This window comes from Dendrobates tinctorius, unplaced genomic scaffold (assembly GCF_039654945.1).
Source record: "Dendrobates tinctorius isolate UK_male_01 unplaced genomic scaffold, ASM3965494v1 ptg000395l, whole genome shotgun sequence".
In the NCBI taxonomy this organism is placed as follows: domain Eukaryota; kingdom Metazoa; phylum Chordata; class Amphibia; order Anura; family Dendrobatidae; genus Dendrobates; species Dendrobates tinctorius.
In genome coordinates, this window is record NW_027362061.1 from 736,330 (window position 1) to 880,508 (window position 144,179).

The 144,179-nt window shown below is 45.9% G+C and overlaps 1 pseudogene; it reads right to left on the reverse strand.

Annotated features, from left to right (window-relative positions):
• Nucleotides 1-21,596: 21,596 nt before the first annotated feature.
• Nucleotides 21,597-87,648, reverse strand: LOC141076220 (uncharacterized; annotated as a pseudogene).
• Nucleotides 87,649-144,179: the final 56,531 nt, after the last annotated feature.

Genomic DNA, 144,179 nt, shown 5'->3' on the forward strand with positions numbered 1-144,179 from the left:
CTGCATAACACCCCTCTCCCATAGTCTTCGATCTATCCGGATGACCTGAGTCATAGCCTCCTCCAAGAACTAGGTGGTGGATGGAGAGCCAGAGCATCCTTCAGATGATCAGACAGTCCCCTCCGGAACTGGCACCTGAGAGCAGAGTCGTTCCAGGACACCTCGGGGAACTATCGTCTAAACTCCGAGCAATACCACTCGGCTGAGCGGTTTCCCTGAACAGGACCCATGATAGTGTCCTCTGCCAACCTAACATGGTCCAGTTCATCATAGATAAGTCCTAAGGACTCAAAAAACCTCTCCACCGACAGCGATGCTCTAGGTGTGCTGAATGCTTATGGAGGAAAACATGCACACCAGAAGACTTCATACACTTCAAATTTATGTTAAGGACATATAACTCTCCCCTTCACCCCACCAAACAGACCTACTTCACCACCCTGATCTCCTCACTATCCAACAATCCCAAGAAACTTTTTAACACCTTTCACTCCCTCCTCAGGCCAAAAGCACAAGCCCCTATCACAGACATTTGTGCTGATGACCTGGCCTCCCACTTTACAGAAAAAATAGGCAACATCCATCAGGAAATCCGCTCCCAATCACCAAGTTCAGTGACTCCCATCCCTCCCTGCATTTCCCCTGGCTCACTCTCCACATTCGATCCCATCACAGAAGAAGTCTCCAGGCTCCTCTCCTCTTCTCGTCCGACTACATGCACAACCGACCCCATTCCCTCACATCTCCTCCAGTCTCTCTCTCCAGTCGTCACAACTCACCTAACTACAATCTTTAATCTCTCCCTCTCCTCTGGCATTTTCCCCTCCTCCTTCAAACACTCTATCATTACTCCATTACTAAAGAAACCCACCCTCGATCCATCCTGCACAAACAACTACAGACCAGTCTCCAATCTCCCCTTCATCTCTAAACTCTTGGAGCGCCTGATATACTCCCGCCTTACCCGTTACCTCTCCACTCACTCCCTCCTAGACCCTTCACAGTCCGGTTTCCGCCCCCTACATTCGACAGAAACTGCACTCATCAAAGTGACCAATGACCTTCTGACAGCAAAACGTAATGGTGACAACTCTCTGCTCATTCTTCTCGACCTTTCTGCTTTTGACATTGTTGACCAGCCTCTCCTACTCTCTAGGCTCCAGTCACTAGGCATTAAGGACACTGCTCTTTCCTGGTTCTCCTCCTATCTTTCTGACCGCTCCTTCAGTGTTCTGTTTTCTGGCTCCACTTCATCTCCTCTTCCTCTCACTGTCGGGGTACCTCAGGGCTCAGTCCTTGGCCCCCGTCTCTTCTCTCTCTACACGGCCCCAATTAGACGGACCATCAGCAGATTTGGCTTTCAGTACCATCTTTATGCTGATGACACACAACTATACACATCATCCCCTGACCTTACCTCCGCCGTACTACAGAACGCCACTGACTGTCTGCAGTCTCCAACATCATGTCTGCTCTCTATCTGAAACTCAACCTCTCCAAAACTGAACTTCTTCTGCTCCCGCCATCTACTAACCTCCCTAAATCTGACATTTCCCTCTCCGTGGGTGGCACCATAATAACACCCCGAAAGCAGGCGCGCTGTCTGGGTGTTATGTTTGACTCCGATCTCTCCTTCACCTCCCATATACAATCTCTTGCCCGCTCGTGCCACTTACACCTAAAGAACATCTCTAGAATCCGCCCTTTTCTCACCATGGAAACAACAAAAACCCTCACTGTCGCCCTGATGCACTCCCGCCTGGACTACTGTAACTCTCTATTAATTGGCCTCCCCTCACTCGACTCTCCCCTTTCCAGTCCATCCTTAATGGCAGCAGCCAGGGTTGTCCATCTGGCTAATCGTTACTCGGACGTGTCCACTCTTCGCCAGTCGTTACACTGGCTGCCCATTCATTACAGGATACAATTCAAAGTACTTGTTCTCACCCACAAAGCTCTCCACAGTGCGGCACCCCCTTACATCTCCTCCCTCATTTCTGTCTATCGGCCTAACCGACCGCTGCGCTCTGCAAATGACTTTCGACTAACCTCTGCCCTAATCCGTACCTCCCACTCCCGACTCCAAGTTCTCCCGTGCTGCGCCAATCCTCTGGAATGCTCTACCCCAAGATATTGGGACCATCCACAATTTGCATAGTTTTAGGCGCTTGCTCAAAACACACTTGTTCAGAGCGGCCTATCACATTCAGTAAGCAAAGTCATTTTATGTTTGTGTGTGTGTAGCCCATTCACTATCTCCATCTAACCCCCACCCCCTGAAGATGGCTGGACCATCATTGTAAATACATCATTGTAAATACAAACCTGTGCTTTGTATCTCCCCCACCTCATTGTAGATTGTAAGCTCCCACGAGCAGGGTCGTCTTATTTCGCTTTAATTATTGTATTGTTAACGTTGTTACTTATGACTGTTGTGTTTGAAACTGTTCAACTGTAAAGCACTGCGGAAGATGTTGGCGCTATATAAATAAAGATTATTATATTATTATCCGTTCAGGGGCAGTAGGGGGCAGCATGAAAGCCCCGGACTGAGGATCCTCCCTGAGCAAGGATATAATTATCCCCACCCACTGACTCTCATCCCCACAGGATCGAGGTCAAATAATAATTTGCAACTCTCACTGAACGTACGAAACTTATCCTTCTCACCAGAAAAGGTGTCAGGTAGCTTGACTGAGGGTTCGGGAGAGTGCAAGATTACATCTACAGAATCACCAGTCCTACCAAAAACATGGGGGGGCACCCAGCACAGTCTTGTAGTCTCCATCAACTCTTTCTGCAATTGAGTATGGGACGTGGCCAGGGCCCGGTGTTCTACCAACATTTCCCGCAACATCTGGGTCAGACTGGACACCTAATCTGCCAAGTTATGAAGCAGATCCAAAACCATGGGAAAAAAATGATAAACACCTTTAAATATACTGGTCACTTATAATGTAATGCTGCAAAACGAGGCAGAGAAAGTTAAGCCCCACACGACCAGGCCAGGGAGAGAATAGCAAGAAACAAACCCCGACTTTGATCATGACATCAGACCTGCCACACCATTTTAAAATGGTGATAAGTGTCCTATCAACAATAAAACTTCCTCATTCTTCTGAACGGTGCAGTTTCTAATGGTCAGATCTAAGTGATCACCTATCTTGTGGAGCCCATGGATCAATAATAACTTGCTTTAACCAAAGAACCCCATTACTGTAATCTACCACAATTATACATCCCAGTTATGGGGGTGCACAGTAGATGTGCAGGAGCTGCCTGCATTTTACAGTCAATGGTCCACTATAATCAGGATAACGACTGACAGATATTTGCATATAGCTGTAGGGTGGGCCCCTAGGGTCCATTCCCACTGTGGGCCCCAGACACACCAGTCCGACCCGGTATATACATATATATATATTTGGAGGAGTCATATCTCCCGACTCTGCAGATCGCATGCTGGTGTTATACTTGGCAGGTCCGGACCAGAGGTTATGGAGATGAATGAGGGAGACCAAACGTTCAAAAATAAACTTTCCTTTACATAGCAAGAACTTGATGAGAAGCATATACATCACATTGCAGTTGTCATACTTTATGAATGCTTCTGCATTATGCAGTCAGGAACTTTCAGGATTCATGTGGCGGTACATAATTTTTGTTATAAGTCACAATAGTGCAGCAAACATGAGCTAAGGACCTCACCCTACTCTGTGTCTCCGCTATGCTCCCTGCCTGGAATCCAGATTCCCACTGACATTATATCTTTGCTTTACATCAGAACGTACTATCTGATGTCTCTCTCCTGCACACAACACCATATCAATTCAGGAGGACTGCAATCAGATAGACCAAAGGTCACTAATCACAAGGAATTTGTTCTCCTGTGTGCCCATGTAGCTCAGTATGAGGGCTCCCACACAGTATGGTGGCCCCCACAAACCCCACACAGTATCACGGCCCCCACAGCACCTCACACAGTATTATGGCCACCACCACCTGCTACAGACAATAAGGACCCGCAGTCAGTATGGAGGAATTTACAGTCCATCACAACCCTTTACTTTATGGCCCGTACCAGCCACACATTCAGTATGAGAGTCCCAACAGATCTTCTCTTAATATTAAGCCTCCACAATTCCTGATTTAAAAAAACACACACTACACACCCAACCCCGTTCCCGAGGTGAACTGCTCCAGTCTGTGCGGTGTGAGTATTGAGGCTCCATACTACAGGTGTGATGTAGTGACGTCATTGTGCCTGCAGTACACGGAGTCTCAGACTCACAGGTGAAGGGTGAATGGTGGATCAGGAGCTTTGGACTCCCTGACTCACTATTCTATTCAATGGTATCACCGTCATGGGAGTGTGGATAGCACTGAAATTGTGATGATGGGAATGAGAGGGTGACCAATACCAAACCCCACGAGCCCTCTCAATGTATGGGCATCATAGCAACCGAGTGGGCTACCTTTATGGATGATACACTCCTGCCTATCCAACTATCGTATGGTAAATATCTCATAGATCCTGGGTTCATTAGTATCTGCACCAAGAATGAGGCTAAGTGAGTATTTGTTAATTAGCTGTGAGGTTGTCGGTGGGGTGGATGGAACCATCTTGAGCAAGTAGGGGGCAGTACTGTGGGAACATTAGAAAGTGGGGGGAAGGCAGTACTGTGGGGACATAATACTGTGTGTGAGGGGGATGCCAGTCCTGTGGAAAAATTATCCTGTGTGTATGGCAAGCTGGTATTGTGGGAACATTTTAATTTTACTATGTAGGGGGATGGCGGTACTGTGAGAAGATTATACTGTGTGTGGTGGGATGATGATACTGTGAGAAGATTATACTGTGTGTGGTGGGATGGTGGTACTGTGAGAAGATTATACTGTGTGTGGTGGGATGGTGATACTGTGAGATTATACTGTGTGTGGTGGGATGGTGGTACTGTGAGAAGATTATACTGTGTGTGGTGGGATGGTGGTACTGTGAGAAGATTATACTGTGTGTGGTGGGATGGTGGTACTGTGAGAAGATTATACTGTGTGTGGTGGAATGGTGATACTGTGAGAATATTATACTGTGTGTGGTGGGATGGTGATACTGTGAGATTATACTGTGTGTGGTGGGATGGTAGTACTGTGAGAAGATTATACTGTGTGTGGTGGGATGGTGATACTGTGAGAAGATTGTACTGTGTGGGGGGATAGTGGTACAGTGAGAAGATTATACTGTGTGTGGTGGGATGGTGATACTGTGAGGTTATACTGTGTGTGGTGGGATGGTGGTACTGTGAGAAGATTATACTGTGTGTGGTGGGATGATGATACTGTGAGAAGATTATACTGTGTGTGGTGGGATGGTGATACTGTGAGAAGATTATACTGTGTGTGGTGGGATGGTGATATTGTGAGAAGATTATACTGTGTGTGGTGGGATGGTGGTACTGTGAGAAGATTATACTGTGTGTGGTGGAATGGTGATACTGTGAGAAGATTATACTGTGTGTGGTGGGATGGTGATACTGTGAGATTATACTGTGTGTGGTGGTATGGTGATACTGTGAGAAGATTATACTGTGTGTGGTGGGATGGTGGTACTGTGAGATTATACTGTGTGTGGTGGAATGGTGATACTGTGAGAAGATTATACTGTGTGTGGTGGGATGGTGATACTGTGAGATTATACTGTGTGTGGGGGGATGGTGGTACTGTGAGAAGATTATACTGTGTGTGGTGGGATGGTGATACTGTGAGAAGATTATACTGTGTGTGGTGGGATGGTGATACTGTGAGAAGATTATACTGTGTGTGGTGGGATGGTGATACTGTGAGAAGATTATACTGTGTGTGGTGGGATGGTGGTACTGTGAGATTATACTGTGTGTGGTGGAATGGTGATACTGTGAGAAGATTATACTGTGTGTGGTGGCATGGTGATACTGTGAGATTATACTGTGTGTGGTGGTATGGTGGTACTGTGAGAAGATTATACTGTGTGTGGTGGGATGGTGGTACTGTGAGAAGATTATACTGTGTGTGGTGGAATGGTGATACTGTGAGAAGATTATACTGTGTGTGGTGGGATGGTGATACTGTGAGATTATACTGTGTGGTGGTATGGTGATACTGTGAGAAGATTATACTGTGTGTGGTGGGATGGTGGTACTGTGAGATTATACTGTGTGTGGTGTGATGGTGATACTGTGAGAAGATTATACTGTGTGTGGTGGGATGGTGATACTGTGAGATTATACTGTGTGTGGGGGGATGGTGGTACTGTGAGAAGATTATACTGTGTGTGGTGGGATGGTGATACTGTGAGAAGATTATACTGTATGTGGTGGGATGGTGATACAGTGAGGTTATACTGTGTGTGGTGGGATGGTGATACTGTGAGAAGATTATACTGTGTGGTGGGATGGTGATACTGTGAGAAGATTATACTGTGTGTGGGGGGATGATGATACTGTGAGAAGATTATACTGTGTGTGGTGGGATGGTGGTACTGTGAGAAGATTATACTGTGTGTGGTGGGATGGTGATACTGTGAGAAGATTATACTGTGTGTGGTGGGATGGTGGTACTGTGAGAAGATTATACTGTGTGTGGTGGGATGGTGATACTGTGAGATTATACTGTGTGTGGTGGGATGGTGGTACTGTGAGAAGATTATACTGTGTGTGGTGGATGGTGGTACTGTGAGAAGATTATACTGTGTGTGGTGGGATGGTGATACTGTGAGAAGATTATACTGTGTGTGGTGGGATGGTGATACTGTGAGAAGATTATACTGTGTGTGGTGGGATGGTGATACTGTGAGAAGATTATACTGTGTGTGGTGGGATGGTGATACTGTGAGAAGATTATACTGTGTGTGGTGGGATGGTGATACTGTGAGAAGATTATACTGTGTGTGGGGGGATGATGATACTGTGAGAAGATTATACTGTGTGTGGTGGGATGGTGGTACTGTGAGAAGATTATACTGTGTGTGGTGGGATGGTGATACTGTGAGAAGATTATACTGTGTGTGGTGGGATGGTGATACTGTGAGAAGATTATACTGTGTGTGGTGGGATGGTGATACTGTGAGATTATACTGTGTGTGGTGGGATGGTGGTACTGTGAGAAGATTATACTGTGTGTGGGGGGATGGTGATACTGTGAGAAGATTATACTGTGTGTGGTGGGATGGTGTACTGTGAGAAGATTATACTGTGTGTGGTGGGATGGTGATACTGTGAGAAGATTATACTGTGTGTGGTGGGATGGTGATACTGTGAGAAGATTATACTGTGTGTGGTGGGATGGTGATACTGTGAGATTATACTGTGTGTGGGGGATGGTGGTACTGTGAAAAGATTATACTGTGTGTGGTGGGATGGTGATACTGTGAGAAGATTATACTGTGTGTGGTGGGATGATGATACTGTGAGAAGATTATACTGTGTGTGGTGGGATGGTGGTACTGTGAGAAGATTATACTGTGTGTGGTGGGATGGTGATACTGTGAGAAGATTATACTGTGTGTGGTGGGATGGTGGTACTGTGAGATTATACTGTGTGTGGTGGAATGGTGATACTGTGAGAAGATTATACTGTGTGTGGTGGGATGGTGGTACTGTGAGATTATACTGTGTGTGGTGGAATGGTGATACTGTGAGAAGATTATACTGTGTGTGGTGGGATGGTGATACTGTGAGATTATACTGTGTGTGGGGGGATGGTGATACTGTGAGAAGATTATACTGTGTGTGGTGGGATGGTGATACTGTGAGAAGATTATACTGTGTGTGGTGGGATGGTGATACTGTGAGAAGATTATACTGTGTGTGGGGGGATGATGATACTGTGAGAAGATTATACTGTGTGTGGTGGGATGGCGGTACTGTGAGAAGATTATACTGTGTGTGGTGGGATGGTGATACTGTGAGAAGATTATACTGTGTGTGGTGGGATGGTGGTACTGTGAGAAGATTATACTGTGTGTGGTGGGATGGTGATACTGTGAGATTATACTGTGTGTGGTGGAATGGTGGTACTGTGAGAAGATTATACTGTGTGTGGGGGGATGGTGATACTGTGAGAAGATTATACTGTGTGTGGTGGGATGGTGATACTGTGAGATTATACTGTGTGTGGTGGGATGGTGATACTGTGAGAAGATTATACTGTGTGTGGTGGGATGGTGATACTGTGAGAAGATTATACTGTGTGTGGTGGGATGGTGATACTGTGAGAAGATTATACTGTGTGTGGTGGGATGGTGATACTGTGAGAAGATTATACTGTGTGTGGGGGGATGATGATACTGTGAGAAGATTATACTGTGTGTGGTGGGATGGTGGTACTGTGAGAAGATTATACTGTGTGTGGTGGGATGGTGATACTGTGAGAAGATTATACTGTGTGTGGTGGGATGGTGGTACTGTGAGAAGATTATACTGTGTGTGGTGGGATGGTGATACTGTGAGATTATACTGTGTGTGGTGGGATGGTGGTACTGTGAGAAGATTATACTGTGTGTGGTGGATGGTGGTAATGTGAGAAGATTATACTGTGTGTGGTGGGATGGTGATACTGTGAGAAGATTATACTGTGTGTGGTGGGATGGTGATACTGTGAGAAGATTATACTGTGTGTGGTGGGATGGTGATACTGTGAGAAGATTATACTGTGTGTGGTGGGATGGTGATACTGTGAGAAGATTATACTGTGTGTGGTGGGATGGTGATACTGTGAGAAGATTATACTGTGTGTGGGGGGATGATGATACTGTGAGAAGATTATACTGTGTGTGGTGGGATGGTGGTTCTGTGAGAAGATTATACTGTGTGTGGTGGGATGGTGATACTGTGAGAAGATTATACTGTGTGTGGTGGGATGGTGGTACTGTGAGAAGATTATACTGTGTGTGGTGGGATGGTGATACTGTGAGATTATACTGTGTGTGGTGGGATGGTGGTACTGTGAGAAGATTATACTGTGTGTGGGGGGATGGTGATACTGTGAGAAGATTATACTGTGTGTGGTGGGATGGTGTACTGTGAGAAGATTATACTGTGTGTGGGGCATGGTGATACTTGTGAGAAGATTATACTGTGTGTGGTGGGATGGTGATACTGTGAGAAGATTATACTGTGTGTGGTGGGATGGTGATACTGTGAGATTATACTGTGTGGGGGATGGTGGTACTGTGAGAAGATTATACTGTGTGTGGTGGGATGGTGATACTGTGAGAAGATTATACTGTGTGTGGTGGGATGGTGATACTGTGAGAAGATTATACTGTGTGTGGTGGGATGGTGATACTGTGAGAAGATTATACTGTGTGTGGTGGGATGGTGATACTGTGAGAAGATTATACTGTGTGTGGGGGGATGATGATACTGTGAGAAGATTATACTGTGTGTGGTGGGATGGTGGTACTGTAAGAAGATTATACTGTGTGTGGTGGGATGGTGATACTGTGAGAAGATTATACTGTGTGTGGTGGGATGGTGGTACTGTGAGATTATACTGTGTGTGGTGGAATGGTGATACTGTGAGAAGATTATACTGTGTGTGGTGGGATGGTGATACTGTGAGATTATACTGTGTGTGGGGGGATCGTGGTACTGTGAGAAGATTATACTGTGTGTGGTGGGATGGTGATACTGTGAGAAGATTATACTGTGTGTGGTGGGATGGTGATACTGTGAGAAGATTATACTGTGTGTGGTGGGATGGTAGTACTGTGAGAAGATTATACTGTGTGTGGTGGGATGGTGGTACTGTGAGAAGATTATACTGTGTGTGGTGGGATGGTGATACTGTGAGAAGATTATACTGTGTGTGGTGGGATGGTGATACTGTGAGATTATACTGTGTGTGGTGGGATGGTGATACTGTGAGAAGATTATACTGTGTGTGGTGGGATGGTGATACTGTGAGAAGATTATACTGTGTGTGGTGGGATAGTGATACTGTGAGATTATACTGTGTGTGGTGGGATGGTGATACTGTGAGAAGATTATACTGTGTGTGGTGGGATGGTGGTACTGTGAGAAGATTATACTGTGTGTGGTGGGATGGTGATACTGTGAGAAGATTATACTGTGTGTGGTGGGATGGTGATACTGTGAGAAGATTATACTGTGTGTGGTGGATGGTGGTACTGTGAGAAGATTATACTGTGTGTGGTGGGATGGTGATACTGTGAGAAGATTATACTGTGTGTGGTGGGATGGTGGTACTGTGAGATTATACTGTGTGTGGGGGGATGGTGGTACTGTGAGAAGATTATACTGTGTGTGGTGGGATGGTGATACTGTGAGAAGATTATACTGTGTGTGGTGGGATGGTGATACTGTGAGAAGATTATACTGTGTGTGGTGGGATGGTGATACTGTGAGAAGATTATACTGTGTGTGGTGGGATGGTGATACTGTGAGAAGGTTATACTGTGTGTGGTGGGATGGTGATACTGTGAGAAGATTATACTGTGTGTGGTGGGATGGTGATACTGTGAGAAGATTATACTGTGTGTGGGGGGATGATGATACTGTGAGAAGATTATACTGTGTGTGGTGGGATGGTGGTACTGTGAGAAGATTATATTGTGTGTGGTGGGATGGTGATACTGTGAGAAGATTATACTGTGTGTGGTGGGATGGTGGTACTGTGAGAAGATTATACTGTGTGTGGTGGGATGGTGATACTGTGAGATTATACTGTGTGTGGTGGAATGGTGGTACTGTGAGATTATACTGTGTGTGGTGGATGGTGGTACTGTGAGAAGATTATACTGTGTGTGGTGGGATGGTGATACTGTGAGAAGATTATACTGTGTGTGGTGGGATGGTGATACTGTGAGATTATACTGTGTGTGGTGGGATGGTGATACTGTGAGAAGATTATACTGTGTGTGGTGGGATGGTGATACTGTGAGAAGATTATACTGTGTGTGGTGGGATGGTGATACTGTGAGAAGATTATACTGTGTGTGGGGGGATGATGATACTGTGAGAAGATTATACTGTGTGTGGTGGGATGGCGGTACTGTGAGAAGATTATACTGTGTGTGGTGGGATGGTGATACTGTGAGAAGATTATACTGTGTGTGGTGGGATGGTGGTACTGTGAGAAGATTATACTGTGTGTGGTGGGATGGTGATACTGTGAGATTATACTGTGTGTGGTGGAATGGTGGTACTGTGAGAAGATTATACTGTGTGTGGGGGGATGGTGATACTGTGAGAAGATTATACTGTGTGTGGTGGGATGGTGTACTGTGAGAAGATTATACTGTGTGTGGGGCATGGTGATACTGTGAGAAGATTATACTGTGTGTGGTGGGATGGTGATACTGTGAGAAGATTATACTGTGTGTGGTGGGATGGTGATACTGTGAGATTATACTGTGTGTGGGGGATGGTGGTACTGTGAGAAGAATCATAGAATCATAGAATCATAGAATCATAGAATCGTAGAGTTGGAAGGGACCTCCTGGGCCATCTGGTCCAACCCCCTGCTCAAAGCAGGATTCGCTAAATCATCCCAGTCAGATGTCTGTCCAGCCTCTGTTTGAAGACTTCCATTGAAGGAGAACTCACCACTTCTCGTGGCAGCCTGTTCCACTCATTGATCACTCTAACTGTCAAAAAGTTTTTTCTAATATCTAATCTGTGTCTCCTCCCATTCAGTTTCATCCCATTGCTTCTAGTCTTTCCTTGTGCAAATGAGAATAAAGTTGAGCCTTCTACAATGTGACAGCCCTTTAGATATTTGTAGACAGCAATTAAGTCTCCTCTCAGTCTTCTCTTTTGCAATCTAAACATTCCCAAATCCTGCAACCTTTCCTCATAAGACAGGGTTTGCAGACCGGTCACCATTCTGGTCGCTCTTTTCTGAACTTGCTCCAGTTTGTTGATGTCTTTTTTAAAATGTGGTGCCCAAAACTGGACACAATATTCCAGATGAGGTCTGACCAAAGAGGAGTAGAGGGAAATAATGACTTCACGTGATCTAGACTGTATGCTTCTGTTAATACATCCTAGAACTGCATTTGCCTTTTTTGCTGCTGCATCACACTGTTGACTCATATTCAGTCTGTGATCTATTAGTATACCCAAGTCTTTTTCACATGTGCTGTCACTTAGCCCTATTCCTCCCATTCTATATATGCTTTTTTCATTTTTATTGCCCAGATGTAGTACTTTGCATTTCTCCCTGTTAAAAACCATTCTGTTAGTTACTGCCCACTTCTCCAGTTTATTTAAATCTTTTTGAATCCTCTCTCTCTCTTCTCTAGTATTAGCTATCCCTCCTAGCTTTGTGTCATCAGCAAATTTAATCAGTTTACCCTCAATTCCTTCATCTAAATCGTTGATAAAGATGTTGAACAATACAGGGCCCAGGACAGAGCCCTGTGGTACCCCACTTGAGACATTCTTCCAACTGGATGTGCAGCCATTTACGACCACTCTTTGGGTCCGATCACTAAGCCAGCTATGAATCCACCTAACAGTTGCCTTGTCCATTCCATACTTAGTCATTTTTTCAATAAGGATTGTATGAGAGACTTTGTCAAATGCTTTGCTGAAGTCAAGATATACTATATCTACAGCATTTCCTTGATCCACCCAATCAGTGATACCGTCATAGAAGGAAATTAAGTTAGTCTGACATGACTTATTAGTTACAAACCCATGCTGACTCTGTTTGATCACTTCATTCTTATCCAGGTATTGACTTACATGTTGTTTAATAATTTGTTCAAAGATCTTTCCTGGTATAGAAGTCAGACTCACCGGCCTATAGTTGCCTGGGTCCACCTTCTTCCCCTTTTTGAAGATAGGAACAACATTTGCTCTTCTCCAGTCTTCTGGCACTTCTCCTGTTCTCCAAGAATTTTCAAAGATTATGGAGAGTGGTTCAGAAATTTCTTCTGCTATCTCCTTCAGTACTCTGGGGTGTAATTCATCTGGACCTGGAGACTTGAATTCATTTAGGTTAGCTAAGTGTTTCCTCACTATCTTTCTGTTTATAGATATCCTGGATTCTTCTATTCCCTTAATAGGACAGTGAATAACAGTTGGTGTTACATTTCCTTTCTGAGAGAAAACAGATGCAAAATAGGAATTTAAAAGTTCAGCCTTCTCAACATCCTGTCTTACCATTTCATCATTTTCATCCTGTAAAAATCCTATAGCATCTTTGACTTTTCTTTTACTTTTGACATATCCCCAAAATCCTTTATTATTGCTTTTGACATCTCTTGCAAGCCTCAATTCATTTTCAGCTTTAGCTAATCTGATTTGTGCCCTGCAGATTCTGCAGACAGCATTATATTCTTCTTTAGATATGCCTCCCTCTTTCCATTTTATAAACATTTTTTTCTTCCTTTTTAGCATGTGCTTAAGTTCTGTGTTCACCCATCCTGGTTTCCTTAAATGCTTCCTATTCTTCCCTCTTTTCGGAATTGTTAACAACTGTGCTTTGAGAATTTCATTTTTCAAGATTTCCCATCCTTCCTGGACATTTTTGTCTTTAAGGATATCCAGCCATTGGATTCCTCCAATTATCTTTCTGAATCCCTTAAAATCTGCCTTTCTGAAATCTAACCTTGACGTCTGAGTCTTCACAGGTCTTCCGCCTCTAGTTATCCAAAATTCTAAAATAGCATGGTCGCTACCTCCTAGGGTTCCAGCCACTTTTACCTCCTCAACCATTTCCTCCCTGTTTATAAGGATTAGATCCAAGGTAGCAGTTCCCCTTGTTTTCTCCCCTACCTTTTGGAAGATAAAGTTGTCAGCAAGAGAGGATAAGAATTTCCTTGACCTGTTAGTTTTGCCTGAGAGAGATTCCCAACAAATGTCTGGATAGTTGAAATCTCCCATGACAACTATGTCATATTTTTTGGAGAACTTGGCCATTTGATGCATAAAGAGTTCATCCATATCTTCAGCTTGCACAGGCGGCCTGTAGTAAATGCCTACAATGGTGTCCTTTCCATTGTTCTGTCCTTGTATTCTTACCCAAACAGTTTCCACAGAACTCCCAGTCTCTGAAGCTTCAATCTCTGTGCAGATATATGCGTTTCTAACATACAATGCAACACCCCCTCCTCGTTTATCAAGTCTGTTTCTTGCAAATAAGTTGTATCCTTCTAGTCTTGTATTCCAATCATGTGTATCGTCCCACCAAGTTTCAGTGATTCCAATGACATCATATTTCTTTTCCTGTGTTAGTAGTTCCAATTCTCCTTGTTTGTTGCCCATGCTTTGTGCATTAGTATAGAAACATTTTAGTTTGTGATTGGTTTCTCTTTCTCCAATATTTTTATTAATTAGATTCTTTCGTCTTTGTTCTTCCTTTCCACTTCTATTAGCAGAGTTCTCAATAGCATTTGTCAGGTGTATGGCTTTTTCTGGTCTTTTGCTTCCCTTCCCATGTTGTTCTAGTTTAAAGCTCTCCTTACAAGTGTAGCAAGGCGACTTCCAAATACATGCTTTCCAGTCTTCGTAAGGTGCACCCCATCTCTAGCAAGTAGTCCATCGTATAAGTAGTTCACTCCGTGATCCAGAAATCCAAATCGTTGCTGACGGCACCATCGACGTAGCCAGTTGTTCACCTGCAGAATCTTATTCCACCTCCTTGTTCCATGGCCATCCACTGGGAGGATGGAAGAGAAGACCACCTGCGCTCCCAGTTCTTTCACTTTCTTGCCTAAGTCTTCAAAGTCTCTGCAGATGGTTTCCAGGTCGTTTCTTGCGGTGTCATTTGTCCCCACATGTAGTAGCAGGAATGGGTAGTCATCTGTAGGTCTGAAGAGTCCTGATATCCTGTCAGACACATCTTTAATTTTTGCACCTGGAAGACAGCACATTTCTCTTGAAGTTATATCCGGTCTGCAGATAGCGGCCTCTGTTCCTCTCAACAGGGAATCCCCCATGACCACCACTCTCCGTTTCTTCTTCACAACATTTTTCTTTCTCCATCCAGGAGGACTCTGAAGGCGTACAAGGTTGCTGTTTGTTGGCAAAGTCTTATCCTGATGTATTTCTTCATCATTTTCCTGCGTGAGAGCCTGGTACTGGTTCCTGAGCAGTATGGGTGCTGACTGCCTCCTGATCCTCCTGCTTCTCTGGGTCACATGTCTCCATTCCTCTGTTTCTTCAGGTGCACTTCGAATTTCTTCTCTTTCTGTAACATGAAGAGATAATTCTGCTCTGTCCAAGAACTCTTCACCTTCCTTAATGATCTTCAACGTAGCCAACCTCTCTTCGAGATTTTGCAACTTTTCCTCCAACAGGGACACAAGCTTGCATTTGTGGCATGTGAAGTTTGGCTTTTCCACTGGTAAGTCTGTGAACATGTAGCAAGAAATGCAGCTCACCAAATGGCTCCTGGCCTCTTCCATCTTGAGATTTCTTAAAAACGATGAAAGATGAGCCAAAATTTGCGCGCCGATAGGCGCGCGGTTTTTCCGATTTCCTCTTTTCAGCTGCAACGGCCAAAACCCAGTGATCGTTGAGCTCGCGGAGACTCTTCACTTATCCCAGAAGGCACTGGGAATATGCAAATGATCTCCTCAAGACTCTTCCCCTGGTTTTCCGATTTCCTCTTTTCAGCTGCAACGGCCAAAACCCAGTGATCGTTGAGCTCGCGGAGACTCTTCACTTATCCCAGAAGGCACTGGGAATATGCAAATGATCTCCTCAAGACTCTTCCCCAGGTTTTCCGATTTCCTCTTTTCAGCTGCAACGGCCAAAACCCAGTGATCGTTGAGCTCGATTATACTGTGTGTGGTGGGATGGTGATACTGTGAGAAGATTATACTGTGTGTAGAGGGATAGTGGTACTGTGAGAAGATTATACTGTGTGTGGTGGGATGGTGATACTGTGAGAAGATTATACTGTGTGTGGTGGAATGGTGATACTGTGAGATTATACTGTGTGTGGTGGGATGGTGATACTGTGAGAAGATTATACTGTGTGAGCGGCATCATATATACTGCATAAGGGGTGTAAAAAGGCGAGTCATAAGAACAAATCCTCAGGGCTGTGCGGCATTTGTATATAGACTGCCATCTGCCGTCCAGATGTGACTCTACGGAATCACTGGGAAGAGGGAGAGTTTCAGGAAGGAAGAGTCTAGATGATACACCAGGTCAGGTGACCTTGATGACGCAGTTTCCTGTTATTATAAACGCCATAGCTCCAAAGGAAAGGGGTGCGGGGAGGAATCAGAGGTACGGCCATGGTAAAGTGCCCGAGGCAGCTGGTTGTGTGGCAGAACCCTGCTTACAGGGGCATAATGGGGGCATTACACTGTGGGGAAAAGAAAGGGGCCCTGTACTATGGGAACACTCCGTCTCCTCACTGCCTGTCCTCCATAGTGGGGTCGTATGAATCTATTACAAGAAACGGAACAGAAACGTGATGATTCTTAAAAGAGTCTCAGTGTAGAAGGGGTTAATGTCCCCTGCGCTCAGTAATGGGGGGAATCTCCACATACCTCCACCTGCAGAGCCGCACTCCACATATATGGCTGCTCTGTGCACAGGACCTGTGATGAGGTCACAGGAGGGGAGGAGTCAGGGGTCACATGATCTCCGGAGTGCAGACCTCCATGGAGGCTTCTCCTCAGTCAGTGACATTCCCGCCATTATTCTCCCCTTACTGGCACAATTACCCCGCGCCGCCTTCTCTACACAGTGTTATGTGTGGAATGTAACGTGTGATTTCTCTGGAGGGAAATAGACCCCACACAGGAGGGAATTATCACCGGTTACCGGCCGTCTACTATATGGCGGCATATGATTGTGCTATCGACTCCACACCAGGAGCTAAAATGCCCAAATCTCTAATGTAACCGCTATAAGAGAAGATATAACAAATTTCCCCTAAACTCACACAGCGGAGGAGGCCTCACTTGGAGCAATGTGACTCGCGCACAGAAAATCTATTCCCGGTTCTGTGATAAGTTATCGGCCGACAGGAAGAAGAAAGGTCTGAATTACAGCCCAGACTGGAGGAGAAACTGCAGGAGTTAGAATTGGCCAATCAGCGCTCTTCACCCCTATACTTATCTACACAAATACAAGATATGAAATGACAATTAGACGCCATTCTCACCACCAGAACGGAGAGGCGCTAACTTGGAGTAAAGCCGCGTTTTATCACCATGCCAATAAGCCTAATAAGATGCCGCTCGTAAGCTCAGAATGAGAGAGTCACTGCATATAATCTCCTCTATAAAAGACCCTAAGGGTCAGACCTCAGCCCACCCCGATGTCATGTATAGCACTTATAATGAATACCCCCAGAGTTTGTATTCCCCCCACAATCACCCCCCTCACTACTGGAGTCATTCCTTCACACACTACATCTACCTAACCTGACTGAGTCCGCGGCACAACAACTACATTTACACATCTCTGAGGAGGAAATAGTTTCAACAAGCAAAAAACTAAAGAGGAAAGGCCCCGGGGCCGGATGGTCTTACAGCAATATATTATAAAAAATGCAGCGATGTGCTGACACCACATATAAAAACCTCTGTAATTCACTACTAAATGGCTCACAGCTGCCCCCTGAGTTCTACGTGGCGCATGTAACCGTAATCCCTAATCCTAAGAAAGATCATCTCACAACAAATTATAGACCTATATCCCTCTTATACATTGACTTCAAAATCTTTACATCCATTGTGACTAACAGGATCAATAAAATCCTCCCTCACCTCATCCATCGGGATCAGGTTGGTTTTATACCAGCGCGACAGGCCCAAGATAATATTAGGAGAGCGTTAAATATTATTCATACAACTAACCTACAACGAAAGCGACTTCTCCTGCTTGCATTAGATATTGAGAGGGCTTTCGATTCGGCGTCCTGGACATATCTCTTTACGGTTCTATCGGAAGTCGGATTCTCCCCTAAACTTATAAAGTGCCTCCAATTGTTATATGATAGCCCTATCGCTTATGTAAAACTCCCGTCACCACACCCCCCTCCAATTAATATTCAGAGGGTACCAGGCAGGGCTGTCCTCTATCTCCGGATCTTTTTGCACTTGTAATGGAACCCATTGTGGAAGCAATAAGGAGAAATCAGAATATCCTGGGCCCTGAGAATATGGGAGACCAATATAAAGTCAGTCTCTTTGCGGATGATCTCCTGCTAACATTAATAAGTCCCCACACTACACTCCCTCACTTGTTTTCCCTCCTTCACGAATTTGAGAAGATCTCAGGGTTAAAGATTAACATTGATAAATCCGAAGCATTATTTGTAAATTTTCCTAAGACAGATCAAACTAATATAGCCTCCCATTTTGGGTTTATAGACAAAGAACATTATCGAACATATCTGCGTATCAACTTAACAGCCAACAGGTCACCTCTGTTTAGGTGGAATTACACTCCACTGATCCAAAACTTCCAGAGGGACCTGGATAGATGGGCTTCCTCAAAGTTATCCTGGCTCAGCAGAACACAGGCATTAAAAATGGTGTCACTGCCTCGCTTCTTATATCTATTTAGGTCCCTCCCAATTATGGTGCCAGCCAGAGCGTTCACTCATTCACACTCTACGATGTCTAAGTTTCTTTGGCTCAGAAAACAACCCAGAATTGTGCAAAAACTTATGTTCCGTCACAGAAAAGAAGGGGGTTTGTCCCTCCCTAATTTTACACTTTATTACAAGTCGGCACAGATTGCTCCATTAATAAGTGCGTGTTCATATCCCAATAGTCCGAGATGGGTTATTCTGGAATCATTTCTCCCAAACCATTCTCTTTATCAGGCCTAAGGTGGACCACAGACCGACTTCCACGGGGGTTAATGAATGTGGCTCCTTTTACAGTCCACTTGTTGCTTCTTTGGAGGAAAGTCCAGTTTAAATATAACTTACAATCAAGCCCTTCTCCCCTGACAGCTATATTACACAACCCCATGTTCCCGCCAGGCCTTGAGCTACAAATGTTTTCTTGGTGGAAGCTGAAAGGTAAATGTGGCGCCCGCAGGAGTATGGTCGCCACAGTGGCATTACCTTCTTCCTAGGGAGTGTGATGTCATGCTTGGAAGCAATGAAGGGTCTCTCTGGCAGTTAATCACTACATGCAACACAGTTCCCACTCCAGGCCAGCAGAGCGAGCTCTGAACCAAAACTAAGGGGAAGAGCTACTCTCTGGGGGCCAGGAAGGAGATGAGGAGTTCGTGTGAGGAGGGCAACGAGTGTAGGTGTGAGGAGAGGAGCTGGGAGATTGAGCAAGGAGCTGAGGCTCATTGCCAGCTACAGCGCATGATCTGGAGCCTGGTCTCCAAGGCTGTATGGATACTGACGTTCCTGCAGCAGAAACCAGAGGAATAGGAAGCTGTAAATGCTCTGTTCCCCTATAAGACTCGGAGACACCACAGCAACGTGTGAGCCAGGAGAGATAGAAGGCTACAGCTGTCTGCCATACGAGGGAGTTCTAAGAGAGAACAAGGAGGAACTTCAGTGTAACACAGTACTGCATATTCCTCAAATAAGCGCTAGGAAGGAGACTACACAACCCATCTGCATAGAGAGGTTCCTAAATTGCTTCCAGGCTAACCAGCTCCTGTTCCATCTGTACTCTGGATTGCATTTGCCAAGCAAAGTGAAGGTAAAAGAAACTGCACCCTGTTGTGTCCTTGCCTTCTTCCCACAACCTCTTCAGCACTGCTACATCTCTGTGCCTAACACTGCACCCTCTTCATCAACACCTATTCTCACTGCCCTGGGACTACAGCTCTACCTGTGGGGAGCTATCACATCTTGCTGCCATATACCATCTGTCCCAGAGGATCTGTCTGCAGCTTCGGCTTACCATCTTCATTGCTGAGCACCACAGGTGGCGTCACGTATCATTCACTCATAAACTTTATTCATCCACTCTTAAACCCCTTATACATGGGCGCCCAGGGCCACGGACCGGGTCACCGTGCTGTGACACTTCCCTCTCAGATACTGGCCCGGTACCGAGTACCCCACCGCCCTGGCGGGCGACCCATATTCATATACTTAAACATTTGTGTTCCCCATTTAAGATCTTACTTGACAGACAGGAATTTGTTCAAAAATTTGACCCTCCAGTTAGGGAGGTAATGCGATTGAACCAGATCTCCCACTTTGCAAAGCAGATCCTCCCGAGCGGCACTACACTCAGGGCAACGAGTTTTGAAAATAAATGTCTAAATGACCCTTTGGGCAGGGGAACGATCTCATTGATCTACTATGCTAGAAATTCTCCACAAGATGATGAAAAATTGAAGTATATGTTACAATGGGAGGAGGATCTGAGGTTTTAACAGTCAATTGATGAATGGTATCGTAGCTGTGACACCATATCAGAAGGCAGTCACCAGACTTCCCTTGTGGAGACCTCCTTAAAACTATTGCACAGAGTCTATTATGTACTGGAAAAAATTCACAGCATTTTTCCTAATGTCTCGGGAGACTGTTTTAGGGGCTGTGGATTTTCTGGTGACATGAGACATATTTGGTGGTCTTGTACGGTGGTTTCTGAGCTTTGGGAGAAGGTGAAGCGTCTGATAGCACAGATGTATGGTGGACCGGTTCTTCTGGAACCTTCTACCCTTTTACTGTGAGCCAGGCCTTCCTGGCTTCCAAAAAGCTTTCAGAAGCTAGTAAACTACTTATGTATGGCCACTAAAATCCACATTGCGGCAAAGTGGAAGTCGCCCTCACTGCCAATATCTATGGTAAAAGAGAAGATGAACGACATTATGTTATACGAAAGAATAGAAGAAACTAGAACCGACAGGTGGGATTCTTTCTTCAGGGTTTGGCATCCCTGGATGGAGCTTCACTCAGATATTCGACTGGATCAGGCACCGAGGCTCTCTCCGTAGCCAATTGAGAACTGGTCACAGCCTGGGACGGGATTCATATATGATCCTACAATAGTGAGTTGTATAACCGCTTTAAACACCCTGGATTGGTTATTGATAACATTATAGATTATTGGATATCATATAATTAAATCCTTTGTGCCTTTCCCTACCCCGTCTATGTCCTGTCTCTCCTTAATTATTTGAAGTTTATTGAATGTATGTTAAATTGTTAGTTTACGCATTAACCTGTTTGTGATGCCATTCACATTTTGGACGCATGAAATATGATATTAGAAACAATAGGTAATATGGCCATTTCCTTGCATGCGTCCTGCATTTTGCCAAAGGAAAGGAAGTTGCCTAATAATTAAGCACACCTTATATAGGTTGTTGGTGTCATTAGACCACACCCCTCCTCATTACAGAGATGCAAATCACCTGATTTACATAATTGGCAGTTGACCTTCAAGCCTATACAGCTTGGAGTAGGACAACATGTATAAAAAGGATGATGTGATCAAAATACCCATTTGCCTAATAATTCTGCACGCAGTGTACATCACCTCACCCTATATACTGAACTTTGGGGTACATGCTTTTTCTATTAGTCACCTACTGACTCACCTTAAGGGGGTGAATTATGGGTATAGTTTTACATTTGGAATTAATAAAGTTTAGTTTTATCCTTTTGTCAGCAAACATGAGGAATGACAAGAGACAACCAATTTAAGAAGATTCTATTTTGGTTAAAACTATTCCAACATTATGAACATAAAAAAGGCTTCTCCCCTCTGTGACGTCTCTGATGTTTATTAACAGTTGATTTCCAAGTAAAATATTTCCCACATTAAGAAAATGAAAATGGCTTCTCCTCTGTGTGACTGCTCTGATGGCGTTCAAGAAGCGCTTTCTGGTTAAAATATTTCCCACATTCTGAACAGGAAAAAGGCTTCTCCCCTGTGTGAATTCTCTGGTGTTTAACCAAATTTGATTTCTGGATAAAACATTTCCCACATTCTGAACAGGAAAAAGGCTTCTCCCCTGTGTGAGTTCTCTGATGCTTAACAAAATGTGATTTCTGGTTAAAACATTTCCCACAATCTGAACAGAAATAAGGCTTCTCCCCTGTGTGAGTTCTCTGGTGGATAACAAAATGTATTTTCTGGTTAAAACATTTCCCACATTCTGAACAGGAAAAAGGCTTCTCCCCTGTGTGAATTCTCTGGTGTTTAACAAAATATGATTTCTGGTTAAAACATTTCCCACATTCTGAACAGGAAAAAGGCTTCTCCCCAGTGTGAGTTCTATGGTGATCAACCAAATTTGATTTCTGGTTAAAACATTTCCCACAATCTGAACAGGAAAAAGGCTTCTCCCCAGTGTGAGTTCTATGGTGATCAACCAAACTTGATTTCTGGTTAAAACATTTCCCACATTCTGAACAGGAAAAAGGCTTTTCCCCTGTGTGAATTCTATGGTGATTAACCAAATGTGATTTATCTGCAAAACAATTCCCACATTCTGAGCAGGAAAAAGGCTTCTCCCCTGTGTGAATTCTCTGGTGTTTAACCAAATTTGCTTTCCGGTTAAAACATTTCCCACATTCTGAACAGGAAAAAGGCTTCTCCCCTGTGTGAGTTCTCTGGTGATTAACCAAACCTGATTTCTGGTTAAAACATTTCCCACAATCTGAACAGGAAAAAGGTTTCTCCCCTGTGTGAGTTCTCTGGTGGGTAACAAAATGAGATTTCTTGTTAAAACATTTCCCACAATCTGAACAAGAAAATGACTTTTTTGCTTTAGGAGCAGTTTGTTTTTTAATGCCTCTTTTGTGACTTTGGTTTCCCTTAGTAGTCAGTAACGAATCAGAAGATGGGATCTGTTTCATAGGATCAGATGACAGATCTTTGCTGTGAATAGATGATGATATATCTGGAGTAATAGCAATCACTTCAGTTGTATCTTGTAGGATCTCAAGATCATCAGATTTAAAAATTGAAGATGTCAGCTGTCCCTCTGATCTCCTGGTACAGTCATCTGCCAAGACAAAAAACAATTTTCTTTAATAAAATATCATTGAGTTTTATATTTTTGAACATTTCTACTTAAATAAGTTGTCCACTACTGTAACTTTTTTTTCATAAATCTTGCTATTATGTGCCAGTAAAAACATCCACTATGTTTATTTTAGCAATATTACCTTTTATCATGCTCTAGCAGCACATTTTCAGTGCTGGCTCCAGCTCTCATCGGGTTAATCGACAACTTCCTTTCTCCCAACTTACTGTGCTCTAATACTACAAGTTCCATGATGCATTGCACTGGCCTGTAAGCCAGCACCTAGCACACCCACTCCAAAACACACCCAAACCCCTCCCTCCCCTCTCTTCAATCTCTTCAATCTGAAGCATCTTATTGTAAGGGTCTGTGCACACGTTGCGGATCCTACTGCGGATCCGCAGCGGATTTGGCCCTGCGGATCCGCAGCAGATTCTCCTGCATTGTACAGTACCATTATAGTCAATGTAAACCAAAAACCGCTGTGCACATGGTGCAGAAAATCAGCAGCATAAACGCAGAGGGTTCATTTCTGTAGCATGTCAATTCTTTGTGCGAATTCCGCAGCGTTTTACATCTACTCCATTATAAGAATCCACAGGTGTCAAAACGCAGGTGAAAGTCGCACAAAATCCGCAGGTAAAACGCCGGTCATTGTACCTGCAGATATAGCAAAATCCACACAGAAAAATCCTCAGCACAATCCGCCACATGTTCACATAAAACACATTGCAAGCATCATGAGCGCACACACACAGGAGCGTGCACAGACACAGACGTTCTTAATAATAAGTCCCCGTGTACACACCGTTATAGTGCTGAGAGCTATAAGGTTGTGTGCACACCGGGCGGATTCCTGGGCGCATTATTCCAGACAGAATCCGCAGCTGTTGGTAGAAAATGCAGGTGCGTTATTGATGCGTTTTTGATGCATTTTTTATGCGGTTTTTGCTTGTGAATTGTATGCGTTTTTGTAACCTAAATAAAGATATGTTATTTAACAAAAAAAGATTTGTGATGTAATTTCTGTCTGACCTCCTCTTTTACACTTGTCCAACCCACACTCCATTACACACAGATAGATAGAAAGATAGATAGATATGGGATAGATAGATAGATATGGGATAGATAGATATGAGATAGATCTATCTATCCATAGATATTTCCATAGATATTTCCAGATATTTCTATAGATATTTCCATATCCATGTTTATTAATGAACAATGTTTCATTTTAGAAAGTAAAAAAAAAAATTGCGTGGGCTCCCGCGCAATTTTCTGCACCAGAGGAGGAAAGCCGACTGCCGGGGGCCAATATTTTTTGCCTGGGAATGGGACAATACCCATGGCCCTTTCCCAGGCTATGAATATCAATCCGCAGCTGTCTTCATAGCCTTTACTGGCTATTAAAATAGGGGACCCCCCAAAAAATGACGTGGGGGTCCCCCTAAATTTTATGCTGCGGGCTGATATTCATAGCCTAGGAAGGGGCCATGGATATTGGACCCCCCCAGCTACAAATACCAGCCCACAGTCGCCCCAGAAATGGCGCATATATAAGATGCGCCAATTCTGGCACTTAGCCCCTCTCTTCCCACTCCTGTGTAGCGGTGGGATATGGGGTAATAAGGGGTAATAAGGGGTTAATGTCACCTTGCTATTGGAAAATGACATTAAGCCCGGTTAACAATGGAGTGGCGTCAGCCTCTCCATTATTAATCTTATAGTAATAAAGGGTTAAAAAAACCACACACATAAGAATAAAGTATTTTAATGAAATAAAACACAACATGGATATCATATTTTTATTTCATGCCCAGATCAAAGCGACACCCTCGGTCTCCTCTAATAAAAAGTAAAAAAATAAACAAACCGTATACTCCCTGTCCAGCACAGTCCAATTAATAACGAGTGTCCCACGACAATCTCCCCTATAGAACAGTGACATCAGGTGATGTGACCGCTCTATAGCACCTCCCAGTGGTGAACTGACAGGAGACAATGGCTCCTGCAGTGCATCACTGAGGTTACATGAGTTCAGGCTCTCACTTTCCACCAATGCTGCGAGAGAATTAGGGTTCGGGTTACGGGACCACTTTCCCGGCGGCGGAGGGATACACAGCGGAGGATTACCTCCGTCTATCATTTCATTGCTGGGGCCCCTGGAGAGCAGTCGCATCAGCTGATGCGGCTGCTATACACGGGAGATCGTCGTGGGACCCTCGTTATTATCTGGACTACAGCGGAAAGGTGAGTATAGGTTGCTTTATTATTTTATTTTTATTACAGAAGATCGATGGCTTCGGGAACTAGGTGATTGGTAAGTATATACTCTATGTTATGTGTTGTATGTTATATATATATTCTATATGTTGTATGTTCAGTATGTGGTTTTTGGTTTTTTTTTCACTTTCAACACATTAGCTGGATGATGGGACTACTTCTGTCCCATCATTGGCTAATGTGTCACTCACTGACAGTGTAGCAAGCATCACCTGATGGGACTTGTAGTACCACTGGATGATGCTTGCCTGCATACACACACACACACCCCCCCGTACAGCCCCGGCACCGCCAGCACAGCACGCAGACTCCCCCGCACAGCCCTGGCAACACCCACACAGCCCGCCCACCCTCCCGCAGAGCCGGCAGACCCCCGCACGGCCCGTCCACCCCCTGCACAGCCAGCAGACAGCCTGCAGACCCCAGCTCTTAAAGCTCTACACCCCAACAGAAAACTTTTCCATTGATGAGTCCCTTGTAAAATTCAAAGGAAGACTGCACCTCAAGCAATTTATTCCTTCTAAGAGGGCAAGGTTCGGAATAAAGCTCTATAAAATGTGCGAGAGTTCAACCGGATACACATCAGCTTTTCACATTTATGAGAGGAAAGACAGCCAACTAAACCCACCAGGATGCCCAACTTATCTGGGGACATCTGGAAAAATCGTTTTGAGCCTTTTTTTACAAAAAGGCTAAAATCTGTATGTTGACAACTACTACACCAGCATACCCCTATTTAAAAGTCTGGTTAAACATAACATAGGGGCTTGTGGGACCATTCGCAAAAACCATCAGGGGTTTCCACAATCATTGGTCAAAGAACATTTCCAAAAGTGGCAGTTAGGGGCTTTACACAATGGAGAGCTGCTTGTCCTTAAGTATAAGGATGAAAAAGATATTTTCATCCTGAGCTCGATCCCCACAGATGCCACAAGGGCCACTGCAGACCAACAGGGATCCACTACTCCAAAACCTGTGTCTGCCATTGACTACAACAAATATATGGGGTGTGGACCTTGCAGATCAGGTTCTACAGCCATACCAGGTATCAGACAAATCATATATCTGGTATAAAAAGTTAGTCATGTATTTGTTTCAGGTGGCCACATATAATTCTTTTGTGTTATACAAAAAAGCCAGAAATGCAGATACTTTCCTTCATTATCAGGAAAAGGTCACTGAAAATCTTGTTTTTGAATATTTTGTCCCCGCCAATCCTTTACAATGTGAAGATGTGAGAAGACTCACTGAGCGACATTTTATTGCACTCATTCCAGTAACTGAAACAAGAAAGAACCCCCAGAGAAGATGTCGTGTATGTTCCAAGAAAGGAACGAGGCATGATCCCCGCTATTATTACCCACAATGCCCATCACTGCCAGCCTTATGCCTCCATGACGGCTTTACAATCCTCCACACAGAACCACGTTTTTGAACTGTTTTGACATTCAAGCATTTGGATTATTTAGTGACAGACACATTTGAGTAGAGCTGACTTTACAATTTCCGGGGGTAGGTGGGGGGAGGTCTCCAGAGACACAAGCTGGGCACAATATATTGGGCACTACAATGACATTTTTGCTCTAAAACTTCCACTACGTGTTTCTGGAAATCATCCATGTAGTGAAAATGGTCACTATATCCATAGATGAATTCCCAGAGGGGTGTCATTTCCAAAATGGGGTCACTTCAGGGGGAATTCTGTTGTTTTGGCACTTAGCGGCTCTCCAAAGTGCCACAACAGCAGAATCCTCCCTGAAGTGACCCCATTTTGGAAATGACACCCCTCTGGGAATTGGAAATGGACACCCCTTGCAAATTCATCTATGTACACCCATAGATTTACCTATGATGACCATTTACCTATCTACCTATTTTCCAATGTAAAATCTGGGGTTAAAACAATATTTTAGTGGTAAAAATATAATTGTTTTCTCTTCACTGCCCAATGGTATAATTTTCTATGGAACAGCTGTGGGGTCAGTATGCTCACTGCACCACTAGAAGAATTCATTCAGGGAAGTATTTGGTAAAATGCAGTCACTTTTGGGGGCTTATGCTGTTCTGGCACCTCAGGGGCTCTGACAATGTGACATGTCACCCACAAACAATTCCAGCAAAATCTGCAATCCAATATGGCGCTCCTTCCCTTCCAAGCCCTGCCATGCGCCCAAACAGTGGTTTACCCCCACATATGGGGGTGTCAGCATACTCAGGACAAACCAAAATATATATCGAGGTAAAAAGATTTAGGAAAAATTTTATTTTTTTTATTTCCATGGCTCTACGCTATAAACTTCTATAAAGCACCTGTGGGTTCAACGTGCTCAATACACATCTGGATAAGTTCCCTAAAGGGTCTAGTTTCAAAATGGGGTCACTTGTTGGGGGTTTCCACTGTTTAGGCACATCAGGGGCTCTCCAAACACGACATGGCAACCGCTAATTATTCCAGCATATTTTACATTCAAAAAGTCAAATGACGCCGCCATCGCCGGTGACATTTTGCTGGATGTAATTTTTTTCCAAGCCTCACAATAGCCACAATATTATAGGCATTATCAACAATAATATCAATGTTATTATATGCATTATGTAATAATGGGGGCAGGTCAGTGAGGGATCAGCGACCTGTCATAAGCCGATACAGAGGAATATGTAATCAGAGCACCACATAAAGCCCCGCCCACAGCCCCGCCCCAGAGCACGAGAATCTCATTACTGAAAACTACAAATACAGATTAAACAACAGTAAACCAGAGTTGAATTAATTTATGGTGGACCATTGGAGCTACTATGAATCCTGACCAGAAGATCAGAGAAAATAATAATAATAATAAATTTTATTTTTATAGCGCCGACATATTCCGCAGCACTTTACATTTCAGAGGGGACTTGTACAGACAATAGACATTACAGCATAACAATAATCACATAGATTATAACAAATGCCAAGAGGAATGAGGGCCCTGCTCGCAAGCTTACAGTCTATGAGGAAAGAGGGAGACACGAAAGGTGGGTGGAAACAGTTGCCCTGATTGTATGGACCAGCCATAATGTTAAGTGTGTAACAGTACAGACACAGAGGGCTAATGGATGCATAAAGCATGTGGGAACATGATGCGGGGAACCTGGTTATGGTAAAACTTTTGGCTGTGCCACACAGGGATAGATTAGGTTAATGTGTTGAGGCGATAGGCCAGTCTGAATAAATGCGTTTTTAGGGCACGCTTAAAATTGTGGGGATTGGGGACTAATCGTATTGACCTGGGAAGTGCATTCCAAAGAATTGGCGCAGCACATGTAAAGTCTTGGAGACGGGAGTGGGAGGTTCTGATTATTGAGGATGCTAACCTCAGGTCAACAGCAGAATGGAGGGCGCGGGTAGGGTGGCAAACTGAAACAAGGGAGGAGATGTAGGGTGGTGCTGAGCCATGGAGGGCTTTGTGGGTGAGGGTAATAAGTTTGTACTGGATTCTGGAGTGGATGGGTAGCCAGTGTAATGACTGGCACAAGGTAGAGGCATCGGTGTAACGATTGGGGAGGAATATGATCCTGGCTGCAGCATTCAAGACAGATTGGAGAGGGGAGAGTTTGGTAAGAGGGAGACCGATTAGAAGAGAGTTACAATAGTCCAGACGAGAATGAATAAGAGAAACAGTAAGAGTTTTTGCAAAAGTAAGAAAAGGTCGAATTCTAGAAATGTTTTTGAGGTGCAGATGACAAGAGCGAGCCAGTGATCGAATGTGGAGGGCAAAGGAAAGCTCGGAATCAAGTATGACCCCAAGACAGCGGGCATGTTGCTGGGGAGTAATAGCGGAGCCACACACAGAAATGGCAATGTCGGGTATAGGTACATTAGTAGAGGGAGGAAACACAAGGAGTTCAGTCTTTGACAGTTTCAGTTTCAGATATAGTGAGGACATGATATTGGACGCAGCGTTTAGACAATCGTCGGTGTTTTCTAGAAAGGCTGGCACGATGTCAGGAGAAGAAGCGTATAATTGGGTGTCATCAGCATAGAGATGGTACTGGAAACCAAATCTACTGATTGTTTGACCAATAGGGGCAGTGTACAAGGAGAAGAGGAGGCGGCCTAGAACCGATCCTTGAGGAACCCCAACAGTAAGGGGAAGGTGAGAGGAGGAGGAACCAGCAAAAGATACAGTAAAGGAGCGGTCAGAGAGATAGGAGGAGAACCAGGAGAGAACGGTGTCCTTGAGGCCAATGGAATGGAGCATAGTGAGGAGGAGCTGATGATCCACAGTGTCGAATGCTGCAGAGAGATCCAAGAGAATTAGCATGGAGTAATGACCATTTGGTTTAGCTGTTAGTAGATCATTAGAGACTTTAGTGAGGGCAGTTTCAGTAGAGTGTAAGGAGCGTAAACCAGATTGGAGAGGGTCGAGAGGAGAGTTATCAAAGAGATAGCGGATAAGATGGGAGTGGACCAGGCGTTCCAGGAGTTTAGAGATGAAGGGAAGATTAGAGACAGGTCTATAGTTAGCGGCACAGTTTTGGTCGAGGGATGGTTTTTTAAGTAGTGGATGTATGATGGCATGCTTAAATGAGGAGGGAAAGATACCAGAAGAGAGAGAGGTTAAATATTTTAGTTAGGTGAGGGGTGACAGCAGGGGAAAAGGACTGGAGGAGATGTGACGGAAATGGGTCACTGATGCAAAAGGTTGGGCGAGAAGATTCAAGGAGCCTGCTTACTTCTTCTTCTGTTACTGGTTCAAAATCAGAGAGTGAGCTAGGTGCAGTGGGGGAGGGAGGACAGTGCATGGTATGAGGTGATTGGGAGATAATTTCCTGTCGAATCTGGTCAATTTTTTCTTTGAAGTAATTGGCCAGATCGTCAGCTCAGAGCTCCGTGGTTGGGGCCTGGACTCTTGGGTTGAGTAGAGAATGATAAGTGTCAAAGAGACGTTTCGGGTTATTGGACAGTGAGGTGATGAGGGTGTTGAAATAGGTTTGTTTGGAGAGGTGAAGGGCAGTGTTGTATGTTCTAAGCATAAACTTATAATGGATGAAATCTTCATGTAGATTGGATTTTCTCCCCAGACGTTCGGCGCACCTGGAGCCGCTGCAGGAAACGTGTTTGCAGGGTGTGCCAGGGTTGTCGCCATCTGTGTTGTGGTGTTCTATTTATAGGAGGTGCAAATTCATTCAGGGCAGTTTGAAGTGTTTCATTGTAATGCTTCAATGCAGAATCAGGACATGAGAGGGAGGAGATAGGGGCCAATGAAGACTGCAAGTTCTTCATAAGTTTCTGGGTGTTAATGGCCTGTATGTTTCTATAAGTCTGGACAGTGGGGGTGACCTGAGCAGCCTGGCAGTTCTTTATAGAGAAGATTGTGGTCAGAGAGCAGGAGAGGGGAGTTTGCGAAATCATCCACTGCACAAAGAAAATAATATTGCTCCCCATTTCAGGAGAGATTGTGCAGTAATCTAAATTCCTTAGGATCAAAAACAATGTAATTGGTTGTAAGTTCTATAGAAAAGGGCTTTCACTGCCCAAAGTCATGTGAACAGTTTTGGGTGGAGGAGAATGTTGTGGTCTAGAGGCAAAATGGTGATCATGGTAAAACGGCCGGACTACACCACCGATAAAGCAGCCACAGCCGGTGACTGAGAGGAATCTGTGACTTCTCTGCATTCAGTGGTTACTACTCACCTGGGTAGTCATATGTGGGAATCTCCTCTTTACACCGCTCATCACCCCTCACATATGTCTCTGTAGTGTTAATATGGGTCAGATCTTCACCCTGAAACAAATATTGTAAAAGTCACAGACAGATGGAGAAGTCCCATCTATGATCAGCTCTAATCCTGCCATCTCCACCGTTCTCATTACACAAGTATAAAACAGATAATACTGGTGGATAAAACAAGACTGAGCACAAGACCTTCACAGCCGTCTACACATCATAGGGGAGATCTCCTGACACCTTCTCTCCATCTACCTGATGATCCTGAGGAGCACTGGGATCTTCTTGGTTACAGTCCTGTGGAAGAAGAGGATGGGGACATCTCTCTGGTGTTGTCCTCTTACTGGATAGATCTGGAGGAAACACATACAGGGACTGAATTCATTCTCTACATACAGATAATTATAGGCCGTGTGTATTTAGTCCTGGCTATTACCTGGTGATGTGAGGGGCTGGGGAACCTCCATTATGACGTTCTTGTACAGATCTCTGTGTCCTTCTAAATACTCCCACTCCTCCATGGAGAAATAGACAGCGACATCCTGACACCTTATAGGAACCTGACACATACAATGATACCGTCATCCTCCTGATCCCTTCATAGTGTTACTGTATAATGTCCCAGCATTCCCAGCAGTGTCACCTCTCCAGTCAGCAGCTCAATCATCTTGTAGATGAGTTCTAGGATATTCTGGTCATTGATGTCCTCATGGATCAGGGGGTGAGGTGGAGGCCCCGTGATTGGGCTCAGGGGTCTTCCCCATCCCTCAGACACAGGGTCCTGACAGCGATCACTAGAGGTCTTCTTCACCACTGTGTAATCCTGGTTATGGAGAGACACATTAATAAATCTCACTACAGACATTTCCAGAGTCCTCACCTCTCCAGTTCTGTCCATCTGTTATTCCCATAGATAAGAATGATGTAATGTGACGTCATCAGAATCTCTCACCTCTCCAGTGAGACGGAAGAGGATCTCTAGGGTGAGGTGTAATATCCTCTCCGCCATCTTGTCTCTGTCCATATCCATCCTTGATGGGTAAATCAGGAAAATTCTCTTTTGTAGAAGATCTTCACTGAGAGGATCCGATATTGTAGAGACCTGAATGAGAAGATGATCCGATGTAACATCATAAGAATCCTGTGTAATAATACAATTACTGGAGATAATAAGGGAAACATATGAGGAGATTTATTATCTTACAGGGTTTAGTTTTCTCCCCTGACATCTACTAATAAAACCTATATATTTAGGCCACTGACAACAAGCAGTTTCCTCCTCGGAGTCGGCAGCTGAACACGTTCCTCATAGACTCATCTTCCGTAACGCTAATTCTCGTCTCATTACCGACACTGGAATCGGCATTAGCAATACTGCAGGAGAGATTCATTACACGCGACATGAGAAATAACTCCTTCATGATGAGGACGACATCTTCATCTTCTACTGCGGCTCTAGAGACAGATTTGGCCAGAGTCGGTCACTGACTCCATCCCCACTGGCCGTCTATATGAAGGTTTCCCGGCTTCCCCGCACTGTAATCTTCAATAATAATAATAATCTTTATTTATATAGCGCCAACATATTCTGCAGCGCTTTACAGTTTAACAGTTTCAAAACACAAGTCATAAGTAACAACGTTAACAATAAAATAATTAAAGCAAAATAAGACGAAATAAGATGACCCTGCTCGTGAGAGCTTACAATCTACAATGAGGTGGGGGAGATACAAAGTACAGGTGTGAATTTACAATTGTATATTTACAATGAAGGTCCAGCCATCTTGAGGGAGTGAAGGATGGATGGAGATAGTGAATGGGCTACACAAGCACACTCACACATAGAATGACTTTGATTAGCGAACGTGATAAGCCGCTCTGAACAAATGTGTTTTGAAGGAGCGCCAAAAACTATGCAAACTGTGGTTAGTCCTAATTTCTTGGGGTAGAGCATTCCAGAGTATAGGAGCAGCACGGGAGAAGTTCGAAGTTCAAGAAATTCGAAGTGCACCTGAAGAAACAGAGGAATGGAAACATGTGACCCAGAGAAGCAAGAGGATCAGGAGGCAGTCAGCACCCATACTTCTCAGGAACCAGTACCAGGCTCTCACGCAGGAAAACGATGAAGATATACATCAGGATAAGACTTTGCCCACAAACAGCAACCTTGTACGCCTTCAGAGTCCTCCTGGATGGAGAAAGAAGAACGTTGTGAAGAAGAAACAGAGACTGGTGGTCATGGGGGATTCCCTGTTGAGAGGAACAGAGGCCGCTATCTGCAGACCGGATATAACTTCAAGAGAAATGTGCTGTCTTCCAGGTGCAAAAATTAAAGATGTGTCTGACAGGATATCAGGATTCTTCAGACCTACAGATGACTACCCATTCCTGCTACTACACGTGGGGACAAATGACACCGCAAGAAACGACCTGGAAACCATCTGCAGAGACTTTGAAGACTTAGGCAAGAAAGTGAAAGAACTGGGAGCGCAGGTGGTCTTCTCTTCCATCCTCCCAGTGGATGGCCATGGAACAAGGAAGTGGAATAAGATTCTGCAGGTGAACAACTGGCTACGTCGATGGTGCCGTCAGCAACGATTTGGATTTATGGATCACGGATTGAATTACCTTTACGATGGACTACTTGCTAGAGATGGGGTGCACCTTACGAAGACTGGAAAGCATGTATTTGGAAGTCGCCTTGCTACACTTGTAAGGAGAGCTTTAAACTAGAACAACAAAAGACCAGAAAAAGCCATACACCTGACAAATGCTATTGAGAACTCTGCTATTAGAAGTGGAAAGGAAGAACAAAGACAAAAGAATTTAATTAATAAAAATATTGGAGAAAGAGAAACCAATCACAAACTAAAATGTTTCTATACTAATGCACAAAGCATGGGCAACAAACAAGGAGAATTGGAACTACTAACACAGGAAAAGAAATATGATGTCATTGGAATCACTGAGACTTGGTGGGACAATACACATGATTGGAATACAAGACTAGAAGGATACAACTTATTTGCAAGAAACAGAATAGATAAACGAGGAGGGGGTGTCACATTGTATGTTAGAAACGCGTATATCTGCACAGAGATTGAAGCTTCAGAGACTGGGAGTTCTGTGGAAACTGTTTGGGTAAGAATACAAGGACAGAACAATGGAAAGGACACCACTGTAGGCATTTACTACAGGCCGCCTGTGCAAGCTGAATGCATCAAATGGCCAAGTTCTCCAAAAAATATGACATAGTTGTCATGGGAGATTTCAACTATCCAGACATATGTTGGGAATCTCTCTCAGGCAAAACTAACAGGTCAAGGAAATTCTTATCCTCTCTTGCTGACAACTTTATCTTCCAAAAGGTAAGGGAGAAAACAAGGGGAACTGCTACCTTGGATTTAATCCTTATAAACAGGGAGGAAATGGTTGAGGAGGTAAAAGTGGCTGGGACCCTAGGAGGTAGCGACCATGCTATTTTAGAATTTTGGATAACTAGAGGAGGAAGACCTGTGAAGACTCAGACGTCAAGGTTAGATTTCAGAAAAGCAGATTTTAAGGGATTCAGAAAGAGAATTGGAGGGATCCAATGGCTGGATATCCTTAAAGACAAAAATGTCCAGGAAGAATGGGAAATCTTGAAAAATGAAATTCTCAAAGCACAATTGTTAACAATTCCGAAAAGAGGGAAGAATAGGAAGCATTTAAGGAAGCCAGGATGGATGAACACAGAACTTAAGCACATGCTAAAAAGGAAGAAAAAAATGTTTAGAAAATGGAAAGAGGGAGGCATATCTAAAGAAGAATATAATGCTGTCTGCAGAACCTGCAGGGCACAAATCAGATTAGCTAAAGCTGACAATGAATTGAGGCTTGCAAGAGATGTCAAAAGCAATAATAAAGGATTTTGGGGATATGTCAAAAGTAAAAGAAAAGTCAAAGATGCTATAGGATTTTTACAGGATGAAAATGATGAAATGGTAAGACAGGATGTTGAGAAGGCCGAGCTTTTAAATTCCTATTTTGCATCTGTTTTCTCTCAGAAAGGAAATGTAACATCAACTGTTCTTCACTGTCCTATTAAGGGAATAGAAGAATCCAGGATATCTATAAACAGAAATATAGTGAGGAAACACTTAGCTAACCTAAATGAATTCAAGTCTCCAGGTCCAGATGAATTACACCCCAGAGTACTGAAGGAGATAGCAGAAGAAATTTTTGAACCCCTCTCCATAATCTTTGAAAATTCTTGGAGAACGGGAGAAGTCCCAGAAGACTGGAGAAGAGGAAATGTTGTTCCTATCTTCAAAAAGGGGAAGAAGGTGGACCCAGGCAACTATAGGCCGGTGAGTCTGACTTCTATACCAGGAAAGATCTTTGAGCAAATTATTAAACATGTATGTCAGTACCTGGATAAGAATGAAGTGATTAAACAGAGTCAGCATGAGTTTGTAACTAATAAGTCATGTCAGACTAACTTAATTTCCTTCTATGACGGAATCACTGATTGGGTGGATCAAGGAAATGCTGTAGATAGAGTATATCTTGACTTCAGCAAAGCATTTGACAAAGTATCTCATACAATCCTTATTGAAAAAATGACTAAGTATGGAATGGACAAGGCAACTGTTAGGTGGATTCATAACTGGCTTAGTGATCGGACCCAAAGAGTGGTCGTAAATGGCTGCACATCCAGCTGGAAGAATGTCTCAAGTGGGGTACCACAGGGCTCTGTCCTGGGCCCTGTATTGTTCAACATCTTTATCAATGATTTAGATGAAGGAATTGAGGGTAAACTGATTAAATTTGCTGATGACACAAAGCTAGGAGGGATAGCTAATACTAGAGAAGAGAGAGAGAGGATTCAAAAAGATATAAATAAACTGGAGAAGTGGGCAGCAACTAACAGAATGGTTTTTAACAGGGAAAAATGCAAAGTACTACATCTGGGCAATAAAAATGAAAAAAGCATATACAGAATGGGAGGAATAGGGCTAAGCAACAGCACATGTGAAAAAGACTTGGGTATACTAATAGATCACAGACTGAATATGAGTCAACAGTGTGATGCAGCAGCAAAAAAGGCAAATGCAATTCTAGGACGTATTAACAGAAGCATACAGTCTAGATCACGTGAAGTCATTATTTCCCTCTACTCCTCTTTGGTCAGACCTCATCTGGAATATTGTGTCCAGTTTTGGGCACCACATTTTAAAAAAGACATCAACAAACTGGAGCAAGTTCAGAAAAGAGCGACCAGAATGGTGACCGGTCTGCAAACCCTGTCTTATGAGGAAAGGTTGCAGGATTTGGGAATGTTTAGTTTGCAAAAGAGAAGACTGAGAGGAGACTTAATAGCTGTCTACAAATATCTAAAGGGCTGTCACATTGTAGAAGGATCAACTTTATTCTCATTTGCACAAGGTAAGACTAGAAGCAATGGGATGAAACTGAATGGGAGGAGACACAGATTAGGCTAATTTCACACTTGCTTTTTTTTGCAGCGCGTTTTTCCCGCAAAAAAACGCATTGAAAAAACGCATACAAAAGCATACAACTGCTGCGTTTTTTTCAAGCATTTTTATGAGCATGCATGAAAAAAACGCAGCGTTTTTATGCGTTTGTATGCGTTTTTAGTGCGTTTTTACCGCGTTTGCGTTTTTTCCAAACATTAGGTGGCCCCTCACACTAACCCAAACCATGACTTTACTAACCCTAACCCTAACCCTGACCCTAACCCTGACCCTAACCCTGACCCTAACCAAACCATACTTAACCCTAACCCAAACTAACCCTAACCCTGACCCTAACCCTGACCCTAACCCTGACCCTAACCCTAACCCTTAACCAAACCATACTTAACCCTAACCCAAACCCTAAACCCTAACTAACCCTAACCCTGACCCTAACCCTGACCCTAACCCTAAACCCCCTTAACTAACCCTAACTCTAACCCAAACCCCTAAATTCCATGGTTAACAAAAAAAACCGCATGTGCAAAAAAACGCATACATAAGCATGCCAATGCGCACATATGCGCACCCATAGACTTATAATGGGTGTCTTGCTGTAAAAAAACGCATTGCGCGCGCATGCGTTTTTTTGAGGCAGGTCGGACGCCCAAAAACTGCAACAGGATGCATTTTGTGCGCCCGAGCGCATACCGCAAAAAAACGCATGCGCGGAAAAACGCGTACAAACGCATGTGTATGCGCACATAAGCGCATCCCATGCAAAGTATAGGAAAAAAAAACGCATGCGCTATTAGCGCTAAAATACCGTGAAAAAAAACGCAAGTGTGAAACCAGCCTTAGATATTAGAAAAAACTTTTTGACAGTTAAGAGTGATCAATGAGTGGAACAAGCTGCCACGAGAAGTGGTGAGTTCTCCTTCAATGGATGTCTTCAAACAGAGGCTGGACAGCCATCTGACTGGGATGATTTAGCGAATCCTGCTTTGAGCAGGGGGTTGGACCAGATGGCTCAGGAGGTCCCTTCCAACTCTGCGATTCTATGATTCTATGATGTCTTGGAGTCGGGAGTGGGAGGTACGGATTAGTGCAGAGGTTAGTCGAAAGTCATTTGCAGAGCGCAGCGATCGGCTAGGCCGATAGAAAGAAATGAGGGAGGAGATGTAGGGGTGTGCCGCACCATGGAGAGCTTTGTGGGTGAGAACAAGTACTTTGAATCAGATGCTATAATGAATGGGCAGCCAGTGTAATGACTGACGAAGAGCGGACACGTCCGAGTACCGATTAGCCAGATGGATGACACTGGCTGCTGCATTAAGTATGGACTGGAGAGGGGATAGTCGAGTGACGGGGAGGACAATTAATAGAGCATTGCAGTAATCCAGGCGGGAGTGGATCAATGCTACAGTGAGGGTTTTTGTTGTTTCCATGGTGAGAAAAGGGCGAATTCTAGAGATGTTCTTTAGGTGTAAGCAGCAAGAGCGGGCAAGAGATTGTACATGGGATGTGAAGTAGATATTGGTGTCAAACATAACACCCAGACAGCACGCCTGCTGCAGGGTTGTTATTGTGGTACCACCCACGGAGAGGGAAATGTCAGATTTAAGGGAGGTTAGTAGACGGCGAGAGCAGAAGAAGTTCAGTTTTAGAGAGGTTGAGTTTCAGATAGAGAGTGGACATGACGTTGGAGACTGCGGACAGTCACTGGCGTTCTGTAGTACAGAGGGGGTAAGGTCGGGGCAAGACGTACATAGTTGTGTGTCATCAGCATAAAGATGGTACTGAAAGCCAAATCTGCTGATGGTCTGTCCAATTGGGGCCGTGTAGAGAGAGAAAAGAAGGAGGCCAAGGACTGAGCCCTGAGGTACCCCGACAGCAAGAGGAAGAGGAGATGACGTGGAGCCAGAGAACAAAACACTGAAGGAGCGGTCAGAGAGATAAGAGAACCAGGAGAGTGCAGTGTCCTTAATGCCTAGTGACTGGAGCCTAGAGAGTAGGAGATGGTGGTCAACAGTGTCGAAAGCTGCAGATAGATCGAGAAGAATGAGCAGAGAGTGGTCACCGTTACGTTTTGCTGTCAGAAGGTCATTGGTCACTTTGATAAGTGCAGTTTCAGTCGAATGTAGGGGGTGGAAGCCGGACTGTGAAGGGTCTAGAAGGGAGTGAGTGGAGAGGTAACGGGTAAGGCGGGAGTAAACTAGGCGCTCCAAAAGTTTAGAGATGAAGGGGAGATTGGAGACTGGTCTGTAGTTGTTTGTGCAGGATGGGTCGAGAGCAGGTTTCTTTAGTAATGGAGTAACAATGGCGTGTTTGAAGGAGGATGGGAAAATGCCCGAGCAGAGGGAGAGATTAAAGATTGTAGTTAGGTGGGTTGTGACGACTGGAGAGAGAGACTGGAGGAGATGTGAGGGCATGGGGTCAGTAGTGCATGTAGTCGGACGAGAAGAAGAGAGGAGTCTGGAGACTTCTTCTTCTGTGATGGGATCAAATGTGGAAAGTGAGCCAGGGGAGATGCAGGAAGGGATGGGAGTCACAGCACTTGGTGGTTGGGAGCAGATTTCCTGACGGATATTATCTATTTTTTCTGTAAAGTGGGAGGCCAGGTCATCAGCACAAATGTCTGTGATAGGGGCTTGTGCTTTTGGCCTGAGGAGGGAGTGAAAAGTGTCAAAAAGTTTCTTGGGGTTGTTGGCTAGTGAGGAGATCAGGGTGGTGAAGTAGGTCTGCTTGGCGAGGTGAAGGGCAGCGTTATAGGTTCTTAACATAAATTTGAAGTGGATGAAGTCTTCTGGTATGAGGGTTTTTCTCCATAGGCGTTCAGCACTCCTAGAGCATCGCTGGAGAAGTTGAGTTTGTGATGTGAGCCAGGGCTATTTTACTCTGTGTTTGGAGGTTCTGAGGGTGAGGGGAGCTACTTGGTCAAGGGTGCTTCTAAGCGTGTCATTGTAGTGATGAACAGCCAGATTAGGACAGGAAAAAGAGGAGATAGGGGACAGTGATGAGTGTAGGGAATCTGAAAGTGTCTGAGGGTTAATGGCTTGTAGATTTCTGACTGTGTGGGAGGTAGGAGTGAGCTGGGGTGAGCGAGGATTTGTGAGTGTGAAGGAGAGAATGTTGTGGTCAGAGAGTGGAAGCGGTGAGTTATTTAGGTGGGAAATTGAACAGAGCCGGACAAAGACCAGATCAAGGGTGTTACCGTCCTTGTGTGTCTCAGAGGTTGAAAGCTGCGAGAGGCCTAGAGAGGTGGTTAGTGATAGAAGCTGGGATGAAGATGTGGAAGTAGGGCTGTTAATGGGGATGTTGAAGTCTCCCAGGATGAGGGTTGGAAGTTCTGAGGACATGAAGTGCGGCAGCCAGGCTGAAAAGTGGTCAAGGAAGTGGGTGGGTGAGCCTGGGGGCCGGTATATGACCGCTACCCTGAGGGAGAGGGGACGGAAGAGCCTGATAGTGTGGACCTCAAAAGGGAATAAGAGTGATGGAACTGGGGGGGATGACCTGGAAAGTGCATTGTGGGGACAGGAGTATGCCGACTCCACCACCATGTCTGTTTGTGGGTCTCGGGGAGTGAGAGAATTGTAAGCCACCGTAGGAAATGGCAGCAGGAGAGACAGTGTCAGAATCCTGAATCCAGGTTTCAGTGAGGGCCAACAGATTAAGAGAGTTGTTCAGAAAGTAGTTGTGTAGGAAAGGAAGCTTGTTACAAGCAGACCGTGGATTCCAGAGGGCACAATTAAACTACTTCATCCTAAATGTGAGAGGGAGCGCTATCGAAAGTCCTTCCTTCCTGCTGCAGTTAGGCTGTATAACCAGCACTGTCCAAAACGGAGAACGACCCAAACAGTGAACTGATAGATCCAAAGTTGTGACAGTCCGGTTACATTTTTTTTTTTCCCCCGTATATGTACCTACCTACTGTCAATGTAATGCCTTTATGCATCTGTATCTGTACTTGTTCCTGCCTTGCTACTGTAATGCTCTGAATTTCCCCATGGTGGGACGATTAAAGGATGATCTTATCTTATGATCTTAAAAGATGGAAATGAGGGAGTGCAAGTAAAGTTAATAAGATTATTATGGTTTCGATATGAGGTAGGGTAGGGGTTGAGGTTGGGGGATGGTGGACCAGGGTTGGGGGAGATGTCCCATGAAATCAGTAGGAGTAGGAAGATAAAGAACAAATAGTTGTTGGAATTGTAAGTAGTTATTTTCTGCGATGTGTTTGGGCAAGATGGGCTAGGGTTTCTCAGGAAGGTGAGGAGTACATCTGAGCTGTACATGGGAAAGGGAAGTATAGAGGGGCTGATGTGTACGAGTCATGATGGAGGGGGGATAGGGTGGTGAATGTGGATGGCAAGGGAACACAGGAGGATAAAAATAAAGCGCATGGTTAAAGGGGAGAGCAAAGTGTGGGTTACCTGACTCCTGCCCTGACTAACTGCCATGTATAACTGCCGTTTTGCTGGATGCTTAGCTTCTGTGATGCTTTGCTTATGGGATGCTTGCGTGCTGCACCCCACACTTTATAGTGAAGGGACAGGAGAGAGGGCCTGTTCCCAGGAGCTACAGTCTGAGGAAAGGGCTAAAAAGCCTTCACTGGACCCCTGTACAGCTGTATAATGAGGCCCAGGCTTTATAGTGAAGGGACAGGAGTGAAGGCCTGATCCCAGGAGCTACAGTCTGAGGAAAGGGCTAAAAAGCCTTCACTAGACCCCTGTACAGCTGGATAATGAGGCCCAGGCTTTATAGTGAAGGGACAGGAGTGAGGGCCTGTGCCCAGGAGCTACAGTCTGAGGAAAGGGCTAAAAAGCCTTCACTAGACCCCTGTACAGCTGTATAATGAGGCCCAGGCTTTATAGTGAAGGGACAGGAGTGAGGGCCTGTTCCCAGGAGCTACAGTCTGAGGAAAGGGCTAAAAAGCCTTCACTAGACCCCTGTACAGCTGTATAATGAGGCCCAGGCTTTATAGTGAAGGGACAGGAGTGAGGGCCTGTGCCCAGGAGCTACAGTCTGAGGAAAGGGCTAAAAAGCCTTCACTAGACCCCTGTACAGCTGGATAATGAGGCCCAGGCTTTATAGTGAAGGGACAGGAGTGAAGGCCTGATCCCAGGAGCTACAGTCTGAGGAAAGGGCTAAAAAGCCTTCAATAGACCCCTGTACAGCTGTATAATGAGGCCCAGGCATTATAGTGAAGGGACAGGAGTGAGGGCCTGTTCCCAGGAGCTACAGTCTGAGGAAAGGGCTAAAAAGCCTTCACTAGACCCCTGTACAGCTGTATAATGAGGCCCAGGCTTTATAGTGAAGGGACAGGAGTGAGGGCCTGTGCCCAGGAGCTACAGTCTGAGGAAAGGGCTAAAAAGCCTTCACTAGACCCCTGTACAGCTGTATAATGAGGCCCAGGCTTTATAGTGAGGGGACAGGAGTGAGGGCCTGTGTCCAGGAGCTACAGTCTGAAGAAAGGGCTAAAAAGCCTTCACTAGACCCCTGTACAGCTGTATAATGAGGCCCAGGCTTTATAGTGAAGGGACAGGAGTGAGGGCCTGTTCCCAGGAGCTACAGTCTGAGGAAAGGGCTAAAAAGCCTTCACTACACCCCTGTACAGCTGTATAATGAGGCCCAGGCATTATAGTGAAGGGACAGGAGTGAGGGCCTGTGCCCAGGAGCTACAGTCTGAGGAAAGGGCAAAAAAGACTTCACTAGACCCCTGTACAGCTGTATAATGAGGCCCAGGCTTTATAGTGAAGGGACAGGAGTGAGGGCCTGTGCCCAGGAGCTACAGTCTGAGGAAAGGGCGAAAAAGCCTTCACTAGACCCCTGTACAGCTGTATAATGAGGCCCAGGCTTTATAGTGAAGGGACAGGAGTGAAGGTCTGTGCCCAGGAGCTACAGTCTGAGGAAAGAGCTAAAAAGCCTTCACTAGACCCCTGTACAGCTGTATAATGAGGCCCAGGCTTTATAGTGAGGGGACAGGAGTGAGGGCCTGTGTCCAGGAGCTACAGTCTGAGGAAAGGGCTAAAAAGCCTTCACTAGACCCCTGTACAGCTGTATAATGAGGCCCAGGCTTTATAGTGAAGGGACAGGAGTGAGGGCCTGTTCCCAGGAGCTACAGTCTGAGGAAAGGGCTAAAAAGCCTTCACTAGACCCCTGTACAGCTGTATAATGAGGCCCAGGCTTTATAGTGAAGGGACAGGAGTGAAGGCCTGATCCCAGGAGCTACAGTCTGAGGAAACGGATAAAAAGCCTTCACTACACCCCTGTACAGCTGTATAATGAGGCCCAGGCATTATAGTGAAGGGACAGGAGTGAGGGCCTGTGCCCAGGAGCTACAGTCTGAGGAAAGGGCAAAAAATACTTCACTAGACCCCTGTACAGCTGTATAATGAGTCCCAGGCTTTATAGTGAAGGGACAGGAGTGAGGGCCTGTTCCCAGGAGCTACAGTCTGAGGAAAGGGCTAAAAAGCCTTCACTAGACCCCTGTACAGCTGTATAATGAGGCCCAGGCTTTATAGTGAAGGGACAGGAGTGAAGGTCTGTGCCCAGGAGCTACAGTCTGAGGAAAGGGCTAAAAAGCCTTCACTAGACCCCTGTACAGCTGTATAATGAGGCCCAGGCTTTATAGTGAGGGGACAGGAGTGAAGGCCTGATCCCAGGAGCTACAGTCTGAGGAAACGGCTAAAAAGCCTTCACTACACCCCTGTACAGCTGTATAATGAGGCCCAGGCTTTATAGTGAAGGGACAGGAGTGAGGGCCTGTGCCCAGGAGCTACAGTCTGAGGAAAGGGCGAAAAAGCCTTCACTAGACCCCTGTACAGCTGTATAATGAGGCCCAGGCTTTATAGTGAAGGGACAGGAGTGAAGGTCTGTGCCCAGGAGCTACAGTCTGAGGAAAGAGCTAAAAAGCCTTCACTAGACCCCTGTACAGCTGTATAATGAGGCCCAGGCTTTATAGTGAGGGGACAGGAGTGAGGGCCTGTGTCCAGGAGCTACAGTCTGAGGAAAGGGCTAAAAAGCCTTCACTAGACCCCTGTACAGCTGTATAATGAGGCCCAGGCTTTATAGTGAAGGGACAGGAGTGAGGGCCTGTTCCCAGGAGCTACAGTCTGAGGAAAGGGCTAAAAAGCCTTCACTAGACCCCTGTACAGCTGTATAATGAGGCCCAGGCTTTATAGTGAAGGGACAGGAGTGAAGGCCTGATCCCAGGAGCTACAGTCTGAGGAAACGGATAAAAAGCCTTCACTAGACCCCTGTACAGCTGTATAATGAGGCCCAGGCTTTATAGTGAAGGGACAGGAGTGAAGGTCTGTGCCCAGGAGCTACAGTCTGAGGAAAGGGCTAAAAAGCCTTCACTAGACCCCTGTACAGCTGTATAATGAGGCCCAGGCTTTATAGTGAGGGGACAGGAGTGAGGGCCTGTGCCCAGGAGCTACAGTCTGAGGAAAGGGCAAAAAAGCCTTCACTAGACCCCTGTACAGCTGTATAATGAGGCCCAGGCTTTATAGTGAAGGGACAGGAGTGAGGGTCTGTTCCCAGGAGCTACAGTCTGAGGAAAGGGCTAAAAAGCCTTCACTATACCCCTGTACAGCTGTATAATGAGGCCCAGGCTTTATAGTGAAGGGACAGGAGTGAGGGCCTGTTCCCAGGAGCTACAGTCTGAGGAAAGGGCTAAAAAGCCTTCACTAGACCCCTGTACAGCTGTATAATGAGGCCCAGGCTTTATAGTGAAGGGACAGGAGGGAGAAAAGTGGGGAAAGGAGCAAGAAGAGTCGGACTGCCCATCACTAACCTGCAGAGCCGCACTCCACATATATGGCTGCTCTGTGCACAGGACCTGTGATGAGGTCACAGGAGGGGAGGAGTCAGGGGTCACATGATCAGGGGCTTCAGTGTGTGCAGGACTGCTGTGCTGGTTGTCATCCTGCTGGATGAAGGGAACTTATGTAAAACCTATATATTTAGGCCACAGACAACAAGCAGTTTCCTCCTTGGAGTCGGCAGCTGAACACGTTCCTCATAGACTCATCTTCCATAACGCTAATTCTCGTCTCATTACCGACACTGGAATCGGCATTAGCAATACTGCAGGAGATATTCATTACACGCGACATGAGAAATAACTCCTTCATGATGAGGACGACATCTTCATCTTCTACTGCGGCTCTAGAGACAGATGTGGCCAGAGTCGGTCACTGCCTCCATCCCCACCGGCCGTCTATATGAAGGTTTCCCGTCTTCCCCGCACTGGAATCTTCTCTCACGTTAGATCTCAGCTCTGAGTCACACACAGAAGTTTGAGGCTTTTAGAAAAGATTTTTTGTTTCTACAAACACAACGGACAGAAATGATCTGATCCCAAAGTCTCCATGTACAGTGATTTATGGGGATTATTTCTGGCCTTAGACTTTCCTATATTACAAGATGGATGTGAAGACTTTTCTGCCCAATGATGATATAACTATTCTCGGAGTGACGCCTTTATAACCAGATAATAGTATGTTTGCAGCTTGCAGAGCACAGCGGCTCCTTCTTCAGGCAGCTGTAACAATCCGGTCTCTCTCAGCACTGACAGCTTCTATGGCTGCTCTGGGGAGAAAACTGCCTTTTGTGGTAAAATGTAATTATTTTTTCCTCATCGCCCAATGGTATAAAATTCTGGGAGAAAGATGAGTAATTGAGAGGTGGCGGGTGTAACATGGCGCCTCTTATTGGGGGCTCTGATAATGTGACATGGCCCCTAACACCATAAGAGCAGACTCTGCCCGGTCAGACGGCGCTCCTTCCCTCCTGAGGAGTGTCCGGCCCCTTATGGGGTATCGGCGCTCAGGGGAAATTGTGGAACAAGTGGTTTCTGTTTTCTCCTCTTCTCCCGTGTGATAATTACAGACTTGGGGACAGAGCGACATTTTAGTGGGAACATTTCATTCCTCCGCTCAATGTTACACAATTCTGTGACCCCCTGAGGGTTAATAATCCTCCCTGCCCCCTAGATGAGCCCCCCAGAGGTGGAGGGGGTAACATGGGGCCACTTGTGGGGTCTCTGCTGTTCTGGTGTCAGAGTTCTTCACACGTCACACGGCGTCCGCCGTCTATCCCAGCCACAATGGCGCCCCTTCCCTCCCGAGCCTGTGGGGTACCGGCCCTCAGGAGACACGGCGCACTGTGCGGCCTCAGCGCTCCTGTCACCTTTAGGACAATGATACATTGGGGGGAAAGTCACATTTCTGTGAGGAAAACAGGAAAATTGTCATTTCTTCCTTCCACATTGCTGAAATTCCTGTCACACTGTCCGAATTCAGAGATTGTCCTGTCAGAAAGGAGAAGACAGGGAGCGAAAGGGTTAATAGGACTCACAGGAGGAACCGGCCCAGAAAGCAGAAGGTGCAGGAGTGTCCGCCACATATATGACTGCTCTGTGCACACAGGACCTGTGATGAGGTCACAGGAGGGGAGGAGTCAGGGGTCACATGATCAGGGGCCTCAGTGTGTGCAGGACTCTGCTGTGCTGGTTGTCATGGTGCTGGATGAGGGGAAGTTTCTGTGTGGGGTCAGGAAGGGTTTACAGGGTGGATGTAGCAGAGCCGTGTGTGTACGAGGTGCACGGAGCGGAGCCGTGTGTGTACGAGGTGTACGGAGCAGAGCCGTGTGTGTACAAGGTGTACGGAGCGGAGCCGTGTGTGTACGAGGTGTACGGAGCGGAGCCGCGTGTGTACGAGGTGTAAGGAGAGGAGCCGTGTGTGTACGAGGTGTACGGAGCGGAGCCCTGTGTGTACGAGGTGTACGGAGCGGAGCCCTGTGTGTACGAGATGTATGGAGCGGAGCCGTGTGTGTATGAGGTGTACGGAGCGGAGCCGTGTGTGTACGAGGTGTACTGAGCGGAGCCCTGTGTGTACGAGGTGTACGGAGCGGAGCCCTGTGTGTACGAGATGTATGGAGCGGAGCCGCATGTGTACGAGGTGTAAGGAGCGGAGCCGTGTGTGTACGAGGTGTACGGAGCGGAGCCGTGTGTGTACGAGGTGTACGGAGCGGAGCCGCGTGTGTACGAGGTGTACGGAGCGGAGCCGTGTGTGTACGAGGTGTACGGAGTGGAGCCGTGTGTGTACGAGGTGTACTGAGTGGAGCCCTGTGTGTACGAGGTGTACGGAGCGGAGCCCTGTGTGTACGAGATGTATGGAGCGGAGCCGTGTGTGTATGAGGTGTACGGAGCGGAGCCGTGTGTGTACGAGGTGTACTGAGCGGAGCCCTGTGTGTACGAGGTGTACGGAGCGGAGCCCTGTGTGTACGAGATGTATGGAGCGGAGCCGCATGTGTACGAGGTGTAAGGAGCGGAGCCGTGTGTGTACGAGGTGTACGGAGCGGAGCCGTGTGTGTACGAGGTGTACGGAGCGGAGCCGCGTGTGTACGAGGTGTACGGAGCGGAGCCGCGTGTGTACGAGGTGTACGGAGCGGAGCCGTGTGTGTACGAGGTGTACAGAGCGGAGCCGTGTGTGTACGAGGTGTACGGAGCAGAGCCGTGTGTGTACGAGGTGTACGGAGCGGAGCCGCGTGTGTACGAGGTGTACGGAGCGGAGCCGTGTGTGTACGAGGTGTACTGAGCGGAGCCCTGTGTGTACGAGGTGTACGGAGCGGAGCCCTGTGTGTACGAGATGTATGGAGCGGAGCCGCATGTGTACGAGGTGTAAGGAGCGGAGCCGTGTGTGTACGAGGTGTACGGAGCGGAGCCGTGTGTGTACGAGGTGTACGGAGCGGAGCCCTGTGTGTACGAGGTGAAATGTTTTAAACTCAAATTTTTAAATTTCACAGAGAGTAAAATGGAGCCACAATTTACACAGAAATTTCTCCCAAACCTGAGGTCAGGAATGACTGCACACGGCCGGGCTCCAATGGCGAGAGTCACTGTTTTGCTGTGTAAGGAGCGGAGCCCTGTGTGTACAAGGTGTATGGAGCGGAGCCGTGTGTGTACGAGGTGTATGGAGCGGAGCCGTGTGTGTACGAGGTGTACGGAGCGGAGCCGTGTGTGTACGAGGTGTACAGAGCGGAGCCGTGTGTGTACAAGGCGTACGGGTGGAGCCCTGTGTGTACGAGGTGTTCCCAGTAATACAGACAAGAACCAAACAACAGCAAAAAAGAGAAATGTAAAGTCATGAAAGAGAGAGGCGGGAGAAAGGGTTAAGGAGGAGAATGGGGAAGGAAAAATAGGGTTTGTTAACCCCTTAGAGACCTTGCCCTTTTTCATTTTTGCGCTTCTGTTTTTCGCTCCCCTTCTTCCCACAGCCATAACTTTTTATGTTACGTCAGTATGGCCATGTTAGGGCTTGTTTGTTGCGGGACAAGTTGTGCTTTGGAACGACATCATTGGTTTTACCATATCATGTACTCAAACATGGGAAAAAAAATTCCAAGTGCGATGAAATTGCAAAAAAAGTGCAACTCCACAACTTTTTTTTGATTTTCTTTCTACCATATTCACCATATGCTAAGACTGCCCTGCCATTATGATTCTCCAAGTCATTACAAGTTCATAGACACCAAACATGTCTCAGTTCTTTTGTATTTAAGTGGTGAAAAAAAAATCAAAAATTTGTTGGGAAAAAAAAATGTGCCATTTTCTAAGATCCGTCACATCTCCATTTTTCATGATCTTGTGTTGGGTGAGGGCTTATTGTTTGCGCGCTGAGCTGATGTTTTTATTGATCCCATTTTGGTGTAGATACGATCTTTTGATCATCCATTATTGCATTTTAATGCAATGTCGCGGCGACCAAAACACCTTAATTCTGGCATTTTTACTTTTTTTTCTCACTACACCGTCTAGTGATCAGTTTGTTCCTTTTTTTATTGATAGATCGGGCGATTCTGAACGCGGCGATACCAAATTTGTGTATGTTTGATTTTTCTATTGTTTTATTTTGAGTGAGGTGAAAGGGGGGGGGATTTAAACTTTTATATTTTTTATATATTTTTAAAAACTTTTTTTTACTTTTGGCCTGCTTCAATAGTTTCCATGGGAGACTAGAAGCTGCCATAACTCGGTCGGCTCTGCTACGTACAGGCGATGATCAGGTCTCCTGTATGTAGCAGAATACCTCACTTGAGCTGACATGTGCTGGGAAAGATGCGGGCTCACCGCCGGAGCCGACATCAAAGGGAGAGAAGCTACCTGCGCCGTACTAGGACGGTCATGAAGGGGTTAAGGAAAATGGGGAAAAGGGAAAATTGAAAGGGATAGAAAGAAAATGAAAAAGATTGGTCTGCACCGGATAGGCCGGGAAAGGGGTTGCGGGACACATGTAATACCTTATATATAAAACATTTAAGAGGCAGGAGGGGAAGAGAAGGAATGGGAAAGGCGAGGAAAGAAAAGGGGAGAAAGGAAGAACAGCTGTAACCAGGCGGAGAGACGAGAATCTAGAGGAATCCTGACTGTTACATCATGGAAGATACTGATTGTTGGAGTCTGATAGCGCCGCAGTTCTCATGAAATCTGCGCTCTCTGTGGTCTGAAGACCCTGCGGACCTCTGGGGCTTTGATGCATTTTCCCTTTATAGGCTTCTTCTGAAAAAAACGTATTAAGATAAAAAATGTATGAAGAGAAAACCGCCGTCACATTTATAAGCGCAGAATCAAAGCTTTTCTGTACTAATAAAAGAGTGTTAAACGCGGCTTCATATCTGCCAAATAACATCAAATATGGAGGAAAATGCAAAAAAGAAGAAACGCAGCAAACGCACAATAATCAGGGAGGATTGTCACTACGTCATCTGGGTCAGACATTTACAGAAGAAAGAACGCAGCATTTACGCTACGTGTGAACACGTCCTCCGCATCACAGCTTTATCACATTATTTTATGGGTTTTATAGAGAAAAATATCAATTACCCCATTTTGTTTCTCCCGTAATTTACCGATTCCTGTAAATAATCTGATCGCTGTATTCTGCGGGTCATTACAGTTATATTGGCACAACTATGTCCGGGTTATTCACTGATTTGTGATGCTTATTATTTAAAAAAAAAAACACATTAAAAATGACATTGTTTTCATTATCAGGTGTTTTTCATTATTATTAGTAATTTTATAGGATGAAAAAATCTCTTATTCTCTTCTAGAATTCAGAAACATCCATTGTACACAGCAGTGTATTTCTATCGGAATAATCTGCCTGTAGTCAGAGCCTGGAATATGGATCAAGTGCACACAATCCTGCAGCCACTTCATTGGAGCTTGTGGCTCAGCAGCTTACAGTGCCTGTCAGTAATGTTGAGGCTGTGGGTCCAGGATCTGGGAGTCTAACATTAAAAAATACATTTTTGTAATTGCTTATTATTTTAAATACTTTTATAGGAGCAAAAATATATATTTTTCTTCCCCTCAGTATACAGGCACCATAAAAAAAGCATTCTTATACACAATGTATTGCTATGGATATGTATACTCTGCTTCTGAGTTCACTGCCGGCAATATAGAGGTCAATATGACCAAATTCTCCCATCTCCAGCATTGTGAGCTGTGGCTCACTGGTAAAGCAGCAGCCTGTGGAGACTGAGATGGAAGCTGATAGTCCTGGGGAGACCAATCACTGAAGGGAGAGGAAGTGAATATATAATTTAATTTATGCACTTAGCAGAGAGAAGCAACTCCTTCCTCCAAGCAGGAGGAGCTACAGGAGCATTGAAAACGTTGGAGAGAGGAATATAGAGGTTGGGAGAACAGCTGAGACGTGACATGACAGTCCAGCTGAATCTGGGATGGTTGGGAGCTATGCAATTGAGACGCTGTTGTGTCATTACCTTAAAAAGGCGGTCCATGCTCGGAAATTCTACTAAGATGAGTAGCCAAAATTCCTCCAGAAACTCACTGCCAGTTATTGCAAGCGCTTGATTGCAGCTGTTGCTGCTAAGAGTGGCCCAACCAGTTATAAGGTTTAGGGGCAATCACTTTTTCACACAGGGCCCTGGAGGTTTGGATTTCTTTTTCCTTATATAATAAAGATCTTCATTAAAAAACTGCATTTTGTGTTATCTTTGGCTAATATTTACATTTGTTTGGTGATCTTATACATGTAAGTGTGACAAACATGCCAAAGAATAGGAAATGTGTATGCATATGTCTAATATACATATATACAGTGTGTGTATATATATATGGTGATGGTGAGGAGGCAGGGAGGAGTTTGTGTGGAAAATGAAGATGGCGTGCTAAGTGCTGGCTCACAGGCCACTGCAACGCATAGCGGAGCTTGTAGTATTAGAGCGCAGTACGCCGGGGGACAAAAAAAAGTGATTGATAAACATCAGAGCTGCATCTGGCAGACACCAAGTGATGCTATCTGCCTTATAAAGGTATATATTACTATAATAAGAGTATGGAGGCATTACTGGCAGATAATAGTAAGAATAATGAATACAAAATTAAACGAATTAGGGTAGTGGATAACTGTTTTAATATTTGGTACAGAAACCTTTGTTTGTAATTACAGAGGTCAGACGTTTCCTGTAGTTCTTGACCAAGTTTGCACACACTGCAGCAGGGATTTTGGCCCATTCTTCCATACAGATCTTCTCCTAATCCTTCAGGTTCCAGGGCTGTTGCTGGGCAACATTGATTTTAAGCTCCCGCCAAAGATTTTCTATTGGGTTCAGGTTTTGAGACTGGCTAGGCCATTCCACGACCTTGAAATGCTTCTTAGTTCCTCTTGCTGTGTGTTTTGGGTCTTGGGTCATTGCCATGCTGGAGGACCCAGCCATGACCCATTTTCTATGTTCCAACTGAGGGAAGGAGGTTTTTGGCTAAAATCTCGCGATCCTTGACCCATCCATCCTCCCTTAAATATGGTGAAGTCATCTTGTCTGTTTTGCAGAAAGACACCCCTAAAGTATGATGTTTCCGCCCACCGTGCTTCATGGTTGGGATTGTGTTCTTGGATTTGCACTCATCTTTCTTCTTCCTCCAAACATGGCGGGTGGTGATGATAGCAAAAAGTTCTATTTTGGTCTTATCTGACCAAGTGACATTCTCGCTTGCCTCCTCTGGATCATCCATTGTTATGAGTGAAGGAAGACACTAAATAAAAAATAAATAAATTGCCTTCGTCACTCGGGGTCCACTGTGGGGTGGATGGAATAACCGCTGCTAAAAGAGGCAGAGCACTAAGGCGGTAATGTGCACAGGGTTTTAACTGTACCCAGTGCACTGAAGCAGACTGTTATATGCACAGAGCTGCAAACAAAAGCATAAATAACGCTGAGTCTGTACAGGGTCACAGACTTCCAGTGATGCAGATACGGTATTAAAGGTCACGGAAGTATCCTTAAACACCAGGACTACTCCTTCTAGACCTACCGTAAAAATAGGATGCGGAACGTCGCAACTGCGAACGCCCGACAGGCTGCAACCGCAGCGCGGCGTGAACTTAGCCGCAGAGAAAGCACCGCTATGCTGCAAGCGCGATGCAGGACGCTAGCTGCTGGCAAAGATGAAGCTGGAGTGCGCTGGTGCTGGCGCTAATACTGACTGATGCCCAAACACTCACACAGACGTATTATCAGAGGGAAGGGGTTCTTAATAAGTCAGTCACCAGTCCAAGCATCCATCACCATACATACAGCAGCCGTATGAAAATACTAGCGCATGGCGGAACGGCCATGAGCACTTTTTATAGCATATGGGACCTGCCAGAAATCTCCAGGTCTCCAAAAGGAGCCAATAGGATCCGGAGCAGGACCTGAGCACCTGACTCCTGAACTCCAGTGGGAGCTCGTCTCGTGAGCATGCTCAGAAGATGGCACAAAGGACTTAGCCTCTGGAGATAAATGTGAGAATCTGGATTCCTGCATAGGCATGGTAGAAACCAGATTCCTAACATCCAGATGGCTATTGGCAAACTTCTAATGGGCCTTGACATATGCTGGTGTGAGTAGCAGGACCTTGCGTGCCCTGGAAGATGTTAATCCATGATGGCATAGTGTGCTTGTAGCTCTATTACCGGCACCCCTGCATGGTGGGACGCCAGCTTACGCACTGCCTCAGACCCTCGGCACAATCCTCAGCGCTCTCCTGCTTCCTGGTTGTGTGAGCCCCGCAGCTCCCAGCGGTGCACCTAGTACACACATGCGCGCACTAAAGGGGCAGAGCAAGTATATACTAAATACCCTTAGCTTGTTACTCAGAGATATTTAGTATAATTACTACGCCTGGAAGATGGCTTCCAGCTAATTGCTGGGAGTCATCCTATATAAAAGACTCCCTCTCCCTTAGGGATTCGCCATGTGACGTGTAGAATCATTAGTCAGTAAGGTGTACTTCTAGTGAGTTATGAGGTCCCCTGGTCCTGGTTTGGCCAGTGTCCTAAACCTGTATTCCTTGCCCCAGTGTGGCCAGTCCTGAATCCGTCATCCCCTGGTCCCAGAGCAGCCAGTGTCTGAAACTCATTCCGGTGTGGCAAGTCCTGTATCCGTAGTCACGTAGTCATTCCCAGAGCGGCCAGTGCTTGAAGCTTGTCCATGAGTGGCCAGTGCCTGAACATTGTCATCTGGTCTGTTTGGCCAAACCCTGTTCCAGTATCATAGACCAGAGTGTCTTAACCTTGCCGTAATCAGTGTCAGTAACCATTCTGTAGAGGTACCAGAACTTACTAGTCTGAACAGAAACTTATCCCTATTCAGTGTCAGCGAACCTGACCCCTGGGGTCTGCAGCTGCAATATTGGGTTCTGCCCAGGAGTGGTACCTGGCAGCTACCTGCAGGTCAGTCTGTATCCACCAGTGAACGCTAGGTAGCTGATTAGCTATGCACACTTCCTGAGCAGGCCCAGTCCTGTGATCCCAGCTCTCTTCAGGTCATTGACCCAGTCTTACCATGTAGTTCTGGGCTTTCTGACCTTTCTCAGAATCTTCCTTACCCCACGAGACGAGATCTTGCATGTAGCCCCAGACCGAAGAAGACTGACAGTCAACTTGTTTTTCTTCCATTTTCTAATAATTTTGTCAACAATTGTTGCCTTTTCACCAAGCTACTTGCCTATTGTGCTGCAGCCCACCCCAGCCTTGTGCAGGTCTACAATTTTGTCCCTGGTGTCCTTAGACAGCTCCTTGGTCTTGGCCATGGTGGAGAGGTTGGCGTGTGACTGATTATCTTGAAAGGTGTCTTTTATATAGGCAACAATTTCAAACCGGTTGCAATTAATACAGGTAACAGCAGAGTAGAAGGGCTTTTTAAAGAAAAACTAACAGGTCTGTGAGAGTCTGAATTCTTGGTGGTTGGTCGGTGATCATACACTTATTTCATGCAATAACATGCAATTTCATTATTTTAAAATCATACAATGTGATTTTCTATTTTTTATTTTTAGATTTTCTGTCACCGTTGAAATGTACCTGTGATAAATATTACAGACTTCTCCATTCTTTGTAGGAGGGAAAACTTGCAAACCGGCAGCGTATCAAATACTTATTTTCCGCACTGTGTCAGGATCTTGGCTGTACATGTCCTTAAAGATTCATTTCTTACATTCGCATCGACATTTTTCAACCAAACTGTGAAGTCGTGAGCGATGAGCACGGTGAGAGATTCCACCAAGATATTGCACCTATGGAAAAAAGAGATCAAGGACAATGGAATCCATCAATGCTTGTAGATAACATTGGACCATTGTAGGAGATGACCCGGTGCAGGAGTACAAGAGACAAGCAAAAAGAGCTGTCACTGAATGAGGGCCACAGCTTATAATGCAATTTCTGTGATTGTGTGTAATCCGTAATAGTGTTTAGATATGTCTTAGATATTGGAATTGCTGCTAAGCTTCCTCTAAGTATCAGACAATTGGCCTAACAAAATATCACGCATCTTTATATTTGCAGAAATAATGTTTCCGAGTCCTGAAACTTTTATGTATCAATAACATGTAGCGGTAAAAGGAAAACTTGTAGATATCGTAGAAACAAGGGACAAGTAAAATTGTCATTGTCAGATCTGAATTCAGAAGGAGAGAATCATGAGGACATGGCTCGTTTCATAACTCAACCGGACAGCTTCTTTATAACCAATGAATTTTTATTAAATGTTAAACAGCTACAAGTCCTACAGTCAGCGCAGAGACAATAGAGTTGGTGATAGGGGCATCACATAGGACTTGTCTCCTAGAGAAAAGGAAAAACCAAGGAAAACTGAAGCACAAAAAATAGGGATCATACGAACTAAGGGGGGTAAGAGGGAAAGGTAGACATTGCTCCATGAAACTTTAAGCTGATTTTCATCATGCCGTAATTATTTAGTTTCAAAGGCAGCGTAATACAATAAATAAGAGGGGTGGTGTTGTGAGTTCATTCTCTGGTTCACCAGTTGTGAGTTCTCCTTCCAGACTCCCTCTGGTGGTAACAGGAGGTAGTGAGGATGATTTGATCGCTGGAGATCTGCCACCTGAGAATGAGGATGACGATTGGATCTCAGGAGTCTCAGATTGGATTTAATACAGCCGACGCCCTATTCAGTTGCTGGTGATTCCTTCTGGCTTGTCAGCTCTTGGTTTTCAGCTCTGTTCCAGTCATCTAAGCTAAGTTTTTCTGCTAATGTTCACACTTGATTTTGTTGGTCTATTCAGTTTTTTGTGTGGTCAGCCAGCCCCTGCTGAGGGCTGTGCCGAATTTCCACTCTTATTTATCAGTATTTTGCCAATTTGCTTTCTGTCCCGTACTAGTTTGGTCTCTTTTTGCTCTGTCTCAGAATATTTGAGAGTGCTGATATAGTGGGAGAAGTCTAGTGACTTCAGGGTTAATTTTGCTATCAGAAGTGTTGGACATTATTTTTGTAGGGTTTTTTGCAGTGTCTTTCCTTTCCTTTCCTCTCTAGTTAGTTTGGGCCCCATCGCTTGCTCAACCTATTTTCCTGCCTGTGTTTGTGCTTTCATCTTGTTTCACCGTCAATACATGTGTGGGGGCTATCTATTCCTTTGGGGTCTCCTCTGGGGCAGTTAGTTTTCCCCTTTACAAGCTTCAGGCTTATTTAGTCCTCCAGCCGTGACGGGCGTCTAGGAACATCGTAGGTACGCTCCACGGCTGCTGCTAGTTGTGTGGTAGGATCAGGGATCTGAAATCTGCATAGTTACCAACCTTTCTGGTTTTCTGTGGCTTAGCTTGTTTTGCTTTTTTCTCCTCGGTGGCCCATTCATAACAGAATCACCAGCCATACCGCAGATTCTACGGTACTCAAAAGCAGGAAAAAGTTGTTAAAAAAAAGTGTCAGAATTCTTTTAAAAATAATTTTTCCTCTTTTTTCTCTGGGGCCGTAGAAGGATTTTTTTTTCTTTTTCCTAATGGAGATTAAGCAATTGTCTGATCATGTGGAGCAGCTGGCTGCTGAAGTGCAGGGAATTTCCATCTACCTCATTCAGTCACATGCTGCTGAACCTAAGATCCCTACTCCTGATGTGTTTTCTGGGGATCGGTCTAAATTTTTGAATTTTAAGAATAATTGTAAATTATTTCTGGCCTTGAAGCCTAACTCATCGGGGAGCTCTGTGCAGTAGGTTAAAATTGTCATCTCCTTGCTGCGCGGCGATCCCCAGGATTGGGCTTTTTCTCTGACACCTGAAAATCCTATTCTGACTAATGTGGATGCATTTTTTCAAGCCTTGGGGTTGTTGTATGATGAACCTAATGCTGTTGATCAAGCTGAGAGAACCCTGTTGGCATTAAACCAGGGTCAGGATTCTGCAGAGTTATACTGTCAAAAATTCCAAAAGTGGGCGGTCCTTACTACATGGAATGATGGTGCATTGGCAGCTCTCTTTCAGAAGGGTTTATCAGAGACTGTAAAAGATGTTATGGTGGGATTTCCTATTCCCCCTGGTCTGGATGATTCTATGTCATTAGTAGTGTTGAGCATTCCGATACCGCAAGTATCGGGTATCGGCCGATATCAGCGGTATCGGAATTCCGATACTTAATTCCGATACTTTTTTCATATCGGATTCCGGGATCGGAATCGGAATAGGAAGTTCCCATCATGCTATGAGCCTGCTTGCTTTGATTAAGCCAATGGGAATCCTCCGAAGTGTGGGCACATCCTGTTAGGCATGTAGGCATGTTAACTATTGGCATGGCTGTGATTGGCTGCCGAAATGATGTCATGATGCACTATAAAAGCCACCGCAGCCGCCATTTCTGGTCACTCTGCTGTGAATTCAGTTAGGGACAGGCTGCTGTAGAAGACTGTGAGGGACAGTTAGAAATAGCGATTCTAAAAACAATATTGTGCTTTATCCAGGCTACATAAACCACCACTGTAGCTTGCTTTTCCCTAGCAGCGCTGTTTTCACAGCTGTCTGCAAGGGCTGTGTGAGTGCAGCTCACGCTGTGGAGTGGGTCCTGCAGCCACGTCAGGCTGTAGGCCACCCAGTGTGATCACTGCTGCCTCATACATCTTTTATTTTTTGAGCTGCATTTTTTAAATAATTTCAATCTAGTGTGCTTCCATCCGTATCCATATACGTTGGTTGCAAACACTAGTAGTAGACAGCGGAGCCTTTCTGCAGCCTTTCAGTGCTAGTGTCCACTTTGCTGCACTGTTCACGGCTGTCTGAGAGGTCTCTGACTGTGTGTGAGTGCAGCTCACGCTGAGTAGTGTGTCCTGCAGCTACGTCTGGCTGTAGGACGCTCAGCGTGCGTCACTGCCTCACACATATTTTTATTTGAGTGCAGCTCATTTTTTCTTCTATTAGTGTGCATCCATCCGTCTCCATCTACGGTGGTTGCAAACACTATATAGGAGTACACAGCGGAGCCTTTCTGCAGCCTGTCAGTGCCAGTGCCCACTTAGCTGCACTGTTGACGGCTGTCTGAGAGGTCTCTGACTGTGTGTGAGTGCAGCTCACGCTGAGTAGAGTGTCCTGCAGCTACGTCTGGTTGTAGGACGCTCAACGTGCGTCACTGCCTCACACATATTTGTCTCTGAGTGCAGCTCATTTTTTCTTCTCCTATTAGTGTGCATCCATCCGTATCCATCAACATTGGTTGGTTGCAAACACTATATAGGAGTAGATAGAGGAGCCTTTTTTTCTGGCTTGTGCCCTGCCGGCGCAGCCAGATTAGTATTACCCAATTTTTTTGGAGCCTCATCTTTTGCATTGTAGGTTACCTGCCTGCATTGTAATAGCTCCAAAAAGTTGGTGATACTATCAGTTTCAATTCTTTGTTCTCATACTTTGAGTTTGTTTCAAACAAAGAAACCACATAAAAAGTTCACCAAACACTACATTTTGAACTTGTGTAGGCCACATCAGCTCCTATTAAAGTCTAGTCCACACACACACACTTCATAAAATTAGTGTTTCTTGTACCTGTAACCAGCTGTTCAGGAATAAGCACACTAAGGCCCCCCTTTGTCCTTTTTTGCCTATCTTAAGCAGTCTTGCAAGATGAAGAAGGCAGGGAGTAAGGCGCGGGGGCGTGGGCGTGGGCGTGGAGTTTCAGCAGGGAGAGGACGTGGGGATTCTGCAGGGAGAGGACGTGGGGATTCTACAGGTAGAGGACGTGGGGATTCTGGGCCTGCTGCGGGCACCAGTGGATCAGCATCCCCCAGTTTTAGCAGGCAACAGTCCTTTATGCGCAGCTTTGTAGGACCTCAACGTACCCCACTGCTGCGGGAGGAACAAATTGAAGCCGTTGTCGGATGGATGGCAGCTAACGCATCGACTTCAATTACTTCCGCATCCTCTCAGGGTCAGAGCACCGAAGAGCAACCATCTGTCTCTTCACCACCTGCCAAAGTGCCCAGGCAGTCAGAGAGACATGGACAGGAGCCATCACAATCTCTACTTCTGTTCTCGGAATCTGTTGGCTTGGAAAGAGGGGGCCAGCCAAGCAGCATTCCTGAATGTGAAGAAGAGGGAGTATGCAGTGATGCGCAACTTCTTTGTCCCTCTGAATCTGAAGAGGCGAGTGGGCCAGTGCCTATGGTCAGCACACCTCAGTACGCATCAGATGATGACGAGACTCAGTTGCCACTTTCTGGTGCGTACGGTGCTGGCGAGACAACCCCGGAGAAGCAGCTGTTTGAAGAGGGGAGGGAAGATGATGAGGTCCTTGACCCATCATGGCGTGAGCAACAGGAAGGTGGTGGGAGCAGCTCGGAGGAAGAGATTCCCCTACCGGCCAAAACAGGAGGCAGAGGGAGGGGGAAGACTTGGTTGCCTGTACCCTCCACTTCGGCACCCGTTAGGAGCATTCCTCCTTCCAAAGGCAAACCGGGCGCTCACAAGAGTTGCAGTGCGTGGTCCTTTTTTGACACAGTTGCAGATGACATTTGCTTTGTCAAATGCAAGCTGTGTCATCAGAGAGTCAAAAGAGGGAGAAATGTCAGCAACCTCAATACCACAAATATGTGGAAACATGTGCGCACCAAGCACGAGTTGGAGTTGCAGAGACACCCTCAAGACGTAGGCCAACGTACAGCACCACCTACCACCTCTTCAGTTCGTGTTGGGCCCTCTTCCTCCAGCTCACACACTGCTGGTTCGGCTTCCTCACAGGATCGCCAAGGAAGAACCTCTGCCACTGTTGTCCGGAGACCCTGTCAGATTCCACCCATAACAGCACGTTCCCATCCATCACAGCCATCGGTAGCACAGGCATGGGATAAAAGGCGCCCTTACTCGGCAAACCATCCCCGAGCACAGTCTCTGAATGCTGGCATTGCCAAACTTCTGGCAGTTGAAATGCTGTCATTCAGGCTGGTGGACACTGACACCTTCCGGGACTTAATGGCATTGGCAGTCCCCCAATACAACGTGCCCAGCCGCTTTTATTTCAGCAGGCGAGCCGTCCCTGCCCTGCAGAAACATGTTGAGGGCAAAATAAAACATGCGCTACTAAACGCCGTTAGTAGCAAGGTCCACCTGACCACCGATGCGTGGACCAGTAACCATGGACAGGGACGATACCTTTCCCTCACTGCCCACTGGGTCAATGTTGTGGAGCCGGGTACGGATCTGGAGAGTGGCGCTGTACGTGTTCTTCCAACGCCACGGATTGCAGGACTCCAGTCTGTACACATAGACTCCTCCTCCTACTCAAGTTCCTCAGAAACAGCAGAGCAGGAGCCTGTTACGACCGATATGAGCACAGCCGTGGCCAAACGTCAACAGGCTGTACTCAAATTAATTTCTTTGGGGAATCGAAGCCACACAGCGCAGGAGCTCTGGAATGCTATCAAGCTGGAGAGCGATGTGTGGTTTGGGCCAGCGAATCTCCAGCCGGGCTTGGTAGTGTGTGACAATGGCCGAAATCTGGTGGCAGCTCTTGGCCTAGGCAACCTCACACACATCCCATGTCTGGCACATGTTCTTAACTTGGTCGTGCAGAGCTTTCTGAGGGACTATCCGGATCTTGATGCACTGTTGCACAAGGTCCGCATAGAGTGCGCTCACTTGCGACGTTCCAGCACGGCAAGATCGCGCCTCGCTGCTCTGCAGCGACAATTTGGCCTTCCAGAACATCGCATCATATGTGACCTACCCACCCGGTGGAATTCAACGTTACATATGTTGGAGCGGTTGTGTGAGCAGCAGGCAGCAGTCATGGAGTACCAGCTGCATCAGGCGCAAACAAGTCGCACTGTGCGCCGTTCACACTTCAGCACCATTGAGTGGGCCTCTATGAAGGACATCTGCCTCGTTTTGCGTGCCTTCGATGAATCCACGCGGATGGCGAGTGCAGATGATGCACTAGTCAGCATGACTGTCCCCCTTATCTGCCTGCTTCAACAAACACTGCAAGCACTAAGGGATGAGGTTTCAGAAGAGGTGGAGGATGAGGAGTCCCAAATGCCATCTGCTTCTGGACAGTCTGCGCTACGTGTTTCCTCACAAAGGCCTAGGCAGGGGACACTTTGTGAGGAGGATGAGGAGGAGTCGATGGAGGAGGAAGACATCTCTCCAGAGGAGGGAGGTACACAAACCTCTACTCAGTATGTACAGCGAGGGTGGGGTGATGCAGAGCAGGTCGAGGTCACGCCTCAAACAGGGGACAGCGGTTCTTTGGCAGTTGGGAGTCTGCAGCACATGGTTGATTTCATGCTGCAGTGCCTGAGAAACGACCGCCGCATCGCCCACATTCTCGTCTCGGCTGATTATTGGGTGTACACCCTCCTAGATCCTCGCTACCGGGACAGCGTACAAAGGCTCATACCAACGTTGAACCGGGAGCGTAAAATGCGGGAGTACGAAGAGTCACTGGTGCAGTCCATAATGTTTTCCATTCCACCCGACAGCATTGTTGCAAGTGCTTTACAAAGCAGCTCTGTGCGTCGAGGCAGTGGAGGAAACTCTGCACAAAGAGGGAGCAGAGGCAGTGCCGCAGCACAAGGCAAGACCACTATGGCCCAAATGTGGCAAAGTTTTGTGTGTCCACCACAATTGTCTACACCATCAGCGACGCCTCGAGTCAGCAGGAGGCAACGCTTCCGTCAGATGGTGTCAGACTACATGTCTTGCCCTGTCGCTGTACTCCCAGATGGCTCTTCCCCCTTCAAGTTTTGGGTCTCTAAGCTGGATACATGGCCAGAGCTTAGCCAGTATGCATTGGAGGTGCTGGCTTGCCCTGCTGCCAGTGTATTATCGGAACGTGTCTTTAGTGCCGCAGGTGGTGTACTAACAGACCGTCGCACGCGACTATCTTCCGATAATGTTGACCGGCTGACTTTTCTGAAAATGAACAAGGCCTGGATCTCCAAAGACTTTGCCATTCCTCTTACAGACTAAATTAGTGGTTGGCAACTGTATCCAGGTCTGCTGGTGTGTTCATTTTTCTACCACCTGAACTATAATCCCTGTGCTTCAACACAGCCAGTTGTCGCTCAGATGTGTCGTCTGCACAGAGAAACACACTAGCTCCTGTGTTACTGGGGTTCAGTAATGCCAGCTGATCCCCTGCTGTGTGGACGGCAGAGTCACCAGCTCCATCAACATTCAAACCACTACTGATTTTTAACCGTGCCCAACTTAGGTCTCTGGCTCCACTGTCTCTACTATTTCCCCTGACCTCCAACCCCGCCATCTACATCTCTGAAGTGGCGTCAGCACAATCTACACTTGTTCCTGTGTTCCTGTGGCTCAGTCCCATCAGTTTATCCCCTGATGTGTGTCCGGCAAGGTCTCCTGCTCTGTCCACATTCCCATAACCAGTAGTGGGAATGAGGACAGAGCTGTCGAACTTGCCGGACAAACATCAGGGGATCAACTGATGGGACTGAGCACCAGTAACACAGGAACAAGTGTAGATTGTGCTGACGCCACTTCAGAGATGTAGCTGGCGGGGTTGGAGGCCAGGGTAAATAGTAGAGACAGTGGAGCCAGAGGCCTAAGTGGAGCATGGTTAGAATCAGTAGTAGTCCACAACCTCCATAAAAACCGCTGCCCATTGGCCTCTGCATGCGGCATGCGTAATCCTGGGCACCAACAGCGTCAGTTGGTGTTCAGAAGTGTCGTCTCCACAGAGCCAAACACATTCGTTCAAGTGTTAGTGGGGTTCAGCACTGCCAGCTGTTCCCCTGCTGTGGAGATGGCAAGTCTCCTGCTGCCTTCACCTGCCCAAATCCAGTAGGCCCCAGCCTGCTCCTCGCCTAATCCTGGGCTCCAACAGCGTCAGTTGGTGTTCAGAAGTGTCGTCTCCACAGAGCCAAACACGTTCGTTCAAGTGTTAGTGGGGTTCAGCACTGCCAGCTGTTCCCCTGCTGTGGAGATGGCAAGTCTCCTGCTGCATTCACCTGCCAAAATCCAGTAGGCCCCAGCCTGCTCCTCGCCTAATCCTGGGCTCCAACAGCGTCAGTTGGTGTTCAGAAGTGTCGTCTCCACAGAGCCAAACACGTTCGTTCAAGTGTTAGTGGGGTTCAGCACTGCCAGCTGTTCCCCTGCTGTGGAGATGGCAAGTCTCCTGCTGCATTCACCTGCCAAAATCCAGTAGGCCCCAGCCTGCTCCTCGCCTAATCCTGGGCTCCAACAGCGTCAGTTGGTGTTCAGAAGTGTCGTCTCCACAGAGCCAAACACATTCGTTCAAGTGTTAGTGGGGTTCAGCACTGCCAGCTGTTCCCCTGCTGTGGAGATGGCAAGTCTCCTGCTGCCTTCACCTGCCCAAATCCAGTAGGCCCCAGCCTGCTCCTCGCCTAATCCTGGGCTCCAACAGCGTCAGTTGGTGTTCAGAAGTGTCGTCTCCACAGAGCCAAACACGTTCGTTCAAGTGTTAGTGGGGTTCAGCACTGCCAGCTGTTCCCCTGCTGTGGAGATGGCAAGTCTCCTGCTGCATTCACCTGCCAAAATCCAGTAGGCCCCAGCCTGCTCCTCGCCTAATCCTGGGCTCCAACAGCGTCAGTTGGTGTTCAGAAGTGTCGTCTCCACAGAGCCAAACACATTCGTTCAAGTGTTAGTGGGGTTCAGCACTGCCAGCTGTTCCCCTGCTGTGGAGATGGCAAGTCTCCTGCTGCCTTCACCTGCCAAAATCCAGTAGGCCCCAGCCTGCTCCTCGCCTAATCCTGGGCTCCAACAGCGTCAGTTGGTGTTCAGAAGTGTCGTCTCCACAGAGCCAAACACGTTCGTTCAAGTGTTAGTGGGGTTCAGCACTGCCAGCTGTTCCCCTGCTGTGGAGATGGCAAGTCTCCTGCTGCATTCACCTGCCAAAATCCAGTAGGCCCCAGCCTGCTCCTCGCCTAATCCTGGGCTCCAACAGCGTCAGTTGGTGTTCAGAAGTGTCGTCTCCACAGAGCCAAACACATTCGTTCAAGTGTTAGTGGGGTTCAGCACTGCCAGCTGTTCCCCTGCTGTGGAGATGGCAAGTCTCCTGCTGCCTTCACCTGCCAAAATCCAGTAGGCCCCAGCCTGCTCCTCGCCTAATCCTGGGCTCCAACAGCGTCAGTTGGTGTTCAGAAGTGTCGTCTCCACAGAGCCAAACACGTTCGTTCAAGTGTTAGTGGGGTTCAGCACTACCAGCTGTTCCCCTGCTGTGGAGATGGCAAGTCTCCTGCTGCATTCACCTGCCAAAATCCAGTAGGCCCCAGCCTGCTCCTCGCCTAATCCTGGGCTCCAACAGCGTCAGTTGGTGTTCAGAAGTGTCGTCTCCACAGAGCCAAACACATTCGTTCAAGTGTTAGTGGGGTTCAGCACTGCCAGCTGTTCCCCTGCTGTGGAGATGGCAAGTCTCCTGCTGCCTTCACCTGCCAAAATCCAGTAGGCCCCAGCCTGCTCCTCGCCTAATCCTGGGCTCCAACAGCGTCAGTTGGTGTTCAGAAGTGTCGTCTCCACAGAGCCAAACACGTTCGTTCAAGTGTTAGTGGGGTTCAGCACTGCCAGCTGTTCCCCTGCTGTGGAGATGGCAAGTCTCCTGCTGCATTCACCTGCCAAAATCCAGTAGGCCCCAGCCTGCTCCTCGCCTAATCCTGGGCTCCAACAGCGTCAGTTGGTGTTCAGAAGTGTCGTCTCCACAGAGCCAAACACATTCGTTCAAGTGTTAGTGGGGTTCAGCACTGCCAGCTGTTCCCCTGCTGTGGAGATGGCAAGTCTCCTGCTGCCTTCACCTGCCAAAATCCAGTAGGCCCCAGCCTGCTCCTCGCCTAATCCTGGGCTCCAACAGCGTCAGTTGGTGTTCAGAAGTGTCGTCTCCACAGAGCCAAACACGTTCGTTCAAGTGTTAGTGGGGTTCAGCACTGCCAGCTGTTCCCCTGCTGTGGAGATGGCAAGTCTCCTGCTGCATTCACCTGCCAAAATCCAGTAGGCCCCAGCCTGCTCCTCGCCTAATCCTGGGCTCCAACAGCGTCAGTTGGTGTTCAGAAGTGTCGTCTCCACAGAACCAAACACGTTCGTTCAAGTGTTAGTGGGGTTCAGCACTGCCAGCTGTTCCCCTGCTGTGGAGATGGCAAGTCTCCTGCTGCCTTCACCTGCCCAAATCCAGTAGGCCCCAGCCTGCTCCTCGCCTAATCCTGGGCTCCAACAGCGTCAGTTGGTGTTCAGAAGTGTCGTCTCCACAGAGCCAAACACATTCGTTCAAGTGTTAGTGGGGTTCAGCACTGCCAGCTGTTCCCCTGCTGTGGAGATGGCAAGTCTCCTGCTGCCTTCACCTGCCAAAATCCAGTAGGCCCCAGCCTGCTCCTCGCCTAATCCTGGGCTCCAACAGCGTCAGTTGGTGTTCAGAAGTGTCGTCTCCACAGAGCCAAACACGTTCGTTCAAGTGTTAGTGGGGTTCAGCACTGCCAGCTGTTCCCCTGCTGTGGAGATGGCAAGTCTCCTGCTGCATTCACCTGCCAAAAACCATTAGGCCCCAGCCTGCTCCTCGCCTAATCCTGGGCTCCAACAGCGTCAGTTGGTGTTCAGAAGTGTCGTCTCCACAGAACCAAACACGTTCGTTCAAGTGTTAGTGGGGTTCAGCACTGCCAGCTGTTCCCCTGCTGTGGAGATGGCAAGTCTCCTGCTGCCTTCACCTGCCAAAATCCAGTAGGCCCCAGCCTGCTCCTCGCCTAATCCTGGGCTCCAACAGCGTCAGTTGGTGTTCAGAAGTGTCGTCTCCACAGAGCCAAACACATTCGTTCAAGTGTTAGTGGGGTTCAGCACTGCCAGCTGTTCCCCTGCTGTGGAGATGGCAGTCTCTCCTGCTGTCTCCGCATTACAAAGACAGTAGGCCTCTGCCTACACCCTCCTATTTCCTGGGCTTCAACACAGCCAGTTGTAGTTCGGAAGTGCCGTCCACACGGAAAGAGATACTTGCTCCCGTGTCTCAGTGGGGTTCAGTAACGTCAGCTGATCCCCTGCTGTGTGGATGGCAGTCTCTCCTGCTGTAAACTCATTCAAAATACAGTAGGCCTCTGCCTACACCCTCCTATTTCCTGGGCTTCAACACAGCCAGTTGTAGTTCGGAAGTGCCGTCCACACGGAAAGAGATACTTGCTCCCGTGTCTCAGTGGGGTTCAGTAACGTCAGCTGATCCCCTGCTGTGTGGATGGCAGTCTCTCCTGCTGTCACCTCATTCAAAATTCAGTAGGCCTCTGCCTACACCCTCCTATTTCCTGGGCTTCAACACAGCCAGTTGTAGTTCGGAAGTGCCGTCCACACGGAAAGAGACACTTGCTCCCGTGTCTCAGTGGGGTTCAGTAACGTCAGCTGATCCCCTGCTGTGTGGATGGCAGTCTCTCCTGCTGTAAACTCATTCAAAATACAGTAGGCCTCTGCCTACACCCTCCTATTTCCTGGGCTTCAACACAGCCAGTTGTAGTTCGGAAGTGCCGTCCACACGGAAAGAGACACTTGCTCCCGTGTCTCAGTGGGGTTCAGTAACGTCAGCTGATCCCCTGCTGTGTGGATGGCAGTCTCTCCTGCTGTAAACTCATTCAAAATACAGTAGGCCTCTGCCTACACCCTCCTATTTCCTGGGCTTCAACACAGCCAGTTGTAGTTCGGAAGTGCCGTCCACACGGAAAGAGACACTTGCTCCCGTGTCTCAGTGGGGTTCAGTAACGTCAGCTGATCCCCTGCTGTGTGGATGGCAGTCTCTCCTGCTGTAAACTCATTCAAAATACAGTAGGCCTCTGCCTACACGCTCCTATTTCCTGGGCTTCAACACAGCCAGTTGTAGTTCGGAAGTGCCGTCCACACGGAAAGAGATACTTGCTCCCGTGTCTCAGTGGGGTTCAGTAACGTCAGCTGATCCCCTGCTGTGTGGATGGCAGTCTCTCCTGCTGTCACCTCATTCAAAATTCAGTAGGCCTCTGCCTACACCCTCCTATTTCCTGGGCTTCAACACAGCCAGTTGTAGTTCGGAAGTGCCGTCCACACGGAAAGAGATACTTGCTCCCGTGTCTCAGTGGGGTTCAGTAACGTCAGCTGATCCCCTGCTGTGTGGATGGCAGTCTCTCCTGCTGTAAACTCATTCAAAATACAGTAGGCCTCTGCCTACACCCTCCTATTTCCTGGGCTTCAACACAGCCAGTTGTAGTTCGGAAGTGCCGTCCACACGGAAAGAGATACTTGCTCCCGTGTCTCAGTGGGGTTCAGTAACGTCAGCTGATCCCCTGCTGTGTGGATGGCAGTCTCTCCTGCTGTCACCTCATTCAAAATTCAGTAGGCCTCTGCCTACACCCTCCTATTTCCTGGGCTTCAACACAGCCAGTTGTAGTTCGGAAGTGCCGTCCACACGGAAAGAGATACTTGCTCCCGTGTCTCAGTGGGGTTCAGTAACGTCAGCTGATCCCCTGCTGTGTGGATGGCAGTCTCTCCTGCTGTAAACTCATTCAAAATACAGTAGGCCTCTGCCTACACCCTCCTATTTCCTGGGCTTCAACACAGCCAGTTGTAGTTCGGAAGTGCCGTCCACACGGAAAGAGACACTTGCTCCCGTGTCTCAGTGGGGTTCAGTAACGTCAGCTGATCCCCTGCTGTGTGGATGGCAGTCTCTCCTGCTGTCACCTCATTCAAAATTCAGTAGGCCTCTGCCTACACCCTCCTATTTCCTGGGCTTCAACACAGCCAGTTGTAGTTCGGAAGTGCCGTCCACACGGAAAGAGATACTTGCTCCCGTGTCTCAGTGGGGTTCAGTAACGTCAGCTGATCCCCTGCTGTGTGGATGGCAGTCTCTCCTGCTGTAAACTCATTCAAAATACAGTAGGCCTCTGCCTACACCCTCCTATTTCCTGGGCTTCAACACAGCCAGTTGTAGTTCGGAAGTGCCGTCCACACGGAAAGAGACACTTGCTCCCGTGTCTCAGTGGGGTTCAGTAACGTCAGCTGATCCCCTGCTGTGTGGATGGCAGTCTCTCCTGCTGTCACCTCATTCAAAATTCAGTAGGCCTCTGCCTACACCCTCCTATTTCCTGGGCTTCAACACAGCCAGTTGTAGTTCGGAAGTGCCGTCCACACGGAAAGAGATACTTGCTCCCGTGTCTCAGTGGGGTTCAGTAACGTCAGCTGATCCCCTGCTGTGTGGATGGCAGTCTCTCCTGCTGTAAACTCATTCAAAATACAGTAGGCCTCTGCCTACACCCTCCTATTTCCTGGGCTTCAACACAGCCAGTTGTAGTTCGGAAGTGCCGTCCACACGGAAAGAGATACTTGCTCCCGTGTCTCAGTGGGGTTCAGTAACGTCAGCTGATCCCCTGCTTTGTGGATGGCAGTCTCTCCTGCTGTAAACTCATTCAAAATACAGTAGGCCTCTGCCTACACCCTCCTATTTCCTGGGCTTCAACACAGCCAGTTGTAGTTCGGAAGTGCCGTCCACACGGAAAGAGATACTTGCTCCCGTGTCTCAGTGGGGTTCAGTAATGTCAGCTGATCCCCTGCTGTGTGGATGGCAAAGTCTCCTGCTGCCTACACAGTCGTACCACTACTGATTTTTAACCGTGCTCCAATTAGGCCTGTGGCTCCACTGTCTCTCGTATTTCCCCTGTCCTCCAACCCTGCCAGTTACAGCTCCGAAGTGGCGTCTGCACAATCCACACTTGTTCCTGTGTTACAGGTGTTCAGTCCGATCAGTTAATCCCCTGATGTGTGTCCGGCAATGTCGCCTGCTCTGTCCACATTCCCATTATCGGAATGTGGACAGAGCAGGCGACATTGCCGGACACACATCAGGGGATTAACTGACCGGACTGAACACCTGTAACACAGGAACAAGTGTGGATTGTGCAGACGCCACTTCGGAGCTGTAACTGGCGGGGTTGGAGGACAGGGGAAATACGAAAATCAGTGAATCCACAGGCCTAAGTGGAGCTTGGTTCAAATTAGTAGTCTACAACCGATCTTAAAATTTCTTCAATGCAGCCTAAGCCTGCTCCGTGCTTGTCCCTGGGCTTCAACACAGCCAGTTGTTGCTCGGAAGTGCCGTCTTCACAGAGTAAAACACTAGCTCCTGTGTTTGTGGGGTTCAGTAACGTCAGCTGTTCCCCTGCTGTTTTGATGGCAATCTGTCCTGCTGCCTCCCAATTGACAGCACATCAGGCCTCAGCCTGCTAAGTGCTTGTCCTGGGCTCCAACATCGCCAGTTGCTGCTCATAACTGACTTTGGCACGGGTACTCCCTCCTGCCCAGCTTGGTTCCAGCCCTGCCTGCTGTTTCCGGGAAGTGTCAATGTCAGTTTGCCACCCCAAGTTGCCATGTCGTGTTGCGGTTGGGTTAGCCGAGGCTAGGGTGCCAGCAGTTTAGGTGCTTCCTATGTGGACTGCGGGTTCTGGTAAGAAAGGTTTGTTCCATAGTGCCAGTAGGACAAGCACCCCCTGTAGGACTGTGTGATTCGGTAACTGCGGCCAGCTTGCGGCATGCCAACTTTGCTTTTCAGGGGTAACTTCTGATACCCCTCCGGGTTCCAGCACCGTCAGCTGGTTCTCATCAGAGCCTTTGGCCTAGGTGCCTCCATCTCGGTATCCGAGTTCCAGCAACGTCTGCTGGTCCTTGGTAGTGCTTTGTAGCACAGGTACCTCCTGCTTAGTAACCGGGTTCCAGCACCGTCAGCTGGTCCTCGGTTGTGCCATTGGCTCTTATTCCTTCTGCTGCCCCTCCGGGTGCCAGCACTGTCAGCTGGTCCTCGCTATTTCCATTTGCTCTTGCAGCTTATGCTACCCCTCCGGGTTCCAGCACCGTCAGCTGGTTCTCGTCAGAGCCTTTGGCCTAGGTGCCTCCATCTCGGTATCCGAGTTCCGGCAACGTCTGCTGGTCCTTGGTAGTGCTTTGTAGCACAGGTACCTCCTGCTTAGTAACCGGGTTCCAGCACCGTCAGCTGGTCCTCGGTTGTGCCATTGGCTCTTATTCCTTCTGCTGCCCCTCCGGGTGCCAGCACTGTCAGCTGGTCCTCGCTATTTCCATTTGCTCTTGCAGCTTATGCTACCCCTCCGGGTTCCAGCACCGTCAGCTGGTTCTCGTCAGAGCGTTTGGCCTAGGTGCCTCCATCTCGGTATCCGAGTTCCGGCAACGTCTGCTGGTCCTTGGTAGTGCTTTGTAGCACAGGTACCTCCTGCTTAGTAACCGGGTTCCAGCACCGTCAGCTGGTCCTCGGTAGTGCCATTGGCTCTTGTTCCTTCTGCTGCCCCTCCGGGTGCCAGTACCGTCAGCTGGTTCAAGAGGACAAAGAACAGGAAGACAACCACCAAGATGCAGAACAACAAGAGAGAGAAGACAAAGAAGCATAAAAAAAACAAAGCAGAAGAACATTAAGCATAAGACTAATACTCTGAGCAAATGATATTATCTTATTTATAAGCAGAAGAAGACTAAGCAGTGTATGGGGGTGAGTCCGTTCCTCCTCGTGGTGCCCCTGGAAAAGGCCTGCTTCTGCAGGCCAAACTGAACGCGGACAAATCCTGTTGTAAATCTTTTGTGACAGGCAGAACGGAAGGTGTAAACTTCTAACTTTTCTAGATAACAACTACAGGAATGCCTGACACAAACAAGAATATGATGAAGAAGAATAGGAAGAAGATGAAGAAGCTGAATATGTAGAATAATAATTGTTGAATAAGAAGAATATGAAGAATGTAAGAAAAGGAAGAAGAAGAAGAAGAAGAAGAAGAAGAAGAAGAAGAAGAAGAAGAAGAAGAATGTAAAAAAAGGAAGTAGAAGAAGAAGAAGAAGAATGTAAAAAAAGGAATAAGAAGAAGAATGTAAAAAAAGGAAGTAGAAGAAGAAGAAGAAGAATGTAAAAAAAGGAAGTAGAAGAAGAAGAAGAAGAATGTAAAAAAAGGAAGTAGAAGAAGAAGACATACATGTCTGGCAAAATATAAATGAGGCTAACATAGTCAATATCTTTGTAACTCCTAACATCTTTAAAAAAAAAAGTTTAATTCCTGCTATTCCATTTGATTGGGCTAAACCTCTATGGCTTTAATGTCTCCTCCACCTCCCACAATACATTCTACATTATTCTTAGTTGTTTTTCTTCATGTAGAATTAACCTACAAGGAAAGAAAGGTTTTTTTTTAATTCCGATATTTTGGCCCCATTGACTTGCATTGGTTCCCGGTATCGGAATCGGCGATACCGATACTTTTTTTTAAGATCGGCCGATCCATTCCGATCCGATATTTTCAAGTATCGGCTGGTATCGCTCAACTCTAGTCATTAGCCATTCAAGTTGATCAGCGTTTACGTGAACGTAAAACTACACGGGAGGCGCTGCCACCTTTTGAACAAACGTCTGAACCTATGCAATGTGATGGGGTTTTGTCTAGGGCGCAACGTCAGTAGTTTAGAAGGCGTAATAAGCTGTGTTTTTTCTGTGGAGACGCCTCTCATATTATTTCTGTCTGCCCAAAACGAGAGAAACGTTTTGCACACACATTTGCTGTGGGCAGTATACAACCTAAGTTCCTTTTGGCAATTACTCTGATCTGCTCCTTATCCACGTTTTCCACGAAGTCTTTTGTGGATTCAGGAGCAGCATTGAATCTGATGGATTTGAACTTTGCTAAACGTTGTGGTTTTTCCATGACGCCTCTGCGGACGCCAATTCCTTTGAGGGGTATTGATGCTACACCTTTGGCGGAGACTAAACCTCAGTTTTGGACCCAGGTGACAATGCGAGTTGCCCCAGACCACCAAGAAAATTGTAAATTTTTGGTGCTGCATAATTTGCATGATACTATTGTTCTGGGTTTTCCTTGGTTGCAAACTCATAATCCAGTTTTGGATTGGAAATCTGGGTCTGTGGTGAGTTGGGGTTGTCAGTGTGTTCTTAGAGACGCTCCTGTTTTCTCCACCTCTCCTCAGTCTCATGATATTCCTGATTATCTGGCTGATTTTTCTGATGTATTTAGTGAGAGTAAGTCTGCGTCTTTGCCTCGTCATAGGAGTTATGACTGTGCAATTGAGTTGATGCCTGGGTGTAAATTTCCCAAGGGTCGGCTTTTCAACTTCTCAGTACCCGAACATGATGCTATGCGATCCTATATTAAGGAGTCATTGGAGAAGGGTCATATTAGACCATCCTCGTCACCTTTAGGTGCTGGTTTTTTTTTTGTGGCCAAGAAAGATGGTTCATTAAGACCGTGTATTGATTATCGTTCCCTTAACAAGATGATGGTTAAATATCAGTACCCGTTACCTCTGATGTCTGATTTATTCTCCAGAGTTAAGAGTGCCTTCTGGTTTACTAAGCTTGACCTCAGGGGGCATATAATCTTATTCACATCAAGCACGGGGATGAATGGAAGACGGCGTTTAATACTCCGGAGGGACATTTTGAGTACCTGGTGATGCCTTTTGGGCTCACTAATGCCCCTTCTGTCTTCCAGTCCTTTATGAATGATATTTTCCGTGACTTTGTGGATAAGTTTTTGATCATCTATCTGGATGATATTTTGATCTTTTCTAGTGATTGGGATTCTCATGTGGCACACGTCCGGACTGTGTTCCGGATTTTGAGGGAGAATTCCCTGTTTGTTAAGGGATCGAAATGCCTCTTTGGTGTACAGAGGATTTCATTTTTGGGATTTATCTTATCTCCATCGACTATTGAAATGGACCCGGCCAAGGTACAGGCCATTTATGATTGGGTTCAGCCTACTTCTTTGAAGGCCCTCCAGAAGTTTTTGGGTTTTTCTAATTTCTATCGTAAATTTACAGGTAATTTTTCTGGTATTGTCAAACCACTGACTGATCTGACCAAGAAGGGCGCTGATGTGCTGAATTAGTCTGCTGAGGCTATCTCAGCATTTCAGGAGCTTAAGCAGAGATTTACTTCAGCTCCAGTTTTACGACAACCTGATGTCTCACTTCCATTTCAGGTGGAGGTAGATGCTTCTGAGATTGGTGCAGGAGCTGTTTTGTCCCAAAAAGACCCTGTGACTTCTAAGATGAATCCCTGTACCTTCTTTTCTCGAAAGTTCTCCCCATCTGAACGCAACTATGACGTGGGGAATCGGGAATTGTTGGCCATGAAGTGGGCATTTGAGGAGTGGAGACATTGGTTGGATGGAGCTAGACATCAAGTTGTGGTCCTCACCGATCACAAGATTTTAATTTATCTGGAGTCGGCCAAACGCTTGAATCCTAGACAGGCTAGATGGGCCTTGTTTTTCACGCGTTTTAATTTTGTGGTCTCTTTTCTTCCGGGCACTAAGAATGTTAAGGCAGATGCCCTTTCTAGGAGTTTCTTTGCTGATTCTCTTAATGTGACCAAGCCTGTTACCATCCTAGGTGAGGGGGTAGTTCTTTCTGCCATTTCGCCCGATTTGAGACGTGCCCTGGAGGAATTTCAGGAGGATAAACCTGAGTGTTGCCCTATGGGAAAATTGCATGTTCCTGACCAGTGGAGAAAGAGAGTGATGTCTGAAATTCATTGCTCTGGATTGGCTGGTCATCCAGGTATTTTTGGTACCATAGATTTGGTGAGTCGGTCCTTTTGGTGGCCTGCCTTATCTCGTGACGTCAGGAATTTTGTACAGTCCTGTGGGACTTGTTCTCGGTCTAAACCCTGTTCTTATTCTAGTGGGTTGCTGATGCCCTTGCCGGTGCCCAAGAGGCCATGGACCCATATCTCAATGGATTGTATTTCTGATCTTCCTGTCTCTCAGACAATGACTGTTATCTGGGTGATTTGTGATAGATTTTCGAAGATGGTCCATCTTGTACCACTCCCAAAGTTGCCATCTTCCGCTGAGTTGGTGCCCTTGTTTTTACAACAGGTGGTTCGGTTACATGGGATTCCTGAGAACTTTGTGTCCGACAGAGGAGTCCAGTTTGTTTCCAGATTCTGGAAAGCCTTTTGTTCCTATCTGAGAATTCAGTTATCCTTATCCTCCGCATTTCATCCCCAGACCAATGGACAGACTGAGAGAACAAACCAGACCTTGGAGTCTTATTTGAGATGCTTTATATCTGCTGATCAGGATGATTGGGTCTAATTTTTGCCCTTGGCCGAATTCGCACTGAACAATAGAGCTAGTTCTGCCACTTTGATGTCACGCTTTTTCTGTAATTTTGGGTTTCATCCTCGATTCTCTTCAGGGCAAGTGGAATCTACGTCCTGCCCAGGTGTGGACACTGTGGTTAAGAGAATGCATCAGATATGGGACCAAGTGGTGGATAAGTTGTCACTCTCTCAGGAAAAGGCCCAGCGATTTTCCAACCGGCATAGGACCATTGGTCCCCAGTTTAAAGTGGGTGATATGGTTTGGTTGTCGTCTAAGAATATTCCTATGAAGGTTGCATCTCCTAAATTTAAGCCAAGATATATTGGTCCTTATAAGAGTTTGGAAATTCTTAATCCTGTTTCGTTTCGATTGGCTCTTCCAGTTATGTTCAAGATCCATAACGTATTTCACAAATTTCTGTTGAAGAGGTTTGTTGAGCCAGTGGTTCCTATGGCAGCACCTCCTGACCCTGTGTTGGTTGAAGGCAATGTGGAATATGAGGTAGCGAAAATATGGGATTCTCGTTTGGTTAGACGGAGACTCCAGTATTTGGTCAAATGGAAGGGTTATGGTCAGGAGGATAATTCTTGGGTCTCTGCCTCCGATATTCATGCCAATAGATTGGTTCGTGCTTTTCACCGGGCCCATCCTGATCGGCCTGGTGGCGTGGATGAGGCTTCGGTGACCCCTCCTCAAGGGGTCTACTGTTGTGAGTTCATTCTCTGGTTCACCAGTTGTGAGTTCTCCTTCCAGACTCCCTCTGGTGGTAACAGGAGGTAGTGAGGCTGATTTGATCGGTGATCTGCCACCTGAGAATGAGGATGATGATTGGATCTCAGGAGTCTCAGATTGGATTTAAGACAGCCGATGCCCTATTCAGTTGCTGGTGATTCCTTCTGGCTTGTCAGGTCTTGGTTTTCAGCTCTGTTCCAGTCATCTAAAGCTGTTTTTCTGCTAATGTTCACACTTGATTTTGTTGGTCTATTCAGTTTTTTTGTGTGGTCAGCCAGCCCCTGCTGGGGGCTGTGCTTAATTTCCACTCTTATTTATCAGTATTTTGCCAATTTGCTTTTTGTCCCTTACTAGTTTGGTCTCTTTTTGCTCTGTCTCAGAATATTTCAGAGTGCTGATATAGTGGGAGAAGTCTAGTGACTTCAGGGTTAATTTTGCTATCAGAAGTGTTGGACATTATTTTTGTAGGGTTTTTTGCAGGTTGCAGACAGTGTCTTTCCTTTCCTCTCTAGTTAGTTTGGGTCCCATCGTTTGCTCAACCTATTTTCCTGCCTGTGTTTGTGCCTTCATCTTTTTTCACCGTCAATACATGTGTGGGGGCTATCTATTCCTTTGGGGTCTGCTCTGGGGCAGTTAGTTTTCCCCTTTTCATGCTTCAGGCTTATTTAGTCCTCCGGCCGTGACGGGCGTCTAGGAACATCGTAGGTACACTCCACGGCTGCTGCTAGTTGTGTGGTAGGATCAGGGATCTGCAATCTGCATAGTTACCAACCTCTCTGGTTTTCTGTGACTTACCTTGTTTTGCTTTTTTCTCGTCGGTGACCCATTCATAACAGGGTGGTATAGTGTTTAAGCCCTTTCTGACATCAGACGTACTATTCCGTCCATGTTACCTGGGCCAATTTGACCATTGACGGAATAGTATGTCTCGGCGATCGCCCGCACACACGAGTGGTGTGCGGCCGATCGCGGCCAGGTGTCAGCTGATTCTCACAGCTGACACCCAGCACTAAGTGCCAGGAGCAGTCACAGACCGCTCCCGGCATTTTAACCCCTGAAATACTGCAATCGAACACGATCACAACATTCCAGGAGCAGGCAGAGGGCTGACAGTCCCTCTGCCTTTGGATCGGAGACCCCACAACATGACGCAAGGTCGTGATCACTGCCATGGTAACCCGATGTTGTCACGATCCGGGGCTAAGAAACTTCCTGGTCTTGCGCAGTGCAAGTCAGGCGGTCTCTCAGTGTCACGGCACTAAGTGTAGCGCTGACAGCTTCTATAGCAGGGGTGGGTAACCTCAAGCTCCAGGGCCATTTACGGCCCTCAATGACCTTTTATCAGGCCCCCGAGCAGATTCTCAGGGACTGCATTCTTGGGCAGGGAGTTGTATTTTGATTGCCAGAAGCTCATTAATTTCTTCTTGCTCTGTTAGCACACACACGCAGTGTTCACTACTGAACATTGAAGGGCATACAATAAAAGATTGAGTCATGAAACCAGTGCCAGAGACAGGATGTACTTTGTGGGCGGAGTTTGTACGGCCCCCAAAGGATGGTATAAATATCCAAATGGCCATTGGAAGAAAGAAGATTCCCCACCCCTGTTCTATAACATGGGGATGCTGCTTCATCTGCCTGCCATAAAAGCGATCAGCCTGCAAAAAATGACTGTCCCATAGTGGGACAAAGTGTAAAAGATAGAATGAAATAAAAAAACATGTAACTAATTGTAAAAATATAAAAAAATAAATAAAAAATAATAGAATAAATATTGACTTTTTTATTAACATTAAATATTTGAATTAAAAAAATCTAAACAGTAAAAGTACACATATTTGGTATTGCCACGTCCATAACGACCTGCCCTATAAAACTGTTCCACTAGGTAACCCCTTTAGTGAACACCATAGAAGCAAAGGCAAAAAACAACGCTTTTGTCATCATACCGCCAAGCAAAAAGTGGAAAAACACGTGATCAATAAATAAACATGGTACCGCTGAAAACATCTTGTCCCGCAAAAAAATAGCCCCCATACAGTGTCATCAGCGGAAAAATAAAAAAGTTATAGCTCTAAGAAAAAGCGATGAAAAAATAATAATTTTTTATATAAAATAGTTTTTATTGTATAAACATAAAAAAATGATATAAATGAGGTATTGCTGTAATCGTACTGACGCAAAGAATAAAACTGCTTTATCAATGTTACCACACCTGGAACGGTATAAACGCCCCCTCAAAAGAAATTCATGAATTGATGGTTTTTGTTCATTCTGCGTCCAAAAATCAGAATACAAAGCGATCAAAAAATGTCAAAAAATTATAGCTCTCAAAATGTGGTGATGCAAAAACTATTTTTACAATGAAAAGCATCTTTTAATGTGTGACAGCTGCCAAACGTAAAAACCCGCTATAACACCTCATTCACATGTCCTGATATTTCTGGTACTGGTACTGTGGCGGCGATCGGCACAAGCAGGGGAGAATGATGAGAGTCGTGTTCAGCACCTGGAGCTGGGGAACAGCGCTTACTGTAACGCTTCTTCCCCGGTGCCGATGCGTGTCACATGAATGACATCCATGTGTTTTATGTGTGCACGTATGCTGGCTGTTTTGTGGCCCACGCTGACATTAAAAATCGACGTCAGCGTGTTTTGCTCATGGACAAACGGTCCGTGGAAACACACTGACATGTGCACAGACCCATTCACTTGAATAGGCAAATAGTGCTCCGTTCCTCCCGAGTCTCTCCGCATGGCTGCCCAATGGTATAAAATTCTGTGACACACCTATGATGTCTATATGATCACTGCAAACCCTAGATGAATTCATTGAGAGGTGTAATTCATAAAATGGGGTCACTTATAGGGGGTTCTACTGTTCTGGCACTTCATGGGCTCTCCCAGTGTGTCATGGCACCTTCAAACCATAACAGTAAAATGTGGCGCTCCTTCCATTTTGAGCTCTGCCATGCACCTAAACAGTGGCTTACCCCAACATATGGGGTATCAGCGCACTCAGGACAATTAGCACAATAACTCTTGGGGTCCAATTTCTTCTGTTTCCCTTGAGAAAATAAAAAATTGGCTTAGAAAATATCATTTTTGTGGAAAAAAATATTTTTTACTTTTATGGCTCTACGTTATAAACTTCTGTGAAGCACTTGAGGTTCAAAGTGCACACCACACATTTAGATAAGTTCCCTGGGGGGGTCTAGTTTCCAAAATGGGGTCACTTGTGGGAGGTTTCCACTGTTTAGGCACATCAGGGGCTCTCCAAATGCGACATGACACCGGCAGACCATTCCATCAAAGTCTGCATTCTAAAACGTCACTACTTCCCTTCCGAGCCCCAATGTGCACCCATACAGTAGTTTTCTGCCACATATGGTGCATCAGTGTACTCAGGACAAATTGGACAACAACTTTTGAGGTCCAATTTCTACTGTTACCCTTGGGAAAATAAAATATTGGGGACTAAAAATCATGTTTGTGGAAAAAATGATTTTCATATTTTTACGCCCAGACGCTATAAACTTTAGTGAAATACCTGGGGGTTCAAAGTTCATATCACACATCTAGATAAGTTCCTTGGGGTGTGTATTTTCCAAAAAGGGGTCACTTGTGGGGGTTTCCACTGTTTATGCACATCAGGGGCTATCCAAACGCAACATGGCGTCCAATCTCAATTCCAGCCAATTTTGTGTTGAAAAAGTCAAACGGCGCTCCTTCCCTTCCAAGCTCTACCATGCGCCCAAACAGTGGTTTACCCCCACATATCAGATATCAGCATACTCAGAACAAATTGCACAATAACTTTTGCAGTCCAAAATCTCCTGTTAGCCTTGGGGAAAAAAATAATTGGATCTGAAGCAATGTTTTTATAAAAAAAAGTTAAATGTTCATTTTTTTTTTTTAAAACATTCCAAAAATTCCTGTGAAGCACCAGAAGGGTTAATAAACTTCTGACATGTGGTTTTGAGCACCTTGAGGGATGCAGCTCTCAAAATGGTATCACTTTTGGGTATTTTCTATCATATAGACCCCTCAAAGTGACTTCAAATTTGATGTGGTCCCTAGAAAAAAAAATGGTGTTGTAGAAATGAGAAATGGCTGGTCAACTTCTAACTTTTATAACTTCCTAACAAAAAAATTTTGGTTCCAAAATTGTGTTGATGTAAAGTAGACATGTGGGAAATGTTATTAAGTCTTTTGTGTGACATATCTGTGTGATTAATGGGCATGAAAATTCAAAATTGGAAAATTGCAAAATTTTCCACCAAATTTCCATTTTTTTACAAATAAATGCAAGTCATGTCAAAGAAATTTTACCACTAACATGAAGTAAAATATGTCATGAGAAAACAATGTCAGAATCACCAGGATCCATGGAAGCGTTCCAGAGTTATTATCTCATAAAGGGACAGTGGTCAGAATTGTAAAAATTGGCCCGGGCATTAACGTGCAAACCACCCTTGGGGTAAAGGGGTTAATGGCTAACTGAAAAGATGGTAACACATTGCAAGCTTTCCAGACAATTCAGGTCTCTTCAGGCATAGAATAATACAAAATCTGAAGAATCACATAGCACAGACATAATGCAATAGGTAAGACAAATGACGTGAAGTAGAACTATCATTATGGGAGAGGGATAAACAGTGGTGGTCATAAATACTGGAACAGTTCATAGATTAGGAGTGTGAAAGTTTTATTGTCCCCTGATAGGGGTCTGGTTCTGTGTTGTGATGCCCCACAAGGTCTGAGAAGAAAATGCCTTAATTGATATAAAAAGACATGAATCCATGCGACACATTCATTCCTGCATTGAGAGTGTCAAAGGCTGTCATGAGTTTATACTCCCAGATCCTTCTGTTTCTCTGAGATTTGAAGTTACCTTTTTAATACAAGTAATTTCATGTCCATGGTGCTGTGATCAGGGCTACAAAAATGTTTTGCCACACGTAGATCTATTCTTTTTTCTCTTATTGTGTAGTTGTGAGAATTCATCCTTGTTCTAAGTTTTTGCTATGTCTCTCCCACATACAGACCCCCAGTTGGTACAAATAATTAAGTACACCACACTTTCATACCTTACACCACTCTTAATTATTTGTGGAGTTACAACATTTGACATTTGCCTGCATTTTTATAGCTACACATGGTTTACACAAATTATATTTTTTTGTCTTAACTCTATACTATTTACCATTAGAAGCTGTGTATTTTTGTAATTATCTGTATGTATACATGATTGATTACCACTTCTGTCTCTGTAAAAACAATCCCCTTTAATCCCTTTCCGACATTTGGCATAAATGTATTCCAATGTCGGACTCCCTTCCTTTGATGTGGGCTCCATAGAATCATAGAATCATAGAATCGTAGAGTTGGAAGGGACCTCCTGGGCCATCTGGTCCAACCCCCTGCTCAAAGCAGGATTCGCTAAATCATCCCAGTCAGATGTCTGTCCAGCCTCTGTTTGAAGACTTCCATTGAAGGAGAACTCACCACTTCTCGTGGCAGCCTGTTCCACTCATTGATCACTCTAACTGTCAAAAAGTTTTTTCTAATATCTAATCTGTGTCTCTTCCTATTCAGTTTCATCCCATTGCTTCTAGTCTTTCCTTGTGCAAATGAGAATAAAGTTGATCCTTCTACAATGTGACAGCCCTTTAGATATTTGTAGACAGCTATTAAGTCTCCTCTCAGTCTTCTCTTTTGCAAACTAAACATTCCCAAATCCTGCAACCTTTCCTCATAAGACAGGGTTTGCAGACCGGTCACCATTCTGGTCGCTCTTTTCTGAACTTGCTCCAGTTTGTTGATGTCTTTTTTAAAATGTGGTGCCCAAAACTGGACACAATATTCCAGATGAGGTCTGACCAAAGAGGAGTAGAGGGAAATAATGACTTCACGTGATCTAGACTGTATGCTTCTGTTAATACATCCTAGAATTGCATTTGCCTTTTTTGCTGCTGCATCACACTGTTGACTCATATTCAGTCTGTGATCTATTAGTATACCCAAGTCTTTTTCACATGTGCTGTCACTTAGCCCTATTCCTCCCATTCTATATATGCTTTTTTCATTTTTATTGCCCAGATGTAGTACTTTGCATTTCTCCCTGTTAAAAACCATTCTGTTAGTTGCTGCCCACTTCTCCAGTTTATTTAAATCTTTTTGAATCCTCTCTCTCTTCTCTAGTATTAGCTATCCCTCCTAGCTTTGTGTCATCAGCAAATTTAATCAGTTTACCCTCAATTCCTTCATCTAAATCGTTGATAAAGATGTTGAACAATACAGGGCCCAGGACAGAGCCCTGTGGTACCCCACTTGAGACATTCTTCCAACTGGATGTGCAGCCATTTACGACCACTCTTTGGGTCCGATCACTAAGCCAGTTATGAATCCACCTAACAGTTGCCTTGTCCATTCCATACTTAGTCATTTTTTCAATAAGGATTGTATGAGAGACTTTGTCAAATGCTTTGCTGAAGTCAAGATATTCTATATCTACAGCATTTCCTTGATCCACCCAATCAGTGATACCGTCATAGAAGGAAATTAAGTTAGTCTGACATGACTTATTAGTTAGAAACCCATGCTGACTCTGTTTAATCACTTCATTCTTATCCAGGTATTGACATACATGTTGTTTAATAATTTGTTCAAAGATCTTTCTTGGTATAGAAGTCAGACTCACCGGCCTATAGTTGCCTGGGTCCACCTTCTTCCCCTTTTTGAAGATAGGAACAACATTTGCTCTTCTCCAGTCTTCTGGCACTTCTCCTGTTCTCCAAGAATTTTCAAAGATTATGGAGAGGGGTTCAAAAATTTCTTCTGCTATCTCCTTCAGTACTCTGGGGTGTAATTCATCTGGACCTGGAGACTTGAATTCATTTAGGTTAGCTAAGTGTTTCCTCACTATCTTTCTGTTTATAGATATCCTGGATTCTTCTATTCCCTTAATAGGACAGTGAATAACAGTTGATGTTGCATTTCCTTTCTGAGAGAAAACAGATGCAAAATAGGAATTTAAAAGTTCAGCCTTCTCAACATCCTGTCTTACCATTTCATCATTTTCATCCTGTAAAAATCCTATAGCATCTTTGACTTTTCTTTTACTTTTGACATATCCCCAAAATCCTTTATTATTGCTTTTGACATCTCTTGCAAGCCTCAGTTCATTTTCAGCTTTAGCTAATCTGATTTGTGCCCTGCAGGTTCTGCAGACAGCATTATATTCTTCTTTAGATATGCCTCCCTCTTTCCATTTTATAAACATTTTTTTCTTCCTTTTTAGCATGTGCTTAAGTTCTGTGTTCATCCATCCTGGTTTCCTTAAATGCTTCCTATTCTTCCCTCTATTCGGAATTGTTAACATGTGCTTTGAGAATTTCATTTTTCAAGATTTCCCATCCTTCCTGGACATTTTTGTCTTTAAGGATATCCAGCCATTGGATCCCTCCAATTCTCTTTCTGAATCCCTTAAAATCTGCCTTTCTGAAATCTAACCTTGACGTCTGAGTCTTCACAGGTCTTCCACCTCTAGTTATCCAAAATTCTAATATAGCATGGTCGCTACCTCCTAGGGTCCCAGCCACTTTTACCTCCTCAACCATTTCCTCCCTGTTTATAAGGATTAGATCCAAGGTAGCAGTTCCCCTTCTTTTCTCCCTTACCTTTTGGAAGATAAAGTTGTCAGCAAGAGAGGATAAGAATTTCCTTGACCTGTTAGTTTTGCCTGAGAGAGATTCCCAACAAATGTCTGGATAGTTGAAGTCTCCCATGACAACTATGTCATATTTTTTGGAGAACTTGGCCATCTGATGCATAAAGAGTTCATCTATATCTTCGGCTTGCACAGGCGGCCTGTAGTAAATGCCTACAATGGTGTCCTTTCCATTGTTCTGTCCTTGTATTCTTACCCAAACAGTTTCCACAGAACTCCCAGTCTCTGAAGCTTCAATCTCTGTGCAGATATACGCGTTTCGAACATACAATGCGACACCCCCTCCTCGTTTATCAAGTCTGTTTCTTGCAAATAAGTTGTATCCTTCTAGTCTTGTATTCCAATCATGTGTATTGTCCCACCAAGTTTCAGTGATTCCAATGACATCATATTTATTTTCCTGTGTTAGTAGTTCCAATTCTCCTTGTTTGTTGCCCATGCTTTGTGCATTAGTATAGAAACATTTTAGTTTGTGATTGGTTTCTCTTTCTCCAATATTTTTATTAATTAGATTCTTTCGTCTTTGTTCTTCCTTTCCACTTCTAATAGCAGAGTTCTCAATAGCATTTGTCAGGTGTATGGCTTTTTCTGGTCTTTTGCTTCCCTTCCCATGTTGTTCTAGTTTAAAGCTCTCCTTACAAGTGTAGCAAGGCGACTTCCAAATACATGCTTTCCAGTCTTCGTAAGGTGCACCCCATCTCTAGCAAGTAGTCCATCGTATAAGTAGTTCACTCCGTGATCCAGAAATCCAAATCATTGCTGACGGCACCATCGACGTAGCCAGTTGTTCACCTGCAGAATCTTATTCCACCTCCTTGTTCCATGGCCATCCACTGGGAGGATGGAAGAGAAGACCACCTGCGCTCCCAGTTCTTTCACTTTCTTGCCTAAGTCTTCAAAGTCTCTGCAGATGATTTCCAGGTCGTTTCTTGCGGTGTCATTTGTCCCCACATGTAGTAGCAGGAATGGGTAGTCATCTGTAGGTCTGAAGAGTCCTGATCTCCTGTCAGACACATCTTTAATTTTTGCACCTGGAAGACAGCACATTTCTCTTGTAGTTATATCCGGTCTGCAGATAGCGGCCTCTGTTCCTCTCAGCAGGGAATCCCCCATGACCACCACTCTCCGTTTCTTCTTCATAACATTTTTCTTTCTCCATCCAGGAGGACTCTGAGGGCGTACAAGGTTGCTGTTTGTTGGCAAAGTCTTATCCTGATGTATTTCCTCATCGTTTTCCTGCGTGAGAGCCTGGTACTGGTTTCTGAGCAGTATGGGTGCTGACTGCCTCCTGATCCTCCTGCTTCTCTGGGTCACATGTCTCCATTCCTCTGTTTCTTCAGGTGCACTTCGAATTTCTTCTCTTTCTGTAACATGAAGAGATAATTCTGCTCTGTCCAAGAACTCTTCACCTTCCTTAATGATCTTCAACGTAGCTAACCTCTCTTCGAGATTTTGCAACTTTTCCTCCAACAGGGACACAAGCTTGCATTTGTGGCATGTGAAGTTTGGCTTTTCCACTGGTAAATCTGTGAACATGTAGCAAGAAATGCAGCTCACCAAATGGCTCCTGGCCTCTTCCATCTTGAGATTTCTTAAAAAGATGAAAGATGAGCCAAATTTCGCGCGCCTATCGGCGCGCAGTTTTTCCGATTTCCTCTTTTCAGCTGCAACGGCCAAAACCCAGTGATCGTTGAGCTCGCGGAGACTCTTCACTTATCCCAGAAGGCACTGGGAATATGCAAATGATCTCCTCAAGACTCTTCCCCTGGTTTTCCGATTTCCTCTTTTCAGCTGCAACGGCCAAAACCCAGTGATCGTTGAGCTCGTGGAGACTCTTCACTTATCCCAGAAGGCACTGGGAATATGCAAATGATCTCCTCAAGACTCTTCCCCATCACTGAGCCCACATCTTTTCCGGCACATGTCAGCTGTCAACTACTCCACCTGTGGCACGCACACAGAGATGGGGTAACAACAAGTGTAGGAAGATGACAGTCCATTGAGTCCATACAAGGTGCAAAGCCACTTGATCCGAGAATCACAACCTGGCTTCCCCAAACGTATCCATGGTTCAGCGATGGTCAATGGAGCAGATCTGTATTCTTCCAACCAAGGCTGAAAACCCCTAGGTTGTTTCCTATAGAATGAAAGATCCGTGACCTTCGTGATGGAGCCATGATGTAAATGGCTGCCGTCCTGTCTCTGGTCCTTTTGGGATGTATAGATGTCTTGGCAGAATCTCTCTAGCTGTTTCTCTCTCTGTCTCTTTATACAGAGGCCTGTAACCTATTTGTACACTTAACAAGTGTCCCTCATTCAGTATTTACATTAAGGGTAAGAATGGAGATGAGAACAAGTAGCATTACTTGATTATTTAAACTATTTGCATAGTTTTTCCCTCTCTGCTTTAGAAGTCAACAAACTGGCTCCATAACATAACGCATAATTAGCATATCAGCAAACATCACTAGTGATCAAGGATAAGCGCACAATAAAAGTCACTATTACCAGCTTACACAAACAAAAGTCTGTTTTCTTGACCAACTAGAAATCAACACTTAAATTTAAAGCCAACATACAGATAACATTCTATTATTCTTCGTTTGCTAAAAAATAGTCGTCTGGTTAATTAAGGAACAATGCTGTATGTCTTCACAATGCCAAAAGTAAAAAAAAGTTTTTAAAAATATTAAAAAAATTAAAAAAAATATAAAAGTTCAAATTCCCCCTTTTGCCCCATTTAAAATAAAACAATAAAAAAATACATATTTGGTATTGCTGCATTCAGAATCACCCGATCTATCAACATAAAAAAAGAATTAACGCGATCACTAAACGGCGTAATGAGAAAAAACGTAAAACAATGCCAGAATTAAGTTTTTTGGTCGCCACACTATTGCATTAAAATACAATAACAGGCGATCAGAAGATCATATCTGCACCAAAATGGTATCATTAAAAACGTCAGCTCGGCCCACAAAATATAAGCCTTCACCCAACCCAAGATCATGAAAAATGAAGATGCGACGGGTATCGGAATATGGAGCAATTCTTTCATACTTTACCTAATGAAGAGGAGGTATTTTTAATGATAAATGTTTGTTTTGGGTCGTTTATTTTCTGTTGGTATTTGGTTTATCCTATAAAACTCCCATATAATATTCTCGCCTTGAATTTATCCTATAAAACTCCCATATAATATTCTCACCTTGAATTTATCCTATAAAACTCCCATATAATATTCTCATCTTGAATTTATCCTATAAAACTCCCATATAATATTCTCACCTTGAATTTATCTTATAAAACTCCCATATAATATTCCATCCTTGAACACACGCCACGTGCATCATGCTTTTGTACAATTTGTGAATAATATATATAGGTTCTCCTCGTCTGAGTTATTTTTGAAGGTCAACAAAATGCGATTTTCCTGTAATTCATTTCTCACACTCTAGGTATAATAATGACTTTTCCCTGTGTGGGATTTTTGATGTTTAAAAAGGTTTTCGGTACCTGCTTTCTTGGGTGTCTTGAGGTTGTTATGTGATGTGAGCAGTGTGCCCAATCAGCGCTGACGTCACTGTCCCCACCTTCGGACAAATCAAGCATCATGAAGCCGTCAGAGAGCAGCCGCAGCCCTGGCTTCCTGTTCATGTTCAATATGTCCGAAGGAAGGAGCAGTGAAGCTGACGCTGATTGGGTGCAGGGCTCGTGTGATGTGAGAACCTCACATAAGCCCCGGGACAGTGAGTCTCAACACCACTGAATTGGAGCCGGCACGCCAGCGGACTATGAGTGTTTTTATTTTAATGAGGCCAAACATAAGGAATGAGTTCACTGAGAAAAAAATATATATAAACCGTGTTTTTTGGACTATAAGACGCACCTAGGTTTAGAGGAAATTAGGAAAAAAAAATTTGAAGCAAAAAATGTGGTTAATTCTGTACTTAATATCCCTTATCCTGGTATATATGGTCCCCTCATCCCTATTCTGATACACATGGCCCCCTCATCCCTACCCTGGTATACATAGATCCCTCATCCCTATCCTAGTATGCATGGCCCCATCCTTATCCTAGTATGCAGGGTCCCATCCTATTGTGGCATGATTGGCCCCATCCCACTCATGGTATGCCGTGCCCCATCTCATCGTAGTATGCATGGCCCCATCTTTATCCTAGTATGCAGGGTCCCATCCTATTGTGGCATGATTGGCCCCATCCCGCTCCTGGTATGCAGTGCCCCATCTCATCGTAGTATGCATGGCCCCCATCCTTATCCTGGTATGCAGGGCCCCCATCTCTTCCTAGTATGCAGGGCACCATCACTATTCGGGTATGACTGGCCCCCCATTCCAGTCCTGGTATGCATAGCCCAATCCTTATAATTGGCCCCCATCCTGGTATCCATGGCCCCATCACAAAACATTAAAAAAAAAAGCATTACACTTACCTACCCGGCGCTCCCTTGCTGAATCCTGCTCTGATACCAGCAACTGGTTCATGCTTGTAAGCAGCACATGGCAGGGACATAATGTATTGCTCACAAGCAGAGCACAGCTGCCGGAGTACTCGCCGTTAAAACTATATCAACATTATGAACATAAAAAAGGCTTCTCCCCTATGTGACATCTCTGATGTTTATTAAGAGTTGATTTCCAAGTAAAATATTTCCCACATTAAGAAAATGAAAAAGGCTTCTCCTCTGTGTGACTGCTCTGATGTCTAACAAGATTCCCTTTCCGGTTAAAATATTTCCCACAATCTGAACAGGAAAAAGGCTTCTCCCCTGTGTGAGTTCTATGGTGAGGAACAAGCAGTGATTTACGTGCAAAACATTTCCCACATTCTGAACAGGAAAAAGGCTTCTCCCCTGTGTGACTGCTCTGATGTCTAACAAGATTCTCTTTCCGGATAAAATATTTCCCACAATCTGAACAGGAAAAAGGCTTCTCTCCTGTGTGAGTTTTATGGTGAGTAACAAGCAGTGATTTATGTGCAAAACATTTCCCACATTTTGAACAGGAAAAAGGCTTCTCTCCTGTGTGAGTTCTTTGGTGTATATCAAGATTCCCTTTCTGGTTAAAACATTTCCCACATTTTGAACAGGAAAATGGCTTCTCCCCCGTGTGAGTTCTCTGGTGACTAAGAAGATGCCATTTCTGGTTAAAACATTTCCCACATTCTGAACAGGAAAAAGGCTTCTCTCCTGTGTGAGTTCTTTGGTGAATAAGAAAAAGTGATTTTTTGTGAAAACATTTCCCACATTCTGAACATGAAAAAGGCTTCTCTCCTGTGTGCGTTCTATGGTGTGTAACAAAATCTGATTTATGTGTAAAACATTTCCCACATTCTGAACAGGAAAAAGGCTTCTCTCCTGTGTGCGTTCTATGGTGTGTAACAAAATCTGATTTATGTGTAAAACATTTCCCACATTCTGAACAGGAAAAAGGCTTCTCTCCTGTGTGCGTTCTATGGTGTGTAACAAAATCTGATTTATGTGTAAAACATTTCCCACATTCTGAACAGGAAAAAGGCTTCTCTCCTGTGTGAATTCTCTGGTGTCTATCAAGAACCGATTTCTGATTAAAACATTTCCCACACTCTGAACAGGAAAAAGGCTTCTCTCCTGTGTGAGCTCTCTGGTGTCTATCAAGAACCGATTTCTGATTAAAACATTTCCCACATTCTGAACAGGAAAAAGGCTTTTCCCCTGTGTGAGTTCTATGGTGAGCAACAAGCAATGATTTACATGCAAAACATTTCCCACATTCTGAACATGAAAAAAGCTTCTTTGCTAAAGGAGCAGTTTGTTTTGTAATGCCTCTTTTGTGACTTTGATTTTTCTTATTAGTCAGTAATGAATCAGAAGATGGGACCTGTTTCATAGGATCAGATGACAGATCTTTGCTGTGAATGGATGATACTATATCTGGAGTAATGGCAATCACTTCAGTTGTATCTTGTAAGATCTCAAGATCATCAGATTTAAAACTTGAAGATGTCAGCTGTCCCTCTGATCTCCTGGTACATTCATCTGCTAAGATAAAAAAAAAAAATTATTTTTAATAAAATATCCTTGAGTTTTATATTTTTGAACATTTCTACTTAAACTGTCCATAAAAATGGCAAGCTATGTAAAAAACTTTAATTATTTACCAAGACAATGACAGTTCACAGTCTAATAGAAAACCTTGTTGGATGAACGAGTAGTGTGCGGTGTTCAACTGTTTGGTTTCTTTTTATTCAATATTTGGGAGGCAGAATGAACAATCAATGTTATGTAGGTGAAAATAATACCAATTCTCATCTCACAAAAAACAAGTCCCCACTCAGGTCCATCATCTGTCAGTGGAAAAACAGAGGTTCCCACACTATTAGTGGCTCAAAGGCTGCTGAAAAGTAACAGAGTTTCTATAAACCAATCCAGCAAAATCCGCTCTCACTTCTGAGTCTTGCAGTGTGCGCAAACAACATCTAGGATCCCTGTATTTAGCAATATTATAGTGAGAAGAATCCACTTAATTTGTGGTGTGTGTCTCCTGGAGCACAATCTGGGCACTATGTGCTGGGTAAGAAAATGGCAAATGTGTAATTTTCACTCTCCAACATCCACTAAGTGTTAATTTCCGGGAAGTAGCCGTGGCGTCAAAATATTCATTCCTCCTACACACGTGGTTAAAATTGTTGGTGCCCCTCGTTTAATGACAGAAAAACCCACAATGGTCACAGAAATAAGAATCTGACAAAAGCAATAATAAATAAAAAAATCTATGAAAATGAGCAAATGAAAGTCAGACATTGCTTTTCAACCAGGTTTCCACAGAATTAAAAAAAAAATAAAACTCATGAAATAGGCCTGGATAGAAATGATTGTACCCTTAACTTAACCGCTTCGTGACCACCAACGTTAGATAAACGTCGGCGCTAGCAGGGCTTTGTGCAGCGCGGACGTTTGTCTACGGTTGGCGGTTTTGTGCTCATCGGGACCCCACATACCTTATAACTAGGGGATTCCACCGCACAACGCTTCCTGTGACCCTTGACCTCATTGAGATCTGATTTGTTCAGGTCCTGATGACATCAGCGTCACACCAGCCAATGAAACAAATCACTAGGAAAGTTTGCTGCAGCAATCAACTTTCCCGGGCGATCTGCCCCATAAAAACGCTGTTTCTCCTCAGATCTCCTGTCAGTGAGAGATTAGAGGAGAAACAGTGTTACAAGTGCTGCTGCCAACAGCTGTGTCAGTCAGCGATTGTGGTATAAAGTAAAAAAATACAAATAAGGCAGGTTAGGGTTAGTGCTATAGTTAGGGTTAGTGTTGGGGCTAAAGTTAGGGTTTATCCTAAAGTTAGGATTAGGCTAAAGAATTAGGCTTTTCTCAAATGTTTCCCCAATTATTTGGTCACGTCGTAGTTTTCAATTTCCGGTAAAAAAATAAAAATGAATAAAATGTCCCGTCAGTATTATAGTACAGAGGAGGCTTATGCACTTTTATGTTCTGACAGCGAAGAAAGTGCAGTGTCAGATGGCGATGTGGATTTCGAGGGCTTTAGTAGCAGCGACAGTGATAGCTCAGAAATGAGCAGTGATTCTGGTCCATCCTCACACACAAGGACCAGTACAACAAGAAGGACAAATAGCGCTTCTGGAGAAATGTCTCCAACTCAGGGAACAATGCCCAGTACTAGCGCTGTCCCTAGTGCTCGAGAATTGGCGCACACCAATGTCCAAGGGGCTTTGCCTCTTGATGTAGCATTTCCCAGATGGGAGGCTTCGGATTAGGCTACTCCATTCATCCCTAATTTTAATGCCATTCCTGGTATAAATGTGGAGGTGGAAAATTTGGGACCAATTATTTTTTTTAATTTGTTTCTGACAGATAGCTTGCTAGAGCATATTGTCCTACAAATTTATATGTGTCCCAATTCATCAGCCAGAATCCACGATCCTATTATGCTAGGTCAAATTTATGGACACCAACTAATGTCCTAGAATTGAAAAAATTTTTAGGACTTACAGTCGCTATGGGGCTTGTTAAAAAAATGAGCATTCAGTCCTATTGGTCCAACTGCCCTGTTCAAGCAACCGCTATGTTTTCTGCCGTTCTTCCTAGGACCCGTTATCAAATGCTCATGAGATTTTGGCATTTTAATGACAATAGTCAATGCCTGCCCAGAAATGTCCCAGAACATGACAGACTATTCAAAATCAGACCGATCATCGAAGACTTTACAGAAAAGTTCTTGTTCTTAAAGCTCTACACCCCAACAGAAAACATTTCCATTGATGAGTCCCTTGTAAAATTGAAAGGAAGACTGCACCTCAAGCAATTTATTCCTTCTAAGAGGGCAAGGTTCGGAATAAAGCTCTATAAAATGTGTGAGAGTTCAATCGGATACACATCAGCTTTTCACATTTATGAGGGGAAAGACAGCCAACTAAACCCAACAGGATGCCCCTCTTATCTGGGGACATCTGGAAAAATGGTTTGGGAGCTGATAACTCCATTTTTACAAAAAGGCTACAATCTGTATGTTGACAACTACTACACCAGCATACCTCTATTTAAAAGTCTGGTTGAACATAACATAGGGGCTTGTGGGACCATTCACAAAAACCGTCAGAGGTCTCCACAATCATTGCTCAGCAAAAAGTTCCGAAAGGGGCAGTCAGGGGCTTTACACAATGGAGAGCTGCTTGCCCTTAAGTATAAGGATAAAAATGATATTTTTATCCTGAGCTCGATCCACACAGATGCCACAAGGGCCACTGCAGACCAACAGGGATCCACTACTCCAAAACCTGTGTCTGTCATTGACTACCACAAATATATGGGGGTGTGGACCTTGCAGATCAGGTTCTACAGCCATACCAGGTATCAAGAAAATCATAGATCTGGTATAAAAAGTTAGTCATGTATTTGTTTCAGGTGGCCACATAGAAATCTTTTGTGTTATACAAAAAAGCCGGAAATGCAGATACTTTCCTTGATTATCAGGAAAAGGTCACTGAAAATCTTGTTTTTGATAATTTTGTCCCCACCAATCCTTTATAATGTGAAGATGTCAGAAGACTCACTGAGCGACATTTTATTGCACTCATCCCAGTAACTGAAACAAGAAAGAACCCCCAGAGAACATGTCGTGTATGTTCCTAGAGAGGAATGAGGCATGATGCCCGCTATTATTACCCACAATGCCCATCATTGCCAGCCTTATGCCTCCATGACGGCTTTACAATCTTCCACACAGAACCACGTTTTTGAACTGTTTTGACATTCAAGCATTTGGGTTATTTAGTGACAGACACATTTGAGTAGAGCTGAAATAACAATTTCCGGGGGTAGGTGGGGGGAGGTCTCCAGAGACACAAGCTCGGCACAATATATTGGGCACTACAATAACATTTTTGCAATTTTTGCTCTGAAACTTCTACGAGTTTCTGGAAATCATCCATGTAGTGAAAATGGTTACTATATGCATAGATGAATTCCCAGAGGGGTGTCATTTCCAAAATGGGGTCACTTCAGGAGGGAATTCATCTCTGGGTGTAGTGACCATTTACCTATCTACCTATTTTCCAGTGTAAAATCTGGGGTTAAAACAACATTTTAATTGTAAAAATGTCATTATTTCTTCTTCACTGCCTAATGGTATAATTGTCTATGGAACAGCTGTGGTGTCAGTATGCTCACTGCACCACTAGAAGAATTCATTCAGGGAAGTATTTGGTAAAATGCAGTCACTTTTGGGGCTTATGCTGTTCTGGCACCTCAGGGGCTCTGACAATGTGACATGTCACCCACAAACAATTCCAGCAAAATCTGCTCTCCAATATGGCGCTCCTTCCCTTCCAAGCTCTGCCATGCGCCCAAGCAGTAGTATTCTCCCACATATGGGATATCAGCGAGCTTAGGAGAAATTGCACTACAAATTGTATGGAGCAATTTCTCCTGTTACCCTTATGAAAATGCAAAATATGGAGCTAAAAAGATTTGTGAAAAATCATATTTTCTTTTTTTATTTGCATGGCGCCATGTTATAAACGTCTGTGAAGCACCTGTGGGTTCAAGGTGCTCAATACACATCTGGATAAGTTCCCTAAGGGGTCTAGTTTAAAAAATGGGGTCCCTTTTTGGGAGTTTCTACTGTTTAGGCACATCAGGGGCTCTGCAAACGCAACATGGCAAGCGCTAATTATTACAGCATATTTTACATTCAAAAAGTCAAATGGCGCTCCTTCCCTTCCGAGCCCTGCCGTGCGCCCAAGCAGTAGATTTCCCCCACATATGGGGTATCGGCATGCTCAGGAGAAATTGCAAAACAAAATGTATTGTCCATTTTCTCCTGTTACCCTGGCGAAAGTAAAAAATAATTAGGTCTAAATGAAAATTTTTGTGAAAGAAAAGTAAATGTATATTTTTTCTTTCCACATTCCATTCATTCCTGTGAAGCACCTGAAGGGTTAATAAACTTCTTGAATGTGGTTTTGAGCCCCTTGAGGGGTGCACTCTTCAGAATGGTGTCACTTTTGGGCATTTTATGTCATATTGACCCCCAAACTCACTTCAAATGTGAGGTGGTCCCTAAAAAAAAAGGGTTTTGTAAATCTTGTTGTAAAAATCAGAAATTGCTGGTCAACTTTTAACCCTTATAACTTCCTAACAAAAAAAAATTCATATAGTTGATATAGAGGCTACTGCGCAGGCGCCGCCATCGCCGGTGACATTTTGCTGGATGTAATTTTTTTCTAAGCCTCACAATAGCCACAATATTATAGGCATTATCAACAATAATATCAATGCTATTATATGCATTATGTAATAATGGGGGGCAGGTCAGTGAGGGATCAGCGACCTGTCATAAGCCAATACAGATGAATATGTAATCAGAGCACCACATAAAGCCCCACCCACAGCCCCACCCACAGCCCCGCCCCAGAGCACGAGAATCTCATTAACTGAAAACTACAAATACAGATTACACAACAGTAAACCAGAGTTGCCCTCATTTATGGTGGATCATTGGAGCTACTATGGATCCTGAGCAGAAGATTAGAGAAATAATATTGCTCCCCATTTCAGGAGAGACTGTGCAGTAATCTGAATTCCTTAGGATCAAAAACAATGTAATTGGTTGTAAATTCTATAGAAAAGGGCTTTCACTGCCCAAAGTCATTTGAACAGTTTTGGGTGGAGGAGAATGTTGTGGTCTAGAGGCAAAATGGTGATCATGGTAATACGGCCGGACTACACCACCGATAAAGCAGCCACAGCCGGTGACTGAGAGGAATCTGTGACTTCTCTGCATTCAGGGGTTACTACTCACCTGGGTAGTCATATGTGGGAATCTCCTCTTTACACCGCTCATCACCCCTCACATATGTCTCTGTAGCATTAATATGGGTCAGATCTTCACCCTGAAACAAATATTGTAAAAGTCACCGACAGATGGAGAAGTCCCATCTATGATCAGCTCTAATCCTGCCATCTCCACCGCTCTCATTACACAAGTATAAAACATATAATACTGGTGGATAAAACAAGACTGAGCACAAGACCTTCACAGCCGTCTACACATCATAGGGGAGATCTCCTGACACCTTCTCTCCATCTACCTGGTGATCCTGAGGAGCACTGGGATCTTCTTGGTTACAGTCCTGTGGAGGAAGAGGACGGGGACATCTCTCTGGTGTAGTCCTCTTACTGGATAGATCTGGAGGAAACACATACAGGGACTGAATTCATTCTCTACCTACAGATAATTATAGGCCGTGTGTATTTAGTCCTGTCTATTACCTGGTGATGTGAGGGGCTGGGGAACCTTCATTATGACGTTCTTGTACAGATCTCTGTGTCCTTCTAAATACTCCCACTCCTCCATGGAGAAATAGACAGCGACATCCTGACATCTTATAGGAACCTGACACATAGAATGATACCGTCATCCCCCCGATCCCTTCATAGTGTTACTGTATAATGTCCCAGCATTCCCAGCAGTGTCACCTCTCCTGTCAGCAGCTCAGTCATCTTGTAGATGAGTTCTAGGATCTTCTGATCATTGATGTCCTCATGGATCAGGGGGTGAGGTGGAGGCCCCGTGATTGGGCTCAGGGGTCTTCCCCATCCCTCAGACACAGGGTCCTGACAGCGATCACTAGAGGTCTTCTTCACCACTGTGTAATCCTGGTTATGGAGAGACATTAATAAATCTCACTACAGACATTTCCAGAGTCCTCACCTCTCCAGTTCTGTCCATCTGTTATTCCCATAGATAAGAATGATGTAATGTGACGTCATCAGAATCTCTCACCTCTCCAGTGAGACGGAAGAGGATCTCTAGGGTGAGGTGTAACATCCTCTCCGCCATCTTGTCTCTGTCCATATCCATCCTTGATGGGTAAATCAGGAAAATTCTCTTTTGTAGAACATCTTCACTGAGAGGATCCGATATTGTAGAGACCTGAATGAGAAGAAGATGATCCGATGTAACATCATAAGAATCCTGTGTAATAATACAATTACTGGAAATAATAAGGGAAACATATGAGGAGATTTATTATCTTACAGGGTTTAGTTTTCTTCCCTGACATCTACTAATAAAACCTATATATTTAGGCCACAGACAACAAGCAGTTTCCTCCTCGGAGTCGGCAGCTGAACATGTTCCTCATAGACTCATCTTCCATAACGCTAATTCTCGTCTCATTACCGACACTGGAATCGGCATTAGCAATACTGCAGGAGATATTCATTACACGCGACATGAGAAATAACTCCTTCATGATGAGGACGACATCTTCATCTTCTACTGCGGCTCTAGAGACAGATTTGGCCAGAGTCGGTCACTGCCTCCATCCCCACCGGCCGTCTATATGAAGGTTTCCCGTCTTCCCCGCACTGGAATCTGCTCTCATGTTAGATCTCAGCTCTGAGTCACACACAGAAGTTTGAGGCTTTTAGAAAAGATTTTTAGTTTCCACAATCAACGCGGACAGAAATGATCTGATCCCAAAGTCTCCATGTACAGTGATTTATGGGGTTTATTTCTGGCCTTAGTCTTTCCTATATTACAAGAAAAACTCCAGAAAAAGCCGATATTAACACCTTTCCTACATTAGACGTACTATTCCATCCATGTGACCTAGGACCTAAGTCCCAAGGACAGGATAGTACGTCTAGCGCGATCAGCTGCGCTCACGGGGGGAATGCAGCTGATCGCGGCCGGGTGTCAGCTGATTATCACAGCTTACACCCGACACTATGTGTCAGGGGCGGTCACGAACTGCCCCGACACGTTAACTCCTGGCACACTGCGATCAAACACGATCTCAGTGTATCGGGGGTTTAGGGAAGCATCGGCAAGGAGGAGGCTCCCTCCGTGCTTCCCTGAGACCCCCACAGCAGCGCGATGTGCAGCACTGCTGCGGGGGGGGGCTCCTTCCCTGCAGGTCCCCGAATCCAAAATGGCGGCGGGGACCTTCGGGGGCCTGCAGGGAGGCGGCTTCCTCATGCCTGCAAAGCGCCAGCATGAGGAAGCCTGCAGCACTGCTGGTGACAGATCGCTGATCTCTCACAGCGATCTGTGATGTGACAGATCAGCGATCTGTCACATGACATTTATGTCCCCCCTGGGACAATGTAATAAAGTTAAAAAAAAAAAAGTTTAAAAATAATTTATAAAAAAATCACTAAATAAATAAAAAAAAAATATATATATATATTCCCTAATAAATTCATTTTTTGAAAGAAAAAAAATAAATAAAAGTACACATATTAGGTATCGCCGCGTCCATAACGATCCGCCCTATAAAACTGTCCCACTAATTAACCCCTTTGTTGAACCTCTTAAAAAATAAAAATAAAAAACGAAGCAAAAAATAATGCTTTATCATCATACCGCCGAACAAAAAGTGCAATAACGCGCGATCAAAAAGACGGATATAAATATCCATGGTACCGCTGAAAACGACATCTTGTCCCGCAAAAAACGAGCTGCCATATAGCATCATCCGTGAAAAAATAAAAAAGTTATAGCTCAAAGAATAATTATTTTTTATATAAAATAGTTTTCATTGCATAAAACCGACAAAAACATAAAAAAACGACCTAAATGAGGTATCGCTGTAACCGTACTGACCCGAAGAATAAAACCGCTTTATCAATTTTACCGCACGCGTAACGGTGTAAACGCACCCCCCCCAAAAGAAATTCATGAAACGCTGGTTTTTGTTCATTCTGTGTCCCAAAAATCGGAATAAAAAGCGATCAAAAAATGTCACGTGCCTGAAAATGGTACCAATAAAAACGTCAACTTGTCCCGCAAAAAATAAGACCTCACATGACTCTGTGAGTCAAAATATGGAAAAATTATAGCTCTCAATATGTGGTGATGCATAAACTATTTTTAGAATAAAAAGCGTCTTTTAGCGTGTGACAGCTGCCAAATATAAAAACCGCCATAAATAGTAAATCAAACCCCCCGTTATCACCCCCTTAGTTAGGGAAAAATAATAAAATTAGAAAAAATTTTCCATTTTCCCATTAGGGCTAGGGTTAGGGCTAGGGGTGTGTTGGGGTTAGGGGTGTGTTGGGGTTAGGGTTGGAGTTAGAATTAGGGAGTTTCCACTGTTTTGGTACATCAGGAGTTTTCCAAATGCAACATGGCGTCCGATCTCAATTCCAGCCAAAAAGGTCAAATGGCGCTGCTTCCCTTCTGAGCTCTGCAATGCGCCCAAATAGGGGTTTACCCCCACATATGGGGTATCAGCGTACTCAAGAAAAATTGCACAATAACTTTTAGGGTCCTGTTGCTCTTGAGAAAATAACAATTAGGGGTAAAAAGATCATTTTTGTGGAAAAAATATGATTTTTTAATTGTACGGCTGTACTTTATAAACTTCTGTGAAGCCCTTGGGGGGTTCAAAGTGCTCACTACATATCTAGATACGCTTCTTGGCGTGTATAGTTTCCAAAATGGGGTCACTTGTGGGGGGTTTCCACTGTTTAGGTACATCAGGGGCTCTCCAAACGTGACATGGCATCCGATCTGAATTCCAGCCAATTTTGCATTGAAAAAGTCAAACAGCGCTCCTTCCCTTCTGAGCTCTGCCATGCGCCGAAACAGTGGTTCCCCCCACATATCAGGTATCAGCGTACTGAGGACAAATTGCACAATAACTTTTGCAGTCCAATTTCTCCTGTTACCCTTGGTAAAATAAAAAAAAAATGGACCTGAAGCAATTTTTTTGTAAAAAAAAGTTAAATGTTCTTTTTTTTTTTTTTAAATATTTAATAAATTCCTGTGAAGCACCTGAAGGGTTAATAAACTTCTTGAATGTGGTTTTGAGCACCTTGAGGGGTGCAGTTTTTAGAATGGTGTCACTTTTGGGTATTTTGTATCATATAGACCCCTCAAAGTGACTTCAATTGTGATGTGGGCCATAAAAATAAAATGGTGTTGTAAAACTGAGAAATTGCTGGTCAACTTTTAACCCTTATAACTTCCTAACTAAAAAAAAATTTGATTCCCAAATTGTGCTGATGTAAAGTAAACATGTGAGAAATGTTATTTATCAAGTTTTTTGTGTGCCGTATCTCTGTGATTTAAGAGCATAAAAATTCAAAGTTAGAAAATTGCTACATTTTCAAAATTTTCGCCAAATTTCCATTTTTTTCACAAATAAACGCAATTTATATGAATTAAATTTTACCACTATCATGAAGTACAATATGTCACGAGAAAACAATGTCAGAATCACCGGGATCCATGGAAGCGTTTCAGAGTTATTACCTCATAAAGGGACAGTGGTCAGAATTGTAAAAATTGGTCCGGGCATTAACGTGCAAACCACCCTTGGGGGTTAAGGGGTTAAAATGTTTCTAAAGAAAAATTGGCTCCAACAATTCTTGTAAGAAGAAAAAAATAAGCAAAAAGCAGAAGACACATGTGCACACACTGCGGATTGGTCTGCGGATTCTTATCTGCGGTTTTACCTGCGGTTTTGCCACCTGGACAATGGAATAGGTGGCAAACCGCAGCAGAGTCCGCAGAAACCATTGACATGTCAATTCTTTCTGCGGATTCAAAACCGCAGCTTTTCCGCAGTTAAAAATCTGTAGCATCTGCACAGCAGAATGTAAATCCCATAGGATAACATGCTACTGTACACTGTCTGCAGAACTGCTGCAGATCCGCAGCGGCCAAAACCGCAGCAAAAACCGCAGCAAAAACCGCAGCGTGTGCACATAGCCTGAGGCTTCAACAAAAACCCGGACAGTTTAACCCCTTGCTGCTGTGAAAAGCAAACATGACATCTAAGAAGGTGTGACAGAGTTTGGCTGAATGCCCCCCGCCTCCAAGTACTCGATAGTATGGGGCGGCCTAGTTACTGCGATACTTACATGCCTAATAATGGGGTCTGGGCTGCAATGTATGAAGGTCTATTAGGCCAGAGGCAGCGTCCAATAAGTTACCTTATAACGCCCCCATACACATTAGACTAAAGTTCCATGAAAGCACTGATTTCGGGGGGGTTTGGCCGACCATATAATGTATTTGGGGGCCTCCCGACAGATGATGTCAGGGCAGAGAAGGATCTGACATCCTGAATTTCAGAGGATAATCCGTTTGTTCTTCCTGTAGATAATCCTCCTCTAGAGGAGTCTGGAGGCGACTCTGTCATACAGACCACAGGAAAGCTGGAATATTTGTGTGTATGGGGGAGTCGGGAGAGATCGCCGTCTACCAAATGACCGTTCAGCCAACTCTGATCTCATGTGTATGGGGCCGTTAGTATTACACTGACAGGCAGTGATGATACACGGCACTACAGTAGTACAGGGCATCACCGGAGCCATCAGAGGCTTGTATGTTGTATGATCGCACTGATCAGAGGGGTTTAAAAAAGGTTTAAAGTGGAAAAAAAATCACAGTTTCAGCAACAAGAAATATCTGTCACTATATGGAAAGCAGAGTCACTGCACAATGTTAGTTACGTCACGTCCATAACTACTTTATTATACTCTATTATCCTGTACACAGTGGAGTTGATAGAAATCACAGATCCCACAGCAATAGCTGGAATTGAACCCTCCAACGCAAAGAAAAAAAAAATCTATCTCTCTATATACACTGTTCAAAAAAATAAAGGGAACACTTAAACAACAGAATATAACTCCAAGTAAATCAAACTTCTGTGAAATCAAACTGTCCACTTAGGAAGCAACACTGATTGACAATCAATTTCACATGCTGTTGTGCAAATGGAATAGACAACAGATGGAAATTATTGGCAATTATCAAGACACCCTCAATAAAGGAGTGGTTCTGCAGGTGGGGACCACAGACCCCATCTCAGCACCAAAGCTTTCTGGCTGATGTTTTGGTCACTTTTGAATGTTGGTTGTGCTTTCATACTAATGGTAGCATGAGACAGACTCTACAACCCACACAAGTGGCTGAGGTAGTGCAGCTCATCCAGGATGGCACATCAATGCGAGCTGTGGCAAGACGGTTTGCTGTGTCTGTCAGCGTAGTGTCCAGAGGCTGGAGGCGTTACCAGGAGACAGGTCAGTACACCAGGAGATGTGGAGGGAGCCGTATGAAGGCATCAACCCAGCAGCAGGACCGCTACCTCCACCTTTATGCAAGGAGGAACAGGAGGAGCACTGCCAGAGACCTGCAAAATGATCTTCAGCAGGCCACAAATGTTCATGTGTCTGCACAAACGGTTAGAAACTGACTCCATGAGGATGGTCTGAGGTCCCGACATCCACAGATGGGGGTTGTGCTCACAGCCCAACACCGTACAGGACGCTTGGCATTTGCCACAGAACACCAAGATTGGCAAATTCACCACTGGCGCCCTGTGCTCTTCACAGATGGAAGCAGGTTCACACTGAGCACATGTGACAGCTGTGACAGAGTCTGGAGACGCCGTGGAGAGCGATCTGCTGCCTGCAACATCCTTCAGCATGACCGGTTTGGCAGTGGTCAGTAATGGTGCGGGGTGGCATTTATTGGAGGCCGCACGATGTTGGGCTGTGAGCACAACCCCCATGGAGACACAATTGTGCCTTTACCTGGAGATAAATTCCCAGTGGGGGCAATTTCCAAAATGCAATAACTTAAGTGGGGAATTCAGCTCTTTTCTCACTTAAGGGATCTGTATATGGAGTCTACAAACTACAGTGGGGAAAATAAGGATTTGTTACGCTGCCAATTTTGGGGCTAAAGTCACATTTTTGTGAGGAAAAAAGTAAAATTGTCATTTTTTCCTTCCACATTGCTTAAATTCCTGTCACACTATCCGAATTCAGATATTGTCCTGTCAGAAAGGAGAATACAGGGAGCGAAAGGGTTAATAGGACTCACAGGAGGAACCGGCCCAGAAAGCAGAAGATCCAGGAGTGTCTGCCACATATATGACTGCTCTGTGCACACAGGACCTGTGATGAGGTCACAGGAGGGGAGGAGTCAGGGGTCACATGATCAGGGCCTCAGTGTGTGCAGGACTCAGTGTGCTGGAGCGCTCCCGATAATCAGCTGCGTGTGTCGCGCTGTGTGATAGTCACAGCACCTGCATGGAGGGCGACACATGCCGCTGATTATCGGGAGCGCTCCAGGGATCCGGGGTCCCGATGCAGCTATTCGGTAAGCGATATTAGCCAATAACAACTTCTCCGACGATATTCGCTCATCTCTAGTAATAACAGCTCAAAGAAATTCACCGAACTTTTCATTAAGTTTAATAGTAAGACCCTATTAAATATTGAGCATCAGCGGGATGAAGCATTGACAGCGGCATGTAAAAGTGTGGGCGCCCCGGGTCAAAATGACCGTTATTGTGAGCAGTAGTAAGAAGAAGATGAAATGATCTCTAAAAGGCCGAACCTCTAAGATGACACATGGCCTTTGTATTTTAGGCAAAAATAATAACAAAAAAATTATATATATAGAGAGAGAGACATTTATTACAATTTCATAATTGCAAAAAGGGCGATGCAAAGCTTTGGGCACCCTGGGAGATTTGTGAACTGAGATAATTTTGACCAAAATTTCACACCTTAATTAGCTTGTTACGGATATGGTGAGATCACATGGTGACCAGGAGCTACAGTCTGAGGAAAGGGCTAAAAAGCCTTCACTAGACTCCTGTACAGCTGTATAATGAGGCCCAGGCTTTATAGTGAAGGGACAGGAGTGAGGGCCTGTTCCCAGGAGCTACAGTCTGAGGAAAGGGCTAAAAAGCCTTCACTAGACCCCTGTACAGCTGTATAATGAGGCCCAGGCTTTACTGTGAAGGGACAGGAGTGAGGGCCTGATCCCAGGAGCTACAGTCTGAGGAAAGAGCTAAAAAGTCTTCACTAGACCCCTGTACAGCTGTATAATGAGGCCCAGGCTTTATAGTGAAGGGACAGGAGTGAGGGCCTGTGCCCAGGAGCTACAGACTGAGGAAAGGGCTAAAAAGCCTTCACTAGACCCCTGTACAGCTGTATAATGAGGCCCAGGCTTTATAGTGAAGGGACAGGAGTGAGGGCCTGTTCCCAGGAGCTACAGTCTGAGGAAAGGGCTAAAAAGCCTTCACTAGACCCCTGTACAGCTATATAATGAGGCCCAGGCTTTATAGTGAAGGGACAGGAGTGAGGGCCTGTGCCCAGGAGCTACAGTCTGAGGAAAGGGCTAAAAAGCCTTCACTAGACCCCTGTACAGCTGTATAATGAGGCCCAGGCTTTATAATGAAGGGACAGGAGTGAGGGCCTGATCCCAGGAGCTACAGTCTGAGGAAAGGGCTAAAAAGCCTTCACTAGACCCCTGTACAGCTGTATAATGAGGCCCAGGCTTTATAGTGAAGGGACAGGAGTGAGGGCCTGTGCCCAGGAGCTACAGTCTGAGGAAAGGACTAAAAAGCCTTCACTAGACCCCTGTACAGCTGTATAATGAGGCCCAGGCTTTATAGTGAAGGGACAGGAGTGAGGGCCTGTTCCCAGGAGCTACAGACTGAGGAAAGGACTAAAAAGCCTTCACTAGACCCCTGTACAGCTGTATAAGGAGGCCCAGGCTTTATAGTGAAGGGACAGGAGTGAGGGCCTGTTCCCAGGAGCTACAGACTGAGAAAAGGACTAAAAAGCCTTCACTAGACCCCTGTACAGCTGTATAATGGAGCCTAGGCTTTATAGTGAAGGGACAGGAGTGAGGGCCTGTGCCCAGGAGCTACAGTCTGAGGAAAGGGCTAAAAAGCCTTCACTAGACCCCTGTACAGCTGTATAATGAGGCCCAGGCTTTATGGTGAAGGGACAGGAGTGAGGGTCTGTTCCCAGGAGCTACAGTCTGAGGAAAGGGCTAAAAAGCCTTCACTAGACCCATGTAAAGCTGTATAATGAGGCCCAGGCTTTATAGTGAAGGGACAGGAGTGAGGGTCTGTGCCCAGGAGCTACAGTCTGAGGAAAGAGCTAAAAAGCCTTCACTAGACCCCTGTACAGCTGTATAATGGGGCCTAGGCTTTATAGTGAAGGGACAGGAGTGAGGGCCTGTTCCCAGGAGCTACAGTCTGAGGAAAGGGCTAAAAAGCCTTCACTAGACCCCTGTACAGCTGTATAATAAGGCCCAGGCTTTATACAGAAGGAACAGGAGTGAGGGCCTGTTCCCAGGAGCTAAAGACTGAGGAAAGGGCTAAAAAGCCTTCACTAGACCCCTGTACAGCTGTATAATGAGGCCCAGGCTTTATAGTGAAGGGACAGGAGTGAGGGCCTGTTCCCAGGAGCTACAGTCTGAGGAAAGGGCTAAAAAGCCTTCACTAGACCCCTGTACAGCTGTATAATGAGGCCCAGGCTTTATAGTGAAGGGACATGAGTGAGGGCCTGTTCCCAGGAGCTACAGTCTGAGGAAAGGGCTAAAAAGCCTTCACTAGACCCCTGTACAGCTGTATAATGAGGCCCAGGCTTTATAGTGAAGGGACAGGAGTGAGGGCCTGTTCTCAGGAGCTACAGTCTGAGGAAAGGGCTAAAAAGCCTTCACTAGATCCCTGTACAGCTGTATTATGAGGCCCAGGCTTTATAGTGAAGGGACAGGAGTGAGGGCCTGTTCCCAGGAGCTACAGACTGAGGAAAGGGCTAAAAAGCCTTCACTAGACCCCTGTACAGCTGTATAATGAGGCCCAAGCTTTATAGTGAAGGGACAGGAGTGAGAGCCTGTGCCCAGGAGCTAAAGTCTGAGGAAAGGGCTAAAAAACCTTCACTAGACCCGTGTACAGCTGTATAATGAGGACAGGCTTTATAATGAAGGGACAGGAGTGAGGGCCTGATCCCAGGAGCTACAGTCTGAGGAAAGAGCTAGAAAGCCTTCACTAGACCCCTGTACAGCTGTATAATGAGGCCCAGGCTTTATAGTGAAGGGACAGGAGTGAGGGCCTGTTCCCAGGAGCTACAGTCTGAGGAACGGGCTAAATAGCCTTCACTAGACCCCTGTACAGCTGTATAATGAGGCCCAGGCTATATACAGAAGGGACAGGAGTGAGGGCCTGTTCCCAGGAGCTACAGTCTGAGGAAAGGGCTAAAAATCCTTCACTAGACCCCTGTACAGCTATATAATGAGGCCCAGGCTTTATAGTGAAGGGACAGGAGTGAGGGCCTGTGCCCAGGAGCTACAGTCTGAGGAAAGGGCTAAAAAGCCTTCACTAGACCCCTGTACAGCTGTATAATGAGGCCCAGGCTTTATAATGAAGGGACAGGAGTGAGGGCCTGATCCCAGGAGCTACAGTCTGAGGAAAGGGCTAAAAAGCCTTCACTAGACCCCTGTACAGCTGTATAATGAGGCCCAGGCTTTATAGTGAAGGGACAGGAGTGAGGGCCTGTGCCCAGGAGCTACAGTCTGAGGAAAGGACTAAAAAGCCTTCACTAGACCCCTGTACAGCTGTATAATGAGGCCCAGGCTTTATAGTGAAGGGACAGGAGTGAGGGCCTGTTCCCAGGAGCTACAGACTGAGGAAAGGACTAAAAAGCCTTCACTAGACCCCTGTACAGCTGTATAAGGAGGCCCAGGCTTTATAGTGAAGGGACAGGAGTGAGGGCCTGTTCCCAGGAGCTACAGACTGAGAAAAGGACTAAAAAGCCTTCACTAGACCCCTGTACAGCTATATAATGGAGTCTAGGCTTTATAGTGAAGGGACAGGAGTGAGGGCCTGTGCCCAGGAGCTACAGTCTGAGGAAAGGGCTAAAAAGCCTTCACTAGACCCCTGTACAGCTGTATAATGAGGCCCAGGCTTTATGGTGAAGGGACAGGAGTGAGGGTCTGTTCCCAGGAGCTACAGTCTGAGGAAAGGGCTAAAAAGCCTTCACTAGACCCATGTAAAGCTGCATAATGAGGCCCAGGCTTTATAGTGAAGGGACAGGAGTGAGGGTCTGTGCCCAGGAGCTACAGTCTGAGGAAAGAGCTAAAAAGCCTTCACTAGACCCCTGTACAGCTGTATAATGGGGCCTAGGCTTTATAGTGAAGGGACAGGAGTGAGGGCCTGTTCCCAGGAGCTACAGTCTGAGGAAAGGGCTAAAAAGCCTTCACTAGACCCCTGTACAGCTGTATAATAAGGCCCAGGCTTTATACAGAAGGGACAGGAGTGAGGGCCTGTTCCCAGGAGCTAAAGACTGAGGAAAGGGCTAAAAAGCCTTCACTAGACCCCTGTACAGCTGTATAATGAGGCCCAGGCTTTATAGTGAAGGGACAGGAGTGAGGGCCTGTTCCCAGGAGCTACAGTCTGAGGAAAGGGCTAAAAAGCCTTCACTAGACCCCTGTACAGCTGTATAATGAGGCCCAGGCTTTATAGCGAAGGGACATGAGTGAGGGCCTGTTCCCAGGAGCTACAGTCTGAGGAAAGGGCTAAAAAGCCTTCACTAGACCCCTGTACAGCTGTATAATGAGGCCCAGGCTTTATAGTGAAGGGACAGGAGTGAGGGCCTGTTCTCAGGAGCTACAGTCTGAGGAAAGGGCTAAAAAGCCTTCACTAGATCCCTGTACAGCTGTATTATGAGGCCCAGGCTTTATAGTGAAGGGACAGGAGTGAGGGCCTGTTCCCAGGAGCTACAGACTGAGGAAAGGGCTAAAAAGCCTTCACTAGACCCCTGTACAGCTGTATAATGAGGCCCAGGCTTTTTAGTGAAGGGACAGGAGTGAGAGCCTGTGCCCAGGAGCTAAAATCTGAGGAAAGTGTTAAAAAACCTTCACTAGACCCCTGTACAGCTGTATAATGAGGACAGGCTTTATAATGAAGGGACAGGAGTGAGGGCCTGATCCCAGGAGCTACAGTCTGAGGAAAGAGCTAAAAAGCCTTCACTAGACCCCTGTACAGCTGTATAATGAGGCCCAGGCTTTATAAAGAAGGGACAGGAGTGAGGGCCTGTTCCCAGGAGCTACAGACTGAGGAAAGGGCTAAAAAGCCTTCACTAGACCCCTGTACAGCTGTATAATGAGGCCCAGGCTTTATAGTGAAGGGACAGGAGTGAGGGCCTGTTCCCAGGAGCTACAGTCTGAGGAAAGGGCTAAAAAGCCTTCACTAGACCCCTGTACAGCTGTATAATGAGGCCCAGGCTTTATAGTGAAGGGACAGGAGTGAGGGCCTGATCCCAGGAGCTACAGTCTGAGGAAAGGGCTAAAAAGCCTTCACTAGACCCCTGTACAGCTGTATAATGAGGCCCAGGCTTTATAGTGAAGGGACAGGAGTGAGGGCCTGTGCCCAGGAGCAACAGTCTGAGGAAAGGACTAAAAAGCCTTCACTAGACCCCTGTACAGCTGTATAATGAGGCCCAGGCTTTATAGTGAAGGGACAGGAGTGAGGGCCTGTTCCCAGGAGCTACAGACTGAGGAAAGGACTAAAAAGCCTTCACTAGACCCCTGTACAGCTGTATAAGGAGGCCCAGGCTTTATAGTGAAGGGACAGGAGTGAGGGCCTGTTCCCAGGAGCTACAAACTGAGAAAAGGACTAAAAAGCCTTCACTAGACCCCTGTACAGCTATATAATGGAGTCTAGGCTTTATAGTGAAGGGACAGGAGTGAGGGCCTGTGCCCAGGAGCTACAGTCTGAGGAAAGGGCTAAAAAGCCTTCACTAGACCCCTGTACAGCTGTATAATGAGGCCCAGGCTTTATGGTGAAGGGACAGGAGTGAGGGCCTGTTCCCAGGAGCTACAGACTGAGAAAAGGACTAAAAAGCCTTCACTAGACCCCTGTACAGCTATATAATGGAGTCTAGGCTTTATAGTGAAGGGACAGGAGTGAGGGCCTGTTCCCAGGAGCTACAGTCTGAGGAAAGGGCTAAAAAGCCTTCACTAGACCCATGTAAAGCTGCATAATGAGGCCCAGGCTTTATAGTGAAGGGACAGGAGTGAGGGTCTGTGCCCAGGAGCTACAGTCTGAGGAAAGAGCTAAAAAGCCTTCACTAGACCCCTGTACAGCTGTATAATGGGGCCTAGGCTTTATAGTGAAGGGACAGGAGTGAGGGCCTGTTCCCAGGAGCTACAGTCTGAGGAAAGGGCTAAAAAGCCTTCACTAGACCCCTGTACAGCTGTATAATAAGGCCCAGGCTTTATACAGAAGGGACAGGAGTGAGGGCCTGTTCCCAGGAGCTAAAGACTGAGGAAAGGGCTAAAAAGCCTTCACTAGACCCCTGTACAGCTGTATAATGAGGCCCAGGCTTTATAGTGAAGGGACAGGAGTGAGGGCCTGTTCCCAGGAGCTACAGTCTGAGGAAAGGGCTAAAAAGCCTTCACTAGACCCCTGTACAGCTGTATAATGAGGCCCAGGCTTTATAGCGAAGGGACATGAGTGAGGGCCTGTTCCCAGGAGCTACAGTCTGAGGAAAGGGCTAAAAAGCCTTCACTAGACCCCTGTACAGCTGTATAATGAGGCCCAGGCTTTATAGTGAAGGGACAGGAGTGAGGGCCTGTTCTCAGGAGCTACAGTCTGAGGAAAGGGCTAAAAAGCCTTCACTAGATCCCTGTACAGCTGTATTATGAGGCCAGGCTTTATAGTGAAGGGACAGGAGTGAGGGCCTGTTCCCAGGAGCTACAGACTGAGGAAAGGGCTAAAAAGCCTTCACTAGACCCCTGTACAGCTGTATAATGAGGCCCAGGCTTTTTAGTGAAGGGACAGGAGTGAGAGCCTGTGCCCAGGAGCTAAAGTCTGAGGAAAGGGCTAAAAAACCTTCACTAGACCCCTGTACAGCTGTATAATGAGGACAGGCTTTATAATGAAGGGACAGGAGTGAGGGCCTGATCCCAGGAGCTACAGTCTGAGGAAAGAGCTAAAAAGCCTTCACTAGACCCCTGTACAGCTGTATAATGAGGCCCAGGCTTTATACAGAAGGGACAGGAGTGAGGGCCTGTTCCCAGGAGCTACAGACTGAGGAAAGGGCTAAAAAGCCTTCACTAGACCCCTGTACAGCTGTATAATGAGGCCCAGGCTTTATAGTGAAGGGACAGGAGTGAGGGCCTGTTCCCAGGAGCTACAGTCTGAGGAAAGGGCTAAAAAGCCTTCACTAGACCCCTGTACAGCTGTATAATGAGGCCCAGGCTTTATAGTGAAGGGACAGGAGGGAGGGCCTGTGCCCAGGAGCTACAGTCTGAGGAAAGGGCTAAAAAGCCTTCACTAGACCCCTGTATAGCTGTATAATGAGGCCCAGGCTTTATAGTGAAGGGACAGGAGTGAGGGCCTGTTCTCAGGAGCTACAGTCTGAGGAAAGGGCTAAAAAGCCTTCACTAGACCCCTGTACAGCTGTATAATGAGGCCCAGGCTTTATAGTGAAGGGACAGGAGTGAGGGCCTGTTCCCAGGAGCTACAGACTGAGGAAAGGGCTAAAAAGCCTTCACTAGACCCCTGTACAGCTGTATAATGAGGCACAGGCATAATAGTGAAGGGACAGGAGTGAGAGCCTGTGCCCAGGAGCTACAGTCTGAGGAAAGAGCTAAAAAGTCTTCACTAGACCCCTGTACAGCTGTATAATGAGGACAGGCTTTATAATGAAGGGACAGGAGTGAGGGCCTGATCCCAGGAGCTACAGTCTGAGGAAAGAGCTAAAAAGCCTTCACTAGACCCGTGTACAGCTGTATAATGTGGCCCAGGCTTTATAGTGAAGGGACAGGAGTGAGGGCCTGTGCCCAGGAGCTACAGTCTGAGGAAAGGGCTAAAAAGCCTTCACTAGACCCCTGTACAGCTGTATAATGAGGCCCAGGCTTTATAGTGAAGGGACAGGAGTGAGGGCCTGTGCCCAGGAGCTACAGTCTGAGGAAAGGGCTAAAAAGCCTTCACTAGACCCCTGTATAGCTGTATAATGAGGCCCAGGCTTTATAGTGAAGGGACAGGAGTGAGGGCCTGTTCCCAGGAGCTACAGTCTGAGGAAAGGGCTAAAAAGCCTTCACTAGACCCCGGTACAGCTGTATAATAAGGCCCAGGCTTTATACAGAAGGGACAGGAGTGAGGGCCTGTTTCCAGGAGCTACAGACTGAGGAAAGGGCTAAAAAAGCCTTCACTAGACCCCTGTACTGCTGTATAATGAGGCCCAGGCTTTATAGTGAAGGTACAGGAGTGAGGGCCTGTTCCCAGGAGCTACAGTCTGAGGAAAGGGCTAAAAAGCCTTCACTAGACCCCTGTACAGCTGTATATTGAGGCCCAGGCTTTATAGTGAAGGGACAGGAGTGAGGGCCTGTTCCCAGGAGCTACAGTCTGAGGAAAGGGTTAAAAAGCCTTCACTAGACCCCTGTACAGCTGTATAATGAGGCCCAGGCTTTATAGTGAAGGGACAGGAGTGAGGGCCTGTTCCCAGGAGCTACAGTCTGAGGAAAGGGCTAAAAAGCCTTCACTAGACCCCTGTACAGCTGTATAATGAGGACCAGGATTTATAGTGAAGGGACAGGAGTGAGGGCCTGTGCCCAGGAGCTACAGTCTGAGGAAAGGGCTAAAAAGCATTCACTAGACCCCTGTACAGCTGTATAATGAGGCACAGGCATAATAGTGAAGGGACAGGAGTGAGAGCCTGTGCCCAGGAGCTACAGTCTGAGGAAAGGGCTAAAAAGTCTTCACTAGACCCCTGTACAGCTGTATAATGAGGACAGGCTTTATAATGAAGGGACAGGAGTGAGGGCCTGATCCCAGGAGCTACAGTCTGAGGAAAGAGCTAAAAAGCCTTCACTAGACCCGTGCACAGCTGTATAATGAGGCCCAGGCTTTATAGTGAAGGGACAGGAGTGAGGGCCTGTGCCCAGGAGCTACAGTCTGAGGAAAGGGCTAAAAAGCCTTCACTAGACCCCTGTATAGCTGTATAATGAGGCCCAGGCTTTATAGTGAAGGGACAGGAGTGAGGGCCTGTTCCCAGTAGCTACAGTCTGAGGAAAGGGCTAAAAAGCCTTCACTAGACCCCTGTACAGCTGTATAATAAGGCCCAGGCTTTATACAGAAGGGACAGGAGTGAGGGCCTGTTCCCAGGAGCTACAGACTGAGGAAAGGGCTAAAAAGCCTTCACTAAACCCCTGTACAGCTGTATAATGAGGCCCAGGCTTTATAGTGAAGGGACAGGAGTGAGGGCCTGTTCCCAGGAGCCACAGTCTGAGGAAAGGGCTAAAAAGCCTTCACTAGACCCCTGTACAGCTGTATAATGAGGCCCAGGCTTTATAGTGAAGGGACAGGAGTGAGGGCCTGTTCCCAGGAGCTACAGTCTGAGGAAAGGGCTAAAAAGCCTTCACTAGACCCCTGTACAGCTTTAGAATGAGGCCCAGGCTTTATAGTGAAGGGACAGGAGTGAGGGCCTGTTCCCAGGAGCTACAGACTAAGGAAAGGACTAAAAAGCCTTCACTAGACCCCTGTACAGCTGTATAATGAGGCCCAGGCTTTATAGTGAAGGGACAGGAGTGAGGGCCTGTTCCCAGGAGCTACAGTCTGAGGAAAGGGCTAAAAAGCATTCACTAGACCCCTGTACAGCTGTATAATGAGGCACAGGCATAATAGTGAAGGGACAGGAGTGAGAGCCTGTGCCCAGGAGCTACAGTCTGAGGAAAGGGCTAAAAAGTCTTCACTAGACCCCTGTACAGCTGTATAATGAGGACAGGCTTTACAATGAAGGGACAGGAGTGAGGGCCTGATCCCAGGAGCTACAGTCTGAGGAAAGAGCTAAAAAGCCTTCACTAGACCCGTGCACAGCTGTATAATGAGGCCCAGGCTTTATAGTGAAGGGACAGGAGTGAGGGCCTGTGCCCAGGAGCTACAGTCTGAGGAAAGGGCTAAAAAGCCTTCACTAGACCCCTGTATAGCTGTATAATGAGGCCCAGGCTTTATAGTGAAGGGACAGGAGTGAGGGCCTGTTCCCAGGAGCTACAGTCTGAGGAAAGGGCTAAAAAGCCTTCACTAGACCCGTGTACAGCTGTATAATAAGGCCCAGGCTTTATACAGAGGGGACAGGAGTGAGGGCCTGTTCCCAGGAGCTACAGACTGAGGAAAGGGCTAAAAAGCCTTCACTAAACCCCTGTACAGCTGTATAATGAGGCCCAGGCTTTATAGTGAAGGGACAGGAGTGAGGGCCTGTTCCCAGGAGCCACAGTCTGAGGAAAGGGCTAAAAAGCCTTCACTAGACCCCTGTACAGCTGTATAATGAGGCCCAGGCTTTATAGTGAAGGGACAGGAGTGAGGGCCTGTTCCCAGGAGCTACAGTCTGAGGAAAGGGCTAAAAAGCCTTCACTAGACCCCTGTACAGCTGTATAATGAGGCCCAGGCTTTATAGTGAAGGGACAGGAATGAGGGCCTGTTCCCAGGAGCTACAGACTGAGGAAAGGACTAAAAAGCCTTCACTAGACCCCTGTACAGCTGTATAATGAGGCCCAGGCTTTATAGTGAAGGGACAGGAGTGAGGGCCTGTTCCCAGGAGCTACAGTCTGAGGAAATGGCTAAAAAGCCTTCACTAGGCCCCTGTACAGCTGTATAATGAGGCCCAGGCTTTATAGTGAAGGGACAGGAGTGAGGGCCTGTGCCCAGGAGCTACAGTCTGAGGAAAGGGCTAAAAAGCCTTCACTAGACCCCTGTACAGCTGTATAATGAGGCCCAGGCTTTATAATGAAGGGACAGGAGTGAGGGCCTGTGCCCAGGAGCTAAAGTCTGAGGAAAGGACTAAAAAGCCTTCACTAGACCCCTGTACAGCTGTATAATGAGGCCCAGGCTTTATAGTGAAGGGACAGGAGTGAGGGCCTGTTCCCAGGAGCTACAGACTGAGGAAAGGACTAAAAAGCCTTCACTAGACCCCTGTACAGCTGTATAATGAGGCCCAGGCTTTATAGTGAAGGGACAGGAGTGAGGGCCTGTTCCCAGGAGCTACAGACTGAGAAAAGGACTAAAAAGCCTTCACTAGACCCCTGTACAGCTGTATAATGGAGAATAGGCTTTATAGTGAAGGGACAGGAGTGAGGGCCTGTGTCCAGGAGCTACAGTCTGAGGAAATGGCTAAAAAGCCTTCACTAGACCCCTGTACAGCTGTATAATGAGGCCCAGGCTTTATAGTGAAGGGACAGGAGTGAGAGCCTGTGCCCAGGAGCTAAAGTCTGAGGAAAGGGCTAAAAAACCTTCACTAGACCCCTGTACAGCTGTATAATGAGGACAGGCTTTATAATGAAGGGACAGGAGTGAGGGCCTGATCCCAGGAGCTACAGTCTGAGGAAAGAGCTAAAAAGCCTTCACTAGACCCCTGTACAGCTGTATAATGAGGCCCAGTCTTTATAGTGAAGGGACAGGAGTGAGGGCCTGTTCCCAGGAGCTACAGTCTGAGGAAAGGGCTAAAAAGCCTTCACTAGACCCCTGTACAGCTGTATAATGAGGCCCAGGCTTTATACAGAAGGGACAGGAGTGAGGGCCTGTTCCCAGGAGCTACAGACTGAGGAAAGGGCTAAAAAGCCTTCACTAGACCCCTGTACAGCTGTATAATGAGGCCCAGGCTTTATAGTGAAGGGACAGGAGTGAGGGCCTGTTCCCAGGAGCTACAGTCTGAGGAAAGGGCTAAAAATCCTTCACTAGACCCCTGTACAGCTGTATAATGAGGCCCAGGCTTTATAGTGAAGGGACAAGAGTGAGGGCCTGTGCCCAGGAGCTACAGTCTGAGGAAAGGGCTAAAAAGCCTTCACTAGACCCCTGTATAGCTGTATAATGAGGCCCAGGCTTTATAGTGAAGGGACAGGAGTGAGGGCCTGTTCTCAGGAGCTAAAGTCTGAGGAAAGGGCTAAAAAGCCTTCACTAGACCCCTGTACAGCTGTATAATGAGGCCCAGGCTTTATAGTGAAGGGACAGGAGTGAGGGCCTGTTCCCAGGAGCTACAGACTGAGGAAAGGGCTAAAAAGCCTTCACTAGACCCCTGTACAGCTGTATAATGAGGCTCAGGCATAATAGTGAAGGGACAGGAGAGAGAGCCTGTGCCCAGGAGCTACAGTCTGAGGAAAGGGCTAAAAAGTCTTCAATAGACCCCTGTACAGCTGTATAATGAGGACAGGCTTTATAATGAAGGGACAGGAGTGAGGGCCTGATCCCAGGAGCTACAGTCTGAGGAAAGAGATAAAAAGCCTTCACTAGACCCGTGTACAGCTGTATAATGAGTCCCAGGCTTTATAGTGAAGGGACAGGAGTGAGGGCCTGTTCCCATGAGCTACAGTCTGAGGAAAGGACTAAAAAGTCTTCACTAGACCCCTGTACAGCTGTATAATGAGGCCCAGGCTTTATAGTGAAGGGACAGGAGTGAGGGCCTGTGCCAAGGAGCTACAGTCTGAGGAAAGGGCTAAAAAGCCTTCACTAGACCCCTGTACAGCTGTATAATGAGGCCCAGGCTTTATAGTGAATGGACAGGAGTGAGGGCCTGTTCCCAGGAGCTACAGTCTGAGGAAAGGGCTAAAAACCCTTCACTAGACCCCTGTACAGCTGTATAATGAGGCCCAGGCTTTATAGTGAAGGGACAGGAGTGAGGGCCTGTGCCCAGGAGCTACAGACTGAGGAAAGGGCTAAAAAGCCTTAACTAGACCCCTGTACAGCTGTATAATGAGGCCCAGGCTTTATAGTGAAGGGACAGGAGTGAGGGCCTGTTCCCAGGAGCTACAGTCTGAGGAAAGGGCTAAAAAACCTTCACTAGACCCCTGTACAGCTGTATAATGAGGCCCAGGCTTTATAGTGAAGGGACAGGAGTGAGGGCCTGTGCCCAGGAGCTATAGTCTGAGGAAAGGGCTAAAAAGCCTTCACTAGACCCCTGTATAGCTGTATAATGAGGCCCAGGCTTTATAGTGAAGGGACAGGAGTGAGGGCCTGTTCTCAGGAGCTACAGTCTGAGGAAAGGGCTAAAAAGCCTTCACTTGACCCCTGTACAGCTGTATAATGAGGCCCAGGCTTTATAGTGAAGGGACAGGAGTGAGGGCCTGTTCCCAGGAGCTACTTACTGAGGAAAGGGCTAAAAAGCCTTCACTAGACCCCTGTACAGCTGAATAATGAGGCCCAGGCTTTATATTGAAGGGACAGGAGTGAGAGCCTGTGCCCAGGAGCTACAGTCTGAGGAAAGGGCTAAAAAGCCTTCACTAGACCCCTGTACAGCTGTATAGTGAGGACAGTCTTTATAATGAAGGAACAGGAGTGAGAGCCTGAACCCAAAAGCTACAGTCTGAGGAAAGACCTAAAAAGCCTTCACTAGACCCCTGTACAGCTGTATAATGAGGCCCAGGCTTTATAGTGAAGGGACAGGAGTGAGGGCCTGTTTCCAGGAGCTACAGTCTGAGGAAAGGGCTAATAAGCCTTCACTAGACCCCTGTACAGCTGTATAATGAGGCCCAGGCTTTATAGTGAAGGGACAGGAGTGAGGGCCTGTGCCCAGGAGCTACCGTCTGAGGAAAGGGCTAAAAAGCCTTCACTAGACCCCTGTACAGCTGTATAATGAGGCCCAGGCTTTATAGTGAAGGGACAGGAGTGAGGGCCTTTTCCCAGGAGCTACAGTCTGAGGAAAGGGCTAAAAAGCCTTCTCTAGACCCCTGTACAGCTGTATAATGAGGCCCAGGCTTTATAGTGAAGGGACAGGAGTGAGGGCCTGTTCCCAGGAGCTACAGACTGAGGAAAGGGATAAAAAGCCTTCACTAGACCCCTGTACAGCTGTATAATGAGGCCCAGGCTTTATAGTGAAGGGACAGGAGTGAGGGCCTTTTCCCAGGAGCTACCGTCTGAGGAAAGGGCTAAAAAGCCTTCACTAGACCCCTGTACAGCTGTATAATGAGGCCCAGGCTTTATAGTGAAGGGACAGGAGTGAGGGCCTTTTCCCAGGAGCTACAGTCTGAGGAAAGGGCTAAAAAGCCTTCACTAGACCCCTGTACAGCTGTATAATGAGGCCCAGGCTTTATAGTTAAGGGACAGGAGAGAGGGCCTGTGCCCAGGAGCTACAGTCTGAGGAAAAGGCTAAAAAGCCTTCACTAGACCCCTGTACAGCTGTATAATGAGGCCCAGGCTTTATAGTGAAGGCACAGGAGTGAGGGCCTGATCCCAGGAGCTACAGTCTGAGGAAAGAGCTAAAAAGCCTTCACTTGACCCCTATACAGCTGTATAATGAGGCCCAGGCTTTATAGTGAAGGGACAAGAGTGAGGGCCTGTTTCCAGGAGCTACAGTCAGAGGACAGGGCTAAAAAGCCTTCACTAGACCCCTGTACAGCTGTATAATGAGGCCCAAGCTTTATAGTGAAGGGACAGGAGTGAGGGCCTGTTTCCAGGAGCTACAGTCAGAGGACAGGGCTAAAAAGCCTTCACTAGACCCCTGTACAGCTGTATAATGAGGCCCAGGCTTTATAGTGAAGGGACAGGAGTGAGGGCCTGTTCTCAGGAGCTACAGTCTGAGGAAAGAGCTAAAAACCTTCACTAGACCCCTGTACAGCTGTATAATGAGGACCAGGCTTTATAGTGAAGGGACAGGAGTGAGGGCCTGATCCCAGGAGCTACAGTCTGAGGAAAGAGCTAAAAAGCCTTCACTTGACCCCTGTAGAGCTGTATAATGAGGCCCAGGCTTTATAGTGAAGGGACAGGAGTGAGGGCCTGTTCCCAGGAGCTACAGACTGAGGAAAGGACTAAAAAGCCTTCACTAGACCCCTGTACAGCTGTATAATGAGGCCCAGGCTTTATAGTGAAGGGATAGGAGTGAGGGCCTGTGCCCAGGAGCTACAGACTGAGAAAAGGACTAAAAAGCCTTCACTAGACCCCTGTACAGCTGTATAATGAGGCCCAGGCTTTATAGTGAAGGGACAGGAGTGAGGGCCTGTGCCCAGGAGCTACAGTCTGAGGAAAGGGCTAAAAAGCCTTCACTAGACCCCTGTACAATTATATAATGAGGTCCAGGCTTTATAGTGAAGGGACAGGAGAGAGGTCCTGTTCCCAGGACCTACAGTCTGAGGAAAGGGCTAAAAAGCCTTCACTAGACCCCTGTACAGCTGTATAATGAGGCCCAGGCTTTATAGTGAAGGGACAGGAGTGAGGGCCTGTGCCCAGGAGCTAAAGTCTGAGGAAAGGGCTAAAAAGCCTTCACTAGACCAATGTACAGTTGTAAAATGAGGCCCAGGCTTTATAGTGAAGGGACAGGGGTCAAGGCCTGATCCCAGGAGCTACAGTCTGAGGAAATGGCTAAAAAGCATTCACTGGACCCCTGTACAGCTGTATTATGAGGCCCTGGCTTTATAGTGAAGGGACAGGAGTGAGGGCCTGTGCCCAGGAGCTACAGTCTGAGGAAAGGGCTAAAAAGTCTTCACTACACTCCTGTACAGCTGTATAATGAGGTCCAGGCTTTATAGTGAAGGGACAGGAGTGAGGGCCTGTGCCCAGGAGCTACAGTCTGAGGAAAGGGCTAAAAACCTTCACTAGACCCCTGTACAGCTGTATAATGAGGACCAGGCTTTATAGTGAAGGGACAGGAGTGAGGGCCTGATCCCAGGAGCTACAGTCTGAGGAAAGAGCTAAAAAGCCTTCACTTGACCCCTGTACAGCTGTATAATGAGGCCCAGGCTTTATAGTGAAGGGACAGGAGTGAGGGCCTGATCCCAGGAGCTACAGTCTGAGGAAAGAGCTAAAAAGCCTTCACTTGACCCCTGTACAGCTGTATAATGAGGCCCAGGCTTTATAGTGAAGGGACAGGAGTGAGGGCCTGATCCCAGGAGCTACAGTCTGAGGAAAGAGCTAAAAAGCCTTCACTTGACCCCTGTACAGCTGTATAATGAGGCCCAGGCTTTATAGTGAAGGGACAGGAGTGAGGGCCTGTTCCCAGGAGCTACAGACTGAGGAAAGGACTAAAAAGCCTTCACTAGACCCCTGTACAGCTGTATAATGAGGCCCAGGCTTTATAGTGAAGGGATAGGAGTGAGGGCCTGTGCCCAGGAGCTACAGACTGAGAAAAGGACTAAAAAGCCTTCACTAGACCCCTGTACAGCTGTATAATGAGGCCCAGGCTTTATAGTGAAGGGACAGGAGTGAGGGCCTGTGCCCAGGAGCTACAGTCTGAGGAAAGGGCTAAAAAGCCTTCACTAGACCCCTGTACAATTATATAATGAGGTCCAGGCTTTATAGTGAAGGGACAGGAGAGAGGTCCTGTTCCCAGGACCTACAGTCTGAGGAAAGGGCTAAAAAGCCTTCACTAGACCCCTGTACAGCTGTATAATGAGGCCCAGGCTTTATAGTGAAGGGACAGGAGTGAGGGCCTGTGCCCAGGAGCTAAAGTCTGAGGAAAGGGCTAAAAAGCCTTCACTAGACCAATGTACAGTTGTAAAATGAGGCCCAGGCTTTATAGTGAAGGGACAGGGGTCAAGGCCTGATCCCAGGAGCTACAGTCTGAGGAAATGGCTAAAAAGCATTCACTGGACCCCTGTACAGCTGTATTATGAGGCCCTGGCTTTATAGTGAAGGGACAGGAGTGAGGGCCTGTGCCCAGGAGCTACAGTCTGAGGAAAGGGCTAAAAAGTCTTCACTAAACTCCTGTACAGCTGTATAATGAGGTCCAGGCTTTATAGTGAAGGGACAGGAGTGAGGGCCTGTGCCCAGGAGCTACAGTCTGAGGAAAGGGCTAAAAAGTCTTCACTACACTCCTGTACAGCTGTATAATGAGGTCCAGGCTTTATAGTGAAGGGACAGGAGTGAGGGCCTGTGCCCAGGAGCTACAGTCTGAGGAAAGGGCTAAAAAGCCTTCACTAGACCCCTGTACAGCTGTATAATGAGGCCCAGGCTTTATAGTGAAGGGACAGGAGTGAGGGCCTGTTCCCAGGAGCTACAGTCTGAGGAAAGAGCTAAAAAGCCTTCACTAGACCCCTGTACAGCTGTCTAATGAGGCCCAGGCTTTATAGTGAAGGGACAGGAGTGCGGGCCTGTTCGGAGGAGCTACAGACTGAGGAAAGGGCTAAAAAGCATTCACTAGACCCCTACACAGCTGTATAATGAGGTCCAGGCTTTATAGTGAAGGGACAGGAGTGAGGGCCTGTTCCCAGGAGCTACAGTCTGAGGAAAGGGCTAAAAAGCCTTCACTAGACCCCTGTATAGCTGTATAATGAGGCCCAGGCTTTATAGTGAAGGGACAGGAGTGAGGGCCTGTTCTCAGGAGCTAAAGTCTGAGGAAAGGGCTAAAAAGCCTTCACTAGACCCCTGTACAGCTGTATAATGAGGCCCAGGCTTTATAGTGAAGGGACAGGAGTGAGGGCCTGTTCCCAGGAGCTACAGACTGAGGAAAGGGCTAAAAAGCCTTCACTAGACCCCTGTACAGCTGTATAATGAGGCTCAGGCATAATAGTGAAGGGACAGGAGAGAGAGCCTGTGCCCAGGAGCTACAGTCTGAGGAAAGGGCTAAAAAGTCTTCACTAGACCCCTGTACAGCTGTATAATGAGGCCCAGGCTTTATAGTGAAGGGACAGGAGTGAGGGCCTGTGCCCAGGAGCTACAGTCTGAGGAAAGGGCTAAAAAGCCTTCACTAGACCCCTGTACAGCTGTATAATGAGGCCCAGGCTTTATGGTGAAGGGACAGGAGTGAGGGCCTGTTCCCAGGAGCTACAGTCTGAGGAAAGGGCTAAAAAGTCTTCACTAGACCCCTGTACAGCTGTATAATGAGGCCCAGGCTTTATAGTGAAGGGACAGGAGTGAGGGCCTGTGCCCAGGAGCTACAGTCTGAGGAAAGGGCTAAAAAGCCTTCACTAGACCCCTGTACAGCTGTATAATGAGGCCCAGGCTTTATAGTGAATGGACAGGAGTGAGGGCCTGTTCCCAGGAGCTACAGTCTGAGGAAAGGGCTAAAAAGCCTTCACTAGACCCCTGTACAGCTGTATAATGAGGCCCAGGCTTTATAGTGAAGGGACAGGAGTGAGGGCCTGTGCCCAGGAGCTACAGACTGAGGAAAGGGCTAAAAAACCTTCACTAGACCCCTGTACAGCTGTATAATGAGGCCCAGGCTTTATAGTGAAGGGACAGGAGTGAAGGCCTGTTCCCAGGAGCTACAGTCTGAGGAAAGGGCTAAAAAACCTTCACTAGACCCCTGTACAGCTGTATAATGAGGCCCAGGCTTTATAGTGAAGGGACAGGAGTGAGGGCCTGTGCCCAGGAGCTACAGTCTGAGGAAAGGTCTAAAAAGCCTTCACTAGACCCCTGTACAGCTGTGTAATGAGGCCCAGGCTTTATAGTGAAGGGACAGGAGTGAGGGCCTGTTCTCAGGAGCTACAGTCTGAGGAAAGGGCTAAAAAGCCTTCACTAGACCCCTGTACAGCTGTATAATGAGGCCCAGGCTTTATAGTGAAGGGACAGGAGTGAGGGCCTGTTCCCAGGAGCTACTGGCTGAGGAAAGGGCTAAAAAGCCTTCACTAGACCCCTGTACAGCTGAATAATGAGGCCCAGGCTTTATAGTGAAGGGACAGGAGTGAGAGCCTGTGCCCAGGAGCTACAGTCTGAGGAAAGGGCTAAAAAGCCTTCGCTAGACCCCTGTACAGCTGTATAATGAGGACAGTCTTTATAATGAAGGAACAGGAGTGAGAGCCTGATCCCAAAAGCTACAGTCTGAGGAAAGACCTAAAAAGCCTTCACTAGACCCCTGTACAGCTGTATAATGAGGCCCAGGCTTTATAGTGAAGGGACAGGAGTGAGGGCCTGTTTCCAGGAGCTACAGTCTGAGGAAAGGGCTAATAAGCCTTCACTAGACCCCTGTACAGCTGTATAATGAGGCCCAGGCTTTATAGTGAAGGGACAGAAGTGAGGGCCTGTGCCCAGGAGCTACAGTCTGATGAAAGGGCTAAAAAGCCTTCACTAGACCCCTGTACAGCTGTATAATGAGGCCCAGGCTTTATAGTGAAGGGACAGGAGTGAGGGCCTGTGCCCAGGAGCTACCGTCTGAGGAAAGGGCTAAAAAGCCTTCACTAGACCCCTGTACAGCTGTATAATGAGGCCCAGGCTTTATAGTGAAGGGACAGGAGTGAGGGCCTTTTCCCAGGAGCTACAGTCTGAGGAAAGGGCTAAAAAGCCTTCACTAGACCCCTGTACAGCTGTATAATGAGGCCCAGGCTTTATAGTGAAGGGACAGGAGTGAGGGCCTGTTCCCAGGAGCTACAGACTGAGGAAAGGGCTAAAAAGCCTTCACTAGACCCCTGTACAGCTGTATAATGAGGCCCAGGCTTTATAGTTAAGGGACAGGAGAGAGGGCCTGTGCCCAGGAGCTACAGTCTGAGGAAAAGGGTAAAAAGCCTTCACTAGACCCCTGTACAGCTGTATAATGAGGCCCAGGCTTTATAGTGAAGGCACAGGAGTGAGGGCCTGATCCCAGGAGCTACAGTCTGAGGAAAGAGCTAAAAAGCCTTCACTTGACCCCTGTACAGCTGTATAATGAGGCCCAGGCTTTATAGTGAAGGGACAGGAGTGAGGGCCTGTTTCCAGGAGCTACAGTCAGAGGAAAGGGTTAAAAAGCCTTCACTAGACCCCTGTACAGCTGTATAATGAGGCCCAAGCTTTATAGTGAAGGGACAGGAGTGAGAGCCTGTTCTCAGGAGCTACAGTCTGAGGAAAGAGCTAAAAAGCCTTCACTAGACCCCTGTACAGCTGTATAATGAGGACCAGGCTTTATAGTGAAGGGACAGGAGTGAGGGCTTGATCCCAGGAGCTACAGTCTGAGGAAAGAGCTAAAAAGCCTTCACTTGACCCCTGTACAGCTGTATAATGAGGCCCAGGCTTTATAGTGAAGGGACAGGAGTGAGGGCCTGTTTCCAGGAGCTACAGTCAGAGGAAAGGGATAAAAAGCCTTCACTAGACCCCTGTACAGCTGTATAATGAGGCCCAGGCTTTATAGTGAAGGGACAGGAGTGAGAGCCTGTTCTCAGGAGCTACAGTCTGAGGAAAGAGCTAAAAAGCCTTCACTAGACCTCTGTACAGCTGTATAATGATGACCAGGCTTTATAGTGAAGGGACAGGAGTGAGGGCCTGTTCCCAGGAGCTACAGACTGAGGAAAGGACTAAAAAGCCTTCACTAGACCCCTGTACAGCTGTATAATGAGGCCCAGGCTTTATAGTGAAGGGACAGGAGTGAGGGCCTGTTCCCAGGAGCTACAGACTGAGGAAAGGACTAAAAAGCCTTCACTAGACCCCTGTACAGCTGTATAATGAGGCCCAGGCTTTATAGTGAAGGGACAGGAGTGAGGGCCTGTTCCCAGGAGCTACAGACTGAGGAAAGGACTAAAAAGCCTTCACTAGACCCCTGTACAGCTGTATAATGAGGCCCAGGCTTTATAGTGAAGGGATAGGAGTGAGGGCCTGTTCCCAGGAGCTACAGTCTGTGGAAAGGGCTAAAAAACCTTCACTAGACCCCTGTACAGCTGTATAATGAGGCCCAGGGTTTATAGTGAAGGGACAGGAGTGAGGGCCTGTTCCCAGGAGCTACAGTCTGAGGAAAGGGCTAAAAAGCCTTCACTAGACCCCTGTACAGCTGTATAATGAGGCCCAGGCTTTATAGTGAAGGGACAGGAGTGAGGTCCTGTGCCCAGGAGCTAAAGTCTGAGGAAAGGGCTAAAAAACCTTCACTAGACCAATGTACAGTTGTAAAATGAGGCCCAGGCTTTATAGTGAAGGGACAGGAGTCAAGGCCTGATCCCAGGAGCTACAGTCTGAGGAAATGGCTAAAAAGCATTCACTGGACCCCTGTACAGCTGTATTATGAGGCCCTGGCTTTATAGTGAAGGGACAGGAGTGAGGGCCTGTTCCCAGGAGCTACAGTCTGAGGAAACAGCTAAAAAGCCTTCACTACACTCCTGTACAGCTGTATAATGAGGTCCAGGCTTTATAGTGAAGGGACAGGAGTGAGGGCCTGTTCCCTGGAGCTACAGTCTGAGGAAAGGGCTAAAAAGTCTTCACTACACTCCTGTACAGCTGTATAATGAGGTCCAGGCTTTATAATGAAGGGACAGGAGTGAGGGCCTGTTCCCAGGAGCTACAGTCTGAGGAAAGGGCTAAAAAGCCTTCACTAGACCCTTGTACAGCTGTATAATGAGGCCCAGGCTTTATAGTGAAGGGACAGGAGTGAGGGCCTGTGCCCACGAGCTACAGTCTGAGGAAAGGGCTAAAAAGCCTTCACTAGACCCCTGTACAGCTGTATAATGAGGCCCAGGCTTTATAGTGAAGGGACAGGAGGGAGAAAACTGGGGAAAGGAGCCAGAAGAGCCGGACTGCCCATCACTAACCTGCAGAGCCGCACTCCACATATATGGCTGCTCTGTGCACAGGACCTGTGATGAGGTCACAGGAGGGGAGGAGTCAGGGGTCACATGATCTCCGGAGTGCAGACCTCCATGGAGGCTTCTCCTCAGTCAGTGACATTCCCACCATTATTTGCCCCTCACTACTGGCACAATTACCCCGCGCCGCCTTCTCTACACAGTGTTATGTGTGGAATGTAACGTGTGATTTCTCTGGAGGGAAATAGACCCCACACAGGAGGGAATTCTCACCAGTTACCGGCCGTCTACTATATGGCGGCATATGATTGTGCTATCGACTCCACACCAGGAGCTAAAATGCCCAATTCTCGGTTATTTCCCCCCTTCCAGAGTCCGGCTGAGGCCGGGGTCACACTTGGGAGAAACTCGACCGAGTCTCGCACCTCAGTGCCCTTGTGGATTATCCTCTGTAGGGGAAACGACACCGGCTGTCAGGGACAGGGGGCCCCAACATAAATCCAATATTCGCTGTAAGAAAACCCAACCTGATGCCGCCATTCGGGGTAACCAATGCTCCGGCAGTCTGTGACAATGTCAGTAATTATATTTTCCTCACTGATTGGTAGATTTGTGGTAATTTTCCTGGATGATATAGTGAGTTACTCCCGTCCTCTGGAGGAGCATGCTCAGCATGTCAGACAGGTTCTCCAGGTTCTACGTGACAACTAGTTATTTGGTAACCTGGAGAAATGACAATTTGTGGTCCAGCAGGTCCAGTTCTCAGGACATTTGGCTTCTGCATTGGGGTCTCAGATGGACCCCGTTACGGTCCCAGCAGTCCCTTCATTGGGTTTATCCAAGTAATCTTTTTATTTATATAGCGCCAACATATTCCGCAGCGCTTTACAGGTTGCACACATTATCATCGCTGTCCTCGATGGGGCTCACAATCTAAATTCCCTATCAGTGTGTCTTTGGAATAAAAACGCCAACAAAGCACAAAATGTCAAAGTTCATGAGTAAGTCCGTCACACACAGATAAATTATAGTTCATGAGAAAACAGAACACACTTACATACAATAATTATATTATAAAGTGCCTATGAATGAAGTGCGGTCACCTAAAAGAATGAATAAGAATATACTGTATCTTTCGGACTATAAGCCGCACCGGACCATAAGACGCACCCCAAATATTCAGAAGGAAAATAGGGCAAAAGTTAATGTGTCAAATGAGGGTCTGTCCCACAGTCTGAATTCAGTAAACCCGGGGGGGGGGATCGGCAGCGCTGGTGGAGCTGGGTCACAGGAGGTGTTCGGGGATCCAGCGATGATCTGACTTACCCCAGGCTGGTGCAGCAGGAGCCTCTGTAACATCTGTAATCTCACTGAGGCCATTTGGAGTAAGGGGGTTTAGTTTATAAATCCAGAAGATTTCTTCCCGATGTAGTTGTCCAATGCGATTCTGACCCTGTGGGGGAATCTCCTCTGTGGGGAATATTCTCAGTTGTGTGGAATCTTTCTTGTGTTTGATGGTGCAGTGACGTGAAAGCCCATGTTGGAGAAAACCCTATGGAGTATTGGAACGGTGTGAGTTCAGCCTTTTGTGGAGGGGTTGGGTCGTCCTTCCCACATATAATTTCTGGTATGAGCATATAATCACGTATGTGACATAACTGGTGGAACATGACATGGGAGTTTTGGTCGGGAAAATTTCACCAGTAGAAATAAGGGTGAATTCAGAGAGACCATGGCAGATCGAGTCACAACAGAGGCAAGTTTTCAGATTGCATGTAATGAGTTTATTCGGGAGACAGGCGATTTTTAGCAAATCTTCCTCCTTCTCTTTTATGTTTCTTGGTGCTAGGACATTTTTCAATGATGGAAGTCTTCAAAATGTCAAAAAGGGATTGCTGGGTAATGTTTTTCCCATTCCAGCTGTCTGACATGCTCATGATGCTCCTGCAGAGGACGTGAGTAACTCAATATATCATCCAGGTAAACTACCGCAAATCTACCCATCGGGGAGAAAAAAAAATGACATTTTCAAAGACTGCCGGAGCATTGTTTAATCTGAATGGCATCACCAAATTTTCAATATGCCCCTCCGGTGTATTGAATGCGGCCTTCCATTCATCACCATTGTGTATACGTATAAGAGTAATCATAAGGAATTGAAAGAATTGTCACCCAGATCCTTCTTACAATTTTATTCCATGGTGAAACGTGACATCAAACCATATTAGAGTGCGGCGTGCAGGTAGCAGGGAGCTATACAGAGGAGAGAGCCTGACGGACTACGGCCGTTTCGCACTTGCTTAGCGCTTCTATCGGTCCATGCTCGTCAGAGGGTTACACCACTTCCTTATAACAAGGGTTAGGAAATGGTTAACTGAGAAGTGTAAAACATTTATAGTGAGTACAGTGAAATGATTAATACAAAAAATTAAAAGAAATATAACATAGATCACAGCCACACAGACATATTCAATGTATCATTGAGGCCAAGGGGAACTTGTGCATCGCAATCCACAATCCATGCTGCTTCTCTTGTTAGTAGTAATCTATTCTGGTCACCGCCTTGTACAGGATAATCATCGGGCTCAATTCCTGCAGATCTCAGCACATTGGGGTCCGCATTATGGACCTCTCTTATATCATTAATGTCACAGATCCTTCTCCTGCGTGACTGAATGGAAATGTTCTCTGAGCCTGATGTGCCGCGGTCTAATAGTTGGGGCAATATAATAATCGTACTGGGCAGTATATGACATAAAGCGCTTGCTCTGTGCGGCCCGTGATTAGTTTATCTACCGTCATCGCCCCGATCCTCAGATTTCTCCTGTAAGATGGAGATGACAGAAGGAGCAATCCCCACAATGGAAATGGCCTCTTGGGCGTCTTCCATGTAACCAGGTGACTTTATTGTTCTTCTCCTGGAATCTTTCCTGTAGCGATAAGTCATCTAAGTCACCGCTTCTTCTAGAAGCAATCGAGGGTTGTTCTTTGCTGCTACGGCTAAATCTTTATCTCCTCACAAATGCCAATTCCTGTTTATCGCTGATTTTATTACATTCATATTGGGATTAGGTGTAAAAGTGACAATAAACCTTTTATTATCTCGTCCTTTTTTCTGCTCTTCCTCCTGGATCTTGTAACTAGACCCACATGGGTTCCTCCATCGCTCTAGCACAGTGTAATAATGTTGGCGGATGACCTCTGTGTAATAAGTCGTCTGTCAGGTCATTCGCTTGTTGTAGGAAACCTTCTTCTGTACTATTCATTGTTCTCAGCCCCAGATACCGGCTGTATGGTCGGCCTCTGTTAGTATGTTCCAGGTGCGCATTATTAGAATGGAGGGACATATTGGTGGCTGCAGGTTTTTATAGGCGCTGATTATTATTCTACCATCCACTATTTTATTATTTACATCTGAGAAATCTAAGTTATTCTGTCCAAATTGTGAATAAATCTCATATTAACCTTATTCTCCTCGATCAAAGGGAAGAGTTTCTCTGCTACTTTAAACAATCGTCTCTTTTCTATCTGAAATCTCAAAAAAGTTCTTAGTTCATAGAATCATAGAATCGTAGAGTTGGAAGGGACCTCCTGGGCCATCTGGTCCAACCCCCTGCTCAAAGCAGGATTCGCTAAATCATCCCAGTCAGATGTCTGTCCAGCCTCTGTTTGAAGACTTCCATTGAAGGAGAACTCACCACTTCTCGTGGCAGCCTGTTCCACTCATTGATCACTCTAACTGTCAAAAAGTTTTTTCTAATATCTAATCTGTGTCTCCTCCCATTCAGTTTCATCCCATTGCTTCTAGTCTTTCCTTGTGCAAATGAGAATAAAGTTGATCCTTCTACAATGTGACAGCCCTTTAGATATTTGTAGACAGCTATTAAGTCTCCTCTCAGTCTTCTCTTTTGCAAACTAAACATTCCCAAATCCTGCAACCTTTCCTCATAAGACAGGGTTTGCAGACCGGTCACCATTCTGGTCGCTCTTTTCTGAACTTGCTCCAGTTTGTTGATGTCTTTTTTAAAATGTGGTGCCCAAAACTGGACACAATATTCCAGATGAGGTCTGACCAAAAAGGAGTAGAGGGAAATAATGATTTCACGTGATCTAGACTGTATGCTTCTGTTAATACATCCTAGAATTGCATTTGTCTTTTTTGCTGCTGCATCACACTGTTGACTCATATTCAGTCTGTGATCTATTAGTATACCCAAGTCTTTTTCACATGTGCTGTTGCTTAGGCCTATTCCTCCCATTCTGTATATGCTTTTTTCATTTTTATTGCCCAGATGTAGTACTTTGCATTTTTCCCTGTTAAAAACCATTCTGTTAGTTGCTGCCCACTTCTCTAGTTTATTTATATCTTTTTGAATCCTCTCTCTCTTCTCTAGTATTAGCTATCCCTCCTAGCTTTGTGTCATCAGCAAATTGAATCAGTTTACCCGCAATTCCTTCATCTAAATCATTGATAAAGATGTTGAACATTACAGGGCCCAGGACAGAGCCCTGTGGTACCCCACTTGAGACATTCTTCCAACTGGATGTGCAGCCATTTACGACCACTCTTTGGGTCCGATCACTAAGCCAGTTATGAATCCACCTAACAGTTGCCTTGTCCATTCCATACTTAGTCATTTTTTCAATAAGGATTGTATGAGAGACTTTGTCAAATGCTTTGCTGAAGTCAAGATATACTATATCTACAGCATTTCCTTGATCCACCCAATCAGTGATTCCGTCATAGAAGGAAATTAAGTTAGTCTGACATGACTTATTAGTTATAAACCCATGCTGACTCTGTTTAATCACTTCATTCTTATCCAGGTACTGACATACATGTTGTTTAATAATTTGTTCAAAGATCTTTCCTGGTATAGAAGTCAGACTCACCGGCCTATAGTTGCCTGCGTCCACCTTCTTCCCCTTTTTGAAGATAGGAACAGCATTTGCTCTTCTCCAGTCTTCTGGGACTTTTCCTGTTCTCCAAGAATTTTCAAAGATTATGGAGAGGGGTTCAAAAATTTCTTCTGCTATCTCCTTAAGTACTCTGGGGTGTAATTCATCTGGACCTGGAGACTTGAATTCATTTAGGTTAGCTAAGTGTTTCCTCACTATCTTTCTGTTTATAGATATCCTGGATTCTTCTATACCCTTAATAGGACAGTGAAGAACAGTTGATCTTACGTTTCCTTTCTGAGAGAAAACAGATGCAAAATAGGAATTTAAAAGTTCGGCCTTCTCAACATCCTGTCTTACCATTTCATCATTTTCATCCTGTAAAAATCCTATAGCATCTTTGACTTTTCTTTTACTTTTGACATATCCCCAAAATCCTTTATTATTGCTTTTGACATCTCTTGCAAGCCTCAATTCATTTTCAACATTAGTAATCTTATTTGTGCCCTGCAGGTTCTGCAGACAGCATTATATTCTTCTTTAGATATGCCTCCCTCTTTCCATTTTATAAACATTTTTTTCTTCCTTTTTAGCATGTGCTTACGTTCTGTGTTCATCCATCCTGGTTTCCTTAAATGCTTCCTATTCTTCCCTCTTTTCGGAATTGTTAACAATTGTGCTTTGAGAATTTCATTTTTCAAGATTTCCCATACTTCCTGGACATTTTTGTTTTTAAGGATATCCAGCCATTGGATCTCTCCAATTCTCTTTCTGAATCCCTTAAAATCTGCCTTTCTGAAATCTAACCTTGATGTCTGAGTCTTCACAGGTCTTCCTCCTCTAGTTATCCAAAATTCTAAAATAGCATGGTCGCTACCTCCTAGGGTCCCAGCCACTTTTACCTCCTCAACCATTTCCTCCCTGTTTATAAGGATTAGATCCAAGGTAGCAGTTCCCCTTGTTTTCTCCCCTACCTTTTGGAATATAAAGTTGTCAGCAAGAGAGGATAAGAATTTCCTTGACCTGTTAGTTTTGCCTGAGAGAGATTCCCAACAAATGTCTGGATAGTTGAAATCTCCCATGACAACTATGTCATATTTTTTGGAGAACTTGGCCATCTGATGCATAAAGAGTTCATCTATATCTTCAGCTTGCACAGGCGGCCTGTAGTAAATGCCTACAATGGTGTCCTTTCCATTGTTCTGTCCTTGTATTCTTACCCAAACAGTTTCCACAGAACTCCCAGTCTCTGAAGCTTCAATCTCTGTGCAGATATACGCGTTTCTAACATACAATGCGACACCTCCTCCTCGTTTATCAAGTCTGTTTCTAGCAAATAAGTTGTATCCTTCTAGTCTTGTATTCCAATCATGTGTATTGTCCCACCAAGTTTCAGTGATTCCAATGACATCATATTTCTTTTCCTGTGTTAGTAGTTCCAATTCTCCTTGTTTGTTGCCCATGCTTTGTGCATTAGTATAGAAACATTTTAGTTTGTGATTGGTTTCTCTTTCTCCAATATTTTTATTAATTAGATTCTTTCGTCTTTGTTCTTCCTTTCCACTTCTAATAGCAGAGTTCTCAATAGCATTTGTCAGGTGTATGGCTTTTTCTGGTCTTTTGCTTCCCTTCCCATGTTGTTCTAGTTTAAAGCTCTTCTTACAAGTGTAGCAAGGCGACTTCCAAATACCTGCTTTCCAGTCTTCGTAAGGTGCACCCCATCTCTAGCAAGTAGTCCATCGTATAGGTAATTCACTCCGTGATCCATAAATCCAAATCGTTGATGACAGGACACCATCGACGTAGCCAGTTGTTCACCTGCAGAATCTTATTCCACCTCCTTGTTCCATGGCCATCCACTGGGAGGATGGAAGAGAAGACCACCTGCGCTCCCAGTTCTTTCACTTTCTTGCCTAAGTCTTCAAAGTCTCTGCAGATGGTTTCCAGGTCGTTTTTTGCAGTGTCATTTGTCCCCACATGTAGTAGCAGGAATGGGTTGTCATCTGTTCTGGAACACCCTCTCAGGGCTGTGCGGTTACTCGGTGCCAGGCCAGTGTCTACCCGGTCAATGGCCCTGAGTGTCCATGTAAGGCCCTGTGCACACAGTGCAGATTTGGTGCAGTTCTGCAGCAGATTTGGCCCTGCAGAACTGCTCGTGATGTACAGTACCATTTAAGGCTATGTAAAGCAAAAAACGCTGTGCACATGCTGCAGATTTTTTGTGCAGATTTGGTGCGGAATAAGGCTAAGTGCAATGAGTGGAACAAGCTGCCATGAGAGGTGGTGAGTTCTCCTTCAATGGAAGTCTTCAAACAGAGGCTGGACAGACATCTGACTGGGATGATTTAGCGAATCCTGCTTTGAGCAGGGGGTTGGACCAGATGGCCCAGGAGGTCCCTTCCAACTCTACGATTCTATGATTCTATGCACACGTACTTTTTTGCCCTGCGGATTTTTCCGCGCAGAATTGAAGAAATCCGCAGGTCAAATGACTTGCACTTTTCCTGTGGATTTCTTCCTTTTTTATTGCGGTTTTTGTGCGGTTTTCCTCTGCGGATTTGGAGAATGGAGCAGGCGGAAAACCGCACAAAAGAAGTGACATGCTGCATATTTTGAACCACAAAAAAACCGCAGCGTCTGCACAGTGTTTTTTTCAATTGATTTACATTGTAATGTACATCACAATGCGGATCCGCTGGATATCTGCATCGTGTGCACATGGCCTAAAAGAAGCAGCATGTCGCTTCTTTTGTGCGGTTTTACTGCAGTTTTCCACCTGCTCCATTATAGAAATCTGCACTAAAACTGCAGGTAAAACGCAGGTCATTTTACCTGCAGATTTAGTAAAATCTGCGTGGAAAATTCCACGGCAGAATCCGCACCGTGTGCACATAGCCTAAAAATAAGAAGTGACAACCAGCACAGCAGAGTCCTGCACACACTGAGGCCCCTGATCATGTGACTCCTGACTCCTCCCCTCCTGTGACCTCATCACAGGTCCTGTGTGCACAGAGCAGCTGTAGAAATCTCCGGCCTCGGGGGTCTCACCAGACTTCGCTCTTTTCTTGCAGGGGCCGCAGTGGATTTCATCCTGGATCCATAGAGCTGAATAGAGGAGCGATGTTCCTTCACTCTGATGGGAATTGATGGTGACGTTTGTCCAACGTCCACGTTACCGAGTAAATCCCCCCAGGACTGCAGCCGGTAAAGACCCCGATATCCACAGGTGTCCCCTCTAATTGGGGGAAAGGGATAGAAAAGCCTCTTATCCCGAGGGGAAACCCTGTACATGGAGACATCGGCCTCAGATCTCTCCTGTCCTGTTCTTCCAGAAAAGCCTCAAACTTCTGTGTGTGACTCAGAGCTGAGATCTAACGTGAGAGAAGATTCCAGTGCGGGGAAGACGGGAAACCTTCATATAGACGGCCGGTGGGGATGGAGGCAGTGACCGACTCTGGCCAAATCTGTCTCTAGAGCCGCAGTAGAAGATGAAGATGTCGTCCTCATCATGAAGGAGTTATTTCTCATGTCGCGTGTAATGAATCTCTCCTGCAGTATTGCTAATGCCGATTCCAGTGTCGGTAATGAGACGAGAATTAGCGTTATGGAAGATGAGTCTATGAGGAACGTGTTCAGCTGCCGACTCCGAGGAGGAAACTGCTTGTTGTCTGTGGCCTAAATATATAGGTTTTATTAGTAGATGTCAGGGGAGAAAACTAAGCCCTGTAAAATAATAAATCTCCTCCTATGTTTCCCTTATTATCTCCAGTAATTGTATTATTACACAGGATTCTTATGATGTTACATCGGATCATCTTCTCATTCAGGTCTCTACAATATCGGATCCTCTCAGTGAAGATCTTCTACAGAAGAGAATTTTCCTGATTTACCCATCAAGGACGGATATAGACAGAGACAAGATGGCGGAGAGGATGTTACACCTCACCCTAGAGATCCTCTTCCGTCTCACTGGAGAGGTGAGAGATTCTGATGACGTCACATTACATCATTCTTATCTATGGGAATAACAGATGGACAGAACTGGAGAGGTGAGGACTCTGGAAATGTCTGGAGTGAGATTTATTAATGTGTCTCTCCATAACCAGGATTACACAGTGGTGAAGACCTCTAGTGATCGCTGTCAGGACCCTGTGTCTGAGGGATGGGGAAGACCCCTGAGCCCAATCACGGGGCCTCCACCTCACCCCCTGATCCATGAGGACATCAATCACCAGAAGATCCTAGAAGTCACCTACAAGATGATTGAGCTGCTGACTGGAGAGGTGACACTGCTGGGAATGCTGGGACATTATACAGTAACACTATGAAGGGATCGGGGGATGACGGTATCATTGTATGTGTCAGGTTCCTATAAGGTGTCAGGATGTCGCTGTCTATTTCTCCATGGAGGAGTGGGAGTATTTAGAAGGACACAGAGATCTGTACAAGAACGTCATAATGGAGGTTCCCCAGCCCCTCACATCTCCAGGTAATAGACAGGACTAAATACACACGGCCTATAATTATCTGTATGTAGAGAATGAATTCAGTCCCTGTATGTGTTTCCTCCAGATCTATCCAGTAAGAGGACAACACCAGAGAGATGTCCCCGTCCTCTTCTTCCACAGGACTGTAACCAAGAAGATCCCAGTGCTCCTCAGGATCATCAGGTAGATGGAGAGAAGGTGTCAGGAGATCTCCCCTATGATGTGTAGACGGCTGTGAAGGTCTTGTGCTCAGTCTTGTTTTATCCACCAGTATTATATGTTTTATACTTGTGTGATGAGAACGGTGGAGATGGCACGATTAGAGCTGATCATAGTTGGGACTTCTCCATCTGTCTGTGACTTTTACAATATTTGTTTCAGGGTGAAGATCTGACCCATATTAATACTACAGAGACATATGTGAGGGGTGATGAGTGGTGTAAAGAGGAGATTCCCACATATGACTACCCAGGTGAGTAGTAACCACTGAATGCAGAGAAGTCACAGATTCCTCTCAGTCACCGGCTGTGGCTGCTTTATCGGTGGTGTAGTCCGGCCGTATTACCATGATCACCATTTTGCCTCTAGATCACAACATTCTCCTCCACCCAAAACTGTTCACATGACTTTGGGCATTGAAAGCCCTTTTCTATAGAACTTACAACCAATTACATTGTTTTTGATCCTAAGGAATTCAGATTACTGCACAATCTCTCCTGAAATGGGGAGCAATATTATTTTCTCTAATCTTCTGCTCAGGATCCATAGTAGCTCCAATGGTCCACCATAAATGAGGGCAACTCTGGTTTACTGTTGTGTAATCTGTATTTGTAGTTTTCAGTTAATGAGATTCTCGTGCTCTGGGGCGGGGCTGTGGGCGGGGCTGTGGGTGGGGCTTTATGTGGTGCTCTGATTACACATTCATCTGTATTGCTTATGACAGGTCGCTGATCCCTCACTGAGGCTACTTTCATACTTATGTTTTTTTGCGCATTACAATGCGCACCCACAGACTATAATGGGTGTTTAGCTGTAGAAAAACACATTGCGTGCGCATGCGTTTTTTTGGGGCATGTCGGACGCACAAAAAATGCAACAGGATGCATTTTGTGCGCCCGAGCGCACACTACAAAAAAAGCATGCGCATACAAACGCGTACAAACGCATGTGTATGCGCACCTATGCACCCTCATGTAAAAGATAGGAAAAAAAACGCAAGTGTGAAACCAGCCTGACCTGCCCCCATTATTACATAATGCATATAATAGCATTGATATTATTGGTGATAATGCCTATAATATTGTGGCTATTGTGAGGCTTAGAAAAAAAATTACATCCAGCAAAATGACACCGGCGATGGCGGCGCCTGCGCAGTAGCATCTATATCAACTATATCAAATTTTTTGGTTAGGAAGTTATAAGGGTTAAAAGTTAAACAGCGAGGGGGTAAATATGACAGAAAATACCCAAAAGTGACACCATTCTAAATACTGCACCCCTCAAGGTGCTCAAAACCACATTCAAGAAGTTCATTAACCCTTCAGGTGCTTCACAGGAATGAATGGATTGTAGAAGGAAAAAATAAACATTTACTTTTCAAATAACAAAAATTTTCCTTTACACCTAATTTTTTTTTTACTTTCGCAAAGGTAACAGGAGAAAATGGACTATACATTTTGTTTTGCAATTTCTCCTGAGCATGCCGATACCCCATATGTGGGGGAAATCTACTGTTTGGGTGCACAGCAGGGCTCGGAAGGAAAGGCGCGCCATTTGACTTTTTGAATGTAAAATATGCTGGAATAATTAATGGTTGCCATGTCGCGTTTGGAGAGCCCCTGATGTGCCTAAATAGTGGAGATCCCCATTTTGAAAACTATACCCCCCAAGGAAATGTGTGGTGGGCACTTTGAACCCCCAAGTGCTTCGTAGAAGTTAATTACCTAGAGCCATGAAAATAAAAAAAATCATATTTTTTCAACAAAAAATTATCTTTTCGCCCTCCATTTTTTTCAAAGGGTAACAGGAGAAATTGGACCCCAAAAGTTGTAATGCAATTTGTCCTGAGTATGGTGACACCCCATTTGTGGGGGTAAACCACTGTTTGGGTGCATGGCAGAGCTTGGAAGGGAAGGAGCGCCGTATTGGAGAGCAGATTTTGCTGGAATTGTTTGTGGGTGATGTTATGATTGAGTCACCGTAAGAGGCAAAAACAGAAATGCTAGCTAAGTCCAGAAAACCAGAGAAGTTGGCAGCTATCGGATTGCAGACCCCTGAACCTATCAACACAACTAGCAGTAGCCGTGGGGGGTTCCTACGATGCCCTAGACCCCTCGTTCACAGCCGGAGAATTAAATAGGCCTAAAGAAAGAAAGGGGAAATCTAAACTGCCCCAGAGCAGACCCCAAAGCAATAGGCAGCCCCCAACATATAATGACGGTGAAGCAAGATGAAAATACTAGCACAGACAGAAAGATAGACTGAGCAAAGAGGGGCCCAAGCTAACTAAATAGAAAAGGACAGGAAGGCTGCTGTCTGCAATCAGTGAAAAACCCTATGAAAATAAGAGTCAACAGACTGACAGTGAAAAAGGCCCTGAAGATGCTAGGCTTCAAAAAAGCTATGTCAGTACTCAGGAATATACTGAAGACAGAGCTACAGGCAAAAGGAGATTCAGCTCACCCCAGCAGGGAATGGCAGAATACTGAAAAGCAAGGAAAACAAAAAACAAAACAAAAAGCTAACAGGCAAAACAGAAACTTAGCTTTAGAGGAGCAGGAATCAGACTGGTGTCCTAGAAGTCCACAGAGAAATCACCCGCAGGGCAGAAGGGCGTCGGCAGCCTTATATCCAGTCCGTGACTCCACTCAGCCAGTCATCCTCATCAGGTTCAGGTGCCTGATAATCAGGCTCATTACCTTCCTTTACCAGAATAGGGAGTTCACCAGACCCCAGTGACGAAGGGGAAAATGAACTCACAACAGTACCTCCCCCTTGAGGAGGGGTCACCAAACCCTCAACCACGCCACCAGGGCGATCAGGGTGAGCCCGATGAAATGCACGCACCAATCTTTTGGCATGAATATCAGAGGCAGAGACCCAGGAATTATCCTCCTGACCATAACCCTTCCACTTAACCAAATACTGGAGTCTCCGTCTAGCCAGACGGGAATCCAGTATTTTCTCTACCTCATATTCCATGTTACCTTCAACCAATACAGGGTTCAACAACTGGTTCAACAAACCTCTTCAACAAGGACTTATGGAACACATTATGGATTTTAAATGTGACAGGAAGAGCCAAACGAAAAGAGATTGGATTAATAATCTCCAAAATCTTGTAAGGTCCAATAAATCTAGGCTTAAACTTAGGAGAAGCCACCTTCATAGCAATATTTTTTGATGATAACCACACCATATCACCAATCTTAAACTGGGGACCAATGGTCCTATGTCGATTGGAAAGCCGCTGGGCCTTTTCCTGGGAGAGAGATAACTTATCCACCACTTGGTCCCAGATCTGGTGCATTCTCTCCACCACAGTGTCAACACCTGGGCAGGCAGAAGGCTCCACCTGCCCTGAAGAAAATCGAGGATGAAACCCAAAGTTACAAAAAAAAGGTGACATCAAAGTGGCAGAAGTAGCTCTATTATTTAAAGCAAATTCCGCCAAGGGCAAAAACGAAACCCAATCATCCTGATCAGCGGAAATAAAACATCTCAAATACGACTCCAAGGTCTCGTTTGTTCTCTCTGTCTGCCCATTGGTCTGAGGGTGAAAAGCAGAGGAGAAGGGCAACTGAATTCCCAGCTTGGAACAGAAAGTCCTCCAAAATCTAGACACAAACTGAACTCCTCTGTCAGACACAATGTTCTCAGGAATCCCGTGTAAGCGAACCACCTGTTGCAAAAACAGGGGCACCAACTCAGAGGAAGATGGCAACTTAGGGAGTGGTACAAGATGAACCATCTTAGAGAACCTATCACAAATCACCCAAATAACAGTCATTCTCTAAGAGACAGGCATATCAGAGATGAAATCCATTGAAATATGGGTCCATGGACTCCTGGGGACCGGCAAAGGCATCAACAACCCACTAGAGCGAGAACAAGATTTAGACCGGGAGCAAGTCCCACAGGACTGCACAAAATTCCTGACATCATGAGACAAGGTGGGCCACCAAAAAGAGCGACTCACCAGATCTCTAGTACCAAAAATACCTGGATGACCAGCCAATGCAGAGCAATGAACTTCAGACATCACTCTCTTCTTCCACTGGTCAGGAACATACAACTTTCCACAGGGGAAAACGCTCAGGTTTGTCCTCCTGGAACTCTTGCAGAGCAAGTCTCAAATCGGGCGAGATGGCAGAAAGAACTACCCCTTCGCCTAAGATGGTAGCAGACTTGGTCACCACAGGAGAATCAGCAAAGAAACTCCTAGAGAGGGCGTCTGCCTTGACATTCTTAGTTCCAGGAAGAAAAGAGACCACAAAATCAAAATGTGTAAAAAACAAGGCCCACCTAGCCTGTCTAGGGTTCAAGCGTTTAGCCAACTCTAGGTAAATCAAATTCTTGTGGTCAGTGAGGACCACAACTTGATGTTTAGCTCCCTCCAACCAATGTCTCCACTCCTCAAATGCCCATTTCATGGCCAACAGTTCCCGATTCCCCACATCATAGTTACGTTCAGATGGAGAGAACTTTCGGGAAAAGAAAGCACAGGGATTAATTTTAGATGTTACAGGATCCTTTTGGGACAAAACAGCTCCTGCACCAATCTCAGAAGCATCCACCTCTACCTGGAACGTGAGTGAGACATCAGTTGCCGCAAAACCGGGGCGGAGGTAAATCTCCGCTTCAGCTCCTGAAAGGAAGCAACAGCCTCAGGAGACCAATTCTACACATCAGCACCCTTCTTAGTCAGATCAGTCAATGGCTTGGCAATACTAGAAAATTTTGCTATAAATTTCCGATAAAAATTAGCAAAACCCAAAAACTTCTGGAGGGCCTTCAAAGAAGTGGGCTGAACCCAATCATAAATGGCCTGTACCTTGGCCGGGTCCATTTCAATAGTTGACGGAGACAAAATAAATCCCAAAAATGAAATCCTCTGTACTCCAAAAAGGCATTTCGATCCTTTGACATTCAGGGAATTCTCCCTCAAGATCCGGAACACAGTCCAAATATGTTCCACATGAGAATCCCAATCCTTGGAGAAGATCAAAATATCATCCAGATAGATAATCAAAAATTTATCGACAAAGTCTCGGAAAATATCGTTCATGAAGCACTGGAAGACAGAAGGGGCATTAGTGAGCCCAAAAGGCATCACCAGGTACTCAAAATGTCCCTCCGGAGTATTAAACGCCGTCTTCCATTCATCCCCCTGTTAATGCGGATAAGATTATACGCCCCCTGAGGTCAAGCTTGGTAAACCAGCAAGCACCTCTAACTCTAGAGAATAGATCCGAAATCAGGGGTAACGGATACTAATATTTAATAGTAATTTTATTGAGGGCACGATAATCAATACAAGGCCTTAAAGAACCATCCTTTTTGGCCACATAAAAAAACAGCACCTAAGGGTGAAGAGGATGGTCTAATATGACCCTTCTCCAACGCCTCCTTAATATAGGACCGCATAGCCTCGTGCTCGGGTACAGATAAATTGAAGAGCCGACCCTTGGGAAATTTACACCCCGAGCTTAGTTCAATTGCACAGTCATAACTCCTATGAGGAGGCAAGGACGCAGACTCATTCTCACTAAATACATCATAAAAGTCCGCCAAATAGTCAGGAACATCATGCGACTGAGGAGAGGTGGAAAAAAACGGAGCCTCACTAAAGGCACACCGACAACCCCAACTCACCACAGACACAGATTTCCAATCCAAAACTGGATTATGAATTTGCAACCAGGGAAACCCCAGAACAACGGCATCATGCAGACCATGCAATACCAAAAATCTGCAATTTTCTTGATGGTCTGGGGCGACCCGCATGACCACCTGGGTCCAAATCTGAGGTTTATTTTTAGCCAAAGGAGTAGCATCAATCCCCCTCAAAGGGATAGGCGTCTGCAGAGGTGTCATCGGAAATCCACAACGTTTAGCAAAATCCAAGTCCATTAGGTTTAGCGCTGCTCCCGAATCCACAAAAGCCTTGGCAGAAAATGTGGACAGGGAGCAGATCAGAGTAATTGCCAGAAGAAACTTAGGTTGAACACCACCAACAGAAAACGTGTGTGCAAAGCGTTTCTCTCGTTTAGGACAAACAGAAATAATATGCGAGGCATCTCCACAGAAAAAACACAGCTTATTACGCCTTCTGAACTCCTGACGTTGTGCCTTAGACAAAACTCTATCACATTGCATAGGTTCAGACGTCTGTTCAACCGGTGGCAACACCTCTCGTGCAATCCTGCGTTCACGTAAACGCCGATCAACCTGAATGGCTAATGACATAGAATCGGCCAGACCAGAGGGAACAGGAAATCCCACCATAGTATCTTTTACGGCTTCTGACAAACCCTTCCGAAAGAGAGCAGCCAAGGCATTATCATTCCAGGTAGTAAGGACCGCCCACTTTCGGAACTTTTGACAGTACAACTCTGCAGAATCTCGACCCTGGTTCAATGCCAACAGGGTCTTTTCAGCTTGATCAATAGCATTAGGTTCGTCATACAACAACCCCAAAGCTTGAAAGAATGCGTTCACATTAGTCAGAATAGGATCATCTGGTTTCAAAGAAAACGCCCAATCCTGGGGATCGCCACGCAGCAAAGAGATGACAATTTTAACCTGCTGCGCGGAGCTCCCTGACGAGTTAGGCTTCAAGGCAAAAAATAATTTACAATTATTTTTGAAACTCAAAAATTTAGATCGATCCCCAAAAAATACATCAGGTGTAGGGATCTTTGGTTCAACAGCATGCGAACGAGCAAGGTAGGCGGAAATTCCCCGCACTTCCGCAGCGAGCTGCTCCACACGATCAGACAATTGCTTTATCTCCATTGAGAGAGAAAAAAAAAAATTCCCCCTACGGCCTCAGAGATATAGAGAAAAGAATATACACACACTTTTTTTTTTTTTTTTTAAACACAATTCTTTCCTGCTATTGAGTACCCTAGGATCTGCGGTATGGCGGGTGATTCTGTTATGATTGAGACACCGTGGGAGGCAAAAAACAGAAATGCTAGCTAAGTCCAGAAAACCAGAGAAGTTGGCAGCTATCGGATTGCAGACCCCTGAACCTATCAACACAACTAGCAGTAGCCGTGGGGGTTCCTATGATGCCCTAGACCCCTCGATCACAGCCGGAGAATTAAATAGGCCTAAAGAAAGAAAAGGGAAATCTAAACTGCCCCAGAGCAGACCCCAAAGCAATAGGCAGCCCCCAACATATAATGATGGTGAAGCAAGATGAAAATACTAACACAGACAGAAAGATAGACTGAGCAAAGAGGGGCCCAAGCTAACTAGACAGAAAAGGACAGGAAGGCTGCTGTCTGCAATCAGTGAAAAGCCCTATGAAAATAAGAGCCAACAGACTGACAGTGAAAAAGGCCCTGAAGACGCTAGGCTTCAAAAAAGCTATGTCAGTACTCAGGAATATACTGAAGACAGAGCTAAAGGCAAAAGGAGATTCAGCTCACCCCAGCAGGGAATGGCAGAATACAGAAAAGCAAGGAAAACAAAAAACAAAACCAAAAGCTTAACAGGCAAAACAGAAAACTTAGCTTGAGAGGAGCAGGATTCAGTCTGGTGTTCTAGAAGTCCACAGAGAAATCACCCGCAGGGCAGAAGGGCGTCGGCAGCCTTATATCCAGTCCGTGACTCCACTCAGCCAGTCATCCTCATTAGACTCAGGTGCCTGATAATCAGGCTCATTACCTTCCTTTACCAGAATAGGGAGTTCACCAGACCCCAGTGACGAAGGGGAAAATGAACTCACAACAGGGAGGCCACACCCCAGCTTGCACAGAATGCAAAAATACAAAGAAAAAACACAAAAATTGAGCTTGGTTTGAGTTGGTACACATGCAGCATATAAATGCATGTTCACATGGCCATAAAGCATACAAAACCTATGGCCATAAAGCATACAAAACCTACAAAAGACAAAATGAAAAAAACCCTGCTATAATTTAATAAGTAAAAAGCAAAAGTGCATTTAAAACATACAGAGTTCTTAGTAATACTGTATTTGATCAAACATAGCATAAAAGCCGTCCCACCATCGACAAGGTGACTCTGTGGTTTTGTATGCTTTATGGCCATATGTTTGACTGTATGATTTATTTATTTACATTTTTTTATTTTTTTATTTTTTTTTTTCTTGGGAACTTCAATCCTGGAGTGATCTGTATCGTTACAAGGAACCACTCACTCTTCCTTTCATGTGTTGCCACTCTTTGTAATTAATTGCTAGCTTTGTGATTGGTTTGTAACCTGTATATATTTTTCTATGCATCTTGTTTTTATTTACCTATGACTAAGGGTGCCTTTGTGCACCAGAAACGCGTCAGGTGTTTTCTGCATTTTAAATATGGCATAATAGCCTCATAAAGTTTTTTCATTTATGCTGGTGTGCCGAACGAACTTTCTTCTCTTTTTGGATATCTGCTGTGCTCACCAGCGAATTCGTGCACCCATCTGTGGGTTAATGAACTCAGAAAGAAAGCCAAGATAGCAGGAAGGAAAAGACCCCTAAGGCTGTGTGCACACGATGCGGATATCCAGCGGATCCGCAGCGGATTTTTCCGCATTGTAATGTACAGTAGCATTAAAAGCAATGAAAAAAAAAAACCGCTGTGCAGACACTGCGGATTTTTCCGTACGGTTTTCCTGCGGCACAAAATCCGCAGCATGTCACTTCTTTTGTGCGGTTTTCCACCTCCCCTGTCTCCAAATCTGCAGGGGGGAATCCGCAGTGGAAAACCGCACAAAAACTGCAGGAAAACCGCAGTAAAAATGGAAGAAATCCACAGGAAAAATGCATGTCATTTTACCTGCGGACTTCTTCAATTCTGCGCGGAAAAATCCGCAGGGCAAAAAAGTCCGTCTGCACTCAGCCTAAAACTTCACTTTTAATTCATTTCCTGGAAGGGGCCTTTCATCCCATTACAGTCATCACTGATCACAAAAATTTGGCCTATATCGAGTCTGCCAAGAGATTGACCCCCAGACAGGCTCAGTGGGCGCTTTTTTTTTCTCGATTTCAGTTTACCATCACATTCCCCCCGGGATCTAAAAACATCAAGGCTGATGCCTTATCCCGAAGCTTTGATTCGGTGTCCCCTCCAGAACCTCCCTCCTCCATTCTTTAGCCAGGAGTAGTGGTGGCCAAAATCTCATCTGAGTTACAGAGAGGGATTTTGGAGGCCCAGGCTCGGGCTCCGGGTGGTAAACCCCCGGGTAAATTGTTTGTACCGGATCATTTCCGTCTTGGACTTATGCAGGAATTTCACGATTCTATGTTGAGAGCTCATCCTGGGATTGCAGCTACCTGGGGGGCAATTGCGAGGGGTTTCTGGTTGCCCTCTATGGTAACAGATATTAAAAAATTTGTGACTGCATATGGGGTGTGCGCTCGTTCTAAAAGTTCTCAGGTCCGGACGGCAGGGGAGTTGGTGCCTTTGCCAATTCCGGATAGACCATGGACACATTTGTCCATGGATTTTATCACAAATCTTCCTCCTTCCAGGGGCAACTCGGTGATATGGGTGGTGGTGGATAGGTTTTCAAAACAAGCCCACTTTGTACCTCTCCCCGCGTTACCATCTGCTGAAACCCTGGCCCGCTTATTTATGCAGCATATAATTCGGTTGCATGGAGTGCCTATGAATGTGGTGTCAGATAGAGGGGTACAGTTTGTGGCCAGGTTCTGGAGGGCTTTTTACAAAAATCTGGGGATTTCGTTGTCCTTCTCCTCTGCCTACCACCCAGAGTCTAATGGACAGACGGAGCGCACGAACCAATCGCTGGAGCAGATTCTGAGATGCTTGGCCTCTTCCAGGCAGGAGGACTGGTGTGAGGTATTGCCCATGGCAGAGTTTGCATTCAACGGTCGTGTGAGTCAATCTACTGGGAAGTCTCCCTTTCAGATCAACTATGGGTTTAACCCACATTTTGGAGAGTTTTCCCGCATGGATTCAGGTTGTCCTGGAGCTGAGGGTGTGACACAATGTCTTAGAATTCTTTGGAGGGAGGTTCAGAGGAATATTTCCAAGGCCCAGGAAAACTATAAGCGGTTTGCTGACAGGAGGGGGCCAGGTCCAGCATTTACAGTAGGGGAGAAGGTGTGGCTATCCAACCGCAATATCAAGCTTAAGATACCATCTATAAAGCTGGGCCCCAAGTTTATAGGCCCAAAGTTGTGGAGGTTGTTAACCCGGTAGCCTACCGACTGCAGCTGCCCACCTTTAAAATTTCTGATGTCTGCCACAGGTCCCTGTTAAAGCCTGTGGGGATGGTGAGAGAGGATCCCTCATCAAATGCTCCACCAGTGCTAGTAGAGGGACAGCTGGAGTATGAAGTAGGGCGCATTGTTGACTCCCGGTGGGTGCGCCAGAGACTCCAGTATCTGATACACTGGAAGGGGTACTCTCTGGAGGATCGGTCATGGGTTTCGGCCAGTTCGGTGCATGCCGATCGTCTGGTGCGGGCTTTCCACGCCAGATACCCAGACAAGCCTGGGGGTCCAGTGGCCCCCCCGTTAAGAGGGGGGTACTGTCATGGTTTGAACAGGGTTCTTGCCCTGCACTCACAGGGTTAAGTGTATGTGGCCTCTTTCTGGATCTGGGAGGGGTATTTATGCTCTCTCTGTAACTGGGTTCTCTGTCAGCTATATTGTTATTCTGACTGTGTGTCTGACCCCCCTGGTGTGCTTGTATATTGCATTGCTTGTTTGCTTCCCGTGTATGACCCGGTCTGTCCCCTCACTCTGTACTCCATCTCTCGTTTTGGTACTATTGTCTTTTCCGGTTCTGACCTCCTGGCTTGGCTATCGTTACTCCGTTACAGTTTGTCTCTATTGTACCGTCTATTGCCCGTTCTGGTTTTCTGATCTATTGCTACGTCCTGAATGGATAATTCTGTCTAACCCTTTGGTACTGCCATGCGATCTCGTGCTTTGACCTCGGCTTGATCTGGTTTCTGTCTCTGTCTATGCCCCTTGGTAACATTGTCCAGTAGTTACCTTTCTATGAGTTTCCCTGCAGCTCCTAGCTCTGTGGAGCTTAGGCCATGCCCCCAGCAGTCACGTGCTTCAGGTCCTGTGAGCCTGGAGCATGCATCGTCACCACTGCTGCTCCACTCCACAGATATCTTTGTGCACAGTTTTTGTACTCAGGACACGTGCACTGGCTCAGTGAGCAAGTGCAGTGCGGTGTTCCTGACAGTATAGCTGTCTTGGCAGAATCTCTGTGGCTGTTTCTCTCTCAATCTCTTTATACAGAGGCAAGTAGCCTATTTTTAGATTTAACAAGTGTCCCTCACTCAGTATTTACATAAAGGGTAAGAATGGAGATGAGATTATTATAGCATTACTTGATTATTTAAACTATTTGCATAGTTTTTGTCATGGTTAGGACATGGTTAATGTCCTGTTCTCACAGGGCTAACTTTTGCCGGCCTCTCTTTGGATCTGGGAGGGGTATTTATACTCACTCCATACTAGGATTCCCTGTCAGCTATACTGTTATTCTGGCTGTGTGTCTGACCCCCCTGGTGTGCGTGTATACGGCATTGCTTGTTTGATTCCCGTGTATGACCCGGTCTGTCCCCCAATCTGAACTCCGTCTCTCATTTAGGTACTATTGTCTTCTCCGGCTCTGACCTCCTGGCTTGGTTATTGTTACTCCGTTACAGTTTGTCCCTATTGATCTATTGCTACGTCCTGACTATTCGCTCTGTCTAACCCTTTGGTACTGTCCTGCTATCCCGTGCTTTGACCCGGCTTGATCTGGTTTACGTCCCTGTCTATGACCCTCGGTAACTTGGCCCGTAGTTACCTTTCTAGGAGTTTCCCTGCAGCTCCTAGCTCTGTGGAGCTTAGGCCACGCCCCCAGCAGTCACGTGCTTCATGTCAGGATAGTCTGAAGCACGCATCGTCACCGCTGCTGTCCCGCTGCACAGGTATCTTTGAGCACTGTTTTGTACTCAGGACACGCGCACTGGCTCAGTGAGCAAGTGCAGTGCGGTGTTCCTGACATTATAGCTGACAATTTGTTTTTTTTTCATCTGAAGGAAAAAAAGTGTGTTATCTTCATGGATCCCATACAAGCTTTGGCTAATCAGGTCAAGCACCTGACCCAAATGTTCCATAAACTTAATGTGGAACAGCATACGATGGCACATACCCAGCAACAGTTGGTGGATATTGTGCAGGGGGCTGTCGCTGCAGGGGCTCCTAGTGCTGGGGATAGAGATGTGTCATTGGCATCCCCCGAATCTCCGGTCAAATTGCCAGACCCTTTCTCAGGGGATAAAAGGGAGTTCAGGCCGTTCAGAGAAGGATGCAAGCTTTTTTTTTTCTCTGAGGCCCCGCTCCTCCGGGGATGAGTTCTAGAGGGTGGGGGTCATCATTTCCCTATTTCGGGGGGCTCCACAAGCATGGGCTTTCTCTCTCTCTTCCTCTGCTCCTGAATGTATGTCTGTGAATTTGTTCTTTGAAGCTCTGGGGCACATTTATGATGAGCCTGATAGAGTGCGTCTGGCAGAGGATATGGTGATGAGTGTGACACAAGGGAGGCACTCTGCTGAATGGTTCTGCTCAGAGTTTAGACGTTGGACGTCCGAAGTATCCTGGAACGACGCCGCCCTGAGGGGGTTGTTCCGCAGGGGCCTGTCTGACCGTCTACAGGATGCTCTGGCATTACATCCTCCTCCTGATACCCTGGAGGGCGCCATGATGCAGGCGGTCCGTATGGACCAGAGACTCCGCGCTAGAGGAATGATGCAACAAGAGTCTCCCTTGTACCCCAAATTGTGTGACTCTGCACCTGTATCTGAGCCCATGGAGGTTGGGTCAGTCTCGGTTAAGGAGAAAGAGAGAAGGCACCGTAGAGACAATCTACTATGCTTTTACTGTGGAGCCTCTGGACATTGGAAAAGGAATTGCCCCTCCTGCCCTTCTTCGGAGAAACGACTGAGTCTGGGCAACAATCGAGGATGTTGTCCAGACTCCCAGGTACATTTTTTCTCACGTACAAAAATGGTGCTCCAGGTTGAATTGGAACTTGCTGGCGGTCCTGTTATGACCACCGCCTTTGTTGACTGTGGTTCCTCCATTAATCTGATTGATGCCCAAGTTGTGACTGTTAATTAGATAGGGACAGTCAGGTTAAAAGACCCTGTTAAA